Here is a 121,152-nt window from a genome sequence, read left to right on the forward strand (position 1 = left end):
TGCTGTGAAGCAGAGAGAGTATTAATGTCTGCCTAGAACCTTCCCTGGCACCATGCTCTCCGACTTCTGGCTGCAGAAAACAGTGTACATCCTCACACCTGACCTGAGGTCCTTTCCACTGATGTTGATCAAAAGACTCCCATTGACTTCGGTGGCAGCAAGAGCAGACCCAGGCTCTGCCCTTCTTCCCTGAAATAATGGCAACTGCTATTCCCCGTTCGCTCATGCTTCTTCCATGATCATGATTGATCCCTTTGTCTTATGTGCTTTTGTACATGCCTGCCACTACATATGGAACAACCTCTCAATTAGCTATGCCAAGCCCTCTCGCTTCCTCCTTCATAAAACTCCACCTGTTTTGTAAAGCATGCCAGATGCAATGATCATATCATATCCCACGGGTAGCTCTCCATATTGTATTTATGCCTTTAGATTGCAAGCTCCTTAAGGCAAGGAATCGGATCGTAGATGGATCTGCGTGTATATGAATGTGTTAGGCAGGTATGTAGTGCTGTAGGCATGCAGCGTGCCTTTACAATTAACAGAATGTGTCCACAAAAATCAAAATTCCTGCCTGAAGGAGCTTACAATCTACAAGTGTGTGTGTATAATGGGTAATAATAAAACTGGGCTCATTCCGCCAGGATTATCTGAACAGATGGTCCCCTAAACACATTTACCCCCTGTCCTGAGTAGATATGAACAGCCATATCTCTGTGGTACTATGTCTCCATGGGATCGGGTATCCATAGCTGCAGAGGGGAGCAGGGAAGGGGGACCCAGACATGCATCAGTTGCCCTTAATGTCAGCAGAAAAAGCAGTGAACAGTTAAATCACTGTATTTAAGTTTTCCACATCCCCCTCTGTGCTGGGGAAACTCACTTGAGGACACAGGGGTGAGATAGGGACAGGGACCCAAGCTGCCAGGGAGCAAGGCACCACTGAAGGAAGAGAGGGGGAACCTTGCAGGCTGTTTTGGAAGGGCAAAGTACAAAAAGATACTTGTAATAGCGCCGTACACAGCCTACTATCTTTGCAATGAAAATGCTTATTGTACTACTGCCAGTGGATCTCAGTGCTATGCGGTGAGCAGGCCTCCTACCCAGGATGCTTCTATTATGGCTGCATGGAGGATACTGAACTCATGCTCGAACCAGAACTCCCCCAGAATTGAAGAACACAATTGGAGTTGCAGTGCACACCAGTTCACAGGCACAGCGCCATTTCCTCGCTTCTATCCCTGCAGCACCTTTCCAAATTAGATCTCCCGCTCTCTAACTTGATGACGCGTCAAAGGAGACGCAGTAAAACATGGTTACGGGACACCTTCCATTTCAGAGCTGATCCACCGCAAGGCACTGTGCCGCTAACAAACCCCTGCTTAAGGCAGATAACGGTGGGCATTTCCAGTTATCCCCAGGTGGTTAATATACGCAGGCAGTTTGTAACCCACATCTTCAAGACCACAGCAGCTGCTCCACTGAGCCAGCTCATGATATTGATATAGATGACGGACATTCTTCCTAGCCCAGAACTCTGCACCTGCTGTATGAAGAATGATTACACTAAAAATAGTGCCCTTTTTTCCTCCTCATTCTATGGCTGCCAATAAAATCAAGCTCTGTCAAAGTTGTCTCCAGCTTTGCCGTTCTCTGAGGTGTCACCTCACCTTCATCTGGCAGGTCAGACAAGATACTCTCTCTTGTGTCAACCCAAATGATGCTACTATCCTGGGTCGACAGATGTGGAATGAGTGTAATAGTGCTAACACCCGTACTGAGGAAACATGTTGGCTCCGTGTTACAGTCAGTGCTTTGCCTGTTCCAGAGCCTGTGATCCGGTTCAGCTCTAGCATAGAGAGGGGCACACTGCATCATTCTAAGCAGCTGGATAACCCACACACCTCCTGGGTGTGGTCTTCTGTCCCCTCTTGTGACTCCGAGACCACTTAGAGATTAATAAGTCTGCTACAGCCTTAACTAAGAGGCATGTGGCTTTTGGTTCATGCATTTAGCTCCAGAAGATCCCAGATTCAATCCTGCCCGCCAATGACCGGGGTCTGTCGGTGTTACAGCTGCTCCTTGATTTAATTTTTCGGTAGACCTCAAATGCCGAGACAGTGATCACAGTTTTCAGATAACTAAGTGGCTGGATTTCCAGAGGTGCTGAGCCCCCACAACTGCCATTAATTGGAGGCACTCCAGTTTAAACATTTTGGCAAACTACCTTTCTAAATGCTTTAAAAAATTCTAACATCTCAAAAAGGTCTCAATTCTGATTGTTTAAGGGCCAGATCCAAAGCCCTTTGAAATCAATGGAAGTCTTTCAATTGACTTCAGTGGGCTTTGAGTTGCTCTAATTTTCTTATTCATTTTTCTCTTCTTTAATAGTTCTCCCCCCGCCTTAGCGTTTGCTTTTCTTTCTTCTTTTCTATGTTTCTCTTCAGTTTATCCTCTTGGTGTTCCCTTCCTCTCAGTTACTTCATCTTTAACAATCCTCCTTTTACTCCTCCCTTTGTTCATATCTTGATCCATAGATTTTAAGGCCAAAAGCGACTATTAGAACATCTTGTCTGACCTCCTGTATAACACAGGCCAGAAAATTTCACTCACTTCCCCTTGCATTGAGCCCAATAACTTGTGTTTGGCTAAAGCATGTCTACAGAAAGCCATCCAGTCTCATATTCTTCAACTCATCATTCCCCTTAGTAGTTTGTTCCAATGGTAAATCACCCTCATTGGTTTGGGTTTTCTTTTGTTTTTTAACTTCCTGATTGTAATTTGAATCCGTCTGGCTTCAGCTTCCAGCCACAGCTTTCATGATCTTCCCTCCCGCCTCCCTCCATGCTTGTGCTCTCTTTATTTCTTGTGTAGAGCAACCTCACTTACGGCTACCACCTTGCGGCAGGGTGGAGCACCTTTTTGAGGGACACTCTGGAGTTTATGGCCAAACCACCTTGGATGCCTTGTGACTGGGGCTATATATAAACAGGAAAAGGAGGCTGGGCAAGAAAGAAGGGTCCAGAAGACATGCTGGCTGCTGGGGGGGTGCGGTGGGCAGATCTGACTTGGACCATAGAGACTTTGTCTTCTGTTTGGTAACTCTGATTCAAGGCTCTGACATAAAAGCCTGGTTAAGCAGCTTCATCCCTGACCGAGGGAAAGGGAGAAAGTCTGCCTGCCTCCTAGACAGCTAGGCACACTGCCAGCCAAGGTCAGTTTGGAGGCCTTCCTAAAGGGGAAATGTAAAGGGTGGGGGGTTGTTAGTTTGTTTTTTGGCCCCCCCCCTTGTACACACCTGCATTTCAGGGAAATAAGGGACACCTGTATGACAAACACTGGACAGAATCTCATTTTTAAGGAAGAGTTCCCCATCTTCTATTATGGGTACATATGCACTGCAGTGCCAGGGTGTGATTGACAGCTTGCACAAGCGTACACAAGCTGCCTTTGATCTAGCTAGCTCAGGTACAGCAGAACCACAGCAGCACATGCTGCAGCAGAGGCTGTACAAACCAACCCAGCACGCTGGGTAATGACTTGGGTGACTAGCCACAGCTTCACTTCTACCAGTAACTGAGTTAACACGATTAAAGCTAGCTAGGATATGTCTACATGAGAAGCAATCACGCTCCGTGATTGCAATGTAGGTATGCTCTACGCTCTGCCAGAAGCTGGGACTTGATGACAGGGGATGGATCACTCCGGGCCTGGTCTAAGCTACACAGCTAGGTCGATGTAAGACAGCTTACATCAACCTAATTATGTCAGTCTGAACACTACAGCCTTGTCCCACTGATGTAAGTGCTCTACTACACTGACATCATAACTCCACCTCCACAAGAGGTGTAGGTTTATGTTGGTGTAGTTAGGGTGACAAAGTGTCTGTGTAGACACTGTTATTTACATCAGCTGTTGGCTGTCTTGGCTGGAGCCCTGAAATTGACAAGGCAGCTGGGCAACTAGAACCCAGCTGCGCTGGCCCAGCCCCTGTTCCCAGCTGGGGGCGGGAAGGTGAGAAGCGAGGGGACCCGCTGGGCTTCTGGGGGGGTGGAGCTGCACAGAGCTGAGAGCCCTGGCTCTCAGTCCCCACACTTCCCCTCTTCAGTTGGTGGAAAGGCTTCTGGTGATGATGTGCACCACTGGTAAAGGAGTGCAGTGTGGACATCAGCCATTGCAGTAATTACTGTGGGGGTTTTAAGTCGACCTAACATAAGTCAAACTTAAGTTTGTAGTGTAGACATGCCCTCAGTATTGACCTATTCTGTTCATTCCCTCTGATGCATTTGGCACTGACCCTGTCAGACAGGATACTGGGCTAGATCATAGGCGCCAACGTCTCCTGGCGTCGGTGGGTGCTCGACCCCCCCACCCCACCCTTGGCCTGCCCTGACTCGCCCCCTGCCCCGCCCCCATTCCAACCCCTTCCCCAAAGTCCCCGCCCCAACTCCATCCCCTCCCTGCCCCTATTGGACCCCTTCCCCAAATCCCTGCCCCGGCCCCGCCTCCTCCACTGAGCGTGTCATGTTCCCGCTCCTCCCCCCTCCTTCCCACAGCTTCTTACGCCGCAAAACAGATGTTTCACAGGGGCAAGCGCTGGGAGGAGAAGCGGGGACGCAGCGCGCTCAGGGGAGGAGGAGGCGGAGGTAAGCTGGGGCAGGGAGCTGCCGGTGGGTGCAGAGCACCCACCAATTTTTCCCCGTGGGTGCTCCAGCCCCGGAGCACCCATCGAGTTGGCGCCTATGGGCTAGGTGGACTATTGGTCTGACCTAGTATGGCCAGTTTTATGTTTTGATACAAAATCAGAGAGTGTACAAAAACCATACACTTGTATGGGAGCATTTGTATCCTTTGCATGAACAGTGCTGACAGACAGAACAACCTATGCCCAATACTGAACTGCTGGAGGACACTAAGAACAAAAGTAAGGCACGTCCATTAAAGTAGGGGAGGGGTACTAATCCTACACTCTGTTTAAATTGCCACTAGTGCTAACTAGTCTGAGGAGGAACAGATTAATTGTAGCTCATTAATTCCCACTCTGTTTACTCAAGTGACATGAGGAAGAATGAATAAAGATAGTGGCCCAGGTACTTAGCTAGTTGTGACGTTCTGTACCTCGTGGGAACATCCTACACCCCCATGTTTATCCTTATAAAATGATTGTGTGGTATCCAATGCAAAGTTTGTCATGTCGGGTGTCTTCGGAAGGCTCATGATGCACTGAGCATTGTGGTTATAGTAATGTTATAGTAATTGTTGGTACAGTAATGTTATAGGTTGTAATTTCATGTATATAGTTATGAGGCTGAAAATGTGTCCTCATGGCTTAAAACAAGCCCAGGCAAAACTCTCCAGGAACAGAGGGGCAGTTCACACCTCATCAGGGCATGTATGGGACAAACACAGCCCAGCCTCATAGGAACAAAGGATGCTGGCTTAGGCAGCAACAAAGAATCTGTTGGACTCTCGAGTGAGTCACCCCCCTTCCTTTGGTCAGTTTGGGACTGCGATGAGGCAATGCTCACCTGACCCTGGGGGGCAAAGCCAACGGGGAAGACAGAACATGATAAAAGGGAGAGACGTTTGCCATGCTCTTCCTCTCTCTTCCCCCTCCATCTACAGACACCACCACCAAGCGACTGAAGCACTGATCAAAGGGGAGAGCCTGGCTGAAGGGCAACCAGCCAGCCTGGGGTGAGAAGCATCTCAGTTTCTAAGGACACTGAAAGTGTTAAGATCAGCTTAGAATGCGTTTTGCTTTTATTTCATTTGACCAACTCCGACTTGTTGTGATTTGACTTATAATCACTTAAAATCTATCTTTGTAGTTAATAAATGTGTTTGTTTGTTCTACCTGAAGCAGTGCATTTGGTTTGAAGTGTGTCAGAGACTCCCCTTGGGAGAACAAGCCTGGTCCACATCAATTTCTTTGTTAAATTGACGAACTCATATAAGCTTGCAGCGTCCGGTGGGCATAATTAGACACTGCAAGACAGAAGTTCCTAGGGTTGTGTCTGGGACCGGAGATATTGGCTAGTGTCATTCGATTGCACAATCCAAGGAGCAGCTTACATGCTAGAGGCTGTGCATGAACAGCACAGGAGTGGGGTTCTCACAGCAGAGCAGGGTAAGAGTCGAGGATTGGAGTGACCTAGCAGATCACCAGTCCAGAAAACACCAGGGGAACATCACACTGATGTAAAGCCACATTGTGCTGTTTTCTTCCATGAAGCTATATTATGAATTTGCATTAGCTGAGGATTTGATTAAATCTGCCTCTCTCCCTTCCTCAGCCTGTACCTCATCCGTATATTTTTATTTCATAAAATGTGTGCAGCTAGGACTAGAAAAAGTATTGAGAAAGTGACATCTGAGTATTCCACATTTATTCTCCCCCAATGAGTTCCAGATCACATTTGTTTAGTTTTATAACTCAGCTATACATTTGTCTGCTTGCTTTGTAGAAATCTTTCATACGAATGTTTCGCAAAGCACTTCACATCATAGCAAATTACAGTCTGTAAATGCAAATACAAGTAATGTGTGGAGAAAGATTACAATATATCCTAAAGGTATCATCTGGAGTCATATCTGCTTAGTTTACTGACAAAAGATAAGATATTTCTGACTGCCAGCAATGTATCTCACCCTCCTATTGAAAATTAAGCTCCGTTCTTTCCACTTTGAACATCATTAGCAACAATAAAGATTCTGAAGTTAGAATTTAACAGGCAATTTTGCTGATGATGCATGAGGCAGAATTCGCCTCATTTTTCCTTAGCTATATTGCCTTTGTAGTGCTAACTGTAGGGAAAGAGGGGGAAACAGGGAAAAGTGGGGGTGGAAGCATTCAGAAAAATAAACAGCTATGACTTAGAAGACCAAAGAAAAAATAGGAGGACAGACTCTTCCGTGGTGTAACTCTTCTAGGCCAGATCCTCCCCAGGCATATAACGGCAGTGGAGACACTGGAGCTCTGCTGATTTATGCCAGCTGAAGATCTGGCCCAATAGGTTTAATGGAGTTAATGTGGGGGTGAATTTGGCCAACTGCCAATAACAAGCAGCCATCTTTAGAACCTTCTTGTGTGTCCCCCTCCTGCTCCTATTTTGCTTTTCAGGTGTAAGGAAGACGTGGGGGAGAGAAGGAAAAAACACCTTACAAAATAGCTCCCAGCAGTTGGCAATAAAATCCAGTGGATTGAAGACAGCTGTGAGGCTGGCTGTACTGGTCTGAACATATTGCCTTACTGTCTGTCAGTGGTGGGAGGGTTAGCAGGAGATTAATGGACAAACCATTGATTACAAGCCTATGGCTCCTCTTCTGACAGTCCAGCCGGGCTGCTTTTTTTCTACCTGTCAGTGATGTGGACATCACACAGAGGATAACATTTGAACAAACTGGCTCAGAATAGCTTTGATGTCTATGCTCAGCGCCCAGTCTCTGACTTCAGAGTAAATGATCGTGGTGTGACTCTGATGCATGCTGGACTTTCACTTACTGCTTGACACTCATTTGCATGATTTTCTGCATGAGGATGGGAACATGCAAAATATGTCAGGATACAAATATCCCATTTAATGCTGAGTGTTCAGGTTAAAAGGGGAAAGGACTACCAGAGGCTAGGTAGTAACTGGAGAGATTGTGGAGGTAGCAGTTGGGGTGAGGGAGGGTTTCTACGCAAACACAACACCAGCTGCAGGAGAAGTGGACTGTAAAATCCTCTTAGCATAAATTTCCTAAAACTGAATGGGGTGAAAAGAATCTTCATACAGTGGAAGTCACTGAAAATAAATAATGTTTCAAGGACTCAATACATTTGCAATGCAGAAGCATCATAATGCCTGGAAGCTCTCAGGAAGGAATACCTGTGAAAAGAAGCTGATTCCTGCTTTCAAATCCATGCTAATAACTTACTTTAGAGAGCTGTTAAGGGAGTGGTAGCACACCTTCAGCTCTGTCCTGAAAAACACCCAGACATTATCAAAATCAGATTGACCCTAAATATGTGCTAGCAAAGTAACCCTATTAATAAAATATATTTCTTATGTCCACAAATTAGGATGTTAGAGGTTTCTGCTTTATGACAAACATGTTTCATTGGCCTACAGCTTATGTACAAAATATAGGTGCCCATCTGTGTTAGAAGAGAGGGATGGGAAGGAAGGATGGAATTAAATTATGCTCCTATTCTCAGCTCATTTTCTTTGTTAAAGCCTCTAAGTAACTCAGTTTCCATGCTTCATATTATTATTAGGTAAATCTATTTCCAGGTTTATGGTGAAGCTGTATTTTGCCATGTTTTCCCTACTGGCAAGGGCACCTTCTTTGATAAGGAGTGAAACAATAGCTCCACCTAGTGGTCTACTGTAATGTTGCACTTCTCTACAGAAAAGCTCCCAGAGCCCACTTCAGAAGTACAGGTTTCTTGTTAATGTTTATTGAGCTGTTTTCAATAGATTTACTTTGCATAATTAAACTAGCCACCTATACAGGAAAGATCTTAAGATGTATGCCAACAGAAGCCAGCACACACATAAAGAAAGGAAGAATAAATCCATGAAATATCAGATGGACGGGCTCTTTACTTTTGATTCCCACTTGAGTATTCTACAGGCACGCACAGCTACCAGTGCTGTAAGTAAAGGTCTGTCAGGATTTCAATAATAAAACATGAATTATTTGGACAGGGTCAGGTTTCAAGGTCTCAAGCAGCTTAATCTGCTTCGGGCAAAACTTGTCGTATAAGGGCTGGTCTATACTACAAAGTTAGGCTGGCCAAACTACATCGCTCAGGGCTGTGAAAAATGTCACACCCTGTGCCATGAAATTAAGATGACCTAAGCCCCAGTGTAGACACCACTGTGTTGACAGACTAGCTTGCTCAGTCTGCAGGCAGACTCATGAACAGAGAGGAGTTGCAGCAGAACCCCATGATTGGCTGAAGAGAACCAGCAGGCGTGGACTTAAGCCCCACAGAAGCACCAACAGGTTGCTGGCTGGTCTGCAGCTCCAACTGCTCCTATGCCGACCTTGTTCCCAGCCTTGCTCCACCCCTGCTCCCTCACCCAGCTTCTAACTCCAGCTCTGACCCTTGGCTTCGACTCCTGGCCTTGGCTCTAACTACTGGGCCAAACTCTGGTTCTACCCCGTAGGTCAGACTGCACATGTCCCAGTTGCTGACCATCATCACTGAAATGGTTACATTTGTCTTACTCTTCCAAGGTTCCCTCTGCAAGCATAAGGGCTGCACGCATCCTTTGTTTTAAAACTGAGATTCTAAAGTCGATCCCATTAGTTCACAAGCTGTATGTGGCTTTAGGCAAAGGACGATAGTATTTAATCTAGCCTGACTTGGTCACTGGAAATTGGCAGGGGTGCAGAGCCAGATGAGGGCTTTGCTGTCTGCCTAGGGTGGGGACTCTTACTCTTGTTCTCTGTTCTCCAGCAAAACTAGAGTCCTGTGCAGACTAAGAGCAGGGCATGACCCTGGAAGTAGAATGGATACTAATGGCTGTCTTGTAGCATGCAAATCTTTAGCTTGCCATTTTCCATAGGCTGAAAGTACCTGCATTATTTTAGCATATGCGACACTTACTGCTGGTGTATTCTACAGCTTACCATAATAGAAGGCTCGTGCATTATTTCAAAAAGTAATTTACAAATCTGTGTTGAGGGGAGTGATACAGTCACACTGGAACATGAACCGGTGTCTTCTGGGCGCTGCTCTGTTTATTTCATTACAGCCTTCTTTGTATTCACACGTGTGGCACTGCAAGTTACCTCCCACTGCACAGGCAAATGTGCTGCAGTCCTGCTCGGGAGAAGGGGATAGTCTTTGGTCTGAGACTCCTGTTAATGCCAAATTAATGTTATTCAGGAAAGGTTGGTTTGTTTTGTGAATGCCCGTCTGCTAGGGATAAACTGAGATCACCAGCTCAATTCACACAGGTCGCAGAGTCACACAGGTCACACAACGTGAATGCACGGCGGATGCTGCCAGATCAGAGCTGTCCCATTTCACACCCGCGTTGCTGAGATGTAAATAAGCATACAAGGCACCAGGCATCAGGCAATAAGCCTGGAAGTATAACCGCGACACGCTACAGCTGCAGCATAAAGCCATCAATGTAGATCAATAGACGTAAGGGCTACCCCATGTGCGCAGAGCAAATGACTGTGAAGAGAAGGCGGCACAGGTGACTTGGGCTCCCTCACTCCTGACAAATGGACTATTCAACAGCTACACATGGAATATTCACTTTATACTAGACAATAAAAGATTGCCATGGCTTGGCTCAAAAGCAGTTCTCCAAGCCCCCTCAAGCACGCCTGTAAAAAGAAATGAATTAAAGCAGTAATTCAAAGGTTATTTGCCAGTATCACAAGAATCAGAGCCTTGGGACAAGTTTCTGCCCATCACTTTGCAGACAGCTCAGTGATCCTGGTCATCAGAATGTACCTTATAAACATGATTATTTCTAACATCCTAGATAGTCCCATTGGGGCAGACCCCCAGGCCAGGTTGTATCACAATGCTAAAGGGTTTCGAATCTGCCTTAAAGGGGAAGCTAAGGAGTCTCCTGTCATAAGGGAATCACTTGGTGTTATATTGCAGCTGTAGCCAACTTCATGCTACCCATTCCTCCCTCACTCTCCCATGTAGGGATGTTCTGGCACTTGAGGGGGATGGAAGGGAGAGTGGCTGAAACTGTGCTGTACTGACCTTAGGCCAGTGGAATGCCACCTAAGGAGAGCACTCCAGCTGGCATAATCTGTGCCAGGTCCCAGGATCACCAGATGCAGGAAACTGGCTTGGAGCCAGTCACCTTTACCTCTTCCCCTTTCTGGGCTGCATGCCTGTGAGTTTGGCACAGCTGATGATTGAGCCAATTAACTTTAATGTTCTCTATGGGCTGAATTCTGATGCCCTTATTCAAGCTTAGTAATGCCTTACTCCAGAAGTAATGCCATTGGGACTAATTAAGGAGTAAGGAACTACTCACTGTAGGCATGGCAGAATCTAGCTCTATGTATTTCATTACATCAACCCAACTACAGGACAGCATAAGTATCTGGGATTAGCTATTAGGAAAAAATATCCTTATTAAAGTGCAAAACTTCTGTTTTTAAGGGTCCCTCTGGTTTTCGGTTTAACCTCTTCTGCATGGTCCAGCTGTTGTTCTATAGGATACTTTTTTAAATGACTCTGTCTATTCACTAAAACAAAATAAAATAACTTTCTTTTAGGTTATAAAAAGTTCTGTTGACTCTCCCCTAACACACTTCTGCTCTCTCGCCTGTTTATTCAAAGCCATTTCAAACACAAATCCCTGAAGGTTTGAGAAGTTCAGATTACCAGCAAATATTTGAATGCACCATTGAGATTGTTCCTTAACAAGTTTTCTAAAGATCAAAGAACAACTGCTCAGTTTTTAAGGCTTGGCAGCTTACTCGTAATTCAATGATGAAAAAACTTAATCATCTTCAATGGGTTAATGTTACGTTTGGGTTGTGAGTTTAGATTCCTAGGATGGGATTTTCTAAAGGGCTCACCATAAGCCTTGCTCTGTTTCCACGAAAGTCAATGGTAAAACTCTCATTAAGGTCAAAGGGAGCAACATTAGGGCAAAGCTGGGCACTTTTGAAATTCACATCCCTAAAATGCTCAGGTTGAGCCCTGCCTTATTGGCGTGCAATGAAGCATGGCTGTTAGGGAGTTCTGACTTCACGGAGTCTGCGTGTTGTATGTGTCCAAGTGTTCTGTTGCAGTCTAGCAGTTAGATCTGCCTGGGGGAATGTATTTGCTTTAGTGTTTTTCTTATATACAAGGGGGCTGAACTGGCAACTGGAACTTTGACATTTCCAGATTTTGAGTTCTTTGATATCTGGAAATGTCAACATTTGGGTTGCTTGCTCAGCCCCCTGGTATATATCCATCACAGCACATTAATCACATGATCACACAGAATTTTTCTGAAGGACACTTCCTCATTCAGTGTGCAGGTTTGAAGGTGAATGAGGGATGGTTGTTAGGAGACCAAAGCCGGGGGTTTATAATGGAATTACCACCTTGACCCATGGAGAGCAATGTTACTGGGACTAACCACAGGGTATGGGACTACTCTGTATGAGTAAGGGTGATAGAATCAGTCCTTGTGTTGGAAGCTGTGAAAAAGACAGTAAGGATTAAAAATATATATATATGAACTGCCAACTCATTCTCTGTGCACCTTCCAGTCTGTGTGGCCAATGAGGTGAGGTCTTGTGGATATTGTACTGTGTGATCATTAGAACATCTCCCCCACAATGCACCATTTTCTCCCCTGTGGTGAGGGGAGAGGGTATGTCATAGGAGACCCTGACCACAGTGCATCATGGGAGATGTAGTCCAGCCAGACAGCCCATCCTACATAGGAGAATGGAGGCATAAGGTTCCTGAACTACATCTGCTGTGGGACATTGTAATGCCATTTTGGATCAAGATATTTACGTTTCTGCATGAAATATTTCAGTTTTCCCATGTCTGAGGTTTTGTTTGTTTAGGGGTGGGGGGAAGTATGTGTGGGTTTTTTGGAAATGTTAAAATTTTCTGCAAAAAGCAGACTCTGTGAAAAAAATGAATTTAGTTGAAAATCTAGTTTTCCACTGATATACAAATTTGATGGAAAATTTTTGATCTAGCATTCGAGGTAATTAAAGACTATCATAGTGCACACACAAAAGGAGCAGAGTTAAGGTTGTGCTGGTGGTGGTATTGTCAGTACTTCGCTTTGCAACCTTAATGTTCTTTGTGTATAGGCATATAAAATGCAGAATTCTTTCCAAGTGGAATGATTTTCATTGCTTTCCATAATGTGCCAGCTGTTCTTTAAAGCTGCCAATTAAAAATACTTGTTTGGTTTTGGGGTAGGTGTAAAATGACTGATTTCCGGCTGGGAATGTATTATTCTGTCACTCTCACACTTCGGGGAAATTAGTGGGATTTACTTCTAGATAAAAAATTTTCTCACATAAATATGATGAGAGTAGGAAGGAAAAAGAGAGAGCGAGATTGAGGACTCCTGGCTCTTGAAGTGCCTTTGCATTTGCCAATTCCTACCCTGTCCTTTTCTAAATTTTGGAGTTGCCTGAGGGGAAAAATGGTAATTTACCATCAAGGCTTAAATAGGCACATAAATTCACACAGACAGATGGGTTAAAGCTACCTTTAGCTGGTAGCCCTGTGGCTAGGTCTACACTACCCGCCTGAATCGGCGGGTAGAAATCGACCTCTCGGGGATCGATTTATCGCGTCCCGTCAGGACGCGACAATCGATCCCCGAATCGACGCTCTTACTCCACCAGCGAAGGTGGGAGTAAGAGCCGTCGACGGGAAGCCGCGGAGGTCGATTTTGCCGCCGTCCTCACAGCGGGGTAAGTCGGCTGCGATACGTCGAATTCAGCTACGCTATTCGCGTAGCTGAATTTGCGTATCTTAAATTGACCCCCCCCTGTAGTGTAGATGTAGCCTTTAAGTGAAACATTTTCTTTTGCTGTTTCAGTAACCTTTATTAGATGTTAGAGTAGGATCTTAACCGCTGTATTCAAATGAAATAGTTACACTCAGAATAACTCAGAAGGAATGTTTCTTGCATAACCCTCACTGTGGGCCCAGTCCAGCCCCTTCTGAAGTCAGTGCAAGTCCCTCATGTTTTCATTGCCTCCAAACTCAATGCAAGGAGTGAAGAAAGGGGTTCTCCAGACTGCCTTCTGGCTCCAAACTTAGGAAGAGCAGCAGTTCAGCTGCTGCAGTATTGGTAAGCACCCTCTTGCAAGAGGTTCCCCATACCAGGGCATGAGGGATGTCACACCAGGAAGTGTGACAGGAAGTGCAAGAGTCTACCAATAAACCAGTGAAACTTCTTAGACATGATCCTCAGCTGATGTAAATCAGCACAGCTTCAATGACAGCTGTGGAGCTACACCCAAGAGAAGCTGGTCATGTCTTTCTGTGCATCCTTAGTTGTCAACCAAAAGACAACTTAACATTTGATGTTTATTCAGCAAGCTTTCCAATATTTTTGGCTGGTGACGTATTCAATGAATTTTCAGCAGATTACACCAGCAGGTTTTTGTCACATTTTGATAAAGTGATTCAACTCTGATTACTTTTATGCTGTTTTCTGTTCATCTTATTTATTCACAATGCCCATCTTCCCTTTCAATACAACTTGATCTTTACCCCCAATTCCCTATTATTCCCAACCTAATTTTATTCCCAATACATTTCTCATGATGGCTATTTTCAAGCTACTCATTTGTGATATAAAATGACATTTGTTTTTAAAGTAATCTTATTTAAACTGCTTTCAAACTGACCTTCATTTTACCTAAATATGTCCACAATTCTTTTTAAATCACCCTTGTGTCCACTATAATTTAATCAGTCGTAATGTCATACAGCTTTTGTGCAATAAGTCCCATAAGTGAAAAACTTAAACATCTACCACAGTTGTTTCTGGTCCCTACAACAATGATGTTTCTTTTATCCATTGGATTTATATTTTGCTTTAATACTTTTCTGCAGGTGAAGATTATTTTGAAATACAGGGACAGATTCTCAGTTGGCATAAATGGTCATAATTCCCTAGACTTCAGTGAAGCCATAACAATTTACATCAGCTGAGTATCTGTCCCAGAGACTCAACCGTGCCCAGAGAATTGGCAGGGCCAACTAGCTTTCCTTTTCATACTCCAAATAAGCAAAGCACTTAGGCACTTGCTTAACTTTAAGCACATGCTTAAGATACGTAGTCGATGGGACTTGGGCACTTTGCTGAATCAAGGCCTAACAATAGGGAGGTTTCAAGTGTGTGTAATTAGATAAGATAGGTATAAAGTTTGTTTTTGCCCTCTTAATTTAGGGAGTAACTCTGATGTTCAAAAGATTGTTTCATAAGAAAGGGCACCAGGAATTTGGAAGCTGGTATGTTTATTTCTCCCCTCACCTACTTATGCTTAGATTGGAGAAATATTCTGATCTTTTAGCCCCAGATCCTCAGATGCATTTAGGCACCTAATTTCCATTGAAATCAATAGGAGTTAGGTGCCTAAATAGCTGTGAGGATCAGTGCCTTATGGTGCTGATTTCCATCAATAGAGAACAGAAGGGGAGTGTGTGTGTGATCCCAAATCCAGTAAGCTGTAAGCAAGCTGTGTAAATACTATACATTACATTGAGGATACTATTCTGTACCCTTTCTATATATGTAAGAAGCCTTCCCTATCCTTCCCTTTTATTTATTTCTTTAAGTGGAGCAATTCATGGGTTAAACCAGAATAAAATCAGAAATGTTTAACTGGAAGTGACAGAATTCAATAGAACAGGTTTGAGACTCACCAGACCCGGACCTATCTAGTCCGACTTAATAGTATTGACTGATGTGTATAGGCTTTTGTGCTTGTAAAACTGATTTCAAGTGGGAGGACTCCAGAAAACCTGAAGCCTACTTATTCCTCTGTAAAGACAGCTGCTTTCCATCCACTCAAGTTAGTAACTCACTTGGACAGAATATAATTCCTTTTTATTTGTTTTGAAATGCTATTGTGGGAACTATGTTGCAACTGTTTTTCAAAGGCGCAGGTGTTGCAAGAGTCTTGTTTCAAAGTCTTACCGACTCCACTCTCCCAAACATGGGGTATATAATTTATCCATTCCTTTTGATGGAAAAGGATAAATTTAATATTGCATAAATCAGTCTGACTCAATACACAAAATTTCAAAGTCAAAAGTTTGCAGAGGTAGGTCCTGATCCTGCACAGACTTGCTCATGTGCTTACCTTTAGGTAAAGGACCATTCAGTATGTAAAGTTAAGCATGTGAGTAAAGCACCAAGCCTATAAACACTTAAGCGCATGCTTAACTTTACTTCTGTGAATAAAGTTAAGCACATGCATACGCGTTTGTGGGCCTGGAGCCTTATACTTTGCAGGATGAGACCCTTAGCTCCTGATGCTGCATTGAGCTCTGTTCAGGCAGGCCTATTTGGAGCTCCTACCAGGATCAGGACTCTCTTATTATTATAAAAATGCAAAGTTAGAAAAAGTAAAGCTCAAGCGTATAAAAATGTGATATTTGTTAAAAGCAGTCTCTTTAGAAAAGGGATTAACGGATTAAATAGCGACGTTGAACAAACTACCATTAAGACTACTGGGATCTTTTTAGTTCTCATCAGAGCTTCCATATGTAGGTTTTTGAAACATAGGAGGATGAAGTAGCTTAGTCCTAACTGTGTCTTTGGAATGATCCTGTGGTTGCATGTGTGCACAGACACGACTTGAGCTACCCCCAGAGTGTCTGGGGCAGGGGTGGCCAACCTGCGCCTGAGAAGGAGCCAGAATTGACCTATGTACTGTACATTGCCAAAAGCCACAGTAATACATCAGCAGCCCCCACCCATCAGCTCCTCCCTCCCCCGCCTGCCAGCAGCCCTGCTGATCAGGGCCTTCCCCTCCTTCCCCATGCTGCAGGAGGCTCTGGGGGGAGGGGGAGAAGCGAGGGCATGGCAGGCTCAGGGAACGGGGCAGGAAGGAGCGGGGGCTTTGGGGGAAGGGGTGAAGTCAGGGGTTGAGCAGTGAGCACCCCCGCCCCGGCACATTGGAAAGTTGGTGCCTGAAGCTCCAGCTCCGGAGTCGGTGCCTATGCAAGGAGCCGCATATTAACTTCTGAAGAGCCGCATGCGGCTTTGGAGCCACAGGTTGGCCACCCCTGGTCTGAGGGATAAAACTCATGACTTTCTGCTTCCAGATTCATGGCTTTACAGCTGAAGAGAAGCTCAGTTAGAATTTTTTTTTTTTTTTTTAAATAATAGGGTATGTAAACCAAATTCTGGAGGGCAGCGCAGCTGCAAACACTTAAGCAGATTTAATTCTGTTCAGCAAATTGAGAGGCAGGATGGCCCTGTGCTTAGAGCACAGAACTGAGATTCACAAGATTTGGGTTCAAAATCTGTCTCTAGTGCAGACATCCTGTGTGACCTTGTGCAAATTATTTAATGATGTCTCAGTTCCCCATCTGTAAAATGGAGGTAAAATGACTTCCTTGCTCCCGGCCTTTGTCTGACTTGTCTATTTATACTATAAGCTGTCTGGGCCAGGGACTGTCTAACGTGTACAGCACCTAGCAAATGGGGCGCTTAGCTCAGCTGGAGAGCCTCTAGGCACTGTATAATAACAGTACTGATCCACCAGAAGGCAGTTGTGCACATGTACAGGCTGGCGTGTATGACATGTTGTTTACACACCGACAGTTCAAACAGGTAGTGCTTTTCTAATGTGTCTCTTTCTATAAATACCATACACCATATTTTAATCCAAATTAAGTCCCTTTTGCACCACTCCAGCAATGCAAAGGGGACTGAAACTGACTTCAAAGGGCAGATGGGAATTCCCCTGTCATTACACGAGTTGTCCCATTGATCTCAGTAGGAACAGGCAGCCTTCCCTTTGCAGATTTTAGATCTGTCCTGCTTCCTGAAACATGGAGGTTATAAGCCACTCGGAGATGGGAGGTAAGGACCGTCTCCTTCCTTACTTAGAAAATTCTGTCAGAGCAGTTAAGTGCAGTTAAAGCACAGGCCTGACAGCCAGGATGCCTGGTATCTCTTCCTGGCTCTGCCACAGACTTGTTACTTTGTCTTGTGCCCCTTGCTTTGCCTCCCTGTGCCACTGTTCCCAGTTTGTAAAACAAGAACTGGGATTCCTATTTCACAGGGGTTTGTATGACTAAAAGCTATTCATGTTTCGCAAGGGCCTTGACCTCTATGGATGCAGGGTGCTATAGACATACAAAATGTTACATTATAAAGCACAATGGGGCCCTGGTCCATGACTGGGGCTCTTAGGTGCTACCACAAGACAAATAAATAGTAAGATGCCCTTTCTCCTGCACTGAGCCTTCACCGCCTGTTGCACTATACCAATTTGACCACCAGAGGGCAGAACTCAATTGTTTCTTTCCATATCATCGCTAACGGTGTATAAATATACCCATAATGATGTAAATGATTCCTTACTTTGCTTTTGTTTGTTTTTAAAAGCAAGTCATTTAAAGGGATTAAGTGAGGCCTATGATTGCACAAAAGAAGAAAAACAAAAGCGAATGCTTAAATCAGAGAGAAATGACAGTCTCCTTCCCCAAACTCTGCCACCCCCAATGTTTGCTTTTAAGGGATGGACGATCAGTTTAATAAAAGATCTTTTAGTCAGAAAAGCAGCAAACATCAAATATTATAACAACTTTTGCCCACTTTTATATTTCTAACTAGCTTTCTGTCCGATGCTCTTTGCTTTAAGACTTGTGTAGCGGTTGCATGGCAACATTTCCAAACAGCATGCAACACATGGCAGGACGCAGAGGAGTAACACTAAGGCTTAAACATGAGTTCATTTGTGAGCTGCCAGTTAAACTTCTGATCTGAACATTCTCTCATCTCGAGGGCAGTGATTTAGGGCAGTGGTCTCCAAACTTTTTTGATCGCGCACCCCTATTGGTAAAAAAATTTTGAGCACGCACCCCCTGCCGCGCCGCAGGGCCGGCTCTACCATTTTTGCCACCCCAAGCGCGCAAAAAAAAAAAAAAAAGCCGCTCCTCCTGCCGCACTCCCCGAAGGATCCTCTTGCGCACCCCACTTTGGAGACCACTGATTTAGGGCATGATCTTGCATGCAACTACGTGGTTGGGTAAGGACAAGTCACATGACTAAGTGCTTGCAGGATTGAACCTTTAATCACAGAAATTATTGTGCAAAATCACAAGTCACATTGGATATGGGGAGGATAGGGAGTGGGTAGACACAGGTGACACAATCCAATAGGCTTTCAGGACATCAGGTGACGAGTGGCCTGACAGGGCATTTTCTACTGGACTTGAGTGCAGAGCCGGGGCTTTGTCAATAGCACTTGCTAGTGAATTTCCAAACACTGAGGAGAGGAGGAAGGCTTGACATGAGGCTCCTCCTTGGATTTTATCTTTTGTGAAGTGTTATTTAAAAAACACATCAGAAAACAGGAACTTACAGGCTCTGGGGCTCCCATGACGGCAAGGAGAGAGGCACGCTACTCTTTTTGTATCTGTTCTGGCTAGCAGAACTATGGCCCGTGGCCCTGACTCAGCACAACATGTGACTTGCTTCAGCACTTCCCAGGTGAATGGCTGGTGGTCCCCGTAACCTAACCCTAAACCCAGGCACCATTTCAATGCAACCCTTACTTCCAAACACTGGGTGACTCTTGTGCTGATGAAAGGTGAGGGATTAGCAGCATTGCCAAATCACAGCTTGTACCTACCTGCACAACAGGCAGTGAGGTACGTTAGTACAAACTTGACCCTGCTACTGGGAATGAGGGGTGAGGGGCTGCATTATTCCCCATGCCCGGTTAATACTTGACCTCTGTGCTGCAAACACCAACCGGCCTGGGGCTGTAATAGCATTAATGGGGAGTGTCTGTGGCACTTGAAGGAGCAATGTGCATGCCCTGGTTCCAACCCTATCCCCTTCCCGTGCATGGGGGGACAGCGGATGCTGCAGCATCACAGAGGCAACCCCCCACCATCCGCTTTGTACCAGGGAGGGGGGATATCCATGTGGAGTGTCCCTCTCACAAGTGGATGCTGGTGGGATGAGACCCAAACCACCACCACTTGAAATGGGAGAATCCAAATCCCATAAATTAGACCCATTGAAAGAACAGTCAAGTCTGATAGACCAAAATTACCACACACACACCTGAAGAAGAGCTCTGTGTAAGCTCGAAAGCTTGTGTCTCTCACCGACAGAAGTTAGTCCAATAAAAGATATTCCCTCACCCACTTTGTCTCTCTAATATGCTGGAACCACATGGCTACAACAGCACTGTATACACACACCCTTGACAGTGGTCCTCCGGGTGAACCTTATCTTTTGACCCCATCCTTCCAAAATCCTTTTTGTCCTGCTGCTGAACATATAAAACCAAGACAAGTGGTTTTGCATTAGACTAAAAATATATACTATACATATAGTATCTATAACACAATTGCTCGGGCATCCCTTTGTTAATGTATCATATGGTTGAAAGTTAGGAATTTCTTCTTTTTTCAGAGAAAGACGTGTGAAAATAAGGCTTTGCAGATGGAATCACTGGCAAGCACTGCCATATTTCTAGCCTAAGAACTGCGAAAAAAGTGCTTCGGAGAAGTCTAACGGCAAAAGGAGGCTGGTAGTGAGATCTAAGGGATAGAGCACTGGACCAGGAGTCAGCACACATGGATTCCATTCCCACCTCTGCCACTGACTTCTGTTTGACCTTAGGAAAATCACTTCACCTCTCTCTGCTTCTGTCTCCTCTTTAATACTAACTGTGCTTACCTTCTTTTGTAAAGTGTTTTGAGACCTACAGAGGAAGCCTTATATATGAGTTAAGGATTATTATTTATTTATTTATTGGGTCTAGAATTGTATAGGCGTATTGACTTGTATGGGATTTGTATTCTGGCAGGACTGAAGGCGTGGGTGGCACCAGGTTTTCTAGAAAAAGGGGTGTTCCAAAGTTATTTATTTCACAGCACTGTTGATCTTAATGTTAACTAAATAATCACTGTGTGATGCACATATTGGAATGATTATCTTACTACGAGGTTATGGATGTTTTATTACTGGCAAAATCAACAAAATACATGAATAACTAAAATGCTCTTGATGATACATGAAGCACCTGGGATTTTGAGAAAAGTTCTAAAGGGTCTGGGGAATTCTCCAGCTTCTCCTGTCACCAGCACTGGAGCCATTTGGCAGTGTTTATTAAGGCATTACCTCTTACCCCTCATCTACAGAACAGAAGCAGGGCTAGATCCTGAAAAGTTTAATCATGTGGATGGTGCTTATTCATATGAATGATCTCATTGAAATCAACAAGACTGTTCCTTTGCATAAGGGTTTGCAAAATCAGATCCATAAATTGTAACTCTGTGCTAACTGTAAACAGTCTGCAGTCATGTGCTTAAAGCCTGTGTGTATGTTGAATAAATTTGTAAAAACCGAACCAAAAATGGGTCTCAGAAATATTGCAATCTATAAAAACAAAATATACACTTGCTGTGTGTAAAATTCCTCATGAACTAACCACACACAGAAGACAAGGATATTATCCTGTCAGCCTGCTTCTGCAAACACTTCCATATGTGAGCAAATCTATTCTTGTGTGTTGTTCTATCAAGTTCAGTGGGACTCTGCTCATACATAATGTCACTCACAAGTGGGAGAGTCTGGAAAATCAGGCCCCAACATAATTATATAGTCTGAAGGGGTTAAAACACCATCGGTATCATAGCAATGTTCAAATAAAGAAATGATTTTAGTAAACATAGGAATTGGCTGTACTGTACCTCCTCAGGCAAAGCTTCCATGGAAGTCAATGGAAGATTTGTGTGAGTAAGGACTGCAGAATTTGATCCACAAGTTTAAGACAGAAAGGGAAGTTAATGGGGAGGGGGGTTATTTATAAAAATGGAGAATAAGGCCCTGATCCTTTAGCTGTTTATGTGCTAGAGGCCCACTGCACCCACACAGAGCTTGACAGGACAGGACATGAGCACCGGAGTCTGCCAGCATAGGGGCCAAATGGCAAACAACCAACTTATAAAGTCAGAAAACTCAAGGTTAAGGTTCCCAGAACAACCTTAAGTTGGTCCCACTCATAGCCCATTCTGTGCGATCAGGTGGCTGTACTCTAGAAAGTGACTCTACAGTAATGGCATCATGACATTAAATTTGACCAGCTTGTAGGTAACAAGATGTGTTTTCCAAGAGCCAGCCTTGCAAACTCACCCTGGGCTCTGAGTTAAGCTGGGGGGAGAGGGGCTATCTTTCTCATGTGTGGTCACGCAAAAGAAAGGTTCTGAAGGCCAAAGTAGGCCTTCAGTGACACTTGTGCAAGGTCCCTCTTCAAATCAGCAACACCTGCTGTCCAAGCACTAGTGCCTTCAAATCCTGAGTGAGCTGGCTGAGCTGGTAGGTAGAAGTCAAGCTATTTCTCTTTGTAAACAGAGTGGGTGAGGTGCTAGAGCTAAGAGACCATACGTCTGGAACCTGCTGTTTGTTTAGTGCAGAAGTGCACGGTCGGTGAATTGCTTTGGTTTAGTTGTCTGCATTTCTGGGATTGTCCCCCCACCCCCAGAGGAATCCTAGGTGCAGCTGTATGGCCTGTGTTACACAAGTCACCGGGGAGATCAGTGGAGTGTTTCTTAACTGCTGGGTGTGACGGGGGTGTCACAAAATACAGAGGGAGGGGGTGGAGGTTATGAGGCACTGAAATTTTGTGTTACGGTAAAGCAAGATGTCTCTGCCCCACTCCCCACATCCTTACCCGTCTTAGCTCTCTCCGCCTCTCAACACGCACCAACCAACCATCATCTGGGCTGCTCGTTGTCACGGCGACCTCTTTTGTCTTTGCAGAGTAAATGTCAAGAGGGGAGGGGATAATGCTGGACTTTGGGGGGGGGGGGCGACACACCCTGAAAGGCTGGACAGATGATCTGGCCTTGAAATCGCCGGCCCCTGCCCCCGTACGCTAGGACGGACGGAGGTGGGGTACGTTTGGGGTCCGGCCCCTTTCCCCCTGTGGCTGCTAAGGAGACCGCTGCGGGCGGGGGCCCAGCCAGCCAGCGCCGGGCCGGGGGAAGGGAGCCGCTGGCAAGGGGAAGCAGCTGACTCTGGTTCCCACACCTCCGCCCTAGCAGCAGGGGAGGAGCCTGGCCGCCCCAGGCGGGCGGAGCAGCCTATCCCGCAGCGAGCGGAGGAGGCAGGCGGCAGCGGCGGCTACTGCCCTAGGTCCCCGGCCGGCCAGGCGCCTCTCCGTCCTGTCCCCGCTGGCCGGCAGGCAGCGCGCTGCGCGGGGGTCGCCGCGGGTCCCGGCGGGGAAGGTAGGATCCGCTCGTTGGGAGAGCGGGGGGTCTCCCTCCAGCTGACCCGCGCTGGCTCTGCCCCTGCCCGAAACGGCCTTACAATGGATCCCCCTCCCTTTGATCTGCAGCGCTGCTGGCCCGGGGGCTCCTGCGGGGAGCGGGGGTCGGAGCTGCTGGCTGGGGCACTGGGGGTGGCCTGGTGCTTGCGCTGCCGGGCCGGGGAGGAGAGACGTGCTGGTGAAAATGAACAGGCCTCTCCTCTCCCGGCGATGCAGGGGGTGTCCCTGGCTGGACAGTCATTGCAAACGTGTATCCGTCCTCCTCCCTTACTGGGTCCTTCTCCCCCGAACACTGCCCCGTTTGCCAGCCTGGGCAGCGTTTCCTTTGCTTCTAGAACCGGGGGCATGCAGCGTTGGGCTTGCTGAGCTCTTCCGTATCTTTCACCCCCTCCCCTTGTGTCAGTTTCAGTCTCCTGAATTTTCTTGTAATGTCCCCTTGAGAAGGGAGGAGAAAACTGGTAGGCCCCTTTGAGGGAAGGCTGGTCACATGAGCTCTGTTCCCAGCTCCGGCACTGATCCGTGTTTTTAAGTCACATTGCTGCCCCGGAGGGGTGGCTCCCAGAAATAAAGGCAAAGGTCCGTGGCCTTCAGGAATGGCCGGGATTTTAATTTAACTGGCTGTAATCACACAGGCCCCGATTCTCCTCTGTCATGCTGGTGTACATCCAGAGTAACTCTATTGACTTCTTCAGGGTTTCTGTGATGACTGCATAGGTCTTTCTTCCTATTCCAAGTGAAACAGATCTCCAAATGAGCAGGACTTCTAGTTATTAATGGGTGATCCTGCCACCTTTTCAGTGTACAACACAAATATAAAATATTGTAACTTTAAAAATACTGAGAATTTAACTCTGGGTTCTAGATGTTATATATGTTGTTAAATATTAAAAGCCGCTATATATATTGAAAATCTCCCTATTTTAATTTAAAGCAAATTATATCTTACCCATACAATATATCTACACAAAGGCCTAATCTTGCACACTGATCCGAGCAGGCAGACCTCTGCATCCATATGGCGTCTCTGTGACCGTAGCACAGCTCCACACAGATGGACCCTTCTTAGGGTGACCAGATGTCCTGATTTTATAGGGACAGTCCTGCTTTGGGGGCCTTTTTCTTATATAGGCACCTATTACCCCCCACCCCCTGTCCTGATTTTTCACACTTGCTATCTGGTCACCCTAACCCTTCTGCTCATATGTGGCCCCACTGAAGTCAGTGAGGCTATGCAGGGGCCTGCCTGCATGAATTATCTTGCAGAATCATGGCCAAAGACTGCGTGTGTTTGCAGTAGCAGAAAGAGCTCTGCTGCTATCCCTGATGGTGACATGCAGGCAAACAAAACCCCTATGGGGAGTTCAAGGTTCCATGCAGGGGATGGGGAAAGAGACAATTAACGCTTAATAAAATCAGGGAAAGGAAAGAGTGTGCCGAGTACTGCTTTAAATATAACTTTTAATTCTTTATTGTTCATTATAAGCGATTCAGCCTTGTCTCTTACCACTCTGTGTTTGTAATAAGGTAGTGTGAGAGGTTCCAAATGAGATCACGGCTTTATTGTGTTAGGTGCTGTATGTTCACATAGTACGAGTATGTCTGTCTGATGAAAAGCTTACAGTCTAAATAGCTAAGACAAAGGGTGAGAGGGAAACTGAGGCATAGAGAAGCAACCCAGCAGGTCAGTGGCAGAGCCAAGAATAGAGCCTGTATCTCCTGAGTCCCAGCCCAATGCCTTATCCAGTGACTGGATCATGCTGCTTTTACACTAGAAACATTACTGCCCATGTTTAGAGTAACTACTTCTAGCAGGTTTCATGAAATGGTGGTAAAGCCGTATAATCCTTGGCATTGGCGCAGCTGCATCAGTGCCTTGCTGCCATAAAACAGTGCACTGCTTGCTGCTTTCCTATTGATGGTCAAGGCTGTAGTATAAACACAGAACGGACACTCTTGCCACCTTGTCGGCTAACCCTGCCTGGAATTTTCCGAGTGGAGACAATATGCCTGGATCCTGAGTCTGGAGGAGTGACATCTAAGAGAGAGTCCCCGTCCCCATCCAGATTTTGGCTATTTCAAGAGGCTATGATTCATGTTAGATTTGAGAGAGAAGCATGAAGCTATCTGTGGAGTGGCAGTTGTACTCTGAGACCTCGGTCTCTGTGTTAACAACATAGAGCTGGTGCACGGGTCAGAGGAGGAAAGGTGAGGGAGAGTCTGACACCAGCGAGGAGCTCAGAGCTGTACAAGACGCACAATGAAGAGTCCTTGTTTCGAAGGGCTTTCTACTCGAATATGTCAATGTGATTTGAATTAGTACATCAGGGTCTCTGGGCTAGGCCCCTCCCTGATGATAAGAGCCCTGTTCTCTTCTACACTGTTCAAGTGAAGGACCACTTGAACATTTCTCTCTACTCTCTTTGGCTGAAAACAACTGAATTCTCTCATGGGTTGGTGCCTGTGGAATTGCTCAGGAGTGCTGAACTTCTAGTATTGTTAAGAGAGAATTTAGCATTCGTTATAGGGGAGGATGGGAAACACCCCCAGATTGCATCGCCCCAATCAGTGAACTAGCTGGGGTTCTGCCTCCCTCAACTTTTGGGTCCTTAATCACAATATGGGTTAGAGGAGATCTGCAAAGCCCCTGTACGTGTTTAGCTCCCTACTCCGCACAGCAGCTGGGCTCCTTCAGGCGACAATGTGTCTCTACTCGCTACTGTCTCACCAAGGGAGAGGTTTGCTTTGCAATGAGCCGCCCCAGGCAGGATAATGCCAACTCCCTCCCAAGCCAAAGACTATGAAAGCTTTTAGTTCTGGCTACTAGTCCTAGTTAAGTATCAGAGGGGTAGCCGCATTAGTCTGAATCTGTAAAAAGCAACAGAGGGTCCTGTGGCACCTTTAAGACTAACAGAAGTATTGGGAGCATAAGCTTTCATGGGTAAGAACCTCACTTCTTCAGATGCAAGTGAGTACAACTTACTTGCATCTGAAGAAGTGAGGTTCTTACCCAGGAAAGCTTATGCTCCCAATACTTCTGTTAGTCTTAAAGGTGCCACAGGACCCTCTGTTGCTTTTTAGTCTTTGGGTATGTCTACACTACGGGATTAATCCGAATTTATATAATTCGAATTTAGGAAACCGATTTTATAAATTCGAATGTATTCGGCCACACTAGGCACCATTAATTCGGTGGTGTGCGTCCAAGCTACCGTAGTAGCATCGATTTCCAGAGCGTTGCATTGTGGGTAGCCAATAACATTGAATTGCCAATAACATCGAATTGCGGCCACACTAACCTTAATTCGGATTAACAATACCGATTTTGACGCTACTCCTCTCGTCGAGGAGGAGTACAGAAATCGAATTAAAGGGCTCTTTAATTCGAATTAAATGGCTTCGTTGTGTGGACGGGTCAAGCGTTAATTCGAATTAAAGCAGCTAAATCCGAATTAAAGTCGTAGTGTAGACCAGGCCCTAGTTAGCACTCTGGCCCCTCCCCTGTTGACCATTCCCCTGAGCAATCCATTCCTCCCTTATATTTTAATAAGGTTTGTGGTAGGGGTGAAAGGCTGACACTTTCAAAAGAACTACATAAAAGCTCAAGAGAAAACAGTGTTTATATAAAAGCAGCACAGAGACCTTTGTCAAACAGCTGCTAATGCAGAAACCTGCCGTGGGATTTCACTAAATGACTGCTGTGGGTGGTTGTGGTGGTTTTGGGAGGCCAGAAGGCAGTAATCCACTTAAGGTAATTAAGGAGGGACAAAGTGGGGACTGACCCTCTTCGCTCCACTGCCTGAGACAGCAGAAGGCTGGGAAGGAATCTTCAGTCCCCTCTGCTCTGTCTGCCTGCGCTGGAGCCAAGTACATTTTCAGGGTCCCGCCCTCTGGTTTGGCCTCAAGGCACTGTTTGGATCAGAATCTCTCATCTAAGCACTTGCCTTCTGCTTACACAAACAGAAAGGGAGTCCCAGCTTCCTAGGTTCAGGACTCCAAAGGTGTTCTGACTCTGCCTCCACCTATGTGTCTGCACATCCCTTTGGATCACTCCCAAGCAGCTCAGATAGCAGGTGAAGACAGAGGACTTGCAGGTGTGTGGCTAAAGCAGCCCAATTGTGGGTCTGTCCCATGGAATGGGAGAGAAGTGAAAGAATGAAGGATTTACATTATCTTCTGATCACTCTTTCTCCCTCCCCCAATGCATTGTTCTGTCCTGTTTTGAGGCCTAATCCCACAACCTTTTCTGAAATAGATGAAAAAAGTGCTAGCTGCTGCACTTGTCTTTAACTCCTGCAGAGAGATGTGTGCACTCCTCACAGTGCATACGCATAACTCCTCCCCTTAGCACGGATATGCAGAAAAACACACAGGTGGACTTCTACTTTATATAAAAAGGGGAGCTTGGTTAAAACTAGTCCACGCTACATATTAAACAATCAACTGCCTTGTGCCTGTTCATTAGAAAGGGACCAGTAGCAAGCTGATTCAGTGATTGGATTTAGGGCAAAGTTCATAGCTGCTGCTGCCATCTGGATAAAAGGCATGGCTTTAATTTTCAGTGTTGCCATTCTTTTAATCTCTAAGAATATTTACCCCAGAAATGCAGGGATGTTTATGTTACTTGCTTGGGACTTCTTTCCCTGTAACAAAAAAGGTAGTTACAGAATGTCTTTATTTTTAACAAGAACACTTGCTGCATAAGCAAAGTTACAGTGTTTCTTTAACTTTTATGCCTTGATCGGCATTTAGTTTTTTGAATTCATTAGCTCCTGTAAAACCAGCTTCTGTTCTAAGGGCTTTCTTTGAAAAGACCACAGATGGTATGTGTGTCTTGCATCTCTGAATTATCAATCAAAACAAAAGCTAAGCCACAGAAGCCTTTTGGGCCATCACTTGTATAGTATCAATTTGTGTTTGCAGTGCAAGGAAGGATGGTGAGTGAATTAGCATGGGGAAGTGTGCGCCTGGGAGGGGAGTGACTTGATGGAGTGGAAAGCAGATGTTCAGATTCCCAGAGATTGGTCCACCGTGTCACTTTGCTAGCTTTGATCATGTTGGATAACAAGTTGAGTGAACTTCATAATAACACGTAACACTTGACAACCGCTCTCAAGTGGGAGGCACACACCTGTCCTCATCAAAGACTGGATTCACCTGCCTTGAGCTTCTTTTCTAGCAGAAAATTATACCATTGTCTGACAGCTCATCTAAGCTCCTGTGGCTGGAATTTTTTGAGACTACCTTGAGTTGATTGCTCACACTTTCAATCGCAGAATTTGCACAAGAAACCCACAGATGTGAACTGCAATGGGATGTGGGATAAAATACCCCCCCTGCATATTTTAAGCAATAAGATGAGCTGATGTGTACAAACTAAAACAATAAGAAATAGCCACCTAGTTGCTTGCAGAGTGCACTGAAAATGTAGTCCAGAGTGGCTCTGTATTATATTTATATTATTACATTGATGTTAAAGGGGCCAGCCAAGGTTTTAGGTCAGACATGTTATCAATTAAAAAAGATAAATTCTCTCTGGAGCAAATGGTCTATATACATTCTGATTGGGCCCCATTCTTGTTGTTGTAGTGCACTGTTCATTTAAAGCACTAATATTGAAAGTGGAACCCTTAAGTTTTTACACATGCAGTGCTATCAAGTCCCTTTACACTTTGCTGCATTTTATTGCAAGTGCAGGTGGTCCCAGCTGTGTCATTGCTTTATGCCAGCAAAATGTTTGTTCAGTTGTCAAATTGTCAGTGGCCTCTTCTTTGTCTCCTTCTCCATTATGTACATCTTAAAACTGCTCTGTTTTTCCAGGCTTCTGTAATGCATTGCACTGAAACCGCTGTACTAAATGGACTGATTTACAGCAATACCACAATACTGTCTGTTTCTTATATAGTGGGTTTATATGACATAAATAGAGCAAATGATAACTAGAAAGAGCTTTTCTTTCTCTAACCAGAATCAATGTCTTTACTACAATAGCGCCTTTGTTTATACACTCCACTAGGTATACGAGAATGCAAATGTAGAAAATACATTGTAAAACAAGGCTTGTCCTGGCGCTAAATGATATCACAGGCATTGAACTTTACCCAGATATCTTTAGCTTTGATTCCATGTAGTGTATATTACAGGGGCTGTAACTGTCCTGTTTTGCCTTGGATGATTAAAGTAGTTAAGCGTAAATCTAAAATATTTGTCCACTGTGCATTGTCCTTTTTCAAAATAATAAAGCTGTTTTCATGTCAGTGATTCCATACTACACATGGACTCTTGAGTAAGTAAAATATTGATATGTTGATATATTTCATGATTGGCTAGAGACCGCTTCTGTCTTCCTTTGGCTAATCCATAGTTTGGATAAATCCATGGATGGCGCATTAAGACAAGAGGTATTCTCAAGGGAACAAAGGGAGGAGTTAGGTGCTCAAAATATGCTAAAATTCCAGCTGGACAGGAAATCCCTTGCTCCAATATCTTTTGATTTCCAGGGTTAACAGGGCTAGAGATGGTGCCTGTGCCAGACCACCTGCGCTTGAATCGCTTTGAACTTTGGTGAAGATTGGAACCAGCTTTGCATATGTCCACTCAGGCCCATATCTAATCAGAATGTGAGAGCATGGAAAAGAGACTGCTTTTAGGGGTTTTCTGTAGATTTTAGTCTCACCTATTCCCCCATCCCCTCCCCCTTCCCTTTGGAAGGGGAGCTGTATGCATTAGACAAATTAAGGGTCAGGTCGTGCCCTTGAGTTGGACGCGCTGGTTATTTATATCAATGGGATTTGTGCCCAATATTGTCATGAGAGAGCTTTAATTTAATAGTCTGGCATTCTGCTCCAATGCCTTTTGGCTTAAATGCAGAGGAGCAGCAGCCCGCAACACAGATGAGTAAAGCTTTTGAGTGTGTGTGTGTGTGCACGTTGTAATGTTTTTTGACAATTTTAATAGTTAAAATGAGGGGTAATAGGCAGCTTGGGGAATTGGTAATGTGATTCAAAACCTTCTGCCTTGAAGGGATAATTTGAATCCAGCATGGAGCGTCAGTGACGGTGAGGTTTTTTTTTACTCTCTGAAGCCTGTTCTGGTGGTTCATGTGAGACAAGTTGGCAGTTATTTAGATGTGTAGAGAGATGCTCAAAAAATGCCCCCCGTCCAAATGTTTGAGGTCATTTAAAACACAACAAAATATAAGACACCTCAGCGGAGAGAATCATAGAAATATAGGGCTGGAAGGGACGTTGGGAAATTAAGTCCAGCCCTCTATACTGAGGCAGGACCAAGTAAACCTAGACCCTCTCTGCAGGTGTTTGTCCAACTTGTTTTTGAAAGCTCCCAATGGTGGGGACTCCACGAACTCCCTTGGAAGCCTATTACAGAGCTTGACTACCCTTAGTTACAAAGTTTTTCCTACTAGCTAACCTAAATCTCCCTTGCTGCAGGTTAAGCCCATTACTACTTGTCCTATCTTCAGTGGACATGGAGAAGAGTTAATCACTGTCCACTTTATAACAGCCCTTAACATATTGCAAAATTGTTATCAGGTCCCCCCTCAGTTTTCCTTTCTCAAGACTAAATATGCCCAACTATTTTTAACCTTCCCTCAGAGGTCAGGTTTTTCTGAAGCTTTTATCATTTTTGTTACTCTTCTCTGGACTCTTTCCTAAATTGTGGTGCCGAGAACCAGGCACAGTACTCCAGCTGGGGCCTCACCAGTTCTTCTTCGAGTGATTGCTCCTGTGTATTCCACATTAGGTGATGAGCACGCACACCTAATGTGGAATAGACAGGAGCAACACATCTCGAAGAACGCCAGTTACAGAACAGGTAACTGTCCTTTCTGAGTAGAGTGGGACTCTACTGTGTCTTACATACACCACTCCTGTTAATACACCCCAGAATCATATTAGCCTTTCTTGCAGCTGCATCACATTGACGACTTGTATTCAGTTTGTGGTCCGCTATAACCCCCAGATCCTGTTCAGCAGTACTACCACCCAGACAGTTATTCCTCATTTTGTAGTTGTGCAGTTGATTTTTCCTTCCTAAGTGAAGTGCTTTGCCCTTGTCTTTATTGAATTTCATCTTGTTGCATTCAGACCAATTCTCCAATTTGTCAACATCATTTTGAATTTTAAACCTGTCCCCCAAATTGCTTGCCCCCCCCCCCCCGCTTGGTGTCATCTGCAAATTTTATGAGCATACTTTCTATTCCATTATCCAAGTCATTAATGAGGCCAGGGACTGGATAGACATGGAGACTTGAGTATCCTATTGGCCCTAAAATTGATCCTTTCACGTCAGTCAGCATTAAATTGCGTTGATGGGACAGTGCCACAAAGCTTGTGCTGCTCTGTGGATTGATAGGGAGTTTTGGTCTCCACACCTGCTATTTAGATTGAGCTGTTCAGGTCCGGGACTGTCTACTGCTCTGTGCTTTGTACAGCACAGTGGGGCCCTGTTCTTGGTTGGTCCTTTATCACTATCATAAAAAAACATGATCAATAATAACCTGGAATCTTTCACCAGCACAATTCCCTCCCCACCTCCTCCAATTTCCCATGCACATGGATCTTGGAAGTAAAATATTCTAGGCAATAAGACTTTTTCTACAGAGCAAAGCAGATGAGTGGGCTTCTGTGTGGTCCTTTAAAAACCAAATACTTTTGTTGCCATTAACATGAAGTTGCTACTGGAAGGGATTAGAAGAGGCAGCCAATAATCCTGTGAAAGAACCAGTTATAGTTTTGCTTTGCCATGTTGATTTTCACTGTTGGTGTTCTGGCTTCAATGCATTACGCTACACCACATATTGCTGAACTGATGCCGAGGGCTGCCTCGTGGATTACTCCACCATACGTAGCAGAGAGTAAAACAACATATAATTTCCTCACCTGTCATCTGCTTTAGATACTTCCACCAAATCCAGCAAACTCGCAACTCCACGAACACACCAGACATAGTGGACTTGATGCTCTGTCTCACACTGATTCAATTCCATTGACTTCCGTGGAGTTACCCTTCCTAACTGGTGTATGTGAGAGGAGAATCCAGCTGTCAAAATCACCAGAGAGCACCAGCTGGCTTATAAAACATGTGTCTTGTATGGTACTGAAATAAAACTATGGGAAAAGATCTGCCAGCTCCCTTCCCACCCTTCAGTACTGGTCTAAGGTCCTCTGAAGTCACTCAGGGTATGTCTACACTACAGTACATGGAGACAGACCCAAGCAAGCTCAGATACCAATGGCAGTGAAGCTGTGGCAGCATGAACTTCAGTACTGTCTGTATAAGCCCACTCAAACTACTCAGTCACCTAGCCTGTGCTGTCGCGGCTTCACTGCTATTAGTAATCTAGCTCTTGTGTGTCTAAACGTGCTACAAACACACCTCAGTTGCAACTTGGTGTGTGAGAGCATAGCTTTATTGAACTTAATGAGTCTCTTGATGCAGTAAGATCTGGGAATGCTGCTGATTTTTCCCCCTTGCTTTAATAATAATAAAATGAATAGTTGTGATGACTAGTTAGTCACTTAGGGATGTTGTCTCAAAGCACGTGAGTAACTTCATGTGACTATAACCCCTTTGTTGCTGGAGAAACTCGCCCTCTTTCCACCTGGTGGTTGCCTGATTTTATGTGAGATTAATAATATTATTTAGATAATATGGATTATAGGATCACCAGTTAATCTGATCTAAAGATAATAAGGTCCCAGAATCAGGCTACACAGAATTTGCAGGGACCCTTGGGATGTCTGACAAGGAAACTCACACTGAGAACAAAAGGCAGCTTTAAGCCTTTTATTGAGATAAATGGAACAGTAATGGAATATTAATCAAATAATCAACCAATTACAAAAGCAGCGATATTGTTCTAGCAGTACGTGTTGTATTATATACTAGAAAGGTTTCTCGATTAATGTACTCACACCCTTCCTTGAGAACCTGGTGATAAGCCTTGCCTCTGGCATGCCAAGAGAGTTCAATGGTCCAGGTTCCTCAAGTCTTGAGTGAGAGGTGACAGTTTAGAAGCAGCTAGAGCTAAATGCTATAGAAGCCTACTTTAGAGTTTACTTCAAACTAACAATGACAAACTAACAAAAAAACAAGCTGAACCCCCTCAGCAGAGTGGGTTACCCCTATTATAGGGCCTGAGCTTAGAGCCTAAGTGCCCTCCTTCCATGTCAAACTTAACTTCCTCACCCACAAAAATGTTAGGGTACACTCAGGCTGGCATGTTTGTTCATATTAATGACATGTTTGTAACTATTAGAGAAGATTAGCTCATCCTCACCTGTTATTTCTGTCCTAACCGGTTATTTCCATGTTCTTTGTGGTGTACCTATTAAGTCTGAAAAAGGCCATGAACTTGGGTGGTTTTACCTACCAACTTGCTTTAACTTGCCCACTTATCTATGTGAAAGGTCACAAACATATATACTATATGCTTTAGCTCAACGCCACCTATCTAGGGTAAAGGTCTCAAACAGATGTATGATAACTTGCCTTAGCTTAACATACAGGGTGTTGCCTGTAGGTTCCTTGCATTACAGCTAAAATACTCTAATACAAATTGATAAACCTATTGTAATAACAAACCTATAATGTAACATGATTAAACTCATAAGAAAAGATATAGAGCTAGCCTGCTTGCTTGCATATATAAGCTACATGATATAGGAGGAATAGAGTACAAACAGAACTGGGTTCCTAAGGACCTGAAGAAGAACTCTGTGTAAGCTCGAAAGCTTGTCTCTCTCACAAACAAGTTGATCTACCTTTTCTCTTCAATATCCTGAGACCAACATGGCTACAACTACACTCTAAACATTCATAAGGATTCTATCTTTACTCTAAAGTCCAAATGTTATGTGTATGGAAAACAATGTACTTGAACCTATAAAGGTAGGGATTAATACGTACCTGCTCGTATATTTCTATTTGACTGGGTTTTTAAATAGCTTTGCCTTGTGCACTGCAGTTCGTGAGAATGGCCATACTGGGTCACAAATGATCCATCTAGCTCGCTATCCTGTCTCTGACAGTGGCCAGTGCCAGGTGCTTCAGAGGGAATGAACAAAACAGGGCAATTATCGAGTGATCCATCCTCTGTCATCCAGACCCAACTTCTGGCAGTTGGAGGCTTAGGTCACATCTACAGTGCAATAGGAGACCTGCACCGTGGCCACAGCTGGCCCGGGTCAGCTGACACAGTCTACGGGGCTAATAATTGCAGTGTAGACATTCAGACTTGGGCTCTGAGAATCAGCGCTGTGGGGTTTTTATTGCAGTGTAGATGTATTCTTAGGACACCCAGAGCATGGGGTTGTATCCCTGACCATCTTGGCTAGTAGCCACTGATGGACCTGTCCTCCATGAACTTATCCAGTTCTTTTTGAACCCAGTTATACTTTTGACCTTCACAACATCCCCTGGCGATGAGTTCCACAGGTTGACTGTGTGTTGTGTGAAGAAGTACTTCCTTATGTTTGTTTTAAACCTGCTGCCTATTCATTTCATCGGGTGACCCCCAGTTCTTAGGTTATGTTGAGGGGTAAATAGCACTTCCCTAATCACTTTCTCCACCCATTCCTGATTTTATAGATTTCTATCATATCCACCTGCCCCTTCATTGTCTCTTTTCTAAGCTGAACAATCCCACTCTTTTTAATCTCTCCTCATACGGAAGCTGTTCCATACCCCAGTCATTTTTTGTTGCCGTTCTCTGCACCTTTTCCAATTCTAATATATCTTTTTTGAGATGGGGCAACCAAACTGCACAAAGTATCCAAAGTGTGGATTTATGTAGTGGCATTAAGATTTTCTGTCTTATTATCTATCCCTTTCCTAATGATTCCTAATGTTCTGTTGGCTTTTTTGGCTGCTGCTGCACACTGAGCAGATGTTTTCAGGGAACTATCCACAACCCCAGGTCTCTTTCTTGAGTGGTAACAGCTAATTTAGACCCCATCACTTTATATGTATAGTTGGGATTATGTTTTCCAGTGTGCATTACTGTGCAATTACGAACATGGAATTTCATCTGCCATTTTGTTCATGGATGCTCTGTACAAAACATGCAGTAGCTTCGTGTAGTGTGAGTAGCCTTTAAGCAAGGGATTCAGTTAATGAACAAGGGTTTCTTAGCAGAGGGCTGGATTCTGAAGAAATCATGCAAGGAAGGGAAGAGCAGAGCACTGATCTGATGAAATGCAGCTAAACAGGGAGAGCTTCATGGGATGGGGAAACTCTAGGAATCTGACCACAGATGATTTTTTTTCTTTTTCTGTTTTAACCACACGTTTAACAGTACATTCTTTGTGGTCTTTTGTGCTGTTCCTCCTCCTCTTCCCCTCCCCCCCTTGCATTCATCTTTCATTCAGTTTAGGCCCTACTTTTCTCGATCCCACTATGCTGCTGGGGTGGAGTTTCTAATTGCTCTCCCAGTCATTTCATGTGCTGGCTAGCAGGTGAAATTTACAGAAATCTTGATCTGATTCCTTATGCATGTGAACCTCAGAGATCAGGAGTCTAGCAAACGCTATTTGGTTGTCCAGACACTGAACACAATGGAGTGTGGGGATTTTTTTCGGTTTTTTTTTTTTTTTGGTGGGGTGGAGGGGGGAGGAGAGTTCTGGATGAGATAGAGCAAGATTAATTTAGGGCCTTTTCAGTGTTCTTTTCCCCCCCCTCTATTTTTGATCAGATGGCCTGGATCCAGTTTTGGTATGACCCCTATAAAATGTGAACCTCCTGCACTTTCTTAATCATCAGATCTGCTCTCTATTTGCATTTTGAGTGCTATCTGTTGACATTATGGGTAAAAATAATTTTTTACGGCTGTTAGCTCTGCAGAGTGAGTGAGCTGGATTCTACTCCTTCCTGTGCATCCCTGACAGAATCGTTTACCAGGTTTTGGTCAGTTACACCTGTGTGAAATGGTTTTATACACAGGGACTATAACCTGGGACCTTCAGCACCAAAGTATGGACTTCTATAGTTTAGCTAAACAAGACTGGTCCAGGGGTAACTCAACGCAGAATTTAACCCACAGAATCTTGGTGGTGGCGGTGGTGATGCATAAACCAGAAAGACTTCAGCTTGACTCTGTTTACAGGATTGGCAGCTAGAAAACATCTTTATGTGTAAACTGAGTGACTTGATCTGGAGTTCCTGGCAGCTGATCAGCATAGAATCCCATGTCTTTTATTTTATTTTTTTAAAAGCCACTATCTGGGGTATAATCTCATTTTAATTTTGCAGACCACTTTGAGATTGTTGGATGAAAGCACCAACGATTTATTTAGTGTGTGATCAGCTGAGAGTCTTTCTGTTCGTTGAAAATGTCAGGAGCACTGCTGACCATGGACATGACCCAGCAACGAAATGCTTGTGACCTTCCATATTGTACAAATCCCGGAAGGCCAGCGATACCAGCTCCGTGGCATGCCGACTGTTGTATGTTCCCATTTCAAGGCAGGCAAAATAATAATAAACACTCTACTGTGATAGAAAGTTAATCTGTATCCAAAGCATATGATTACTTACAAATCCATGCAGAACCATGGGCTTTTGGCAAGTCTCATTCCCCCTGCAGCTTCTAGATGGGTGGTTGGCTTGAACTTTGTGCCAGCATCACTTGGTTTATAGTCCCACTATTCATAGGTAATGACCGGCATGATCAACACTGACATATGACTGGCTGTTGTAGCTGTAACTGTAAAGCTAGATGAGAATGTGGCAAATGGATACAGTGAAAACAGGTTTTATGGCCACTGCAAAGCAATGGTCACTTGCTTTATCTGTCAGGAAACATCCCAGTGTTTTGTATCTTCTGCGGTACTAAATAATCTTGTGAAAACTAAGCATGCATGAAACAAAGGGCTGAGTTTCGAAGATGGTATAAAATTCATCCAGGAGAATGACTGGCTAGAATAGCAGGAAGGAAGCAGATGAGTTCTCTTATGATCATGCAGTATCCAGGAGGCTCTAAGAAATGGAGGAACAAAACTTCAGGGAATGCTGCGGTCAATACATTGCTGTGTGAGTGATTCATAGCTGCAAGACTGGGAAGAAGAGTCACTTTGTAAAGTAACACGTAGAAGATCAAAATAAGATGGAGAGGGGGTGAGTGTGTGTGTGTGTGAGTGAATGAATGAATGAATGAAATGAGCCCATTTACTTGAAGAATCCAAGTTCAAAACCTCAATTGGTGTCTTAAGGGAATTTAGAGATTTCTGTGCAGATGGGAATTGAAGTGGTCCCTGCTCTGATATTATGAAAATGTAGGGATAACAACTCAATTTATGCAGCAATTGCAAACAATATGGACTTGATATTTTTATATTTGATATTTGTGTGTGTGCAAAGTGAAGTGTCAATACTTTGTTCATTCTCCTAAATAAGACAGTCTCTTGTGTGCGTTCCCAGAGGTGAAAGTGTGGCACGGAGTGAGTTGTGGTTTGTTTTTGTTTTCCTTTTTCTGCGTAAAGCAATAAATGCAAAATGTATTGTTACCTTAGGTAAACAGTGTATTCCCTCATCTTGGCGCCTTTGCCTGCTCGTGAGCCCGTCTCGTGCCTTGTACCTTATTGGCAGTTCTGTATAAACATAAATCATAGACTTCTACAAGCCTTTCCCGCTTCACTAACCAAACTCAAATCCCTCTGCACCTCTCCTCTCCACCCACACGCTTAGTTTTAATTATAAGCATTAAAACTGAGTGAGGTGTGACTGATGTCTGAAAACACTGCGGGACAGATTGTGAACCTGTTACTGAGTCAGGTAGACCCAGTGAAATCAACTGGACTATTTGGATAGTAATCTCACTACTGTGATTGCGGTGTGCACAACATGGCCCTGTATTATTATTTATTATTATTATTGTTGTTAATATTAATATAATAATTAATAGTACCTAGCTCTTGTGCTTTACAGAGGAAGTGGGTATCATTATCCTTCTTTTATAGATGGGGAAACTGAGGCATGCGTCAGTAAAGTAACTTGATTAAGGTCACCCAGCAGGCCAGTGGCAGAGCTGGGAATAGAATCCAGATCTCCTGAGTCACAGTCAAGTGCTCTGTCTATTAGGCCACTAGATAATGGACAATCAAGTCAAGAAGAGACTTCAGCACCTCTGAAAATCTTTTCACGGGATTAGTCATTTTAATACAGAGATGGGCAAACTACGGGCCACATCTGGCCCGCGGGACCCTCCTGTCTAGCCCCTGGCCCCTCCCCTGGTGTTGCCCCACCACCAGCGCAATGCTCTGGGCAGCAGTGCTGCGAGCTCCTGGGGCAGCACCGCTGCAGAGCCAGGGCCTGACCCGGTGCTCTGTGCTGCGGGGTGGCATGGCCGGCTCCAGCCGGGCGGCGCGGCTGCCTGTCCTGGTGCTCTGGGTGCTGTGGCTGTAGCGCTGCCAGTCACCGGTGCTCCAGGCAGCGCGGTAAGGGGGCAGGGGGGGTTGGATAGAGGGCAGGGGAGTTCAGGGTGGAGGTCAGGGGGCGGGGGTGTGACTAGGGGTCAGGGTGGTCAGAGGGTAGGGAACAGGGGGGTTGAATGGGGGCAGGGGCTCCCCGGGGGGCAGTCAGGAAGGGGGGGGGTTGGATGGGGCGGCGGGGGGCAGTCAGGGGCATGGGTTCCAGGGGCCATCAGGGGACAGGGAGAAGGGGTGGTTGGATGGGGCTGGGGTCTCGGGGGGCAGTTAGGAATGAGAGCAGGGGTTGGATGGGGTGGCGAGGGGCAGTCAGGGATGGGGGTTCTGGGGGCTGTCGGGGGACAGGGAACCAGGGGGGTTGGATGGGGCAGAAGTTCCGGGGGGGCCATCAGGGGGCGAGGAGCAGGAGGGGTCGGATAGGGGGTGGGGCTGGGCCACGCCTGGCTGTTTGGGGAGGCACAGCCTTCCCTAGTCAGCCCTCCATACACTTTCAGAAACCCGATGCTGCCCTCAGGCCAAAAAGTTTGCCCGCCCCTGTTTTAATAGGTTCTTTCTGGCTCAGTGTCGAAGTTTTTGTTTGTGGGCAGGTAGGGGCACCTGTCAGTTCAGACTTCGCAGTTTCCATTGAAGAAACGGCTCTGCAATCTCTGTGTGATTAGCAAAGCGGAAAGGCACAAAGTCTGTCCGGAGATAGTCACCATGTAAACATTGTAACACCCACAGTGCTGTAAATGTAGGCGTTTGAGCCCTGTGGAAATCAGCTGAGCTTGTTTATAATCTTCACAACACTCCTACAATAATGACTGCAGAGGAGTCCCAAGAGAATTGTGTGTGTGTGTTTAATGTATATTGCGAAGTATATGCTCCAGCTGATACAGAATTCACCTCTAGAGCAGCTGATATGATTTTCTTTTGTGCTTTCAGTGACACACAGGGGCTTTAATCATGAGCAACCCTTTTGCATGGATTGCAGAGCCGCTAAACCCCAACCAGCCTGCGAAGAAGTTCTTCAATCTGAACAAATTGGGAGATGCGAGATACGGTATGTTGGCAGCATTCAGAAGGAACTGCCTGGTACGTGTGTACTCAGGCTGTGGTGGGCATTGGAAATAACTATGGGAAGGCACTGCAGCTCTAGATGATACTTGATTTGTGGGCACAGAAACATGGGTACAAATTCAAAAGCCATTCCTTGAAGATCAATTTCTAATCATGTTTTTGGGGTACTAGCATCTACGCTTATTTAATTTCCTGTTATGACGAGGTTCTTTTTTCTAACCTTGGACTGCACATTGGTCATTTTATGTGGTAGTTGAGTGCTTCCTACGGGCGAGGGGTATCCCCCGGGCTGGGCATGAAGGTCTAGCCATATCAGTGGAAGGACAAGTTTCGCCCATGCTGCCTTGATAATGTGATGGACTTGATAAGAGTGTGTGATTGCAAGATGTATGCCACCAATAAAGATGTGTGAAATCCTGGCCCCATTATAGTCAATGTCAAGACTCCCATTGACTTCAGTGGAGCCAGAACTTTGCTACCCAAAAGGTGAAAGGACACAGCCACACCCAGATATCTGGAAACTTCATCTAAAAGGTGAAAACCAATCTGCTTTCTGTCTCTTTCCCCCAGGACGTTTGCCATTTTCTATCAGGGTCCTCCTGGAGGCAGCCGTCCGCAACTGTGACGAGTTCCTAGTGAAGAAGGAAGATGTTGAGAATATCCTCGACTGGACTGTGATGCAGAGCAAGAATGTTGAAGTGCCATTTAATCCCGCACGAGTTATTCTGCAGGATTTAACGTGAGTCGAATGCTTCCTAAGACTAGGGAAAAGGGATTGTAAAAACCACAACCATTGGCAAAGCAGAGGGGAATAGAGGGTGGATGCGGTGCCACGTTATTCTAAACACACTGGATGTCTAGTTGGCAGAGCTCCTTTAAGCAAACAGTGGTCATTTTAAAAGTACTTCATCAAAAATCCACTGTCCTTTGGACCTCAGACCCAGGTGATAAGAAGGAATGCAGCACAGCCTTGGTGTTCTCCACGTTACTGGACTACAGATTCATTCCATTTCTCACTCTAGCAAATAATGCATTGCCTGGCATTCTCCAAAATGCACCACAGGCACTGAGGGCTCAATCATGCTCACTTTTGGAAGTCAGTGGCAAAACTGTCATCTCTGTTGGGAACAGCATTGGGGTCCTAACTAGCTCACATCCTGGGAGGTGTGAGGTATGGTGACCGCTTTACAGATGGAGACAGTGAAGCACAGAGAGGTTGAACTATACTTTCTAAAGAGCTCAGTTCCTATTTAGACACCTAAATAAACGTCCAGGGTCGCTGCTGATCTCCTAAAATCTGTCCGTAAGTGTCACCATGGGAGCTGCTGAGTGCTGATCTTTCTTGAAAAGATTAGCGCTTGTATCGGTGCCTAAATGGGAGTGAGCTGTACTGAAAATCTGGCTCTTGGCACAAGGCCCCATAGTGAGTAAATTGCTAGTTTGGGATTCGAATTTTGAGGGTTCCTGATTTTCAGCCCTGTGCGTTCTGTAATTCACTGGCCCACATCACCTTGAGCGCTTCTGGGTACATAAATGCATGTGTTCTGGTGTCACTCCCTCAATCCCCCATAATGTTGAAAATAACTGCCCTGTTTCTTCTCTTCTGTATCAACCAGTTAGCTCATAATATCAGTTGCTTTCTTCGCTGTATATAGCCTGGGGAAATTGAAATGCACCCACTGTACATCACACTCACTACGTTCAGATGCATATTTTCTTAGATCACAGGAACTGCCATAATATAAACGTGAGCTGTGTTATTGTCTGTCTGTAAACATTTAGGATTGCAAAGAAGAAAAGCATAGTCCCTTACCCCGTTCCCTGTGTTGATCCTGTTGTATTTAATAAACTGCACTATTTTTCTTACACACAAGTCTTCTATAACATTATAGGCTGATGATTTTTAGTCCCTTGCAGCGAAGAACATCTTTGCTTGTTGCACTTTGAACTCCAAAACAGTCTCTCTCTTCTGGGCTGCTATTTCAGGAAGTACACTCGGAGTCTAATCCTAAATGGTCCTGAATGCCCATGACCACATCACTGACACTATGTGCACTCAGCACCCTGCAGAATTATGCGAGGATGTTTCCCAAAAATAACAGCCTAAAAGTGAAGTGCTGAGTGCTACATAAAATGCCCCTGGTGGGCAGTGGTAGTTAGGGTAACCTTGGAAATGCCAAAATGTACCATCTGTGATGGGCCACAAGCTTTCCATCTGCTCTGCAAAAGTAAACATGGAAAGTTATGGTCTCATGGTTAGAACATGACACGGACTGCCAGAATTCCTGGTTTCTAATCCTGACTAGCGGTGTTGCCTTGAATTAAACCACTTAACCCATTGTGCCTCAGTCTGTCCATCTGGGAAATAAAGAAAGGTTGACCTATTTCACTTCAGCACAGGAGGGTTCAACTGATAAGTGGTTCCAGATGCTCTGATGAGACACTACTGTAAACCCAGAGGAAGGTCTGTTGTTTGTTGCCATGTCAGTTCTTGGAGCTGCTGTGTTTATAGGACTGTTACAAAGTCTTGTCACCAGAGGTGAAAATGTGACTTCTGGCCAACAGCCTAACAGAAATACTTACGGAGTGTGAAGCATGTGGGTGGTCGGTTTGGGGGCATTTCTTAAGTCAAGTTCAAGAACTTGTTGGCACAGTTGGGTGGGGGCTTTGTTATTCTTCCCTCGGTCAGTGCAGTTCTACTCCAGAAAGCCAGCCTGTTCGCTCCCACAGGGGTTCCATAGTCACACCCACTCTCCTGGGTTCTGGGTCACCTTTGTTTGGCTTGCAAGTCAAAAGCCGATGATGTTCCTAGCGACTCATACTAACATGATCTATAATCCTTTAGTTCCTAGAAGGCCTAACCATGATCAGATCTCCATTGGGCTAGGCACTGTACATACAGCTAGTAGGAGGAGAAAAGCGGTAGTATTATCCCCATATTACAGATGGGAAGCAGAGGCACAGAGCATGGAAGAGTCACTTGCCCAAGGTCACAGAGATTGTATCCAGGTCTCATGTCTCCCAGTCCAACACCTAAGGTGCACAACCACCTCCCTCTGTCACCTTATGAGTTTCCACCCAAGTCTTCCGCACTGATGAATACAAATGTCGCTTTGTTCTTTCTGCCACCCCAGTTCTGTGTCCCGCTGCAATGGAGTGGTGATTCCAATGTTGGCTTTAGAGACAGAATCTACTGGCAGTGTGGCATCGGCTGGCTATGCCTGAGGATCTGGGCTCTGTCCCCTCAGTTCGCTTAATTCTCTCATTTTAGGGGTGTACCTGCAGTGGTTGACTTTGCTGCAATGCGTGATGCTGTGAAGAAACTGGGCGGAGACCCTGAAAAAATTAATCCCATCTGTCCTGCTGATCTAGTAATTGATCATTCCATCCAGGTGGATTTTAACAGGAGGTAAGGAAATAAAACAGATTTTATTTTCCATGCTTGCTAGGAAGCCAGGGCCAGCTGGTATTAATTAGCGTAGGTTCATTGAAGCTACACTGCGTTATGCAAACTGAGAATTTGTCTCCTAGCATTATAGAGGCCAAAGACTGATTAAGTTAGACCGTTTACTACAGTGGGCTGTGTTGGCACAGTTCTGAGAATGGGGTTGTTAGCTCATCGCTGCCTTGGTGAAAAAGCACAAAGCATTGGTTTTATGTAGGGGGGAAGGAAGGAACAGCGAACTGGAAACACTAGAATACTTAATCTCCAATCCTTTAGTGAGCTCCTTTGCACCTGTACAGAGCCTCGCTGAAATCCGTGGGACTCTGAACAGGCGTAGGGGTCCATCTGCACAGAGTTCATTGCAGTATCGGGAGCTTAGAAATCTACCTACTCTCCTGCATTTCCTAACTGAACTGTGTGATATCGTCCTGCTTTCTCATGTCATCCCCTAGTTCTCTTCTGTTTTCCAAACTCCTTAAATTCATCATACTCCAGTTGCCTCACCCAGTAACTTCTTCCATATGTGTTACTCTCTGTAGGAAATAATATTACAACTGCCCACTTGAATGAAAACAATACAAAAAGGGATGGGGGGGGGAGGAAATCTTAGAATCTAAGAGCTCTCAGACTTGAAGGTCGGAAGGGACCATCATGATGATCATCTAGTCTGACCTCCTCTACGTTGCCGGCCACAGAACCTCACCCACCCGCTCCTGAAATAGACCCCTAACCTCTGGCTGAGTTACTGAAGTTCTCAAATCATGGTTTTAAAGACTTCAAGTTACACAGAATTCACCATTTACACCAGTTTAAACCTGCAAGTGAGCCATGCTGCAGAGAAGGCAACCCCTCCCTCTTCCTCCCCCCACCCCCTGGGTCTCTGCCAATCTGACTTGGGGGGAAATTCCTTCCTGACCACAAATATGGCAGTTAGATCCTGAGCATGTGGCCCAGCAGGTACCTGGGAAAGAATTCTCTGTAGTAACTCAGAGCCCTCCCCATCTAGTGTCCCATCTCAGATTGTTTTTTTTTGTTTTGTTTTTAAATAAAAGATTTTGATCCTATTTGTGGAAATAAGCCTCTTGACAGATTGATTTGTTTGTAAAATATTCCCTCCATGTGATTCTTAGAAAAGCAGGTTTCTTTTAAACCTCAAAAGCCATATGGATGCAAACCTCCATTGGCAGTGACCCAGCTAACCGAAAAGCTCAGCAGTTTGTCCAATTTTCCCCCCCCCCCACCCCCCCCCAGATCTTGACTTGGATCATTTGTCTGAGATCTGCTCCTCGTTAACTTTTAAACTGCAGTCTTAAAATATCACTGAGAAAAGTTCAGGAATGGATTTCAGTTTGGAATTAAATGTCCGAAGGGTGGTCTCTGGAGTATATGTACACGTTGGTACTGATCTGTTTAAATATACTCCTCTTCCATTTAATTTGAATCTATATTTATTATGAGAGCTGGTTGGGGGGAAAGTATATTTTCCTGTGAGAATTTTTTGTGACAGTGAAAAATGTCATTTTTGTCAATTTAATTGAAAAATAGAAATATTTGTGGTTCTTGTTTTTACAAAAGCCCAATATTTTCAGTGGAAAAATAGTGTTTCACAAAAGTAGTTTTTGATGAAATCCCATTTTAGATGGACAAATTTCTCAAAAAATAAAAAATAAAAAAATTGCTGACCAGCTATAATTGCTGTTTAGTTCTTTCACAGTGACCACAAGGTGCTACGTGGCTCAGAGAGTATAGAAGTGTTCCTGATCCAAAAAGAATCACTTCTTGGGGATTTTTTGTTTATATACAGTTGCTTCGTATATTTGTTTATAAGTACAGGCTTGAACTGTAGTGTATACTCCAGATCAGTATTAGCATATCTTCAATCACAATTATTGGCATCAGCTTCCTTTACTGTTATGCAGCTTGTGTATAATTTAGGTTTTGAAAACTTTCCATTGCTTTAAGATGTAGACTAGACTTTAGCAAACTGCAAACTTAATGCCTACATGCGGTATGGGATTAACATTTGAGCCAGATGGTAGGTATTACTGTTAAGACTTGTTAAGCCCTTTTCAACATTTGCCTTTAGCTCACTGCTGCAATTGCTTGAAACATATAAAACTGATCGGCATTATGAGATACAAGTGCTCTTCTGTTTTCTCTTTCACCATACGCACACATCAGACCACACACTAAATTCAGTTGGAGACTTGTAGCTCTGTTGTTCATTTATTCACTTGCAGGTCAGACAGTTTGCAGAAGAATCAGGAGCTGGAGTTTGAAAGGAACAAAGAAAGATTTGAGTTCTTAAAGGTATGGGGGAAATTTCTCCTCTTTACATGTAGCAAGATAGGATGAATCAACTCCTTTCACTGTTCCTGTGTATTGTGTATTTAATATTTGGGGCTCTTATTCATTGTGTTTCAGTGGGGCTCCCAAGCTTTCCACAACATGAAGATTATTCCTCCTGGCTCGGGAATTGTCCACCAGGTGAATTTAGAATACTTGGCAAGAGTGGTGTTCGATCAGAATGGGTACTATTATCCAGACAGCCTGGTAGGCACTGATTCGCACACTACAATGATTGATGGTCTGGGAGTGCTGGGCTGGGGTAAGTGCACTAAAGTTTTATGAACTGGTTGGCTAGGTCATGGCTTGTGTCTCTATCAAATCACATATACAATAAAATGACTAAGTACAACAAACTCCTTTGTGTCCAGTTCAGATGACCCTATAAATCAGGATTTTGTAACCTGATTTCCTATTCCATACCCAATGATTGTAAGAGTAATAGACAAATCACATTTCAGTCACGTGTCAGGTCATAGGGGATGTGCTTGTGCTTTTATTTTTAAATATTCTTTACTGAGGGTTTAAAACGTCCATGGATAGTGGTGAGGGAGACGGATGTAAAATTTTCAAGAGCATCTAAATGATTTGGGAACCTAAGTCCTATTGAAAGTTTCACTGGCTTTCAATGAGACCCGTGAGCGTAAAATCACTTAGATGCTTTTGAAAATGTTTACCTAGCAACAGTAACTGTAAAAGGCAGTGCTGGATCAAAGACTCAGATTCAAAGCCTACACTGATGAGAGGGGATGAAGTACATCAAAACAAGGTTTGATCAGTCTTTGCCAGTATTCTAGTACCAGATGTTCTTTGCTTGGACAATAATGGGACAATGCTTGCCAGAATAGCAAACAGAAATATGTTCCTAGCCAATGGTAGACAATAGAAGCTTTGAAATTTTATCTGTATAAGTAGATAGTCTAACCAAAGTATTTTGTAGTCATCCCTATACCTAGTATAAAGAATACCTGGGGAATACTGCAGTGATACTTCAGGTGTAGTGTGAAAGCACCTACGAGTCCCTTCGTTAACCAGGATTCCATCAACCAGCATGCTAGGCTCCGTACAAACGCAGAACAAAGTGTCCTGGTCTCAAAGAGCTTACAATAATGCTGATTGCTTACAAAGACGCTCATAAAGTTTTCGGTCACACACAGTGTAAGTCGTAATATATGTATCTACTTTACATAGTGCTATAGATTAAAATCTGTATAAGGAGTTTCTGTATCTGCAGCCTTGGTAATACAGCACTACATCAGCTCATGGTACTTGGATTGTAAGTTCTTTGGAGCATGGGGACCGTCTTTTTGTTCTGTGTTTTTGGGTCCTGGCCTGTGACTGGAGTTTGTAGTGCTAGCTCAATACAAATAATTAATAATTATTACGTTGGGAAGTTGAGAGTGGTCAGGCTGCTGGTGGGCTGTGACCAGTGCCTATCACCAATATTGTCTTGCTGTTTCCTGGTACTCCCCCATCTGCCAGTATCCATCTGCTGACTCTTGGCTTGCACTTGTATTTAAGCTCTTTGAGGCATGGGCCATCTTTTTGTTCTGTGTTTGTACAGTGCCTAGCACAGTGGGTCCTGGTCCATGACTGGGGTTCTAGGTGAAAGGTGCTAAAATAATAAAACCCTGACTGGTCAGTGTAGAGAAGGCTCAGTTGTGCTCAGCAGGCATGGACCAACTCTTCTGCAACTAGCGTTTACTCAGGACCAGCTATCCCCGTGTTGAGCCCAACACGTGCTTGTCTGCACTGACCAGCCAGCCTCACGTCCACTAACCTGACTGTGTTTAAACATGATTCAATTTCCAAATGAAAGTGAGCCCCCGAGGGCTAGAAACTTTTTTTTTTTTTTTAAACAAAAGCTTAGAACAGCGTAAGAACATCTAAGAAATATCCCCTAGGACCAGCTCACTCCAAGCCCTGCTGTGTGGTGACTTCTTTTCCCTTATTTGCAGTAATATTATTTCACTGGGTAGTTAACTTTCAGCATGCATTGCCTCATCTAAAAAATAAATAAATCTGCTTTTGTCTTGCCAATTGGATCCAGGTGTGGGTGGCATTGAAGCAGAAGCGGTGATGCTGGGCCAGCCAATCAGCATGGTGCTTCCTAAAGTGATTGGTTACAAGTTAATGGGAAATCCTCATCCCCTGGTAACATCCACAGACATAGTGCTCACCGTTACCAAGGTAACCGACATCTGTGCCATGGGGGATTTCTTATAATGGGCCATAGTGCAGCATGTGTGTGCATGGGGTGATCTTAGAGCGGCTGTATACAGCAGCCTTAGGAGTCCCGTCTCTGGGGCTGTCATCTTGATTTCATCCTCTGAGACCCAACCATGCTGGGCCTGGGCTGCAGTAGCTCTGCAGTTCCTTCCCTCTTGCCTGCTGATCAGCCGCACCCGAGATGGGGTGGAATCAGCATCCAGTCCTGCTCCCTTCCCTCCCCCCACCTATCTGATTGGATGGGACAGGAAGAGCTGGCTCTTACAATCCTCGTTGTTGTCCTGGTCAGGTTTGAGACCCAAACCTACTCCCATTGATGCTAAGAGGAATTTTTTGCCATTGCCTGCAGTGGTAGCAGAATCGCGTACGTATGGCCTGTTTGGCATTGAGTTTTGAAGCTCTGTTACACACCAAACAAAACCCTGGTCCCAAATGGCCCAGAACTTTGAGGAAGCCTGGCTTCTTGTCTGGAGCAGAACCCCGTAGGCCCGAACTGTCTCTAGTGCGTACGGCTAATGCAGTCAGCATTCCGCAGATTAGAAATGGTATTTGAGTACCTTTGTTGGTTCATGTATTACAGCATCTTCGCCAGGTTGGGGTGGTGGGTAAGTTTGTGGAATTCTTTGGGCCTGGTGTAGCCCAGCTGTCAATTGCTGATCGAGCCACCATTGCCAATATGTGCCCCGAATATGGAGCAACTGCAGCTTTCTTCCCAGTCGATGAAGTCAGCATCAGGTACCTGATCCAAACGGGTAAGTGCAAAAAGAAACCAGAACTTGAAGATCCAGATTATAAACCTGGGCTCTGACAGTTAGTGGTACAGGGCCTGACTCTGGTGTAACTCCATTGACCAGAATGGAGTTACTTCAGAATCTCACTGGTATATGAGAGATCAGAATCAGACCCATAGTGCCATGCATTTGGTCCTAGCACCTTCCTAAACCTTAACCTTGGGCTCGGCAAAGGATCCATTTTACATAATGTATATGAGCTACTGTGTAGGGTGACCAGATGCCCTTTTTAAAGGGACGGGCCCGTTTTGGGGGGATTTTTTTTCTTATATAGGCACCTATTACCCCCCACCCCCGTCCCATTTTTTCACAGTTGCTATCTGGTAACCCTACTACTGTGTGTCTCGGGGTTGAGCCCTTATGAACTCCAACATATGAAACTTTCTGCTTAGAAAACATCAAGAGTTCAACTCCAACCTTGGAATGCAAGTAACAGTCCCAGTTAACTGGGACTGGGATTTTCAAAGATCCAGTGACTTTTCTCTTCCGGCTTTTCTAGTTAAACATGAAGCTGATGCTAATACGATCTATCCCATTCAAGGCCCTGTTCTGCATACTTAAAATGCCCCAATTTCTTTGTCTTGACTGGTTCTTATTTAGCTATTTCTGGATTTCATTTTAGGTCGTGATGAAGAAAAAATTAAGCACATAAAGAATTACCTTGTGGCTGTGGGGATGTTTAGAGATTTCAATAACTCCGCTCAGGATCCAGATTTTACCCAGGTAGAGTCCTGATCATCATTTAATCTTGTACCTTCCTTTATTTCTCTCCTACGCGTACACCCCTTCGCTCTCCTCTCTTTCATTTTATTTATTTTTGTTGTTCTCAGTTTCCTCTTTTTTAAAGAGGAATTTTCACAAAGCAAGGAAAAAATTAACATGACTCTAATTTTTGTAATCTCATTCCCAAAGCACGCCCTGGTCCATTCCGTGACTGTATAGGCCAGAATTTGAGGCAGCCTCATGACCACACAGAAAACTTGAGGGAAATGCTGTCCAGCAATCTCAACCCAACTGATTTATAATAGGGTGGCATGGATTTAAATGAGGACAGAACTTGCCCCCAAATATCTCTTAATAATTAGCAAACAAGGCAAGATTAAAGGGATTTGATCCTCTCTGAAATCTTGTAAATTTTCTCTAATTGCACAACTTTATCTATAAACCAACTATCAAAATGGTGAGCAAGAGGCTACTTGTGTGATCTTGTGTGCTACCCCTGTGCTAGGATTTCCCAGAATGCTTCCTGATGCTAGGATTTGTCTTGAGGGTGGGGGTAAAATTTTCAAACCACCTCAAATCTGTTTGTTTTCAAAAGTGACTTAGACATGTATCGTATTGGCTTTATTTTGAAAGTCGATGAGACTTAGGCTCCTATGTGCCTAAGTCACTTTTGAAATGGGGACTTGAGGTGGCTGTGAAAGTTTTTCCTTGGGAGCGAACAGTATCTGAGCTTGTCACTTGCTTCAAATGGCTTTGAGAAATTTTGTCCTTAAATGTGCCTTCAACTCTCTCATGCTGTCGGGAGAGAGTTGAAGGCACCGATTCAGTAAGGCGCTTAAGCGCATGACTAGTCAGCGGGCCTGCTTGTGTTGATTATTGCTGCATTGGGACCCCAGTGTCCTTTAGAGCAATGTATATTGCATTATTTGGCTCATTCCTTGGTAGTAGCTTAGAGCAGTCCTGTTCCTCCTGTTGAACAGGTTGTGGAGCTGGATCTGCATACCGTCGTGCCTTGCTGTAGTGGGCCCAAAAGACCTCAGGACAAAGTAGCTGTGTCAGAAATGAAGAAGGACTTTGAGACCTGCCTGGGAGCCAAGGTAAGGGCACGTGGCATTGCAAACGGAAAGATGTTTGTCTTCTAGAAGCTATCTGTAGTGCTTAGTCACTAGACAGACAGGTCTGCGTCAATCAGTTCAGGACACTTTGTGTACAAATGACCTTGCATGAATGTTGTTTCCTGGTCATTTTCAACGGTAGCCTAGAAGATAACGCTAAGGAATAAGTATTCTAAAGTGGTGGTTCTTAAGTTATGGGTCATGGAACATGGGTGGTCCGTGGATCTGCTCCTGGCCCATTAGTGAAGCGTTTGCAGTATTGAAGTAGTGACTCAATCTGATAATGGCATACCAGTCTGAGACTGCAGGTTTCCAGAAGTGCTTTTTGCCCAGCTAAAATTAAAAAAAAACAACCCTAAATGCCTTTTGCAGTCCATCCCGTTAAAAACAGCAATCAATAGGACTGCGTCTAGGATTTTGATTAGGACCCAAGTCTAAACACCCCTAAATTCTGGGGAAACTCAGACCTGAATCCAGATCTAAACTTTACAGCTCAGGCTTATTCCCTGTAAAAGCCAATGCTTAAGAATGCTCTGGTTTTCAAATCCAGCTGAACCCTCCAGGTTTGCTATGCCATTCAGACTTTCTATCCCAGTCCGTAGTATTGAGAAGCTAGTTCTCTCCCCTTTTTTATAAGACTCAATCTTTTATCTATTCAGCTAGATCTTGACACAAATTTCAGACCACTCAGTGCTAATTGTATGAAATCTTGGGCACTCGGGCCAAAATCCCAGGTCTGACCTGAGTGACCCGGCTCGGGGAGTGGGGTGGCTTCCTAGATCCTGATGCTGTGCGCTGATGTACAGTCTGATCTGGGATCCAAGAGACACAGGAGCAGAGTAAAGGAGTTCTGGTGTCTTCCTGTGCAAAATCCCACCCTGTGTTCTACTGCAAGAGGCAGCTGGCACCTCATCACCAAGGGATGAGGGGGTAGGATTGGCCCCAATTAAGCAACTGTGACAGCCTCCACGTTGGCTGACATGCTGGGGACAGAAGCAGGAGCCTCCCGAGTTTAAAAGCAAGAGCTGCTACATCTTGTGCTGAAGCTGTTACACACTCATCTTCTGTGGCTTGGGCCCAAGGGGGCCTATAACACACAGTGTGTCACCAAACACTTTTCCTTCCCCTTTTAAAATACAGCTGTTTTCTGGTACCATTCTGTCTCCCTTTCCCAGTTCACACACTAACCATCATCTCCCTTTGTTTTGATTGTCCCCCTTTATAGCAAGGTTTCAAAGGATTCAATGTCGCCCCGGAACGTCACGGTGACCGTGTGAAGTTTGTTCATAACGGCTCTGACTTTGAGCTCACCCATGGTTCGGTGGTGATTGCTGCCATTACCAGCTGTACTAATACCAGCAACCCCTCGGTTATGTTAGGAGCTGGTAAGTGTGTCTGATCATTTGCCTGCAGCAATTTCTCTGTAGTTTTAGGTCTGGGTCATAAAAGCAAACCCCATTGACATTGAAGGAATCACATCCCTTTATGCCAGAGTTGAATTTAGCCCATAGAGTTGGCAAGAGGAATCCACGGACCAATATTTGGGCTGATACCTGGAAACTGTGGCTGCTAATCACATGTTTTTTTCCTTGCGCTGACAAGTCTATAAGTGCGGTAAGTTTCATTTTGCACTAATTATCACCTGCCTCTGATCTCTCCTTCAGGCGTTTGATGCAGTGCTAAGCAAGGGTGGTGTCAAATGGCTAGATCAGGGGTTCTCAACCTTTTTCTTTCTTAACCCCCAGCTCCCCCCAAGATGCCATAACAACTCCACGGCCCACCAGTGCCCCAACAACTGTTTTTCTGCATATAAAAGCCAGGGCCGCCGTTAGAGAGTAGCAAGCAGGGCAGTTGCCTGGGGCCCCACACCACAGGGGGCCCCGCAAAGCTAAGTTGCTTAGGCTTCGGTTTCAGCCCCAGGTGGCGGGGCTGGGCCTGGGCTTTAGCTCTGCACAGCAGCGCTTCAGCTTTCTGCCATGGGGCCCAATGAGTCTAACATTGGTCCTGCTTGGCAGATCCCTTGCAACCTGCTCACGGCCCCTCAGGGGGCCCTGGACCCCTGGTTGAGAACCACTGGCCTAGATAATGTATGTTTCAGTCCTGCTGCCATTCAAGTCAATGGTGATTTTGTAATGGATTTTAGCTGGAGGCTAGGCTCATGTATGTGTTGGAATTTGCATTGAGCTGCATGGTACGCAGTCCCAAGAACAGCATTCTCTTCAGTTGGAATTGCTCAGTCCCCGAGGTTCCTTGTTCTAGATCTAGTACTCTGATAGCAATGATGAAACTCTTCGGTAGTCATTGGATGCTTCTGTCTGACACTCACCCTCCCATTCATGCCCTGGGGGAAAAGGGAAGAACTTCTCACTCATGTTCCTGGTTTGTTTCTTGTTTCCTTCTCTTCTCTTTTCATCTTTGTGCCAAATTCTGGCTGGCCGCCATGTTTGTGCATGTGCCAGAAAACCTTGGGTGGAGGAATGGCCTCATTTTGCCCCAGTTCTGGCTCCCCTCCAAAGGCACACAGAGGTGGCTCTGCAGTTCCTCTGTGATTGGAGCTGTGGAAAGACGTTCAAGGTCAGAACCTTGCGGGGGAGGGGATGAAAGAGAGCAGGCAAGTGGGTGTAATTTGTGTAGTTGCTCCAGGACCTGGTTGTGGGTGCACTCCTCCTCCCCCTCCCACCCCCCCGCCCCTGCCGCACTGCTCCTGCCAATCATCTGGGTGTGGGAGGGCAGTTGTGCACTTGTTCAGGACTGGCCAGAATAAAGATGCACGTTCACACTGCTGTTGCAAGTTGCACATTATGCAGCACTCAGGTGGTGGTCATGTTTGGTTTGTTTTCCAAATCAAAAACAATTGCCAATATTCTAGGCTGAGCGGGTAGCAATGCCTGTAGTTAAGGCTGCCCATTTTAAGACCCTCTTTTCAGTTGCTTATAACTTTGCCAGACTTAAAAAGTTTGGCTAAAACAGTTCAGCCCAAGCAGCCTTAATTTGGCTCCCTTGTGCATGTGCATTAGGGTAATTGTTAATTACGTTGTCATATATTCTCCCTCACTCCCAGGACCCCTGCCTCATTCAGTGCGCAGGATGGACCAGCTCTGGGGATGAAACAGGGTTGTGTAATAAAGGAGAATGTCTGTAAAACCTGGAGCTCATTTGTTGCACAAGTTGGAATTTGGTGAGTGAATGAGGCAGGGAGCTGCAGGAAGAGGCAGGATGGTTTCGGGAATTGGAGTGTGTGCCTGCCTCTGCAACAGAGTTCCTATGTGATGCTGAGCAGGTCACTTAAACCAAACTATTCACATGTGGTCTAACTGTTCTTCATTCTTGGCTTGACACCCTGGGTCTGATTTATAGAAGTCCTGAGTGCTTACAGCTGCAACTGAATCAATGGGAGCTGTGCTTTGAACATATAAAGTGCTATATAATAAGTGTGCTGGGAAATCGGGTCCTAGACATCTCAAATTGGGCACCCAAAATCGGTGGATGATTTTGACCTTAGTCTCTCTCTGCCTCAGCTCCCCATCTTTACTAATATCTCTCCCAACCTAACGGGTGTTGTGAAGATAAATTCACTAATATTTATGGAGAACTCAGACATTTATAGTGATGAGTGCATAGAGAAGCCCATGAGGAAATGGATAATTGTCTTCAGTGTGTAGTAAATAAGGCTTGGGGCCACACATTGCACAATAAGGAGGAAAAAAAATATTGAATAGCTGCTCATTCAGGGAGCACCATCCATCCCATGCACTGAATGAGGCAAGGGTCGTATGGCAAAAATAGTATGTGATCGTGCAATTATAAAGATTGTACCATAATACGGACACGCACGGGAGCCGAATTAAGATTTGCACAAGCAACCTTAATTCTGTCACTGCCTAACTTTTGAGCGTTGGTTTGACTTGCAACCTTAATAATGTTCTTTTAACAGTTTTGTGTGTTTTTAAATATGTGCCATTTTCAAACTGGGTGTCTAATGTTAGGCTCTTAGGCCCAGATTTTTAAAGGTATTTAGGTGATGCTGTACTCAGCGTCGCAATGCCTAAATGATTTAGGAGCCTAAATCTCTTTTTCTTTTCTCTCTTCCCCCCCCCCACCCAAGGGATTTAAGCATTAGGGAGTAAATTTAGACTCATGCCTCAATCCCTTTTGCAAATAAGATGTAGGTTCCTAAATCAGTTAGGCATTGCTGTGCTCAGCATTGCAAAGCCTAAATGGCTTTAAAAAAATCTGGGCCTTAGTTTTATCTGAGCACCTCAGTGTAGCCCAATTTTCAGTTTCTGAACACCTGCAGCTCCCATTTATGTCTCTGGACGCTGTGAGTGCTCAGCACCTCTGAAAGTTGGGACATTTTTTATTTAGGTGTCAAGCCTAAATAAAAGCCTTCAATTTGATCCATTAGTGTTATCTGCAATGACCTGGTGGTCTGTTTGCATCATCCAAACTGACCACGGCAGCTGGCAAAAACTAGCCACCTTTTGTTAGCAGCCTCATCGGAGGGGTCACAGGTTTAGAGACACTGAGCTGTCCTCTTGCCCCAGCGACACAGAGGTGGGCACTGTGATCCAGCTTGCAGGGCTGCTGTGAATAAATGGCAGGCTTCAGTCTCCAAAGCTGTCAACTCTGTACCATCAGCACTGAATTCACCTGTCCACAGACAAACAGTTTAAAAGGAATAAAATGTCCAAGAGAAGAATTCAGGCTCTGGGTAAATATATTCTTGTTAACAAGCTCTAAGAGATGGACTGTGATACAGTGCTGCTTTGAAAGGGTCACACTCAGAAGGCAATTAGATAATGCTGCTTAAACAGGCTACACATTGTGAGACCATTTGCTTACATCAAGGGGCCAGATGAACTTACGCCAGTAGTTAGTTCAGCCCTGGCTCACCAGATTGTCTTATGTGGAATGTTTTATGGCTCCTCTTCCCTTGTTTAATGCATAGAAATAGCTCCTAAATTGATCAAGCACCTTATCTTATAATGGTATTCTGCCCAAGTGTGTGTGTGTGTGTCTTTGAATGTAGCTGCACACAGCTTTCCATGGAAAATGAAAGAAACCAGTACCACAGTTCACCAAAGCATTTGGAGTTATGGAACTTAAGCACACGGGTTGCTGATTCAAAACAGTCAAATGGCGGAAATAGAATCTCTTCTGTTTCAAGCTATTCAAGGGAGCCATCAGACGATTTTTTGGTGGTGGTGTTGTTTTTTAAGGTGGATTGTGCCATTGCCAAGAACAATCACAGGTGCCCTTTGTGTTTTGCAGGATTGCTTGCAAAGAAAGCTGTTGATGCCGGTCTGACTGTGAAGCCATACATTAAGACCAGCTTGTCCCCAGGCAGTGGGGTTGTCACTTACTATCTGAGGGAGAGTGGAGTTATGCCTTACCTTGCTCAGCTAGGGTAAGAGGGGATTTCATTTTAGTCTCAAGGCTCGTTGATGCCTATTTCCCATAATCCTTGGCAAATGTAATGACTGGGCAAGCAAAGCATTTGCAGCAAGTGATGGACCATAAGACAATGATGGATGTCCACAGTTTGAAAGGCATAGCTGAGCCCTTCGGGCTAGATTCTCGACTGTGTAACCCAGCCCGCGCCATTTGCTCAGCTGGCTATTGGAGCCTTTTATTTCACTAAAGGCTACTTGTTGTTAGGCAAGGGAATGGCTTATTTCTTAAATGTAATTGTTCTAAACGAGTATCTCACTTAAGACTTCTAGGTCAGGAATTTGTCCGAAGCCTTGGCTGATGATAAACATATGGTCTCCAGTATGCATCGTTGCAATCACATGCACTAATGACTGTTTGCATGCAAAACATTGTACTCATCGCAATTGTGTGTGCAAGTTAGGTGCACAGATTTATGCACCTATCTATATACACTTTTTTTTTTTTTTTTTTTTTTTAGAAGCGGCAAAAGAATGCAAATGACCATCACAGACAGTTTTCTGAGGAGAAAACGATATTGAATAGCTTGTGTTGTAACACATTTCCTCAAAGTGGAAATTGCCCGATCGTTTGCTTTATCAATAAGTAATTAATATCTATCTTGTGGTCACTAATGTATTTAATACTGTCTCTAGGTTTGATGTGGTGGGTTACGGGTGTATGACCTGCATTGGGAACAGTGGACCTCTACCAGAGGCTGTTGCAGAAGCCATCACTCAGGTACTCGGCTGCTATTAAATCTTCTGCAGCATGGAATACTCGTGGTCTTTCAGAGACAAAATCACGTATTTATTTCTCTTGGTCAAGAGACTGAGGTACATCTCGAAGGTTTGTTGCCAAGGGATCCATGCAGGAGAGGGCTGTGATACTTAAACTCAGATGAGAACTCCCTCCCGGCAAACAAAATGGCAAGCTGCAGCAAGAGCAGGAGAGCCTACTTAAATCATCCTGTGGTGCAGCCTTAGAAAGCCTCAGGACGGTGATCCCCACAAGAAGCTCTCTGGTCGGCAGTGGGGAATGTAGAGTTCTATCTGCTTGCAAGGCAACCAGTCGCTGAGTGCGAATGAAGTTCTACCATCATCGTTGGAGATTCTGTAGAAGTCAGCTTTATAAAAGGGAAAATGCTCGTTAGTTGGGATGTCCTTGTTTTAATGCAGTGTAGCTTTCTGTCTAATTAAAGAGTGAATGGGTGTCTGGAAATGGAACAAATATAGCCCCCTGGAATAATATCCCCCACCCAAATGACTCTGATTCTGTTTATAAATGGGTCTGTACGGCTGGATTTGTGGAGAGAGAGGCCTACGTTTTCAAACGTGACTAGTGGTTTTGGGTGGTCAACTTGAGATACCTTTTTAAAAGGGGCCTCGTTTCACTTCTAGGAGTGCTGAGTGCCTGTCCTCGGAAAAGCAGGCCCTTTGAAGTAGAGCACCCAGAATCACTACCCACCTTTGAAAACCGAGCCTTCAGTCATCTCAAGGGAGTCTGGAAGCACTTCTCTCTCCTTTGACCACTAGAGACTTCGGACCAAATATAACCCCATTATAAGAGGGTGCAAATCCATCAACTGCAGGGTTGTTCCAGTCAGTCTATACCAGGACTGAATCTGGCCTCTAGCTTAAAATCTTGAATAGATCACAGGTGAAAAGGGGCTGGGTCTCTAAAATTGTCTCCTCATAGGAATGTTTCTGTGCCAGAACCAGGCATCTTCATTTGACTGGCAATCTCTTCTCAGCCGAAGCTCAGAATTTGATAGCAGGGTCAAAACTGATGTTTCCTACATGCATTTTCTAGTAACCCAAGGGCATTAACAGGGAAAAAACCAAAGTGAAGCCTGTGTTTTGGAGAGGCAGAGAGGGTTTTCTGCTCACCCTGTGGGAAAGGAGACCCTTCAGAATAGCTGAGGGCTACATAGCAAGATTCTATTTTATTATGTTTTCCTGTTCAAAATGTAGCTTTGCCCTGGGATTCAGAGGTCATCTCTTAGCCAGGTTTTGCAGTCTTTAATGTTAACCAGTTTCACAACTGTGTGGTGATGAGCTTGTTTGTTTGTGGTTGTGATGTCTTTGACTTGCATGTTTAAGAAGCTTATGGAAGGATTTCTATGTGTAAAACATTTTTTTTTCCCTGTCAAAATAAGCTTCTGTTTATTCCCTGCTGTGAGTAACAAACAATGTCAGGCCACCGGTATGAATATATTTGTAGATCTTTAATAAAAGACAGTGGAGCAGTGTAAGCTGGTATTGCTTTGTATGTGGCCCAATCTTTGAATCTCTCATTCAGCGATACTGTAATGATATTAATTCATTCAGTGGCTGTCTGTGAGGCTATCGAGGTGGTTTGTAGCCAGACCTCTTGCAGGCTAATATTAGGCTACGTCTACACTACTCGCCGGATCGGCGGGTAGCGATCAATCTATCAGGGATCGATTTATCGCGTGTAGTGTAGACACGATAAATCGATCCCCGATCGCTCTCCCGTCGACTGCTGAACTCCAGCTCGGCGAGAGGCGGAAGCAAAGTCGACGGGGGAGCCGCGGCAATCGACCCCGCGCCGTGAGGACGGGAGGTAAGTCGAACTAAGATACATCGACTTCAGTTACGCTATTCTCGTAGCTGAAGTTGCGTATCTTAGGTCGATCCTCCCCCCTAGTGTAGCCCAGGCCTTAGTGTGTTGGGTTGGTTCAGGGTTTGGATGGAAGACCTCCAAGGAACACTTCAGTGCTTCAGGAACAAGCCTAGATATCAACGCCAGAAAGGACCATTTTGATGATTATTTGGATTGCGGTCCAGGACTGGGGCTCCTAAGTCCTGTACAAACACAGAACAAACAGATGGTCCCTGCCTTCAGGGTAATACAGGACAGAGACAATGTGGTGTTGGTAATTTAGCAGGTGGTGCTGAGCCATTTCCTCAGAGTAGAATTATGGAGATATCCTATCTCCTAGAACTGGAAGGGACCTTGAAAGGTCATCGAGTCCAGCCCCCTGCCTTCACTAGCAGGACCAAGTACTGATTTTGCCCCAGATCCCTAAGTGGCCCCCTCAAGGATTGAACTCACAACCCTGGGTCTAGCAGGCCAATGCTCAAACCACTGAGCTATCCCTTGTGCTGGTGGCAGTACTGCCTGTTGGGATAGCCACAAAATGTAGGTCCTGATGCCTTCTGGTCAGTGCCGGTCCCTCTGGCAGGAGTGCTCCCCGGCTACACAGACCATGTGCCACCATTCAGCCATTCTCCTGCAGTTTAATTACGTAAACTGCTCTGTTGCATGCTGTTCTAAGCTGTATCGTGCTGTTTGCTAGCTGCCCTGTCCCCCAATCCCATGACCTGTCCATGACTTTTACTAAAAATACCAGTGACTAAAATGTAGCCTCAATCATATACAATCCCAGAAGGCTTTCCTTTCCGTTGTTCTTTCCTCTGACTCTAACCGTACAGCCATTCCGAATACATTTGAGCCAGAAGGCCCTTGACTTTCTGCTGCTTGTGTTCACTTGTCTCTACCGCTGTCTTGCAGGGAGACCTCATAGCGGTGGGCGTGTTGTCCGGAAACAGGAATTTTGAGGGTCGCATCCATCCCAATACTCGTGCTAACTACCTTGCCTCCCCGCCACTGGTAATAGCCTATGCTATCGCGGGGACCATAAGGATTGACTTTGAGATAGAACCTTTAGGTAAGAAACTGCTGGGATTTCTCCCCTCTCCCCCACTATTTTTCAGTCAATTCAACTGATATTAAGTGAAGAGTCCAGAGGGAGCATCGCTTATATATTGGTTTGGGAGGAGCCCAGTGAGGTGCATATGAGATGCAAGACAAGCAGGTGTTGGATCAATCGTGGCCACTAAGCGCACGTGGAGGAGAAGTGTGTTAATAGCACCAATAGTCTGAACCTAGGGAAGCTCCTTCAGGGGAATATTGGGTGCTGTGCCTCTGCAGGCTCGGTGGGGCATGGCAAGGCAGACCTGAAGGACACCTGCTTTGCACAGCATCTCCTGGCAGCCCTACCAGAAAATACCAATGGGAGTTCACCCTGACAATATCATCATCAGCTTCCACGAGATCCCAGTCCACCGGGTCAAAGCCAGACTAGAAAGCAAAGGCAGCACGATCCCGGAGTGCTGGAGTACAGTCGAGAATAGTGGGAGTGGACAGCACACAGAAAGTGGATCACTTTTCCAAGTGGAATGTTTGTACACAAACTCTTAAGTGTGTGTGGTTTCTTATAGGAGTAAATGCAGAAGGGAAGGAAATTTTCCTAAAAGACCTCTGGCCAACAAGAGACGAGATCCAGGCCGTGGAACGGCAGTACGTCATTCCAGGGATGTTTAAAGAAGTCTACCAGAAAATAGAGGTGACTCAGTTGCCTAGTGTACTGCATTAACTGACTTTTGTACTTCAGCAAGAAGAGCTTCTGCAGCTGTTTAGTAACGTCTTTCTGATAATGAAGTAATGAAGCAAAGTAAGCAGTCATGGGATAAGAGGGAAGGTCCTTTCATGGATTGGTAACTGGTTAAAAGATAGGAAACAAAGGGTAGGAATAAATGGTCAGTTTTCAGAATGGAGAGAGGTAAATAGTGGTGTCCACAACGGGTCTGTACTGGGACCTGTCCTATTCAACGTATTGATAAATGATCTGGGAAAAGGGGTAAACAGTGAGGTGGCAAAATTTGCAGATGATATAAAACTTCTCAAGATAGTTAAGTCCCAGGCAGACTGCAAAAAGCTACAAAAGGATCTCTCAAAACTGGGTGACTGGGCAAGAAAATGGCTGATGAAATTCAGTGTTGATAAATGCAAAGTAATGTACATTGGAAAACATAATCCCAACTATACATATGAAACGATGGGGTCTAAATTAGCTGTTACCACTCAAGAAAGAGATCTTGGAGCCATTGTGGATAGTTCTCTGAAACCATCCACTCAATGTGCAGCAGCAGTCAAAAAAGCAAACAGAACGTTGGGAATCATTAAGAAAGGGATAGATAATAAGATCATAGAATCATAGATTATTAGGGTTGGAAGGGACCTCAGGAGATCATCTAGTCCAACCCCCTGCTTAAAGCAGGATCAATCCCCAACTAAATAGATTCTTCTGAAAAAATTCATGTGAGTTTCTGTTTTTCAGACAGTAAATGAATCCTGGAATGCCTTAGATGCGCCATCAGATACACTATATACTTGGAATCCCAAATCTACATACATTAAATCACCCCCTTTCTTTGAGAACCTGGTAGGTACATTTTTTTTCTCCTTTCCAAAGGATTTTCTGTTCACTTCCAGGGCAGTTACACTATATTCAGGGCCAAATTCTCCTGTTAAAATGGTGTATAGTTGGAGTAATCCACTGATGTGATAAGCTATTCCTGACTTCCACCTGCGTAACTCGGCCAAATTCCCTCAGTGTGATCTTTTCCCATTCAAAAATAGCTTAGATCCAAAAAAAAAATCCTCCAACACAACTAATGAATATTCAGAGGGTGAGGATTTGTTTGAAGAATGGGTGGATTTTTTTTTTGACTGATTAGTTTAGCTACCTTTTAGTGCACCTCCCACCCTTTTCAACCAACTCAACAAATTCCGGGTCACTTTCATTCTTTTATTTAATTTATTTATATAAGAATGATTATATTGATATTGCATTTTGTTTGCTTGCCAGACTTTGGAGCTTCAGCCCCCTAAATCCATAGTTGATGCCTACGTGCTCTTAAATTTGGGAGATTCTGTAACAACTGACCACATATCTCCAGCTGGGAATATAGCAAGGAACAGCCCTGCTGCTCGTTATTTAACCAGCAGAAGGTAAGTCAAGTTAAATGCTTTATATTTTCCTTCTCATACACGCCCTTTTTGCTCCTTCCCCCCTCTTGCTCTGTGGTTCAGTGATTGTACTGTGCGTGTCAGAGGGTTGAAATTCACGTGCCTTCCCACCCTGCTGTTTTCATCTCCTTGCACCTGTCAGGAGCTCTTCAGAAAGAGCTGCTCCTTCTATTCTCCGGAGCAGCTGCCTTCCTAGGGTCACATGGCAAGTGAGCAACTCTCGCCTCACGTCCTCCCTTGACTTTTTTGCTTCACGCTACAGTATGAGCTGGGTCAGCCAGTGCAGAGATAGTAGGGAGCCATTTCCCTTCCAGATAATCCAGCCAAATCTTGGTTCCATTAAAGTCAACACCAAAACTTTCATAGATTTCAGTGGGACCAAGCTTTGACTCTAAACACATTTCCTCTATAATATAGGACTCCTTCATTGGTCAAATCAGGACATCCTGAGCTACAGAAGCTCTTGAGTTCAGATCTTCCTTGGACAGAGTAGCTGCTGCCACTGGCACAGGCTTGAGAACAGGGTGCTCTTGCTTTACTGTTATATGGGAGGTCTGGGGTTTTGTCTGCCAGGCCTTGGGCTAAAGTTGGAATCTTCTCTCAGGCCTGACTCCCTGTTCTGTTTCGTGCACCATGTTGTGCCTCTGATCCCTAGTCCGTCTCTCTGAGCGGCACGAGTTTTGTTTCTGAAAACTACAAGTATACTTTTTAAAAAAATCATGGCTTTTGTAACAAAAGCCTTTCAACAGGTTTTTTAATGAAATGTGCTAATGTACCAGAGGTTACTGAATGCAAATTAGTCTTGCTTCATGGGTGCAAGTCCCATTGATGTCAATTGGCTTGAAAGTCTAAAGTCCCATACACAAGTTGCAAAACAAATATAGTATGTTAAAGTAACACTTTGGATGGATCCCAGTACAAACAGCCCTGCTCTATGCTATGCATCTCTGTTACTGGCTCAGGTAGAAGGAGACCTGGGTGTGTTTCTTTGGGGGTCATGTATAACTCTTATGCTCTCTGTATAAATTAATATTCCCTTGTACACCCACCCTTACTGTTACCTTTTCCCCTATGTATCGGTTAGCCTGCCCCAAAGAGCTCAAGTTCTACTGATTCGAACAATGCCTTGCATAATGGGGCTCTGGTCTGTAGGTCCTATAGCAACAGAAGTAAGCGGTGGTAGTGATTAAGTAGCAGCTAATCGGAAGGGATTGCTATTGGTTCTTGTGGCTAAATGCAGCCTGGTTCCTATTATTGTAGCACTGCTCATGTGTTGCTTGGGGTAACAATGCTTTGGCAGCCTCTCTGGCTAGGTCCAGGTTACATGCTTGCGCTACAGTGGGCTGGTAAGAACGATGTTGAAATAGAAATAATGAACTGGGAACTGGTTCTATACTACACTGCTGGGGACCATGTGAGTGCTGGAGAGCGCTTTCAAACCAAGTTAAAAAGATGACTGGCTCTAGCTTCAGAGATGCCTCTTCACATCTTATTTCATGCAGCCACTTCAGTTTAAAAATAAACACCAGTGTCTCTTTTTTCTAATAGCTTGACTCCTAGAGAGTTCAACTCTTACGGCTCCCGCAGAGGTAACGACGCTGTCATGGTCAGAGGAACGTTTGCAAACATTCGCTTGTCAAACAAATTCATCAATAAGCAGGCACCCCAGACCATCCACTTCCCTTCTGGAGAAACAGTGAGTACCCTGCTTGATCCACACTGGGGCTGCCTACCTCAGGGCACCTAGCTAGTTTGCCTGTAGTACTTACTTTGGGTTTAAGGTGGTTGGGGGGCTATTTCCTAGTTTTTTGGGTCAGATCCTCATCTAGTGTCCGCTGATGTATCACCACTGACTTCAGTGGAACTGTGTTGACTTACTGAGAATCTGTCCCTTTAATATGAGAGCTTTCTCTAGAGCATACATCTTTATCGATTTATAATTCTGTATCTGTCTATATATTGTGTGTAGCAATATCTATGCAGTAGAACCCTCAGAGTTACGAACACTTTAGGAATGGACGTTCATCATTCTGAACAAAAGATTGACTTAATACAGCTTTGAAACTGTACTATGCAGAAGAAAAATGCTGCTTTTAGCCATCCTACTTTAAATGAAACAAGCACACAACCAGTTCTTACCTTGTCAAATTTTTTGAAACTTTCCCTTTACTGTTTTATGTTTAACACTGTGCTGTATTTAGTTTTTTTAATCTCTGCTGCTGCCTGATTGCATACTTCTGGTTCCAAATGAGATGCGTGTGGTTCACGGGTCAGTTCATAACTCTGAGGCTCTACGGATCTATATATAACCTCTCTCTATATATTTATATAGCTAGATGTATATTTCTAGAGATCTCTATAACTGCGTTTAAAAGAGAACTGGATAAATTCATGCAGGTTAAGTCCATTAATGGCTATTTGCCGGGATGGGTAAGGAAGGGTGTCCCTAGCCTCTGTTTGTCAGAGGGTGGAGATGGATGGCAGGAGAGAGATCACTTGATCATTACCTGTTAGGTTCACTCCCTCTGGGGCACCTGGCATTGGCCACTGTCGGTAGACAGGATACTGGGCTGGATGGACCTTTGGTCTGACACAGTACGGCCGTTCTTATGTTCTCTCTAGAGAGAGACAACAGAGAGAGAGAGAAATCTAACCGCATGGGTGTGTAGACATGCAGTCTTTGCCAGCTCTCATCCCAACATAAAAATACATCCTCCACTATTAATGGCTATTTGCAGCTCTGCCAGTAGCACCTGTGCTCTTCTGAGCACCAGTGAAGAGAGAACACACAGTACAATTTGGGCTGGGGTGCACAAGTGATACTGGCAGTGCTGTAAATGGCCAACACTCTATGTCTTAACTGACCTGCTAGAGCTATTTCACACGATGATGTTGTTCTACATCTGTATCCACTCACGTTCTGAACAAAGCACACTTTCATGGTGTTGTAGGCTAGCTCTATTGCTCTAGGCTGAATGGTGGTATTTTGCATGTGTGAGATTATGGAAGGAAAAGTTCTTAGAGCCCCCTTCTGGTAGACTTGGAAGCAGCAGAGCTCTTTACTTCATACATAGCTGTGTCCCTACAAGGCATCTAATGTATCTGGTATTCCTTCCAGCTGGATGTGTTTGATGCAGCTGAGAGGTACAAGCAGGCAGGCCATCCCCTCATTGTGCTGACTGGCAAGGAGTATGGCTCAGGAAGCTCCAGGGACTGGGCAGCAAAGGGCCCTTTTCTACTGGTGAGTGACTCTCTAATAAATGGAAGTGGAGAAGTTAGAACCACCCTTCATTGTTCACTTCTCCTAGATGCTTGTGAGTATCCTGTGCCTAAACTCCCCATCGAAGGTGAAGAGTGTAAATTCATAAGGAATATTCCAAGGAGTGTCTGTCTGTAACTCCAAGTAGAATGTTACTATCAATCACTGAGAGACCAAATGAAAGGAGAATTCAGATTATTGCCTATGCTGGTTAAGAAGGGGCTGCCGCTGGGAAAACTGATTTGCCTTTGAGAACAAAGCAAACAGTTATATGCACAGCAGAGCCTTTGCAATACCGGCAGTGTTGTAGCCCACAACAAGAGCTATATACTAGAGAAGCCAGTTATCCCTCCTAAGGAAATTCATACTTACCCAGTAAACAGGTAAGTTTCACACTCTTAAACAGGACTTGCTATCACAAAAGCAATAGCATACAAGTGAGATGACCAACACCACTCTACAACTAACCACCAACCAAAAGCAGTAGATTCCCTACTACAGGCGGTTTGCAAATTATTCCCCCAGGCTCGAGTATGATTGTGTTGGTTTGTGCATGACACTCTAACCAAAAAGGGGCCGAACGTGTAACTGTTACTTATTTACCTGGACTTTAGAACTCTTTGTTCTGTGGCTGCACGGTACCAAACGCTGACAGGATGCAGTTGGTGAGGGGGTCTCCTATGTGCTGTTCATATATAAATAATACATTTTGGAAAGAAGAGCCCTGATTTCGCTACCCAATGGAGTCTTGTCCTTAGCTTCAATGGAGTAGGATGGGGCTTTGTTTCATTTCCCACACTTGCACTTTTTCCAAGAGGCTGGGTTTGAATAAAAGTTTCTGTTGAAACTGGGAGTTATTAAGGGATCGCTGTACTACATACGATCAATGGTGTGACTGCTGTTAACAGTGCGGCACTTAGTAGTGGAGACAGGAGCATGCTATAAACCAACATCTATGCACAGAACAGAGGTCATGGGCCCAGGGCACAAGCCTACTCAGGCTGCCCGTGTGTGCGCTATGAGTCTATTTCTCCCCTTTCTAAAAGACAACATGGCCAAGGTTTTCAACGCCCCAATATACAATACCTTTAAAGGAGCACTTTCTGAAAATGGGGCTGCTTGGTGGTGGTTGGAACACACAATCACTAGTCACTTTTGCAAATCTCTGCCTATAACTCTACTGTATGGTAATAAGGAGAATTTTCCCAACCGCCTATATAGAGAGGCTATTCTAAACCTGCAGTAAACACAGCTGAATCTGTTTGCATTTCCCAGGGAATTAAAGCCATTCTTGCTGAGAGCTATGAGCGTATCCACCGCAGTAACCTGGTAGGAATGGGCGTGATTCCCCTACAGTATCTGCCCGGAGAGGATGCTGAGAGTCTAGGTCTCACAGGACGGGAACGTTACACAATTGTCATTCCTGAAGAACTTGCACCAAGGATGAAAGTTCAGATCAAGGTAATCAGGACCCTGTGGGTTGGATTTTCAAAAGCACCCTTGAGTTAGCAGCTCCAACTCACTCTCTCACCTTCCAGTATTCTTGGTCCAGCCCCTGCTATGGTGTAAAGCTTGTTGTGTGGGTGACACCTTCGTAGAGAGACTGTGTGGCAAAGAATGAAGTCCATAAAGTGTACTTCATGCAACTACTCAATACTGATGCAGTCTACTGAATCTTAAGTTTGACTTCCTCCACCCATATAAATTGTATACTTTGCACAATACAGTCAGTGCCATGTGATAGCAACATATAGCTAAACTGTGAGCATTAATACACTAGGGCCAAACAAATGGTGAGCATGTTTTTAGATGAGATTTCGGAAAGGGCCCCACCACTTTTGCCATAGTGTAGAGTTCAAAGTAGTCAATAATAAGTCTAGTTATGTATAAGTTATATGGGTAGGAGACGGCTTAATTAAAAAAAAAATACTCCAAGGGAAGAACGACAAATCCCAGTGCATCACTTAATGCATTTGAAACTATATCTATCTTAATCCACAATGTGTGCACCTCCTTGAAATGCTTAGCTTGGATAGTTTAGTATAGAAACAGTGATTAACCTTTTTTTCCTGGTTCTCTATCCTCTCTGTGCCAACACCACAGAAAATGAGGCTGCAAAAGTGTTAATGGAATTAATATTTTTGCCACATTAATGTTTCTAAACTCTTGGCTTCAGTAAATAGTTGTAGTTAGACAATAAAAGCATGAAGAGTTAACCACTTTAAGGGATACAAACTTTCATGCTTCAAGACACAAGTAAGCCATTTTTTACTGGATTCAGGTAGAAATTTTAGCTGGAGATAAGTTATTCCATACCTGAGTTACTGGGTTTTGTATCTGGCTCTGACCACAGTCAGATAAGATACTGGACTAGGTAGACCACTGATCTGACTCTGGCACTTCTGCACATTACTGGTCGCTTAATGTTTGTTATTGCTACAGCATGGCTTCCAGATCCTGTTGCACTTGGCACACCCGCAGAACTTAGTCATTCAAATAGCAGGATGTACTCTGTTAATGGTCTCTCTCTAATCCCCACAGCTGGATACAGGGAAAACCTTCCACGCCATCATGAGGTTTGACACTGATGTGGAGCTCACTTATTTCCGCAATGGTGGCATCCTGAACTACATGATCCGTAAAATGGCGTCCTAATTAAAGCAACAGCAAGCAACTGTCCAGTTAGAAACCTGCCTTTGATGGCCACATGAGAATGCCCAATAATCACGGAACTTAGAAGTCTAAACCATGAAATCAGTTGTTTCCTTGTGGACTGTATTCCCCAGGGGCTTGTTTACAAAGGTAGAATGTGTTCAGTTTCCTGACACAATCATTTATTTTTCCCAATTAAATACCTGTGTTTTTTTTTGGTATGGTGACTAGATTGACTATTCTAGTATGGGGCGATGCAGAAAGTGGATCTGTAAACACTGCCAAAGCCTGTTCTGTAACAAGTGGTGATTTGTACACGGTGCATTTAGTTTGATGACACCTGTCACTCAGATACAGTACAGTACTCTACTCATCTCAGTTTCCCAGAAACTGACAGGGTACACTGGGATTTTAACCCCCTCCCCCCCAATCTGGATTAAGTGTCAGAGGTTGGCTCTTTCCTATTTAAGCAGCATTTGATCAGAATCCCTCTCTGAGAGGCTAATGCTGAAATTAGTAAATTGCTTAGCTCGCTCTTAATTACAAAATGTGAATTATCTTCCTTTAAGAACATCTTCTCTAAGCACTAGGTTTCGTTGTGACAGTGGACCTTTTGGGGGACAAATTTCTAAGAGATTAAAATCTATTTTCAAAAAAGTTTGACTAGAGCATTGGACTTTCTTTGCATTCTGATTTATCTTCAGCAATAGGGCAATAGTATGTGTTTCTTCAGTGATAAACATCCAACCTACAAAAAACTTACAGGTAAGTAGTAACTACTGCTATTACAGAAATACTGCAATATTTTGTAATGCTAATATTGCTAGAAGAATATTGTTTGACTCTTTGAAGACTCCACATTTTGGTTCTAAATAAGTGTCTAATACCTACACATGAACTCATGAGACCTCACTGCATACACACTGGTTGCAGTGGCTTCCAAAACAGTCAGTGTTACTAAAGAGGCTCCTGACCTATTACCATTTAACTACTCGGCAGGGGGAGGGGACACTTTCATAGATTTTTAAAGCCATAATGAGGGACTGTTGTGACCACCTGCATCAAGCCTATAACCTCTTATTTGAATTAGAACATCTTTGGGCTTGTCTTCATGGTGGGGTAACATGCACTAGTTTATCTGCATGGACCCTGCTAGTGTGCTTTAGTGTAGTACAATTTCTAACTTTGTAGTAACAAAGATTGGCAGAAGTAAGTTGTGACGGGTTGGATCACAGAAACCCCCTTGGGAACTGTCAACTGATGTGCCAAGACTACTTCTGTGCCTGCTTTCCCTGCCAGCTTGGGACTCCTGGACCCTGTCTTGCTGAGCTAGACACACCAGTCTGCTCCAACACAGATCCAGGGACTGAACCATGTGCCCCAAAGCTGCAGACTTAACTGAAAGCAGCTTAAGCAGTGTTCCTGTCTTTAACACTCAGATGCCCAACTCCCACTGGGGTCCAAACCCCCCAAAAATCCATTTTACCCTCTATAAAGCTTATGCAGAGTAAACTCAAATTGAGTGCTCTCTATAACACAGAGAGTTATGCACAGCTGTTTGCCCCCCAGGTATTTATACATACTCTGGGTTAATTAATAAGTAAAAAAAAAGTGATTTTATTAAATACAGAAAGTAGGATTTAAGTGGTTCCAAGTAGTAATAGACAGAACAAAATGAATTACCAAGTAAAATAAAACAAAACACACAAGTCTGACTCTAATACAGTAAGAAAATGGAGTACAGATAAAAACCTCACCCTTAGAGGAATTCAAGTAAGCTTCCTTTTACAGATTAGTCTCCTTCTTCTATTCTGGGTCCAGCAATCACTCACACCCCGTTAGGGTGACCAGATGTCATGATTTTATAGGGACAGTCCTGATGTTTGACATTTGCTGTCTGGTCACCCTACCCCCTGTAGTTACTGTCCTTTGTTCCAGTTTCTTTCAGGTATCCTTGGGGATGGAGAGGCTCTCTCTTTAGCCATCTGAAGACAAAATGGAGGGGTCTCCCACAGGCTTAAATAGACTCTTGTGGGTGGAGACACCCCCCCCCCCTCCTATGCAAAGTCCAGCTCCAAGACAGTGTTTGAGTCACATGTCCATGCATGACTTAGTTTTTACAGGCAGCAGCCATGGCTTACCTGCTACCTTGAAGGTCCTCATGTAGACTACTTGTGGATCGGAGCCTCCCAAGATCCCTTAAGTGCTTCTTGATTGGGCACTTAATTTGCACATTCCTTTCTCAAGCTGAACAAATGCTTTACAAAGGCTACTTAAAAATCAAGCCAGTGCCCAGCCAATATTCATGACTTTGAATACAAAAGTGATACATGCACACAAATAGGATTAATAGATTCAATAGATCATAGCCTTTACTGAGATGTGTTATATGGCATACATTCATAAGCATATTTCCATAAAGCCTTATGGGGGGCACTGTCACATAAGTATAAGAAACACACTGGCTTTTATTAATGGAAGCTTTCTAAACTCCTAAAGCAGGAAAGTAATGGTGTAACAATGGAAATAGAAAATTGAACTTGAGCATTTGACTAACACTTCAAAATTTTGCTGCAGGAAGCAACCAGGTTGTAGAAAGACTGTTTTAATTATGGATTACTAATCACACTTCCATTAAAGTTATTTTATTTAAATGCATCTGTTTTCATGAGGAATTAAAAACAGCAATACTGTCTACTTAAATTTATTGTGCTAATTAGTAATTAGCAGTGCAGATTGTTAAACAGCTGCCAATCACCACTATGGAGAAAGTTTTCCTCCTAGAGTAAATTGCTTAAGTTGAAAACAGGAACTGTTTATCCCTGTCTGTTATGATACAGACAAACAGTGGATTTCAGTTGTCTAATGGGAGGGATGAAGCTAACCTCTTGCAGGTATAAATGGGAGATCTTGGTTTGACTTTAAATCAGTTCTGGCTAGACCTGCCTCCCACTAGGAGACTGAGTAGCAGCAGTTGCAGAGGAGGTAAGTGGCTTCATTTTGTTAAGCCTAACATTTCTGAACCGGATTTTTTTAAATCTAAAGTGTGTTTGTTCAGTTGAAAACAAAATTATCCAGCTCTTCTCACAAAATACTAAATTAGGGACCAAGCGTAGTCTCTAAATCCAGAAAGTTGAATCTCTTAAATCTGACTTTGGTTCCTTCACAGTAAGGAACTGATCTGCCTTGTATTTCGCCTGTAAACAACTCTACATCCTAGCATAAATGAAATCTGGAGGCAAACTGAATGTTAAGATTTAATGAGTTCAGGCTACATAAAGTGCAACATGAACAAATAGTAATAAAACAGATAAATCCAATCAATGCAAAACATGCAACTTCAACTGTTCACTTGTAGAATTCCACCTAAATATCTACACATTTTAGCTAATAAGTTTGATTAGGCATTCAAATTTGTTTTTTCACATACTACACAAACTATTTTGCAGAGGTGAAGACTTAACTAAGCATGCCATCAGAATACAAATTAGGGAGTGCTCTAAGTAGTCTATTGGAGTGACATGCGTATACTCCCTCTTCATTATTTAAGAATGCCAGACTGTTTAGATAAAATGGGCAAAAAGTCTTATCAGCCATGGCATGAAATACAGTAATTCCTAGAGCGTTATTAGTCCTCATCCACTTGGAACTCTGAGTACAAAATAAGGTGTAACCTTCAGAATACTAGAATTACCAATGAAAAACTGCAGAGCCCCCTTTAAGCAAGAGCTGCCATTTGCCCATTCTGCATATAATCTATTTGACACTTGAGTTAGGAACATGCATTTGTGTACCTTGAAATAGCTCACCCAGTAGGGCGGTGATGAACCAGTTGTTACTCACTCTGTGCTAGACATTTCATTAATGTCAAATTCCCTCATTGCGAAATCCACCTCTCTCCATTTCCGGAAAACTGCGAGTTTCCCAGTTGTAATATCCTTCACCACAAAGCTTTCAATTTTGATCACTGGGAGGTCATCGAATGCCTTGTACCTCACTGTGATGCCCCAGTCATGCTGGCACTTGGAGTCCCGGCAGGACATTTTACATTTCTTCTCAAAGTGGTCATAGCGGCTTGGTTTTTTGTGAGGCTTTGTTAGAAAACGTTCCCGAAACAGGGCACCTAAGACGGTGTGGTGAGACTTCTAAAATGACAGTAAAAATATTAGATGCAGCTTAATACCAGAAATGTATCATAATTTCTAAAGTCTTACATTTCCATTTGTTGGTCTCCATATGCTGATTTTACACAACTACCAAGGGAGTTCTGCCTTGGTCACTTGGTTTAAACTGTAAACGACTATACAAAATAGCTTGAGTTGCAGTAGCACTTATGGAAAAGGAAATTCCCTTACCAAAAAAGTAATGGAGATGATAATGTCACTCATCCCTCTTCTCACACGAAAATTGTAAAACCAAATGTAATTTGCAAGGATTGGTGAAGTCTCAGCTAAGAGTTTGTGAAAACGTATTTGAGTCGACTCTTATAAATCTCCAATGAAATCTTTCCTTGTGTGGTACTACAATGCACAGCTGTCCTTACAAGGGTAAGAATCATTTTTAAAGGACTGTGTTCCATCGTCCCTAATGTCGGTTACTGCCTCGCTGGGGAGCTGGATGGAAACTCCAGGGAGTTTCCAGCTGCAAGGCTCCCCCTTTATGGTACTGGGGGGGGGTGTCAGTCCCCTACAGAACCATAGACACAGGAAGTTCAGAGCCAGAACCCTGCTTCTCCTTGCTGCTTCCTACTCCCACACCTCTCTGCTACTGGAACAAACAATCGAGACACAGCTAGTGCCCATCTGTGATTTCCTAGTGCTAAAGCATGTACAGCTGGGTGGCATAAGTGAGACTGCAAGTCAGTTGTGGGGAGTTTTTTTAAACAAGGAGCAGTAGGTCACCGAGCAGTGGGGACTTGGCCAGAGCACAGCTTGGAAACCACCCGTTTGCAGCACATGAAATACCCCAGGTATGGGAAACCCAACATCAATGCTTAGATTTTCCTGATGTCAAGGAAAAGGCTCTCCTATTGCAGAGCGGCCCAGCTGACTTTCCCCAACCTCAGTGGGTGGGAGCAGAGCATGACTGAGACCCTTGGGTCACCATAGGCAGCCCCATGAAAACATGTGAATAATGCCCAGCAGCAGTTCTAAAAAAGCAAAACAAACGTTACACCACCTAAGGAATGAGAAGGAAAATAATCCTGAAAAAGGATAGTGCTACTTCATAAAGCAATGATATACATCTTCTCCTGGAATGCTGTGCTCTGCTATGGGTGATGAAATTCATCTGAGGACTAGAGAGACTTCCTTAGGAGGAGTGATTGAGAAGATCACAACTGTTCATTTTAGTGAGGAGATGAAGGCAGCACTATGATAGGGCTATATAAAATATTGAATGGTATAGAGAAAGTAAATAACGCACTCCTATATAGGATCTGTCATGATAGAAGAACAAGGGGGAAGCCAATGAAACTGAAAGGTAATGCAGTTAATGGATTTTTTTTTTCCCTACAATGCATAACCAGCCACTGGAAATAATCAACTCAGTGCTAACCTGCAGCAAAGAGCTTAGCAGGATTTTTTAAAAGTAACCTGTGGGTGGAAAGTGAACATCCAGTTACATTAAGTATTCAGGTACCATGTATATTGTAGATGTATAATATGAACATGTGTGGTTATAAAGGTGGGTGGTTTGTTTAGATATCGATATTTCCTGTTTGTCTACATTTACAAACCAATGGATCATGATTGAGGATAAACATACATAAAGTAGGATTAAAAAAAAAAAAATCTAAACCACTGTTTCTGAGTGTAAGTTAAACGTTAACAGCCTGGGCTTAGGAAGAAGTTTCTCCTATGGGCTGTTGTTCCATAATTGTACATTACACTGATTCTTGCACCTTTCATTGAAATATCTGGCACTGTCCACAGGATGAATCACAGGTGTGATGTGTTACTAAAGTTCCTATGTCCCATTCTGCATCAAACTGGTCATTTTAACTTCCACCACATCTGTAACCCTAAAATTGGACTGGTAAGGCTCAACTGGTAATGAACTATTTGCACAGCATAACATTCACAGATTCCTAAGCTAGACGCTTACCTCTATTACCCGGATGTCTTCTGTGTTACAGGCATATGCTCTGCACTTCCCACAGAGCAATTGTCTATTGCCCTCCAGGGGCTTTTGTTTTATTTCTCTCTTTCTGGAATCTCGCAGTGTCTTTTCCTTGTTTTGCAGGTCATTTATCTATAAACCAAAGCATTAGAAACAAATGGATTATTATGATCTTCAAAGAAACACTGAGGGCCAGAGGCTCAGCTGATGTCGATCTGTATAGCGACAGTGAAGTCAATGGAGCTATGCTGATTTATACCAGCTGTAGACCTGGTCCTGAAAATGGTGGTTGTGGTGGAATTCAAGCTCCTCTTTGCTATTCCTTATGAAAAGGAGACTCAGTCTCAGGTCTAATAACTCTCCCCAACGGACCCCACACCTATTCTTTTCAGAATTGCAAACTCCAGTTATCCCCATGTATTTTCCACTTCTACTGCAATTCTTATGCATTTATGACGGGCAGCCTGACATCCAATTCTTGAACAAAGTCTCTTTTTAGCAGAAATATGAAGCCAGCACCTGTCTGAGATGGTCACTGATGAGTGAAGAGCATCGGGGGGGTTACTTCCAAGCATGCTCAGGACAGATTTTTGTGATGTCAGAGCCCCGAGGCTCTGACATCACAGTGCTCACTACAATGCAATACTATCTCATAGGCCCAGATCCTCATCTGCTGTAAAGCCACATGGCGCCACAGACAATGTTTGACACCTGCTGCTTTTCATCTCTGCAGTAGTTGCAGTTAAACAAATGGTCAAAGTTACTTTTGGTATTGAAGTGAATAGAGCTTTGCGGATTGACTCCAGCTAAGAGTCTGGCCCAGACACCACTACTGGGACAATTTGCATGAAGGAGAGCACATCTCTGACCTTCTCCACACTGGAGACTTTTCCAGTTCTAAGATGTATGAGATAAACCACGGGCTTTATAAGTATGCTGGGAGTATGTGAATGTCAACTATTGTCTGGACTAGCTGCCTTGCAGCACACCTGACCACCATTCCAGTGCCTGTGAGGATGGAAGGGAATGGCATAATCATGCAAACCATTCAAAGAGCCATCCCCCTACAGTCCCAACCTGCTCACTAGTGGTGCTTTGAAACTCCCAGAATCCACTGCTCCAGGGAGCTGTGAAATCAGTAGCCAAAGGCTACTGCAACTGAAACAGGACATTGCTAGTGTAGACCCAGCAAATCTGGAATGGTTCAGAACATGAATCAGAATACCTAGTGTGGACACAATGAACTACTTGAGCTTAAACTGGTTTTGGTCATCAACTCAGAAATTTTTTCAGTGCTAATAAGCCCACCCACAGCCCTATGCAGAGATGCTAAAAATAAAATAAGCGTGTCCATCTATTGCTATGCAAACAGGTCTCTAGAACACCCACTTTGACCACCAATGCTTCGCAGCTACCATTGGGGTGAAACAGCAGCACACAGCAACACTACACAATGAATTAGCACATACAGGGGGAAATGTATCCCTCCCCCTGGCCCCCCGGTGCACAGGTTCAGCACAAGGCCTCAAGTGGCGCACAGGCCTTGTGCTGTGTGTGCACAGAGTGAATTTCACCGCGTGAATACGTGGTGCAGCTGAGAGCCCAGTGACAATGGCCAATTTAGGTTGTCTGTCTCTGATTCGGAACATGCAGAATGGCAGCGAGTGGACCCACCTTCCTTGCGAACTTTTCCTCATCCCACTCCTGCAGCTGCTTGATGGCTTTGTTCATCATCTCCTCCTTATAGATATTGTTTCTCTCATTCTCAGCCACTTCGCTTTTGCTTGTCACAAGGATGCACTTGCTGTCTTTTGCCCTTCCACGACCTGGGGGTGACAGGTAGCCCTTTTATAACGCTCTATAGAGAACAGAGCAAAACAGCAGCCAGGCTGTGCCACGAAGCCTGGATCTCAATGCAGGCATAGAGACATTGGAAACGTTATGCCTCTGCATGGTTCCTCATGTGGCCCTTGCCCGTTCCCAAGCTGCAGCAACTACACATGCTTAGAAAAGCCTCCCAATTAAAATTCACTGGGCCCAGGCCCTCTTAATCCGAACAAGCATCCAAAAAACACACATTCTATGAAGTTTTGAAGTTACAAAGACCCCACCCTATTTTGTATGTGTTCTCTGTCTGTACTGTGTTACACATTGGTGCACGAGGCCTTCAGGGGTGATTAGCTCAGACATTTTGTGGCCAGCAACCACTGTATATGGTTTCTTTTAGAAAGATCCATAAGGCTAGGTGAGGATCAAGACTGAGATGAACATCCATTAGTTATCTGTCCCGTTGTTGGATTCCCATCAAAATGAAAACTGATAGTTGACAGTAAGAAATACCATTAGGGGAAGGATTGTCTCTTCACTATGTATTTTTTCAATGCCTAGCATAATGCAGCCCTAATCTCAACTGGGGACTGGCTCCACTGTGATACAAACTAAGAATAATAAATAATAATAATTCATAGGATTCCCATGTTGTCCTATGCTTTTAAAAAGGGGGTTTGTTAGAACTAACCATTACTCACATTTAGTTTGAGTTCCAAAAATTATTTTAAGGAGTTAACCTGCCCAAAGCAACAGAGAGTCCTGTGGCACCTTTAAGACTAACAGATGTATTGGAGCATAAGCTTTCGTGGGTGAATGCCCACTTTGTCGGATGCAACATTCACCCACGAAAGCCTATGCTCCAATACATCTGTTAGTCTTAAAGGTGCCACAGGACTCTCTGTTGCTTTTTACAGATCCAGACTAACACGGCTACCCCTCTGATACTTGACAACCTGCCCAATTTCTTTTTCAGGTATTTGCAACAGCACTTGTAGCAAGAGAGATTTTTCCCCCTCACACTTTAAGTGTCTAATTTTGAGGTAATTATTTAATACAAAAATACGTAACAATAAAACTATGCCATCGAGTGTCTGATATAAACCCCAAAAGCCAGGAGCTCACTCAATGAAAGGTCCATTTAAAAGGAGTAAAATAACCGTTTCACAATAGTATTTAATTTCATAGCCTGACTACGTGCTCAGATCACAAAATTAAATATTGCAGCAGAATTTTTAAAAGGGCTGGGTAATTTTAGGACCTTTTTCCCTTTTGTAGCTGAAAGTGTAACCCACATTTAGAGTAGGACCCTCTATCCCCCTCTAGTGGCTGGACTACATAGTGGTTTATGAGCACTGCATTCTTTGCATTAATAGTGTCTTTTAGCTTAGACAGTAGACACTTGTTTTTAAATCTAGGAGTCCCAGGTTCAAACCACACTTCCAATAATCCACCTGAGGGCACTATATTATACAAGTTTAAGGACAGATTGTGCCCATATGCGTAGAGGGGCCAAGCCACTATGCGAGACTCCCTAATGGAGTTTCTTCTGAATTCTCCATGGAGGCATGTTTTGCAGAATTTCCAGTTGCACTTGCCATTAAATTGGTCTTCTGTGCATATTTCTATTTACTTGCATGCACAAATGCACGCTTAAGAGATGTTCCTTGAATGTGTAGCACCATCGTGTGATGTGTATAATTTACTTACACACACAAAAAATCTAATCAATGGCTCTTCCGTCCTGTGACAAACTGACATCAAGACTTGTCCTGACCCTTCATTCATCTGAAAGCACTCAGAGGCAGAGAGAAATAAGAGTAAGATACACACACAAACCCTAAAGTAAACATGACAGCCAGTCAGAGAGGCTGACGGGGGTATTTTCTAGACCTATACCATATTTACATGATAATAGTTTCTTAAGTTCCGGTGACACATACCTCGGACTTGGATCATTTTGGTGACGTTGCCAGAGTATTCATAGAGGAGAACCAGGTTGCACTGAGCAATATCAATCCCTTCATCTGCGACTGCTGTAGTTATTAGTATCTTACTGTCGCCGTTGGTTTTGAATGAGTCCAGTACGTCCTTTTGATTTGAGAGTGTCATCCCTACAGTACAAAAAAGTCAGAATACAAAATGCACGGTGAGATGCTGAAAAGTTCCTAAATCAAATAATACACATATCCTTGCAGTCAGTACCAAAAGTCAGTCTGTTTGCTCTGGAGACTGAAAGAAATGCCTCAAATCAGGATACACAGCTGACAGCTTGAGGACTAGAAAGCTGCACAATATCTAACAAAGAGGGACTCTTGTTAAGGTGTCACACTGTGAATCACTTTGGCAAGCAACATTTTACACTTTCAAGTGTTTGAAGTTGTCCTTCTAAAAACTGGTTTGTTTTAATGAGATCCTGTTCCCTGGCTATTTTAAAACACTGAGATATTCTCAAAATAAGTCAGTTTTACTCTGTTTGGTGCAGTCAAGTATTTAAACGTGTGTTTACCTCCAACCACAGGGAAACTCAGTGAGCCACAAATGAGGCAGGGAACACCCACTGCATCGCCCTGAGTAAAGAGAGGAGGTTTTGGCAGGAAAAGCAGGAGTCCGTTTAGATGTGGTAAAATCTCCTGTACATTTCATATCCCTCCCTAATATTGATGAAGGAATTGTAGTATTAGCTTGGGCATTTGCTTGTTGGCCTGTCCTGGAACATGGAGATTGACTACAGAGATAATGCAATAATTTAAGTGGTCTGGGAACACATGGTATAACAACTTGCTTCCCTCAGTGCAAACTCCCATACCTGTCTGCTGGTTTCTTTTGTTACGCCCCATCAACGCATCCGGTTTTAGGTAGCTGAGTGTAGGATTTTCATCAATCCATTTCTTCAAAGCCTGTAAAGCAAGACACCCGTTAGTAACCCTTTCCAAACTCTTGGTCGCAGAAAGGGATGCAAGGAGCCCCTGGCATGTGCAATAAGCACAGCCCAGGCAGGCTACTACACTACCCCATATTTATTTTCTAGTTGCCCCTTTTAGTAGTGTTGGAGAGAGAAGGTCTTACAGACACTAGAGCTCTTGTGGTAACAAAGAGAAGGGTGCGGGTCTCTGGCTTTAGGCGGTATTCTTCATTCAGGATGAAGGTGAGCTCCTCCAGTTTGGGATTCTCATTCAGCTCATCTACTGAGGCCTCTCTCAGTTCCTGTTGTTTAGCTGGAAGAAAACGTTGACCTCCTCAGATTGCAGTTAGCATCATCCATTCCAGCAAACAGCAAGCTGACCCACATCTAGCAGCCAAATGTCAAGTGACTTTCCCTTGCCCTTAACGTCTTTAAAAATTCTCAACTATTCTCTTAAAAACAAAGAAAAAAAGTTTTATATGTGTAACCGTGTCCCTATGGAGCTATTTCTGAATCACTTGCATTTTAAAGCTGAAATCACAGCAGCATACCCCCTGAGCAGGCATCTAAACCAGAAAATTGATTTAAAAGAAAAAAAAAAAAAAAAAACACAACACAACCCAGCTATTTTAAAGACAAATATTGATTCTGCTGGCTCTTGATTGACTGAGGGATCAGCGTGTGGTCAGCCAGGCTGTGAATCTACAGTGCCCTAGCTTGCCATGTAGACAAACCCCAAAGTTATGATCCTTCCATTGGCTCGGTATAGGCAGACCCTGCATCCATGTGAATCCCCACAGACCTCAATGGGAATTACTCTGCACAACCAGTTGCCGGATCAGAGCCTAATTTAGTACGCTTGATTTCTTAATCAGCTGTTCTCCAAATGCAGGGCTACCCTGTGGCATTAAACCACAGCTCATGAAGGGGGTTAGCATCACAGCCCCTTGAGGCATTGCTGTAATACTTGCAGGAGTGCCTGGGTAGCATGAGCCCAAGTAGCACAGAACGCAGCATGTGCCTGTTCCCCAGCTGTGTCCTACCCTTGCTCCTCCCTCTGAAGTTGCTAGCACTCATGATTCCCTCCCCTATCGCCAGGCTCCCAGTGCTCATGTAAAAACACAGCAGGGGAGGGAGGGGGAGAGAGAGAGAGAGAGAGAGAGAGAGAGAGAGAGAGAGAGACACACACAGACAGACAGACAGAGACAGTCTTTATCTGCTAGCCACTGATCCGCATAAGAGAATAAGAGTCTATAGCAGCTGACAGCGAAGGTTATTACTTCTTTAGCTCATGGTTTTAGCACTAAGGTCCCAAGTTCAGCCCCCACGGATGAGCCAGGACATTTGTCCACTGGGAGCACAGGGAAAGTCTCACTGACTTTCCATTAACTTTAAAGTCTTTTCCTGGGCTGGACAACAGATGGCTACTCAAAGCTGGTTTCATGCAAACTGGCTTGGAAGGTCTGGACCCCAACTGTTACAGCCTCTAAACATGGATACAAGTAAGAAGAGAAGCAAGTTGGACCACCTTAAACAATTCCTCTCCCCCTGCCTGGTACTTGCACCTTTCAGATGGGCTGCATGAAGTACCTTCAAAGTTCGCTGTTAACTGTTGATCTATCTCATCAAACCCTCCACTTCTAATGTCATTGAAAAATTCAGTCAAGTAGGCCAACGCATCCTGAGTCCGTGCATCTTCGTTGATGATGAGGGCATCATTGTATTTCTGTTTAGAGAGATGAATATATTTTTTAAGCACTCATTTCTCAGGCCAAATGCTCATCAGTAATGGGGGGGGGGGAACCCCAGTGAATTTTACTAAGATAAGCTTCTGCATTTGAAATACTTGTTACTTCTACAGTAGCACAGGAAAACAGTGATTGCAAGCAGTATCCTCTGAATAGTATAGTTTTTAGTAAGCATCCAAGACACAGCTCAGATGTGGGGTGCTAAAAATGCATCTGCTCCTTTCAAACAAATATACGTTTGCACTCTCTGCTAAACTAGACTTCTGAGAAAAATACACTAATTTATTTTCCAATCTGTGAATTTCTGAAGCCTGATTCCAAACTCAAACTGATTATTCAAACCCTCTGTTTGAATGTAAGCCAGATGGGAATCGAGGCCCTGATATAGCCACAAATACTGGCCGTGATCCTACAGGATTTACACACGTTTCAGGGTTGAGTTCAATGCACTCATTGAGGTGCTGACATAATGCCACTGTTCGTAATCAACCGTAATTTATATTCTTATGGCTTAAGGGAGGTTTATTTTCAAAATGTTTGAAGTTCTATCCCCCAATGTTTAATTTCTGCAGTATTCTAAAGCCCTTAAGAAAACAAGCTATTTGATCATTTCACATTACATTTATTAGAATGTGTTCCACCCATTTGACCCATAGAGCTTAACAGAACATTGAAAACTGTTTTGCAAGAACGAAACAGACAAAATAAATGTCATCTTTCTTCTAAAATGTTACTATCACCAGTTCCCAAGTGCCACAGGCAATTAGCCACAGGTTTCCCCAGTGCGCTCCAGTCCTTTACACATTACCCTGGAGCACAAAGAATTCAATCAAGACCTTGAATCAGATCCATAGCTGGTGTAAATTGATATAGCTCCTTGGCTTTAGTAAAAACAACGAGAGTCCTTGTGGCACCTTAGAGACTAACACATTTATTTGGGCATAAGCTTTCGTGGGCTAGAACCCGCCATTTACACTGCTGAGGATCTGGCTCAAGGTCTTTTGCATTCCTTCTGCAATAAAGCCAGTGGAGCTATGCCAATCTGTACTTCTGAGAGTCTGGCCCATTGCATCATCCCATAATTACTACAAAGATAAGAGCACCCAGAAATCTGGGAACTGTGTAGGGTCCTATTCAACTTCCAATTGGAGGCACCTGCACTGCTGGGAACATGACTGATCCCTCTGTACATGCAACAGGAGAGGGCATTCACTTACCCGTAAGTGTTCAGTATAAATAAAGAGAGCTCTACAAATCCTCCTCTCTTCTTCCTTATCCGGCAGTTGCAACATTCTGCACTTCTTCTGAGTGTCAACGATCCACTGTTCATAGCATTGCGTTCCTAAACGTTTACTCTTAATGTGGGACAATGCATCTGGTGTGGAAAGAGGCAGCAAGCATCACTACATCTTACTGAGTAGCTAACTAAAACAGCCAGAACAAGATACAGGGCACTCTACAGAAATAGTAAGAGAACAAAGGTTGCGAAGACAAGCACTCAAAACTTAGGAAATGCCAGAATTAAACCTTTGCAACATTAATTCAGCCCCTTTGTGTGTATGCATTGTGTCACTGCCTTTAATTATATCATCACATCCTATTTTCTCCACAGGACCCTTGCCTCATTCAATGCACAGGATGGATAGTGTTCACGGAAGGAACATCTAGTCAGTATTTAATTTTATCATCATTGTTCAATGTGTGGATTTTCCAAACCCCTGAGCAACGCAGTTATACCGACAGAAGTTGCTAATGTAGACCAAGCCTTGATTTCCTCCTAGGTTTTTCTATGGAGCTCATCACTATCGTATCCAAGTGCTTTGCAAACACTTGGTTTAACTTCACAACTCTCCTGTGAAGTGGGGGGATGGTATTATCCCCATTTTATACATGGGGAACGGAGTCAGAGAGATTAAGGTCACAAATAGCCACTACTTCTGGTTACCCAATTTAAGGGTGTCTCTACACCGGTGCTTTTGTTGTTAAAACCTGTGTCAATCAGGGGTATGAAAAAAACACATCCCAAACACCAAAAGTTTTAACAACGCAAAGCGCCGGTGTGGACAGTGCTTCATCGGCGCAGGAGCGATGCTCACGCCGACCAAGCTACCGCCCCTTGTTGGGGGTGGCTTTATTTTGTCTCTGGGAGAGCTCTCCCCCGGCGATAAAGAGCAACTACACCGCGCAACTTACAATGGCGTGGCTGCAGTGGCACTGGCACAGCCACATCTTTTTAAGGTGTGCAGTGTAGACATAGCCCAAGACTCCTAGGACCTGATTTTTCAGAATACTTAGCATTTTGTAGCACTCGCTATTCAGAACAGAGCTCTCATTGATGTCGTCTGCTGCTGTGAGCACTCAGCACTTCCGGGGGGAGGGATAGCTAAGTGGTTTGAGCATTGGCCTGCTAAACCCAGGATTGTGAGTTCAAGCCTTGAGGGGGCCATTTAGGGAACTGGGGTAAAAAACTATCTGGGGATTGGTCCTGCTTTGAGCAGGGGGTTGGACTAGATGACCTCCTAAGGTCCCTTCCAACCCTGAGATTCTATGATAAATCAAAGTTATTTGCCCAAACAGGAACTCTAGCAGAGGCAGGCAGAATCCAATTTCTAGGGTGGCAATCAACTATCTCAGCCATGAATCCACCCTCTAGTCCTGCAATCCCCTGCCTTATTCACCACACACTTAACAAATGAGGCTGGGGTCCTACAGACAGCAGCGTCCTTCACTACACAACCCTGACTCATTCTCTGACAGTCTCTCTGTGTCATAGTTCCCCCTCTGTAAAATTTATCTTCACAAGGATCATCATGATACACTGAAGATTAGGAGGTGCTCATATGTGACGGTAAGGGGAGGAGGCATATAAACACCTAAGATAGGTAATTGGGAAGAGGAGTCCAAGGGAACAGTCGGGAGATACAGCACATGAGGTAAAATGTAGGCAGGACAACGCCATATAGAACCTCAAAGGACAAAGAAGCTAAACTTAATTCACACAGGAAGCCAGTGACTGAACTCAAAGAGTGTAAGAGACCATGTGTATGTCAGAATAGCAGGAGAGGACGATAAGTTTCAGCTGCAGTTTTAGACAGGCTGGAGAAGGGGGAAGCACAGAGACAGGAAAAGATGCTGCTGCAATAGTCAAGGTAAGATATGCCCAAGGCCTCATTATGCGATCCTTTAGCTTAGGCTCATTTTATAGGCAACATCTAGAGAAATACCACATACCAGAATGTTCTCTGTAGGAAAAAACAAAAACAACCTGCATTCTAAAGAAAGCTCTGGTATTTTTACTTACAATTATTTGACAGTTTCACGATCTATACACTCAGACTAGGCAATCTGGTTTCATGGCATGTCAAATGATTGGTGACTTTACAAATTAAGACAGCTTGAATGATAAGCAAAAAGCTAGTTTTCCATGTGTAACTTATTTCATCTAAGAGCTATTAGAAAAGAGAAAATGGAAGGAAAAGAAAAAGGTAAAAATAAAGAGGGGAAAGGAAGCTGAAGGAATGAATGCTGCTGCAGTAAGTAAGAGGAGTTCATTATTGATAGAGTCTAAAAATGAATCCCCAGTTCTCTCCCACTGGTCTGCATTCGGTGTAATCTTACCTATTGGGTAAATCTTGCTTGCCAGGGCCTCAGTTTCAGACATCAGGACTGAGATAATGGCCATAAAGTGGTTTTTGGGGCGCTTCCCGACTAGTCTGAAAGCTAGAGTCACAAGAAGGAACCACAAAGTGATCAGCAATAGATCCAAAGCTGATTAACAAACATTTCCAGGCCCTCTATCAAACAACATGACAAACTGCTACATGGAGCCTGGACCGAAGAACAGTGGACCTGGATGTTCTTTGCCAACATCCTTTGTGGCTGTGTCTTTGAGCCTTGGAAGGGCCAAGTCGGACCTAGCTATGCAATCACAAATGCCTTTATCATCAGAGTTACAGGGTTCTACATGCACAGAAAGAGAATCCCTAGCTCTATGCAGGCAAAATTCTACAGGCAAGATCAGTGCAGAAAGAATTGATTTTCACCATTTCAGGTTTACTAGTCACAATGTACTATTATGCGATCTGTTACTTGATCAATACTACACTGCAAATGCACCTGCAAAAAGCAAACCTAGGAAATGATAGGGGAAACAGAGCCCTTCAGCTCTAGGAAATTCCCATCTAACATCCAGCTAATGCGTTTCAGTCCATTCCCTCTTCCTTATTTCCTTTCATGCAACTCTCAGTAAAGGCTTGGTTACAACAGTCAGGGCGCAGCGTTCCCTAGGGGCTTGACTATGCGCTTGGTGGAAGCACAATGGAGTCGCACGGCCCTACAGGGAGCATCAGGAGACATTCTGTCTCAGGAAAGCACATCACTTCCTAAAAGGCTTGGGCATGCAGAGGCAGAGCACCCATGGCATACAGATCACTACCTTGCATGCGGCTGGCCAGATCCATGGGTCAAGTCTATGACAGATACTGATCCACAGTCCAGCCGCCTTTGGGTGCCCTTGGGGAGTAAGACTTCTCTGCCCCGGCACTAGAGGAGCACACAGACTGCCATTCTATCTAGCCCTGACTCAGGCCATGTACACTGGGAAAGGCTCCTTTTGTGCTCTCCCTCCGCCCGCTCTTAGCAACCACCTAGGAGGCAGGCAGAATTTTACCTTGGAATTTAACAGTCGTCATGCTTCTGTACAAATGAGCTATCCCAGGCAATATCGGTTAACACTGAATTTACACACACACACACACACACACACACACACACACACACACACACACACAGAACTTAAAACTCTGGTTCCACAGTTAAAAGTTCCAACTCCCCTATTTCCGAATTTCACAACTGACTCAATTCTTCACTAAGATCACAGAAATCCATTTCTTTTATTAAAAAAACCATACATTCTAGAAGCAGTACTGTACATATTCCTTTCCCACACACCGCACAGGCAGGCAAACTAAATGGGATGTGGAGACAGTCCAACTTAATCATATACTCCAAACGCTAATCTTTTAGACAGCACATTCATATTTAATAGAAATAGCCCTAAACCAAAACCTGCATCCAAACAGGAATGCTCAAGATTTGGATCTAAATTCTGCGGCTAGAGCTTATCTTCAAGTAATTCTGAGACAGGCACTAGAATTCCTGACAGGTTAACATTTGTTTCCCTCCCTTCAGATATCAAATATGACCATGCACCAACATTTATCTTTACAAAGTTACCTCAGATGAGAGTGGATCTTGGACTGAAAAATTTCTCAAGAAAATGGGACATAACAGGATTACACATTACATTCAATGTTTTGGCACTATGTTTTCCAACCCTAAAGATATACAAGAAACAAAAGATAGATCAAGTTTAGTTTCACACTCACTTCAGGCCTGATCCAGCCAAGCACAAGCATGGGTGAGTAGTGTGCTTAAAATTAAGCACGTGGGCAAGTGCTTTGCTGGATGAGGTCCTTACAGAGGTTTTGGACTTGTGCAACTCCACTGATCTAAAAGAGGGTACTCCCAATTTACAGCAGTTTATGTGAGAGGAACATCAGGCCCACCAGAACTTCAGCTCCAATTCAGGAAAACATCCCTATTTCAGGACAGCACTTCAGAACATCCTTTAAGTGTGGGCATAAGTCACACTGAAGTTAACAGGACTCAATCACATGCTGCTTAATTTTGAGCATTCGACTGAAGTGCTGTCCTGAATGGAGATGCACTTAAGTCTGTTCTCAGACACTAGACTGACCCAGGACCTTAGCAGTGATACATTCCTACTGAAACACTTACATTTTTGGGGCCTGTATACAATCTCCTCCAGTTCTTGTGTGTTCTCTCTGATGGTAGATATGACTTGTATGTCGAGGCAGGCGCAGAGGGTACAGATGTATTCTATCGTCTCCTCGAGGGTCTTGGCACTGCCCACGCCGACCGAGGCTGTTAAGCCAACAATCTGAACACATTCATGTACAAAATAGATACGTTCATGTCATTAAAAAGAAGCAGCCAGTAACATGACAGTCCCTTGGCTGATCTTCCTCGTTAGTAAAGGGAGGTCAGAGGTGGGAGAAATCAAGAACACTGGCTTTGATATTCTGAATAAAAAGCTAGCAAGATCCACTACATTCTGTTCTCCTCCCTCCCCAAGATTCTTCTCAAGATCCAGATGTTCTCGCCAGTCTTGCATCAGTGGTAGGAGAAACGTCAATTCTGGCTCATTCAGAGTCAATTTTGTTTCTTAAAAACAACACAGCGCCTAATGAACTTTTAGAGGCTATAAAATATTAAGTCACAATTGAATCATTGTGGCCCAACTCCTGTGCTGCTGTCCTGGAAGGAGCAAGTCAAGGATTATATTTTGTAACCCGGGCTTTTCCTCCCATGAGCCCTTCATCAGAATCCAGTTTGGAGTTAAAAAGATTAGGTCTTGTCTTGCTGACTAAGAGGAGACTGCTGCTGGGAAAGTAGCCCAGCCAGAAGCCTCCGAGTGAAACACGGGGTTAATATTTGAAGTTGCAGTGGTAGCAAGGTGGGGTTTGCAGGAAAAATGGAAAAAAGATGAAAGGCATAGCTAACAAAACCTCAGCAGGTGGTCCTGGTTTCAAATGCTCCGAACCCTGGGTGGTGCCTTACCTGAGGCAGCCGTTTCACAGCGGAGTCAAATTTAAGATTCAAGTAGCTGGTCATCAACACATTATAGGGGTGATTCCCAGTGGTGTTGTGGCACTCGTCAAATATAATCAAAGTGAAAATGGCAAGGGAAGGAACGGTTCCATCTTTGAGACCATTCACAAGGATCTGAGGTGTCAAGACAATGATATCATTCCCTTCAATGACACTTGCTGAAGAGACATCCCCAGCCGTTTCCCCAGAAATCCCCGCAACTTTGTACCTGGGAGAGAAAAGACATGCGTCGTGACATTAATACAGAGTATGTTCACATTAGTACACCCACAGAGCAGGAAAAGCAAGAAGATAGGGCAAGATCTCCTTGGGGATCAAGCAAGGTAGTGAGATTTGATATCAGGCTCAAAATCTTCAATTGTGAGTGCCTTAAGTTAGATACCCAGGGTCTGATACAAAACCCATTAAGGTCAATGACAGTCTATTGATTCCTATGGGCTTTGGATCAGGCCTCTAAATAGGTGACCACATTTTCAGAGGTACTGATCCCCTGCAACTCCCCCAACTGAAACATGTTTGGTTTAGGACAGTGGATTTTTTATCAGCATCATCCATTCAACCATCATCCTTTGCTTATGAAATGGATTGTATTCAGAAAACCTATCCCACCCTCTATGTATCTGGGCTATAAGAAAAGAGAAGACACTTCCTGAACTTAGCACTGAGAAGCTTACATGCGGATGCATGTCAATTAGCTCCTTTAAACCTAAATTAGAGTTATAAGTCCATAGAAGGGCTCTATACGGCTGCACCTAAGTAGCTGCTTTTCAGAGGCAGCCTTCAATTACACCTCAAAGACAGTTTGGTCACTTTTTGATTGGATGTATTTTCATCTGAGTTTGGGCCACACTTTTTACCAGAACTTTATTGAGAGACAGTCCTGAAATGGTGTTAAAAAAAAAAAAAAAAAAGGTAGGATCATGAGGATGTAAAGGAACCTACGGTTTGGAACTCGGAAGTAAAGAAACCTGAAGACTACACGTGTGGACTCGTACCTACCTAGTTCTTTCAAAGTGTTGCGTGAAGACTTTTTTCTGTTGTTCATATACTGGAACTTTAGTAGCTAGAAAGACAATCTTCCCTTTCTGTTCCTTGGGCATGTTTTGGAGATGATTGTCACAAATCAGAAGTGCCACGAAGGTTTTCCCAGATCCTTTTAAACATCAAGCATGAAAACAAAGAATTAGTAACAAAAAGCTGGAAGATTCCCTCACCACAAGTGCAGCTGTAACAATTTAAGGCTCCTTGTGGGCAAACCCATGTTTTTACTTTAAGCTCACTGCAGGAATGGAGTTGGGGGATCCAGGATACTTAGCATCACTCTCTATTTCGTGATCTTGGTACTGAAACAGACTCGGTAGTATAGAAGACAACTTATCTACCATATAGAATGACAGTCCTTTGACATAAAGCAATGGATTAAGGGGGGAGTGATAGCTCTCATTCAGAGTGTATTGGCTTTATTTGTTTAAAGGGATGCAAATTCCCTATCAGTTTTGTCCTCTGTTTCACAAACCCTGATTTCATTTCACTTCAGTTTCTTATGGCTTTGCTATGATTGCTTCCTTGTTTATCAGCAGCATTCTAAATAACATTACGGATATCTTCTGAAGAATTACCTCCCACAACGGTGTTTTGAGTTATATCCCATAATCACAGGAACTCCCCAATGCACGAAAAGCTTGTTTCTCTAGAGCAGTACTTGAGTCAAAACAAAACTTTAAATAAATAAAAAAAGGAGAGAGAAGGGGGAAAAAAAAAAAGTGTAAAATCCAGAGATGTTCCTCATCAGATTACAGCTGTTTAAGGTCCATTAAATTTTGCTCATTTTCCAACTTTTCCTTTAAGCCAGAATATCAACCTTTTTGTAACTACTTCGTGTATTGCTGCATACACAGTTTATTTTATGAATACAAAAAAAAAATCTAACTATGTGTGTTCTTTGTGCACTAATTCCCATAAATACTTCCCAACACAACAGCCTCTATGCTACCCTATCCACGCTGCATTAACTCTTATGTGCCCCACACAGATCCCCAACTTTCTGTATCCCCCTCTCCCCACTTTCATTTCCCCTCCCCCCGAAGCCCACTTTCTCCTTGGGCCATATACTGCTGCACTCCTCCCCCATATGACCTTCACTCACTCCTTACACTGGGAGCAGTGCACAGTCTGGATTGTTCCATGGTCCTCCTTTGTCCTCCCACAGCTTTCTTCCCTAATTGCATTCATTTTTTTTAAACAGTTAAGTGAGCGGAGATATGGGGGAAGGACATCATGATTCTTCAGGATTGTGGGTGTATGTGAGGTGGGGGGGAGGGGTCCAGTCCCTCAGCCAGACTTATGAACCTCCGATAGTCTCACACTACAGGTAGAAGCTGATCTGTGGCTTGTCAATGTGAGTCTTTCCATTGACTTCAATGAGCTTTGGATCAGGTCACTGGTGCATATCTGCTGCCACGGTATCTTCATCTGCAAGTCTCCCCACACAGTCCTCCTCACCCTTCCCACACACTTTAGTTTCTCCCTCCACAGCCCCTCTTCCCAAAGCCTTGGTGAGGAATGAAGTTGGTGATTCAGTCTGGCAGCATCTGAGGGAAGTAGCCAGTGAAAGCAGACTGCTCAGTCAGCTACTCTTTGCAGAAGGAGAACGGCTGTTTTGTGGTTAAACTTTAACATTGACCTGTTCCTGAGCGGACATGAAAATGTCCCTGAGGTCTGGAGTTTGTAGCGACTGCAGCTCTTTACTTAGACAGAAAATCTCCAGCAGAGCCTCAAGATAAAATTTCTAAGGTCTCAATTTTAAACCTTTTCTCTGTGAAAGTTAGCAAATGTTGCCCCATACAAACATTATGGAAAATGTAATTGGCCCATGAAGGGCTAGTTTGGAAATTTCACAGGGAACATTCAAATATCAAAGTGCAAAAGAGAGGGATTTTAGTTCGGCTGTAAATGCCATAGACTCAGACTTTAAGGTCACAAGGGACCATCATAATCATCTAGTCTGACTCCCTGCACATTGCAGGCCACAGAACCTCACCCACTATCTCCGCAGGACATAACTAGTGAGTCCTTGGGGGTCCTCTGTAATCACTGTGGATTAAATTTAATGGGTAGTTTGCTTTTAAATAAAAGGTTGATGGGAGAATTTGACAAATCTTTGTCCTAAACAGACAACATTGTGATGTCCATTCTCCCTCCCCCAGACACTCCCCCCTCCAGCCCTCCCCTCTCATACCACACAGCAAAATAAAGAGCACGTCTCAAAAAAAAATAAAAAATAAAAAAATTCAACACTGGGAATACACGTTCTTACCAGTAGGAGCACATATGATTGTATTTTTCCCACTGACAGCAGGCCGGGCAAGCTCAATCTGATAACTTCTAGCCTTCTTTGGTGCATAAGTAGGTTGTTGAGACCCTTCTAGAACATAAATAAGCAAAGCTCAATATATGCTGTGGTGAAGAACATGATCCATTATATAAAATGGATACAGTAATGCTTTGGTTAGAATACATTATCCCCCATATATAGTTATGATCTAAAATTAATGAGTAGCATTTGAGGGAAAAGATTTTATAACAGACCATATACCAGACTGGAACTTTAAGTGGTTTGTGTGTTACGAGCTGGCATTTTGTAAAGCCTGTTTATTCTCCCTCAGATCAACTCCTTTCAAACTCTTTGCTGGCAGAGTCAACACTGATCTTACCTTGACCTAATCTTTTCAAGCTAGAAATCATAGCACCTGATAAAAATGTCGGTCTGTGTCTCCCCAGAACAGATTGTATGAACACTATGTACAGCTTGAATGTGTCTTATTTTAATCTTTCTGGTCCAATGACTCCTACACCTTTCAATGTTTTCTTTAATCCAGGGGCTCCCAGCCTTTAAAAACCAAAGAGCCATTCTGACAGAGTTATGAGTTATTGTTTTGTGACTAATAGATAGTGATAGCACAAATTAACATTTGTCAAAACAGTTCAGAAAACAAGTAGTATTTTAGGGCTCCCTTAGCTTTGTTCCAGCCAGGGCACAGATCAATATGCTGCTGTTTATCTAAATTACCAGTTACTAAGTCATGTGGTGACTTACTCAAATCAGAGAAGAGCCATGGATTGAGTTCCACTATTTTAACCCCTTCATGAGGGTGCTCCTCTGAAACACCAACTTTCCAGTGAGTGTATGGGAAACAAGGAGCAGCATATGATGCATGTCATGCCCAAGGCATTGGGCATTTTTAGCAGCAAATAGTGAAGTTAAACAATTAAACCGGGAAGTAGGAAATTCAATGCAGAAGGCTCTATTTTCTACAATTATCTTCTTTTGAGCCATTTTAAGGACACCACACCCACATTTTAAAAGTGCAAAGTTCTAATGTTTGCAAGAGTGTTAAGCTGCTGAATATTACCTGAAGGAGAACACGGACTTTCACTGAAATTGTGAACTTCTGCTTCTTCGGAATACTGTACATTTATGTCGAAGGCACTACTGTTCCCATTCTGGTCCTCCATCATTTCAACATCCATCTCTTTATCGTTACCTGAACACCAAGGCAAGCATCTTAGCCATCTTTTCCACTTTAAATGTCATACCTTTGACAGGTCAGGAAAGTGGTTCTCCCACAATGCCGAATCTTATTGGGAAAGAAGTGGTTTGCTGGCAGTGGAGGAGGTCAGACTAGATGATCATGATGGTCCCTTCTGGCCTTAACGTCTATGAGGTAAAAATAAAATGCCTTGTCCAGGCTGGGCTTAAGGTAGACAAACGACTATGTGGACCCCTATGATTTTAGAAGTGCCACATGCTCATAAAAGCACAGCCTATTCAACCTCCTCTTCCTCCTTGTATCAGTCCAAGATTTATTTCTGACTAGTTCTGAGGGCATATGCTAAATATTCCTTGCTCCCCCTATATTGTGTGTTTTGGAACAATTTTCTCATAAAACTATCATTAATTTAGCTGTGACAAAAAACATACAAAACCAAAAAGCACATCAGAGCTACCTTTCTTCTCTTCACTGCTAGCCAACAAATTAAGCTCCAAAGAGCAGGCTTTAGTTAGCAGTGCCTCCTGTCAGCAACTCTTTGACTGCTCGAGTTGTGACATCTCCAACATGGATAATTTCTCTTATGATCCAAGAGCATCCCCAATTGGGTAAACTTTAGTTTTAAGGTAGATGTCATAAGAGGCCCAAAAAGCCTTAAAAAAAAAAAAAAAAAAGGCTATAAAATACAGGTGATTTGGGAGTGGGGGGGGGGGGGGGAACCCAAAGACACATAAAATTACACAGACCGGGTTACTGTAATATAAAGCTGTCTCCAAATCAGAGCCAACCACATAAGTTACTTAAACTAGCTAAACATTTACAAAAAAATATTTTTTCCCCCAATTTGCTAATTAAAACTATTTCAAACAAGCTCCTTATGTTCCAGGTCAAAGCAGATCAAGTATAAAAAAAATGGAATCTAGATTCACCCGTAACAATCACTTGGTTTAGTTATGTAGTGCCCAATCCTACCATCGTCAACTCAAGAATTTCCCTGGTAATTCCAAAGCACGCTCAATTGTGAGGGTATTTTTATAATCTCAAAGAAGTGGGGAAACGAAAAACACAACAACATGGTAAATTCAGTGGCAGAGGGTGGACTCGATGGGAAATTCCGCATTTGCAGAAAACAAAAGGAGTTGCTCAGTCTGAGGGCCAGTAGATGCTACTCAACAAACTCTGAAACACACTGTCTTTACCTTTCTATTGTGTGCACAGATGTGTAGGGACAAGGTGATCAGTCCATTAGGTATTGTGGAAACCCATACTGATCACTTTACAACAGGCACGGCAAGTCAAAGGAAGGTTTATCAGCTTCAATAAGAGACACCATCAACTTGACAAATCACATTTGTCTGAAAATGTTGTGCCTTTCAATTACAAACACATACAATAATGATAAATGAATACAGTCGATGGTGTGGGACAAATTTTTCCAGTTGTTCACTTTGTGCAGTCAGTTTCTTCATTTATCTTGTATAATTAATTTCTCCTTTGCTAAAAAAGACCCTATCATCATCATCATCAATAGGGGAGCAAAAAAAATAAAAAAATAAAAAGCTTTAGAACATTTTTATATTTCAGGGTTGTTTACTACCAGAAAACACATTTTTTTTTAAACTGAGTCAATTAAAAAAAAAGAAAGGAATCCCACTGACAGTGTCCCTTTAAGGTAATCTCATCTTCCTGAAGACGATTCATGTCTGGTACAACAACAGAACCTTAAGCATAGAATATGATAAAAATAATTTGCATATTACCTTCTTTCATATTCCACAGTTTGCTTGCTCGGTCATATCCTGCTTGTTCTAGAGCCAGATGAAAGGTTTTGGGCCAGTTTTCCTTGTCGGACCTAGAAAGGCATTCAGTGAGCTTTACGGCACCAGCCATTCTGCCTTTCAGTTCTTTGACCTGCATAATGCACAAGCAAAGTTTGTGACTGCTTCCAAAATATCAAAAAGTGTGTCATTCGAAAGAAAAACATTGTTGAGCCTTTACAGGGGAAAACTCTTTAAAGTTCTGTGGTGTATCTACATAACTGTATAGCCCACGATTGTTCTGATCCTTTAAACACTTAAGCACGTGCATAGCTTTACACACACAAGCAGCCCCATTGAACTCCACTGGACTACTTGCAACTGTATGTGTTTTGGTGTTTGCAGGATGGAGGTCTATGACAGCTTTCTATTCCTCAGTTCCACAATCTGTAAAGAGGGGATACTAATGCTTATCCACCTTTGTAAAGTGCTTTGTGATCACATGATGAAAAGTCCCTTGTAAGTACGAAGTATTATAATAAACCCAGATGAAAGATTTAAGTTAGCTGAAATGGAGCATTTTTCAAAACATACAAAAGAAATGATACAATATTTTATTCAGATTTAAAGCAGTGCAATAGCTTAGAAAGTTCCTCTCGGCCTATCAGTTGTCTGGAAGCCAGTAAAAGCAGGGATGGAGACCATCTTATTGGCTGCCTCGTAATGTGTCAAGCATACTGATGCTTTAACAGATAAATAACATTGCTTGTAACATGTCAAAAGAGGTAAAATCCAGCACATAACTTTAACTCTCTCACTGAGAAGAGGGAATCTAACTGGTGGATTTAAAAGCTTCAGATTAGAAGTTTCATTTTGCTTTTTAAAGGCCTTTATGGGTGTGAGGCTGAGCCAGTGAGGGTTAAGCAACCAGCAGGCTGTATGACTTGAAAACAACCCTTAAGGACATATTAGAAGAGTACTGAAATGGCAAATAGGGCCATTCCTTATAGATAGTTAGCAAAGCCATGTTAAATAAACCAGAGTCCTTAAAATGTAGGTCTATATTGTTAGAGAACCAAACAGAAGATACTAATTGTATTTATCTATGCTTACCTACATCTTGTTAGAGTTTAACAATGTGATCTAAGCAGTTTGTAGATGCTAAACTTCTGTTCCTGTCTATAATGTTTCATTATTGTATTTTATGGATTCAGCGATCAAAAGGGGATATTAAAATTTAGATGGAACTTGTGGTGTAGTGACATTATTGTCTTCAATTCTCTTTGAAATGTGTGATTCCACAATGTAAATCTACCTGTGAACTGTTTGAATGGTTAATTGATTTATGCTAATGAATGCAACTAGATACCAGTGTATGCCTAGGAAACAGATTACATTGTTGCTTTGAAGCTACTTAACCTATTCTTCATCCAAGGGAAGCCTGCTGTGATCATTTGCTGACAAGAGGCTTATCCACTGAACTTTAGTTATAAAGGAAGTTGGGCCTGATCCTGTTTTATCTCAGATGTGCTTAAACTTTGTCAGGGAAAGTCTAAACTGCAAGACTGAGGTCTCCAGGCTTATGCTGGATTATCCCTGCAATTTCTCATGGAAGAATTGCAACAAACTATGCACATGGACTTCCTATTGGACTATACCCTTTTAAATTGATTTCAGAAGGATTTTTAGAAATCATCAACCTCGCCATCTCTGCTATGAAACTGATCTAAGAACTTTATTCATAACTCTCTTTTCTTTAATAAACGTAGTTCATAAGCACATATTTGGTAAGATCTGAAATATTCATTGACCTGTGGATGAGTACTGTGATTGGTAGAAATTTATATATGGTGAATAAGGTTTTTAGTAACCCTCACTATATTAGACTTGGCGGTCTGGGTGGGAGCCAAAGGCTGGATTGTTTAAAGGGAACTGTATTTTGGCTTTTAGGTAAAAAGTAAGGTATTACAGAAGCTGTTTTGTTACTGGCTTGGTAAAAACTAATTATAGAATAAACCACCAGTTTTGGGTATCTCCTCATCTATTCTTTGCAGTTTGCCCTGATTGAGCATTCTCAGTATAGCTCCTCCAGCAGCCATGGTCACAATGGGCATGAACATTGCTGGAAAACAAAAGAAGGCTTTTCAAGTTTCGATAATTACCATAGCAGGCCCAATTGCACCTGTAATTTTGAATTATCTAGCAAGTGATAATCTAATTTAGGAGCTTCATTTTTCTCTTAAATAGAATTACTACAACACAAATCTGTATCGCACTAAAGGTCTATCAGCTTCATGACTTTCTGCTCCAGGGATCGGCAGCCTTTGGCACGCAGCCCGCCAGGGTAAGCCCCCTGGCAGGCCGGGCCGGTTTGTTTACCTGCCGCGTCTGCAGGTTCGGCCGATCGCGGCTCCCACTGGCTGCGCTTCGCCGCTCCAGGCCAATGGGGGCTGCGGGAGGTGGCAGCCAGCACATATCTCGGCCCACGCCGCTTCCCCCATGGGCCTGGAGCGGCAAACCGCGGCCAGTGGGAGCTGCGATCGGCCGAACCTGTGGGTGCGGCAGGTAAATAAACCGGCCCGGCCCACCAGGGTGCTTACCCTGGTGGGCCGCGTGCCAAAGGTTGCTGATCCCTGCTCTGCTCTATCCTTTAGGCCACATTAATACCCCCATACACACTGAAGAGGAGGGACAGCATGGCTCCCCATACTTGAGAGCTCTTTGGGAAGAGAAGCTTCGAGTGCATAAGTGTTTGCAGGACTGGGCCTTCATCTAGAAATAGGCACGTTTAATATTAACCAAAGTATACGCATTAGAAATTACAACTTGAATTTCAAACCCTTTTATCCACTGATGGGAACATGAACAACCCTGTAAGATCCATTTTCATAACTCTTAAGAAGGTCTAGATTGACAGAGAAAGGCATAGCAAATTGGTTTCCTATTTTACATACAAGATATATTTTTCATTTAAAATGCTATGATTCAATCTTGTGTTGATAAAAGTGGGCAACTGATACGACTGGCTACAGCCAGTTATCCTGCAGATAAATACATGTTTTGTGACCTGACGCAACAGTCAGGTCCCAATTGCAGTCATATGTCTATGGACACATCGCTGCCTATTTTTCTAAGCAGAAGGAAAGAGACACGAACATGTAGTTTCTATCTGGGCTGTCAATTAATTGCAGTTAACTAAAGCAATTAACTCAAAACAAATTAACTCAATTAAAAAAATTTACTGTGATTAATTGCTGTTTTAATCACACTGTTAAACAGAATACCAATTTAAATTTGTTATAGGTATTTTTGAGTGTTTTTCTACATTTTCAAATATATTGATTTCAATTACAACACAATACAAAGTGTACAGTGGAATGATGGTCGAAGCAGGATAAGGCATACAAATGTTTAGCCCATCTGGCACTTAAATACCTTGCAATGCCAGCTACGGCAGTGTAGACTGGCGCAGACTCACCCCTGCGGTGCCTCCTGCTGGTCATCTCCGGGAATTAGCTCTCACAGCCTTGGAGCACCCTCTGCAGGCCGGTGATCCGCCTGTCCTCTGGCCCCCGTGTCCCTCCCTGGACCCCGGTGCCCCTTTCTCTGGCTGCTGCCCCCTGGCAGTACCCATACACTCTTTGGGTCTCCCCTCCCCGGGGAACCCTCACCCACTATCCCCACCTCACCTCAGAATAAGGCCACTGCCAGTCACCAACTAGCCCCTGCTCCCTGGGGCAGACTGCAGTATAAGCCACTCATCACAGGCCAGGTTGGGTTTGGACCTGCTGCCTTAGCCTTCCCCTGGGCTGCCCTCTGCAACCCCCAGTACCCCTTGGCCTTCTGCTAGGCTGCAGCCTGAGGCTTTCCAGGCTGGAGCTCCCCAGCTCCTCTGCCTTTCCCCAGCCCTGCTCCACTCAGGTACCCTGTCTCTATTTCCCTGCAGCCAGACCCTTCTCCCTCTACAGCTAGAGAGAGATTGTTTGACCTCTGGCTCAGCCTTTTTATACAGGCCAGCTGTGGCCTGATTGGGGTGTGGCCCAGCTGCGGCCGCTTCCCCAATCAACCCAGCTTTTAGAGCTGCAGCCCTCTCCAGGGCTGCTTTTACCCCTGCAGCCCTCTCTCAGGTCTGATTTCAAGCCCTTCAGGGCAGGAGCGGGTGTCCACCCCAATATGTACAGGCAGTGCCATGAGAACACCTGTTCCCATGTTCAGGTGACATTGTAAATAAGAAGTGGGCAGTATTATCTCCCATAAACAAACTTTTTTGTCTTAGCAATTGGCTGAACAAGAAGTAGGGCTGAGTGGATTTGTAGGCTCTAAAGTTTTACATTGTTTTTTATATAACTGCACTCAAAAATAAAACATTCTACATTTGTAAGTTGTACTTTCGCAATAAAGAGATTGCACTACAGTACTTGTATTAGGTGAATTGAAAAATACTATTTCTTTGGTTCTCTTTACAGTGCAAACATTTGTAATAAAAAATTATATAAAGTGAGCACTGTACACTTTGCATTCTGTGTTGTAATTGAAATCAATATATTTGAAAATGTAGAAAACATCCAAAAATATTTATAAAAGTTATTCAATTATTAAGAGTGCGATTAAAACTGCAATTAATCATGATTTTTTTTAATCTCGCGTTTAATTTTTTTAATTGTTTGACATCCCTAGTTTCTATATTATACTGACATACCTGAAGCTGCAGTCAGGGCTACACAATTATCATAGAGCTGTAAACTCTGCAAATCAAGTTGCAATTTTGATTTTGAAATAATACCTGCCGAATCTCTTCGCATTCTCGGTCTATGAGACAAGTGTTTATGTAAGGAATTATCTGTTCTGCATCAATGTCTCTCATCGTAGCTTCTATACGTTTCAGCAGCTGTCGATGCACCTCCAGGCTCTCAAGTTTTTGGAAATCCCAGTTTTCAATTGCTTCCCTCAGACCAGTGTAACCTTGAAAACAAAAGGGGTGGGGCGAATTACACCAGCAAACACCGCTTTTAATTAAAACAGATATTTTGACCCATTACTGGCTAAGAGCTCTTGGGTGAACTACAACCACATTTTGAAAAGGGGGTTGGGTTACCTTTACATTTAACAACAACAACAAAAACCCACACACACACAACCCAGGAAAGGCACCCTACGTTAAAGTTTTAAGACTGCAAAGTCAAGCAAGAAAAGTTAAGAAATGCCAAAATTAATACTGCCTGTGCAACCTTAACTCAACCCCCTTGTACGTATGCATTATGATGCAGTCTTATTTTTCCCACAGGACCTGGACCTCGCTCAGAATGCTCTGCCACCTCCACAGCTCCTATCGTTCCTCATCCCTGGCTCATGCCCCTCTCCCATCCAGCTTCTGCTACGGCCCCTCTCTCCTCCCGGTTTGTATCCTCTTCCCCATCTTCTGCCCTTCCTCCCTGCATCTCTTCTCTCTCCCCATACATTCCTCACTCCTCTGCATTCATATCAAGCTGCTTCCTCTTTTCCCTCAGAGCACAGGAGAGAGGATCCCTGCTCTTAGTTCTGGTACCCAGTGCCACAACTGATCCTGGTGGCAAGGAAGAGCAGTTATGGGGAAAGTCTTCAGTCCATGTACCTCTGGGAACAAGCATGCTCAGTTGCTCTGTGGGGAGGGACTATGCACAGTCCAGTCAGCACACAGGAGCGGAGAGAAAATAGAACATGCTCAGTGCAGACTGAATGTTCAGAGAATTGGACTGCCAAACTCTAACAAGCCTCTCTACTGGGCATGTGCAAACAGATTTTTCAAAGGCTTATAAACTTGTCCAAATTTGGGAGGTTTTTCCTGGGAACAGCTAAAGGTCCATTGCTGACACCAGACGTCAAGTCCCTGCCAAACGTCAAGTCCCTGTTGCAAAGCATGGGGGAGCTAGAGCTTCTCAATTAAAAGGTTATAAAAAAAACCCACACACAACACCCAAACAGGACTGTTCCATGCAAGCTAACTAAAGTACATTGTATTTTTATGAGTTAATCAAGAGTTACATCATATTAAGACAGGTTTCAGAGTGGTAGCTGTGTTAGTCTATCAGCAAAAAGAACAAGGAGTCCTTGTGGCACCTTAGAGACCAACAAATTTATTTGGGCATAAGCTTTCGTGGGCTAAAACCCACTTCAAGCTTATGCCCAAATAAATTTGTTAGTCTCTAAGGTGCCACAAGTACTCCTTGTTGGTTTTGATCATATTAAAAGCAGAGGAGCTCTCCTCTCTCAGGTCAGAGGGTTTTAAATGCTACCTTATAGCAAACCGCTGGTCCTTCCCTCTCGCACTCCCCCACCCCTCCCACACACACGACAGCTGGTGCTTATATCAGAGCATTTAGAGTGCATTTGAAAATAAGTTCTTCAAGGCAGGGACCTGTTACTTATTTGGCACAAACTCATCCATTGTATAGAATGCTATACACTTCAGTGCTATGGAAATAAAATACAATGCTGATAAATTAAAAGAAGAGTTTCTAAAATGACAATTTAAATGTTTTTTTTAAACAATATTACTCTTTATAGTTAAATCCATCAAAGGGAGAAAGGAAACTGCTATATATTTCTTTTGTGCGTGACCATTAGAGTGTGGTCTTTACTCTGAAAAATGACTAATGATGTTTGAGTTCCCCATTTATTAAAAGTCTCATTGAATCATGGATCAAATTTCCTCAACTCCCAAGTAAAAAGATTTTTCCTACTGCCAATATTTGCAAACAGTCTGGGATATGAAAATCACATTCTTTTATAGCTATTCTCTTAAGTTTTATAATAAAAAAAGCAGCTTCTGCCAACCAAAACAAGATGCCACTAAAAAAGTAGATTGCCCAGATCCTCATAATACAACTTCTTGCTTTGATCAGCATAGAAAGTTAACAATAGAGACTTTTATATTGTCATAATTAGGCTTTCGAGGAACTGGTGCAGTTCATACCTCTCGGAGTTACTGTCTCAGGCTGTCTGCAGACCTCACTGCATCAGTTACATGGTTCACATTTTGCAGGTTTTCTTTGCAACCCAAGGGCTAGAGACTTAATATTTGTTTTTTTGTTGGCTCGCTTTTTTGAGTTAACAAAAGCTGAGATTCTGGGACACAGAATGGTGTAGGTGTATGCACACGCACATGTCCTATCTCAAACTGCCATGGGCCAGCCCAATTTAACCTCTGCTCTCAACCTTCTAGCTGGCCCATCGAGCTACGAGATGGATTGGTGGAGAAGCTTGTACTGCTACGACTTGACCTATGGAACTAAAAGGTGTTCACGTTCCAGGGTGGTCAATCCAGCACCTTTCACAAGCAATAAATTCACACACACGACATGAAAAAGCAGGGAAAATGAAAATGGTCAGCTTTACCAACGAAAACAAACCTGCTTCATTCAGTGCATCTAGAAATCCCCGAAACCATCCTTCTGATTCGAGCTGCAGTATAGCGTCAACAAAGAGAGCCGCAGCAGCAGTCAGCCCCTCCTTCTGTTCCTCAATCTGAATTCTCTCTCTGGCACCTAGCGTGAAATCAGATATGAATAAGTCAAAATTGTAGATCTGGTGTGCGGACAGCAGTGGGGACAGCACCTGGTGCAGAGTGCTGCAGGTGCTGAAATATTTCCTGGGTATATTTACATGATGGGTATCTGCTTTATACTGCACTTCCCCGAGGCAAGGAGAGGAAGCATATACACCTTATGAGTGGGAAACAATCTCTGGAGATGCACAAATTAAACCCAAATTCAGACTGCAAGTTCTTGGTTGAAACTGAGAAAGCTACCAAAGGGATTTGGTCACACAAGTCTCACTGAAATTACTGCGAGTCTAACAGTTCTTGGGGAATCCAAGCCTGAGAGAGACACTATGTTACCCCCGCTAGGGTGACCAGACAGCAAATGTGAAACATCGGGATGGGGGTGGGGGGATAATAGGAGCCTATACAAGAAAAAGACCCAATAATCGGAACTGTCCCTATAAAAAAAAAAAAAAAAAAATCGGGACATCTGGTCACCCTAACCCCTGCCTCCAGCAAGAGGGAGTCTGTCTTGGGGTAGCTGGGTGTCAGCTCCATGGTACCACCAGCCTTTCAGCCACCCAAGCCCTCTCCTCTAGGCTATGCCAACCCTAACTTCAGCTTGCAGGTTAACAATAGATGCAACCCAATCCCGAGGCCCTTTGAATCATTTCCATGCGATATCCAGCTGGCTATTCCCAAATATCCCAGATCCTCTGCCCTCAAATGTACACTGTACCCCAATTTACCAGTTTTACCCCAAACTGCTGCTCCTGCAAACCACACAGCACTTGTGAGCTCTTATAATAAAACAAAAGTAGGTTTATTTAAGAACGAGTAAAGATTTCACTAAAACTGAGTGTGATGGTAACAAATGGTTATGATAGAAAACAAAATAATAAAATGCGAACCTGAGTGTAGCTATCAAGAGTACCTTTCCTATCTAATAAAGGAAGTCTCCCCCCCCATAACCCTCCAAAGTTCAGTCTGTTGCAAAACTGGCTGGTTTCTCAAAAGACAAGAACCAAATGTTCATAAAAGCACCGCTGCGCTCCACAAAGGTTTTTCCTCAGTGAATGGATGCAGAGTGCTTCTCCCTCCTCTGTGTTATCAGTATAACAACATCTTTATCTTTCTTTTCATAGACAGAGTGAACCCGTCTTGTTGTTAAATTCCCTTTAACTGGTTTCAATTGTTTGCATTTGCCTCTGATAGTTTCCCCATTCAAAGTCTTCGGACTTGTCTAGACTTCAAACACTGAGGGTGCACTGCTGTAGCCCTTCAGTGTAGACGCTACCTATGCCAATGGGATGGGGTTCTCCCATCAACAAAGGTAATCCACTTCCCTGAAAGGCCATAGCTAAGTCGACAGAATTGTTCCATTGACCTAAAGTTGTCTAGACAGGGATTTAGGCTGACTTAACTACGCCGCTCAGCGGTGTGGACTTTTCACAGTCCTGAATGACGTAGTTATGCCAATCTAATTTTTTAGTGTAGACCAGGCCTTAGTATTGCAGAAGGCTAAACAACTGAGCCTTGCATTGCCTCACTAGCTAAACAGTGTAGGGTGACACTTCCCCTCTTGCCTGAATGGGCCACCACCAACACACATTATCCCCTGGTGACTAATTTCTACTCCATGTCCATAAAGCATACATTCAATATAAATACATTATTTCTTAAATACGACCCATATATACATAAAGACCATGTATTTTGCAAGTTAAGAGCTTTCTGTAGATACCTTACTTGTTACTCTTTATGGGTAAATACATGCATTTGGTGTAATGAGTTTGTCAGCTCTGAGGTGAGAGTTGTTTGCAAAGAACAGGGGACCCTTTGCCAAAGAGTCTCTCTGTCACTGAGCTGTGTGGCTAAATCTGCTAACTGGCTTTGAAAAATCACAAGCCTTGCATTTCATATGCTTTGTAAGGCACCTACCATATTTTGGGGCATTAGACTGATACTTTTCTGTTAACCCCAAAGCTGGGTACCACGTTAACCCATTTGCTGCCGTCATCTGCCAAAGTCTATGTGCAGCAGCAAAAAGCGACAGCATCCCTTAATACATGGTTGTTCCAGCATCGTTCTCTGCTTGTACTGCGCAGCATGCTAGAGCACTGGTAATGGACCCATTGTGCAAGGTGCTATAGAAACACAGAACATTAAGGTGGTCCCCACCCAAGAGCAGGAACTGGCACTTCAAACTTGTACATCAGGAAGCAATAAATGTTCATTTCCCCAGATACACAGTGCCAGGTATAGACAGAGCACCCAGCAACTAAATATAAAGACTCAGCACAGAGTACGTCAGATACAAGGCCCAAAAATTTCAAAATGAAAACTGCCTCTTCCCTTCAGTCCTCTCGCTAGGTGTATTAAGCTACCATCAGTTTAACAAGGGAAATGGTATTCTCGCCATCTCCGGCTTCCTTTCTCCCATTTGAACCCTAGACCTATGGACAATACAGCACAGAAAGAATAAAAGACTTGACCCTGTGTCCATTCAGGTCAGTGGCAAAGCTCCCAATGACTTCAATAGTGGGTACTAAGTGAGGAAAACTACAGCTATTTTGTAATTCAAGAGGTTTAGGAGCTGTGTAGAGTTGCAGGGTACAGCTGAGGTTAAATTGTCTTTACAGGTTAAAGGGACACCATCAACTCTCGCTGTACTTGGCTGAAAAACTATTTTTTTTTTAAACAAAGCCAACACTCAATAGAAATATCTTCATTAGATGGGACATAATTAAAGAGGAGAGACCAGAATGAGCAAAGATGGGCAAACAAACGAAAGTGGTGAGAGGGGAGAAGAGAACAGAAATCCCCACTAAGTGGCAAACTGTCACCAACCACTTGCTCTCCAGGAGAGAAGCATTCATGAAAGGGGCAGGGATGGCGGGCCAGGGGTGTCGTGGCCAAGGACTGCCCAGAGCACCCACCCACAGCAAGCCCAGCCCACAGCCAGCATCTCACCATCAGAGAGCCATTCCTTCATGTTGCCCAGCACATAGGCAGGATTCAGTGTCTTCTCAATGTACTGCCTGTAGCACCGCAGGCTCTCTTTCTGCTCCGCAGTCATCCGGGCTCCAGTTTACTGGCGCAGCCCCTGTAGAACTAGTTCCCAGCTTTCCTTTTTGTCCTTTGCCCTGGCTTCACGCTTGCAAAGGAGAGAAAATCCCTTCGGTGCAAAGCACCTTGTCGCTGCAACCGGTGGGGGGTGGTGCCCCCGGCTCTGGACTGCAGGCTGAAATCAGGGAAGGCAAATTCCCCCTGACCTTTCAAAGAGGAGGGGGACAACCTCGGCGCAAGCTCACAGCTCGCCACTGAAAATCGGCTGACTCAGAGGGAAGAGGAAAAACTCCCACGCCACCGGGGTAAGAGAAAAGAAACTAAGCAGAGCAGCAGAAAGGAAACTGAAACTTAGACCAAAAGCACAGGCAGAAGGCACGCAGAGGGGAGGTGCAGAGATGCAGCCAATCAGGCTGCCAGGATAACCAGCAATGAATGACAGCAGTAGACGCAGCAAGGCACAGCACGTGATCCTGCTTCCCACAAGTTCCTGCCCTTCCAAAAGGGGGCGCATATACTCTGCCACACGCGTATGACAAGAATATCCAGCGCTCTTATAACTAACGGGAACACGTTTTGGGAGGATATTAAATCTCATGCTTTGGGATTTAAACCAATCCCAAACCATTAGAGATTAGGGTCAGAGCTGGGGGGGGGGGGCAGATTATCCCACATCTGCCTACTGCAAAGTGTGCATCTAAAGCGTCTGTTAGTGACAGGACCCTGAACTAGCAGGACTTTTTTTGAAAGTTATTCACCATAAGAACGGTCATACTGGGTCAGACCAAAGGTCCATCTAGCCTAGTACCCTGTCTTCCAACAGTGGCCAATGCCAGGTGCTTCAGAGGGAATGAAGAGAACAGGTAATCATCATGTGATCCACCCCATCGCCCATTCCCACCTTCGGGCAAATAGGCTAGGGACATCATCCCTCTTTCCAACAGATTTTGCAATTTAAAGCAGATTTACCCAGTCCCTTAACTGTCATCATCAAGACACACGTACATATGCTGGATGTGGACAATAGAGAAGCAATTTGATACAAACTTTTACATTTCTACCTTTCTTGTATGACTCTCAGGGCCAAATGTTTAACAGACCTCCTTAAAGGCTTCCTCAATGTTTGTAGGCAGATTCATGTGCATGGCAAATTGGTCAGTTACATGTAGTTTCTGGATTTGCTTAAGACTTTGTGCAAATGCTGAGGTTTGGCCCTAAGAGATCTGTGGAGCATCCCTCTGCTGGAGATCAGGAAGAGACCATATATTTTACAAAATAAAATGCTGGAACATCCTTGAAGGTCTGCCCCCAAAAAGAGGACAATGGGGCAAACTTCAAAATGCGTCCTGTTCCATAAATACACAATACATCCCATAGGGCTCATTTTCTATACAGCAATAAACAATTTTTTTTAATAATCGTGTTAGCCACCTATATAAAGTATATGGTGATGGTTGTTTTACTCATGGCGAGGGTAGATACATACTTTGCAGCAGTTGGACATGGCACCAGCTGCACAATTACCTAGTGCTTCTATTTTGTGAATTAGACTGAGGGGGATGTGATCCTTTATTTGGGTTTATTTTCTCATTTGGGGAATCACAGCTTGCTATGCCAGTGAGCAAATTAGTCAGGTGATCTCAGGTTCCTGTGAGTGTATGGAATACGCACATGCATGTATACAAATGAACTGATGTCTGCATGGATATGTTCTGCTTCACCCCACCCCCGTACTTCTTTTTTGCATCCAGCATATTGAGTATGACAAACACGCAAGCAATCCTGAACCATGCAAGTCATGAGCTCAGACAGGTAGTGAGTTGGTGAAAAAGGAGTATTTAAGAAAGCATATAATTACAGGAACATTTAAACTACACAGGTTTCAGAGCAGTAATGAAACTGAGTCAGTTAGACATACATGCGTACCTGGTTGGATGGTCTCTACGCTATGCTGTTTAAGACCCTCTAGCAAGACTTTCCAGGGCTTGGCATTTATACCTGGGAAGAGGAAGAGTTCTGATCTTAGGTTGAAATAATCCTGGGAAATGTAGTTCAGCAAGGGACTACAAGCATTTTAATTAGCTGAATTGCAGCATCAAGTCTGTTCTATTATCCTGAGCTACAATGTCTCAGAACTACTCTACCATAAAAGATCCCACATTCCATCTGCCTTTGAAGAACATAATTAGGGTCCTGACAAACATTTAGCATCAGATTTTCAAAAGACTAGAATGGTGGGAGCTGGCAGGTATGGAGCACTTTTGAAAGTCTGGCCACCTCACTAAAGCACCCAAATGGGAACTGAGCTCTTGAAAGTGTGGCAACAAGGGAGCAATGCTGCTACAGCACACACGTTTAGTATCTTATGAGTAAAGTTTCTCACTGAAATCAGGGGGACGACTCATGGAATAAAAGCGCTGCTCAGTGAAAGTAAAGAAGAGAGGACGCCAGCTCTTAATGCATGGAATCTGCCTTTTCTAGTTTGGAGTTTATTTATCGTTCCAAGGCAGCACAATCGATGTAGAATAAAAAAATAAAAACACAACCAAATTTGGGCTAGGCCAGGAGCTAAGTAAATTCAAATCTTAGCCGCACAATTATTTATAGGACTTACCAGCACTACTTATCCCAGCCAAAAAAGAAGTTTCAAGTAGGCAATCTTTGATTTCATTTTGTATGAAATTTCTTCCAAAGGACTTATGGGATATGGAAGTAAAGATTTCAAAAGCAAGTGCAACCTGGAGTGATTCCCCCCCAGTCCCTTAACCTTGTATCCAATATGGACAAAGTAAATCACTTCATGTTAATCTGCTGCTGAAAGATTCCCTTCTGCAGATAGGGGTCTGGCAGGACATGTACTCACGCAATAGAAAAGTGGCCAAGGACAGTAAGTCATTTACTGTTTGCCAAAGGTGCTATCAGCACTGAGACTGCCTTGGAAGGAAGTAGGAGCTGGATGTAGACTAGGGCTGAGATACAGGGCTTGCCATGAGGTGCAGGAAAAGAGGGTGGACAAGGAAAACTACAAAAATATAGTTGTTTCAGACATGCTGCAGTTAAAGTAATGCAAGAAAAAGCATTGTAACAGGGTTTACTCACCACTATGCACTTCCTCATGACCAGGCATGGCATCACAGTGTCCTTGTGGGGTAGCAGCCCTTGTCAACAGTCACTCTGGGGCTGTGGTGGTTTCCAGGGCCAGCTCCAGGCACCAGCTTACCAAGCAGGTGCTTGGGGCGGCCACTTCGGAGAGGGGCAGCACGTCCAGCTGTTCGGCGGCAATTCAGCGGACGGTCCCTCACTCCTATTCGGAGCGAAGGACCTCCCGCCGAATTGCCACCACAGATCGCGATCACGGCTTTTTGTTTGTTTGGCTGCTTGGGGCAGCCAAAACCCTGGAGCCGGCCCTGGTGGTTTCTTTCAGATAACGCATCCCTCCAGCCAGGGTACAGTCTTTAGCCCGTTCCTTCCAGGGTCAGCCATCCAAACTAAAGTTCAAAACTATCTAACAGAAATAAAAGCTTCCACCCTCTCCACAGCTCTTCTTCAGCGAGGTCACGTTCAACCTGCAGCCTCCTCCCTGGGCTCAGCTACCCTTGTACACCACTTCCTTGGGTCTGGTAGGGAAATCCAGTCCCAACCTTAATTCAACCCTGGGTTACAGCCCAGGGCCCTGGACTACACAGTTACATCAAATCCTCTACCCATATTGCAGTTTTCAGTATGCTATTTCCTTCCTCACCTCTTTACTTCCCTTCCAGGTCTCCCAATCTGTTCCCTGGAGGCCTCCTTGCTCACTCAAGGCCCTGCAGGCACCTTTTGACTCCCTGCATTTTCTTTCCTCCAGCCCTGCCTCAGCTGGGCCCACTCAGTAATTAAACTTGGAATCACCTAATTTCTCTCAGGTGGGGCCTATTCTGTAATCAGGGCTGGCTTAGTCAGGGGCTCTCTATTATTATCTCAGAGCTCTGGATGATCTCTGAGTGTTGCTCTCTCTCTCTCTCCATATATATATGAGTTTTATTGTCAGGCTCTGGCTGTCACCCTCTTACACCAATCACTGTACCTGACTTCTACTCTGGGTTATCTGTTTTCTTCTAATGATATTGGGCCAGCCAATGGTGCCATGCTGCATTCCATGAGCTGAGGATCTGGCCCATTGTTCTCGTGTTGGGCCAGATTCTGCCACCCTTATGTTGACTAGTACAATACCCCACAAGCAACCCCCATTGAAATCAGTGTTAGTAGAGTGAGTGAGGTATTACGCAGTGTGAGTAGGGGTGGCAGAATCTTGCCTATTATGTCTAACTATTCTTTCTACACGTAGCAATGTAAATTAAAGGCTGTTTTCTAAATACTATACTTTTAAAAGTAGATTTTCTCCCTGCCTAATGCAGCTGCCATCTTGTCCTTAAGATGCAGCATGTTACAGTCACTGTGTTTTCTCTGTCATGGAAAATTTCTATTTGTTCAGTCTTTGGGCCCAAATTTGAGAAGTGCTGAGCACCCACTAGTTCAGTGGGAGTTCGGGTGCTCAGTACCTTGGAGGAAGCAGTTAGTGCCTCTTTCTAAGTGCTTACGCCCTTTCTTTGATGTTTTTCCTTGACCTGAAATGAAAACAAATCTAGACTGAAGAGTATGTTTTACTCTGTGAGTATGAGCATGAAAAGCATCGTTCCTGTGACTTGGAATCACTTTTGCCGTAGCCTGTGGAGGTTCTTCACCTAGTGTAAGATTTTGTGTTTAGGTAACAACTATAGCACCTCTGTCTTGTCTATTTATGTCCTTCTGCTTGTACGTCAGTCTGTGTTGTGATCCTGTGTGTCATATCAGTGCACTTACATTTTCTCACACATTATACAAAGAAGTATACATTAGAAGCAAGAGGAAGACCAAAGACAGGGTAGGCCCACTGCTTAGTGAAGAGGGAGAAACAGTAACAGGAAACTTGGAAATGGCAGAGATGCTTGATGACTTCTTTGTTTCGGTCTTCACCGAGAAGTCTGAAGGAATGCCTAACATAGTGAATGCTAATGGGAAGGGGGTAGGTTTAGCAGATAAAATAAAAAAAGAACAAGTTAAAAATCACTTAGAAAAGTTAGATGCCTGCAAGTCACCAGGGCCTGATGAAATGCATCCTAGAATACTCAAGGAGCTAATAGAGGAGGTATCTGAGCCTCTAACTATTATCTTTGGAAAATCATGGGAGACGGGAGAGATTCGAGAAGACTGGAAAAGGGCAAATATAGTGCCCATCTATAAAAAGGGAAATAAAAACAACCCAGGAAACTACAGACCAGTTAGTTTAACTTCTGTGCCAGGGAAGATAATGGAGCAAGTAATTAAGGAAATCATCTGCAAACACTTAGAAGGTGGTAAGGTGATAGGGAACAGCCAGCATGGATTTGTAAAGAACAAATCATGTCAAACCAATCTGATAGCTTTCTTCGATAGGATATTGAGTCTTGTGGATAAGGGAGAAGCTGTGGATGTGGTATACCTAGACTTTAGTAAGGCATTTGATACAGTCTCGCATGATATTCTTATCGATAAACTAGGCAAATACAATTTAGATGGGGCTACTATAAGGTGGGTGCATAACTGGCTGGATAACCGTACTCAGAGAGTTGTTATTAATGGTTCCCAATCCTGCTGGAAAGGCATAATGAGTGGGGTTCCGCAGGGGTCTGTTTTGGGACCGGCTCTGTTCAATATCTTCATTAACGACTTAGATAATGGCATAGAAAGTACGCTTATTAAGTTTGCGGATGATACCAAACTGGGAGGGATTGCAACTGCTTTGGAGGACAGGGTCATAATTCAAAATGATCTGGACAAATTGGAGAAATGGTCTGAGTTAAACAGGATGAAGTTTAACAAAGACAAATGCAAAGTGCTCCACTTAGGAAGAAAAAATCAGTTTCACACATACAGAATGGGAAGAGACTGTCTAGGAAGGAGTACGGCAGAAAGGGATCTAGGGGTTATAGTGGACCACAAGTTAAATATGAGTCAACAGTGTGATGCTGTTGGAAAAAAAGCAAACATGATTCTGGGATGTATTAACAGGTGTGTTGTGAGCAAGACACGAGAAGTCATTCTTCCGCTCTACTCTGCACTGGTTAGGCCTCAGCTGGAGTATTGTGTCCAGTTCTGGGCACCGCATTTCAAGAAAGATGTGGAGAAATTGGAAAGGGTCCAGAGAAGAGCAACAAGAATGATTAAAGGTCTTGAGAACATGACCTATGAAGGAAGGCTGAAAGAATTGGGTTTGTTTAGTTTGGAAAAGAGAAGACTGAGAGGGGACATGATAGCAGTTTTCAGGTATCTAAAAGGGTGTCAATAAGGAGGAGGGAGAAAACTTGTTCACCTTAGCCTCTAAGGATAGAACAAGAAGCAATGGGCTTAAACTGCGGCAAGGGAGGTCTAGGTTGGACATTAGGGAAAAGTTCCTAACTGTCAGGGTGGTTAAACACTGGAATAAATTGCCTAGGGAGGTTGTGGAATCTCCATCTCTGGAGATATTTAAGAGTAGGTTAGATAAATGTCTATCAGGGATGGTCTAGACAGTATTTGGTCCTGCCATGCGGGCAGGGGACTGGACTCGATGACCTCTCGAGGTCCCTTCCAGTCCTAGAATCTATGAATAAGTATCTGACAGATGTTCAAGGAGCAGATTTATACCACACAGATTTATACATGGGGAGAATTGATGCATTCTGACTTCTATATTTAGTATATATTTTTGAAAGTCATAAAATTTCAACATTTTATTATTATGCAAATGTCAGTTGCATACATGCTGCAATTATCTGTGCATTTGACCATCACCAGGATGAAAACACAGTCAAGTAATTGAAAACAATCACCCCGCTAGATATGAACTTGTTCTTTTGTGAAAGGAGTTGTGCTGAAGGATTGCCACGTTGTCATAAATTCAGCCAAGATGAGCTTGTCTTTTAGCCCAAAAGCTCCCCAAGGTTATAAAGCCCCTCAAGGGAAATTAGGATTAAAGGGGTTTCTTTGATGGCCCTTACTGGTTATCTAGCAGAGTTTTGGTCTAACAGGGAGATGAAGCTGTCCATAAAAGGAAAAGTACAGGCAGGCTTGACACAGACCAAGAGAGAGGAAAAGGAGGAGAAATGATGTGGGAAATATGCCATGAATTTTGTTGTGGTGCCATAATTGTTAGATAAACAGTAGGAGTAAGGGAAAAATAGAAGATAATTATTTGGACCTAGTTGGAAGATCTGTTATTTCCTAAAAGGTATTTATGGACTGGACAGCCCAACAGCGCTTGGCATTTTATAAAACCTCTAGCTGTGTGAAACAGCTTTTATGATGGTGGCAGGACAATAAACATAACAGCGTCTAGTAGAATGGAGAAAAATCCTCCGCAAAACAAAAATGGCGGAACAGTAAACTGGGTGCCTTTGTATAAATATACAGGGATGAACATGAAGAAAAAAGACACTAAAAATTATGAAAAGAAACCACCACAGGAAAAATATGTATTTCACTGTATTTTTTGACAGGTGGGATATGAATTGCTCCACAGTTAAGAATCAAAAACAGATCCAAAAATCAGTAGGTGTGCTTCTTCCAGGTCCAGTTATAAAGTAGCCAAAATCTCATGAGCAGGTCTAAAAATGGGATTTTTTTTTCATGAAAAGAATCAGCGCCGGCAACAACAGTCTATTTGGATGATCTACATCTGCTTTTTCTATCCAATGGTTTTCACAGTTTAGTCATTACTGACAGGGAGTTTACATAAAGCCTCTGGAGATAGTATGTAAAAGTGAAGAGTTAAAATGGCCTGCTTGAAGAGAAGTTACATCAAGTTGCTTCTATGCTTTGGCTGGGCCAATATTTTTCTTACACATTCTGTCAAAGTAAAGTGTCTACACTTTATATGCTAATCTCTAGTGTTTTCATTAGAGTAATTTCCCCCTCAGCAGGTCATCCAAGTTTGGGAAATATAAAAAACCCATAATGCTACTTGTTTGCATTATAGTGTAATATACCACCATTTTCAATTCTGTGTGGCACGTTATCGAATGCAATAAAGTATGGGATCCTATCTGGGTTAGCCTCACTCCATATCGGTTTTGCAGTTTTGACATCAAACCGATTTACCTTGGTGCTTCAGAACAGCTAGCGTGCACTCTGCTTGATCTTTGCTTTAGAGTTAGGCAAGGAAAAATGTTCAGACAAAAGGATAAAATAAGATGGTATGGATATGGAATTGACAATTTTGCCTTTAGTCAAACAAGCATCATTTTGTTCATGGCCATGCACATACATTGTGCTTCTGTGCAGAAAATGACGACTATGTATTAGCAACTTGGAATGCACTAGCTGATGCATAGCTTTGCCCCCTTGTTGGTGAACCACATTTCCTTGGGCAATGTAATAGCGTGGGGTACCTGGACTGCACCTTTTAACATTATCTTGAGCACTAGCTATATACCCTATACTTGGGGAAAGGATCACTACACCTTATTCTGGCCCTGTATCTGCCTAGTCCTGAGAACTCCCAAGTTATTGCTTTTTGTTAGGTGGAGCACTTGCTTTCCATTGTTTTTAGTCATTAAAGTACCGTAATTATCTAAGGATCCAGGATCGTTCATTCTAATCCAATATTTTCAAATAAATGCGAAAAATTTGGTAGAAGGTTGTAAATAAGGATTAAGAACAAATCAATACTCAGGCTTTTTTTTTTTCTTAAGCTTGAGGACATGCTATACATTGTACATCTTAAGTTCATCTGCTGCTGCTTATCTACCACATATCACCACTGCTTAGGACATTAGAAACAACTTGCTATGGAAGTTAGTAAGTCACTGAAAAGGGAAGATTATGGTATGCAAATATCCTTAGCAAGAAAATGAGCCAAGAAACACAGAAGACATGTGGCCAAATGGTGCCACCTCTCATCAAAGCTCAAAAATCTGGCTTTGGGTGGAACATTTTGCCCCTTAGCCTGCTGGGTTGGCATGGAATAGCTGCACTGGTGCTCTAGTGGTAGAGACAAATGAGGTTCCTATACACCTCATACATTGGTTGTCACCTACTGCAGCACAGACCTGTCTAGTGGCTACACCCGCAGCCCTCCATTCTGTTGCAAAGAAAGGCACGGCAGAGTCCAAGGGGCATAGAGACTTCCCAGCACACACCCTCCTCTCAGCACAGTACAGCTATTCTGCTTGGGGGAGGGATAGCTCAGTGGTTTGAGCCTTGGTCTGCTAAACCCAGGGTTGTGAGTTCAATCCTTGAGGGGGCCACTTGGGGATCTGGGCAAAATCAGTACTTGGTCCTGCTAGTGAAGGCAGGGGGCTGGACTCGATGACCTTTCAAGGTCCCTTCCAGTTCTAGGAGATGGGATATCTCCATTAATAATAATAATTGTATTCTGGTTTTCTATATATATAATATATAAGCAGCACGTGTGACTTAATATAGTGTCTGATTAGTTTCTAAAATGTTTGGGAGGTTTTCTACTCTAGGAGGTGCCGGCTTTCATTCTTTTACACAGCAAAACTGAAGGACATGTTATCTGATCTTATGAGGTCTTGCCCAAGAAAAGCAAGTATATCTTAGACCACTTCACCTATTTACATCGTAGAGACAGTTTCCCTTTGTACACCTTATAGCAGGTCTAGAGTCTCTTATATCCTGAGATGCAGGATTGAAGGAGATAGGCCTGGGAAATACTTCTGTAACCGCAACACATTTTCAGTGTGTATATTTTCCTCACATAATGTGTCTGAACTGTTTTAAGCATGTTGCTCAATTTTACATAAGGTGGTTACATCTTTCCAAAAGGAAATATGATCTTATGTATAATGTACATGTACAATGTAGCATGTGCAATATAAAGTGATGTTTCATGGCCAATGCAATGTTATAACAAATATATACATGTGGGACTCAGTTATGGCTCTAAGAGTGGGAGGGAGAGCTGCACTGCCTGAGTGGTGGAGGTGAAAATGTTATATTTCGTATGTAAGGATTAGACCCTCAAGAGCTGAACACATCTTTACGAAACTGTCGGCCAGAGGCGGCGCCGGCCCTGGCCTTGCGGCCAAGCAAGTCAGTATGTACAGCTTTCCTCTGGGTGTCTTCTTAGGGAAAGGACCCAGAATATCCACAGCTACATGCTGAAATGGAACCTCAATTATGGGGAGTGGCTGGAGAGGGGACTTTACCTGGTCATATTGCACCTGGGAGCCATACAAACGCTTCCTCCAAGTCTAACTTCTTCATTACCCCTATAGTGCAGAGGAGAACCTCCTGACAGTCATTCCATCACATTGTTTTTAAGCTGTGCTACGTGGAAGAATCTTTTAATGTACTTAAGAGCCATTTGATGTTATCCCTCATCTATGACTCTCAGTCTTCCTGTGGGAAAGCCAACCACAGATAGATAAAAAGGAAGGAAAATACCACTAATACATCCCCACTTAAGCTCACCCGTATCATCTCACTAGCAGGAGGAAATAGTTTGCCCCCCTTTCATCATAGAAATAGATGAGCCGCTGGCGTCTGCACAGAACACAAAATCTTTCCACACAGAGCGCCTGAGTGTCTGCGTCACTTCTAGGGCTTTGTCAGACCTGCCTTCCGGTCCCTATCAATGTGGTTCCATTATAGCCACCCTGCCAGGGCTGCCCCCGGCTCGAACAGTGGGTGCCGGGAGCGGGAAGCTTCAATAAGAGTGACCAAAACATGGTCTTGTTCATATACTGGGTTTGCAGTTTTGTTCATTTGCTTTCAGTACCCCTGGGATTTCACCCTGGTGTGGAATACAGATGCCCAACAGCCCTGGAAGTCATGGGAGAATGGGGAGCATAGCCCATGACAATCTGGAGACTCTGGTAAGTCTGCTTTCTCTGCTTTGCAGCGTGTCTTTCAAAAATTTGAAGCTAAAATCTCAAATTTCTTATAAAAGTGCAGGAAGACTTCAGAGACTCTAACCAAATTAATATGCACAAAAATGTTTTCATGGTTTCTTCATCTGATTTTTCTTTTTTAATTTCAGTAAAAATGTGTTTTAATTCAACAAGAAAACTATTTCCCTGCCCTGATGGAAACTCCAGCACAACAGTGTGTGCTAGGGCTTGAGATCCGGAAAATGAAACATGACTACAGGAAGTGAAGAGAATTAAACAAACCAGAAGCATTTCCCTGCCCAAGCCGAGGAGAAGGCAAATGTTAAAAGAGAAGGAACCAGCAAAACTGGTGAACACTGAATTTGATTTTTAAAAAATTATTTGAATTATTTCATCCCAGGGACACACTTGATAAAAAAATCACAGGTGAGTTCCTTCCCCCACCCCTACCCCCTCCCCTTCCCAGAGACTCCAGCAGCCAATCCCCTCCCTCAGACTGTGCTGCATTCGGCTCTCTCTAGGACCCAGCAGCCCTGCTCTTACGTGCTCCGGGCTCCCGGCAGAGCGGTGCCCCCAGGTAGAGTGGTGCCCTAGGCGGCTGCCTGTTCTGCCTATGGCTAAGGACGGCCCTGAAAATACATAATGTGACTTCTCTGCATAACCTCCTTCTGACCACATTGTAAATCATAGTCATCCATGTGGGTACCTCTCGAGCATGTGTTACTATACCAATTGCTCATTCTGTTTTATGAATTTGTCTAATTTTTCACTATGGTCAGCTACTTGGAGTGATCAACAGGACATGATATTAACACCTTCCAACTGCATCTATTCCTCAGCTACAGTATGTATATAAAGACCTGGAAATAAACAATGAGTTAAGGTTTCATTTTCTCATAGCACTCTCTCCCCTATGGTTTCACAGAAGGATGATACCGATGGTTTGTGATGTCTACATTTTAAATGTGCCTTCTAAACTGGAGGAAATGGTTAAAGTTGAGGTTTGCCAATATTTTTGGGAGGCCTAACCCTTTCCTCCCACATTTATTTCCTCCATGCTTAGCAAACTTTAAATATTCCTAAAATATTTCTGTCTCTCAAATGAAGGAGGTTATGAATGGGAAGTGCACTGTCTGACTAATTGGAGGTCTTTTCCGTACCACTTTGGAATTGTGGATGATCTTATAGAAATTAATGTATGATAAAAAGCCTGTATGTATGTGGATCTAACATGAGTTAACAGGGTTCCATATCATCATGGGTGGTCACTTTCACCCCTCCTCCTTCCCCCCCAAAAAGGAGAAATTTGGTAAAAGAACTAGAAAACAGCAAGAAAAACAGAAAGAATCTCTGAAACCTCCAAGAAGGAAAATCTTGTAAGCAGAAAATTATCAAAGAAACATTCTCCAACCAAATACTTAAATTCAGAGACATAGAGGAAAGACGACAAACTCTAGGCTCAAGGTTCACACAAAGAAAAGGACTGTATAGACATCATCATGACCACCAGGTGTTTTCTGCATGTTTGCCTCGTACTGCTCTTTCAAGCCCACCCAGGATGTTGTCTAACTTCCAGTGTCCCAGAAGGAGAATGCCAAGGTGGCAATCTTCAACATCTTTAGCAAAAACCTCACCCAAAGTGCCTGGGATGGGACTTTCATAGTCAGGTTCCAAAGTGGACTTTAGCAGCAAATTCAGCGGCTGGAGGCATGTTTGAGAGCACAGATGGAGAAGGAATTAACCAACCCAGAAAGTGAGGACCTGCAGCTCACCAGTCGGAGAGTGAAACAATACTTTCAGGCGATAGATGCTTTCCTGAAAGAAAAGCAATACAGCCTGTGTGCCTGGGAGATCATTTGCATGGAAATACCCAGATGTTTTGTACTGGTTGACAAACTCACTAGAAGGCTTAGTAACGAAGGTACAGTACAAAACTGGAGTAAATGAATTAACATTAGTGTAATTTATACAGCTGAACAGAGATAGCGGATATTTTATAACTGTGCTTATATAGGGCCTGATCCTTCTTCTACAGGGTCAATGGCCAAATAGCAACTGATTTCCATGGCAGCAGCTTTAGGCTCTTCCTGTCCTGTGCTGGAAATGGATTTGCAATTACATGGATTTATTTTTTTGTTACTAGCGTTATTCAGGTTTGTGATTCTTCATAATCTCCCATATATCAGGTGCTGTTATGCATTACATAATTGGCAGTCCATGCAAAAATGTACATATTTCTGGAATCCTTAGCCACCTCACCAGTACTTTGGTCATCAAATAATGATACTTCCCCTCCACCCCCAAAGCACTCTGACTTCTACATATTTAGTGTGTTTCTATTATGATCATGGTTGCTATTTATTCATCTGTCCTCATCATATACCATAGCTTGAGAAGTTTCCTCGAGACATTTATAAAAAATATGAATGTAGCGTAAGACTTGTGAGATTAGGAGGTATAAAAAGATATTTCCATTTAATTTATTGACATTAATAGTGGAAAATTTATTCTTCCTTTTGTGTTTCAACCAAATCTCATTTCATTCCAGCTGAGGATGAAGCAACTACAGAGGTTAAAACAGTTGGATGAAATTGTACCGTGCAGTGGATTCCCTCCTCTCTACTGATCCTTCCCACAGTTTAAGACTCCATAATGCTTGACCTTGTCTTACGCAATACACTCACTCCAGAATGAAATTCCAACTGCCCATATTACAATTCATGTGACAATACTCTGTTGATTTACTCAAAGTTTAAATTGCAAAATGAAAGATATCCATGCAAACAAGTTACAAGAAAATTAAGAAAGGGTTAGACCTTAAACATTGTTGACATTATGTGTTTGCTATATAGATTTCTGTTGTTCAACTCTTCTCTGATCAAATCTCATCTCTGAACTGTAACATGCAGCTTAACCACAGTATAATAGCATAACAAATGTGAACTGGAAAAACTTTCAAACAAAAAAGATGGGCATAATTTTCCTCTAATGTCAGAACAAAGAGACACGTTTCAGGTGGCCCCAAGAGGTTTTCAAGCCTCGAGTGTCCCTGAAGAGGAATGGCAAGGAGGCAATCCAGAAAATCTTCCAACATATTTCCTGCTGCTTTTGCAAAAATCTCTCCGAAACTACCTGAAGTGGGAGTTCCATTCAGATATTCCAACACAGACTCATCAGCAAGTGGAGACATGTTTGGTTGCAATGATGGAAAATGGGACTCTCTGACCAGGAAAAAAGGACCTACAGTTTCCCAGGATGAACGTGAAGAGATACCAATTATTTCATAAAAGACAAGCAGTTCAGCCTCAGTGCTAGCAGGAGAATCCATGTGGAATTATGGGGTTTTCAAATATAGGACAAATTCACAAACAAGTTTAGAAATTTAAATACCAATGTTTTTAGAAGTACTAACCGAAATCAAGTAATATTTTGTACATGATTTAAAATGAGATGCAGTGGGATTTTAAAAGCTGTTACTATTTATTCTATCTATGCACTGTGAAAATATTTTCAGATCATTTTACGATATTTGTAACAGAATATTTGTGTCAGTCATTTATTTATGTATTTTTCAGATATTTGCTGCTTATCAATAAATTTTATATAAAGTGGCAACCTATAGTAGTAATGATTTGAAGGAAATACCTATTGAACCAAAAAGAAAAGGAGAATAAAAAAAGCCCTGTTATTGTTCAGCCTTAAAACCCTGATTCCAGAGAGTACTTATGAATGTGACTGACAAAGCCATCCCACTGACGTTAGTGCTTCCAGTTAGGAACATGCTTAGTAAGTACCACTGGAAGAGTCCTATAAGGGCTGCTGCCTGCTGAAGCAGTTAGAAGCAGAAGCCCAGTAGGTCCTATTAACTGGAGGCTAGTAAAGCAAGATTTTAAAAAAAGAAGAAATCATTGCTGAAGAGTTGAGGCTGTGGAAGGGAGGTGGAGAGGCAGCTCCCCCTAGCAACTGGATTGTGTGCATGTGCACATACACAAAACACTGCTTTGCGTTTCCATAGCATTAGAGCAGCGGTTCTCAAATTTCGTTGTACCAGGACCCCCTTCTCTGACTACAAAAATTGCTACATGACCCTGGGCGGGGGTGGGGGCGGAGCCCGGCCTCCCAAGGCAGGTAGTGGGACTGGACTCTGAGCCCCGCTGTCGCAGGCTGAAGCCCACGGGCTTTGGCTTCAGTGCAGGCCAGCGGGGCTCAGGCTTCGACTTCAGCCACGGGCCCCAGCGAGTCTAACATCAGCCCTGGCGACCCCATTAAAATGGGGTCACAACCCACACTTTGGGGTCCCGACCCACAGTTTGAGAACCGCTGCATTAGAGGATCTGAGCATATTTTCCTAACTTTGTATTTAATCAGGCAGCCCTGAAGCTAGGAACCTGCAAAGGTGGGAATCGAACCCTAGAGTCCCAACTTCCAGTCCTCCACTCCAATACCATCCTTCTTCAAGAAGCACGTGGTCAAGCCCTGCTAGAAAAGCCTTTTGGAGGCTAGGATGCACACAAGCATCATCAAGCATTTGGCAGATTGCCCACACAACTTTAATTCTGCTCTCTTGTATACCCCCATCCTGTGCCCTAATAAGGCAGGGATTCTATGGAAAAGATAATTTGGTCATGTAATTAAAGACTATCATAATGCACATGCACAAGGGGAATGAGTTTCTAATCCGGTAGAACCTCAGAGTTACGAACTGACCAGTCAACCACACACCTCATCTGGAACCAGAAGTACACAATGAGGCAGCAACAGAGCAAATACAATACAGTACTGTGTTAAAGGTAAACTACTAAAAAATAAAGGGAAAGCAGCTTTTTTCTTTTCCACAGTAAAGTTTCAAAGCTGTATTAAGTCACTGTTCAGTTGTAAACTTTCGAAAGAAAACCCCTAATGTTTTGTTCGGAGTTACGATCAACCTCCATTCCTGAGGTGTTCGCAACTCTGAAGTTCTACTGTTGTCAAAGCAGTACAAAAACCTGTGTGTAGACAAGCCTTGAATAAATACATTTGAAGTGCTGTATCCCCTTCCAGTTACAGAAGAGACCACTATGACCTAAACCACAAGTATAAGGAGGCAGGTACTGTTTCCTTAAAGCTAGTAGGAAGCCAGTCAGGAGTGGGATGGTAGAGGTTCTGAGAAGCCTTACAGTGAAGGAGAGACAGAGAAGCTTTAGGGGTAACACTGCTTTCCTTATTCTACTAAAGCTCATGGTTCAACATCATAAGAAAGTGACACCATCTGCAGTTCTTTAGAATTGTCACTTAACTGCACAATCCATATGCATTGTAAAAAGCAGGTGACATTGGCTAACTTATACCTGGGATATGGCAGTTACAAACACTGATTTTTATTTATCACAAAATGTTAAAATCCAATTTGTTTTTACTCATCAAATGCTACTGAATAGATGGGGAATTCAAGATGCACTGAAAGTGAACTTTGCAATAATGAAAGAAAACATTTCTAAAAACTAAAAAACGGAACACAGTACAATACACACCAGATAGAAACCAATACAAGATGAAATGATTGGTTCTCTCATAGCAGCTCCAGCTCTGGTTGGTGCTGACATACTCCTTAAGAGAGTTACACCAGCTACTGTAGTAAGGAGAAGTACTGTGGGAAATAACTGTAAATCTCTCATGCGTGATGAAGACCAATGACAAAGTAATAACCATTACATTCTATTAGTCTCTTGGTGTCCTAGGTTAATTTACATTCAGCATGGGAATCACAAGCAATGAATGTAGTACATCGGTATTTTCTTATTAAGATTACGGAACTCTGAAATATGTAGTTTACAGCTTAATCTCAGACACTGGCACATAGTTTTAAAGTACAAACTTTAGGCTTGAGGTGGGGAACCATGGTTTTACTAATCCAAATTTGAAGAGCATGTTTTCATGATTTAAAATATTGTATTTATTTTAAGGTGTGTGTGAAACATCCTGCTGCAGTGTTTGAAACCCGCCACTGCACAACTGTACTTGTGCCTGGGAAACAGAAGGGAAACTTACCAGTCATCTGGTTTCATTTATCCAGTCATATGGATCTACCCACCAAACTGCGGCAGACTGACAACTCTGGAAACTGCCATTCTCTGTTTATCCACAGTACAGGTGAAGCACAGACAGTGGCTCCCACACAGCACTCCATCACCATCACTCACACCTACTATGGTGGCCTGGCAACAGGATACTTCAGTCTTTATGGGCCATTCTGTCCTTGGTCTTTGTTGAATGTGCAGCAAGGCTTCTATTTGGGGCCAACTGTGGTGGTCCTGACATGGACAAATATTCATGGAACAAAACAGACCAGCAAGCTAATTGTATATAGGCTCACAGCAGCCAACTGTCTTTCAGTCACTATAAACCTATAACTACTATGAATTATTTATACCAATGTGCTAGGTGATATACAAACACAAAAAGAGAGATGGCCCCAGACCCAAAGACTACAGACCTAGCCAAAAATTTGAACCATCAACATACAAGTGAAAGACTATTTCTAGTCTCATCACCAAATAAGTAAGCCAGTCAGTCCTCATCTGCTAGTTTACATGGTCTTGGATCATATTATAATGAAAGGATTCCTATATATCACACACACACACACACACACTTATTTTCAGATGTTGGGACCTAAGTTTTCATATGAAGGTTTCAGCACCCAAAATTGTTGGTCGCTGAACCCTTCAGATGCCCATCTGCAGACTCCTTCGTGCAGCCTGGTTTTCAGAAAGGGATGAG

At 43.7% G+C, this 121,152-nt stretch overlaps 2 protein-coding genes across 2 annotated transcripts; one reads left to right on the forward strand and one right to left on the reverse strand.

The window, feature by feature from the left end:
- Positions 1–39,371: 39,371 nt before the first annotated feature.
- ACO1 (aconitase 1) lies at positions 39,372–67,958 on the forward strand. The gene is made up of 20 exons (XM_065406972.1): positions 39,372–39,468; positions 40,056–40,224; positions 42,757–42,894; positions 45,171–45,240; positions 45,355–45,538; positions 47,327–47,466; positions 48,086–48,257; positions 48,919–49,019; positions 50,000–50,116; positions 51,360–51,519; positions 55,406–55,541; positions 56,221–56,305; positions 59,102–59,258; positions 59,812–59,936; positions 60,711–60,815; positions 61,242–61,384; positions 62,951–63,098; positions 64,521–64,643; positions 65,937–66,122; positions 67,203–67,958. Exons 1-20 carry the CDS (start codon positions 39,372–39,374, stop codon positions 67,314–67,316), a joined length of 2,670 nt encoding a protein of 889 aa, XP_065263044.1. The 3' UTR covers positions 67,317–67,958.
- RIGI (RNA sensor RIG-I) lies at positions 56,512–103,770 on the reverse strand. Its single transcript, XM_065406971.1, has 19 exons — positions 103,406–103,770; positions 100,302–100,436; positions 97,697–97,875; positions 92,917–93,067; positions 91,019–91,150; positions 89,923–90,030; positions 87,606–87,759; positions 86,556–86,814; positions 85,713–85,875; positions 83,532–83,633; positions 81,131–81,288; positions 79,756–79,891; positions 78,330–78,478; positions 78,070–78,160; positions 77,204–77,374; positions 75,108–75,259; positions 73,419–73,565; positions 71,157–71,458; positions 56,512–56,690 (listed from the first exon to the last, which is right to left on the reverse strand). Exons 1-19 carry the CDS (start codon positions 103,509–103,511, stop codon positions 56,687–56,689), a joined length of 2,799 nt encoding a protein of 932 aa, XP_065263043.1. The 5' UTR covers positions 103,512–103,770; the 3' UTR covers positions 56,512–56,686.
- Between the last annotated feature and the right edge of the window lie 17,382 nt (positions 103,771–121,152).

This window comes from Emys orbicularis, chromosome 6, assembly GCF_028017835.1.
Source record: "Emys orbicularis isolate rEmyOrb1 chromosome 6, rEmyOrb1.hap1, whole genome shotgun sequence".
Lineage (NCBI taxonomy): Eukaryota > Metazoa > Chordata > Testudines > Emydidae > Emys > Emys orbicularis.

Excerpts from the sequence above, each read along its gene's own strand:
- ACO1 (XM_065406972.1), top strand. The coding sequence starts at position 39,372 with ATGAGCAACCCTTTTGCATGGATTGCAGAGCCGCTAAACCCCAACCAG. Across the intron at positions 50,117-51,359 it reads AGACCTGCCTGGGAGCCAAG|CAAGGTTTCAAAGGATTCAA; the intron begins GTAAGGGCACGT and ends CCCCCTTTATAG. Across the intron at positions 55,542-56,220 it reads CCTTACCTTGCTCAGCTAGG|GTTTGATGTGGTGGGTTACG; the intron begins GTAAGAGGGGAT and ends TACTGTCTCTAG.
- RIGI (XM_065406971.1), bottom strand. The coding sequence starts at position 103,511 with ATGACTGCGGAGCAGAAAGAGAGCCTGCGGTGCTACAGGCAGTACATT. Across the intron at positions 78,161-78,329 it reads CCACAAGAGCTCTAGTGTCT|GCTTTGAAGAAATGGATTGA; the intron begins GTAAGACCTTCT and ends CTTGCTTTACAG. Across the intron at positions 71,459-73,418 it reads AAGACATCCGGGTAATAGAG|AAGTCTCACCACACCGTCTT; the intron begins GTAAGCGTCTAG and ends CTGTCATTTTAG.